The 144,179-nt window shown below is 36.7% G+C and overlaps 1 long non-coding RNA gene across 1 annotated transcript; it reads right to left on the bottom strand.

Annotated features, from left to right (window-relative positions):
* Positions 1-44,841: 44,841 nt before the first annotated feature.
* LOC120534940 lies at positions 44,842-135,793 on the bottom strand. The gene is made up of 7 exons (XR_005634813.1): positions 135,365-135,793; positions 133,836-133,929; positions 104,215-104,328; positions 97,461-97,591; positions 72,337-72,437; positions 46,123-46,189; positions 44,842-44,925 (listed from the first exon to the last, which is right to left on the bottom strand). It is a non-coding gene; the product is annotated as an uncharacterized LOC120534940 (long non-coding RNA).
* Positions 135,794-144,179: the final 8,386 nt, after the last annotated feature.

Raw genomic sequence — 144,179 nt, 5'->3', positions numbered from 1 at the left:
CTTTTCAGTGACAAGCAGATTATTGGTTACTATAGTTTCACTAAGGCTCAATTGAAGCCCATGGCTAAGCTTAACAGAATAGGTTAAAAGGTGCCGATGTTCAGGCCCATAAAACCACATGTTGAGAGTCAGAGACCAAACAAAAAAAGCAGAGAGCAGCCCCAAGGTCTTTGATGTCTTCTCTTGAGCTTGTCGACTGAGAGGACGAGATTCATCAGACAGCACAAAATGGTGCAGCTTAGGCTGGCTACCTTGGAGACTACATCAGTGCAGAACAGCAGCAGCAGCAGCTTAACGCCTGCTCAGGGTTCAAGCCACTATGTATTTAGATGAAAAATAAGCAAAAGAAAAAAAAAACATTAACAGAAGCCCGCATTTTAGTTCTAATTATGTTTTCTTAAATTTGTGATTACCTATACCATGGCACAAAAGTGAAACTTCATCCATCCATTTTCCAACCCGCTGAATCCGAACACAGGGGTTTGCTGGAGCCAATCCCAGCCAACAATCCTGGGCAGGGTGCCAACCCACTGCAGGACACACACAAACGGGCCAATTTAGAATTGCCAATCCACCTAACCGGCATGTCTTTGGACTGTGGGAGGAAACCCACACAGACACAGGGAGAACATGCAAACTCCACGCAGGGAGGACCTGGGAAGCGAACCTGGGTCGCCGAACTGCAAGGCAGCAGCACTACCACTGCGCCACCATGCCGCCCAGTGAAACTTCATGCACATGAGAAATGAAACAGTACAGCATACTGGTCCATTTGCAATTTTCAACATATACTGCAACTTCAATGCAAGTGGCTGAGTTATTTGTTATTACTATGGCGGTCTCATTCCCAGACATATACATATACAGTTTTGTGAAAAGTAAGGGCACCCCATGGAACCTGTTGACTTTTTCAACATTTTAAAACAGGTAGACATTAGATCTACAGATAACAGTGCTATACTTGAATAAATAACACATAACATTAACATGGTGTAGTCATTCTCATAATCCAAATTAATAAAAACACAAATCTGTCAAAAAGTAAGTCCACCCCCATTTTTATCACCACTTCAAGTCAATAAAATTAGAGCCAGGTGTTCCAGATACCTAAGAACCTAAGAAATTTAACAACCAAGAGGAGACCATTCAGTCCAACAAGCCCGTTTGTTTAGCCAATAGCTAAGCTCTCCCAACATGTCATTCAGATTCTTAAAAAATAAAAGTTGTCAGGTTTCAACTCCATATCTTGGTAGTTTGTTCCAGAGTCCCACAACTCTTTGCGTGAAGAATAGCTTTATGGCTTCTGTCTTAAATACATTTCCCCTTAATGTCCACTGATGTCCTCAAGTACGTGATTCACCATTAAACTGAAAGAATAGTGCTGGATCTCCTTTATCAATGCCTTTGAGAATGCTGAAAAGCTGGATTAGGCCTTCATGCAGTCTCCTCAGCTCAAGATTAAACATGTTTAATTCTCTGAGTCTGTCACTGTAGGACATGTCCTTAAGTCTTGGGAAGCTGGTTCCTCTCCTCTGCACAGCTTCAAGTGCTGCTATGTCTGTCATGTGCCATGGTGAAGAGAACTGCACAAAATAATCCAGATGTGGTCTTACTAGTGCATTATAGAGTCTGACCAGATGCAGCATGCTATGGGCTGGGGATCAACTTGTGCTGGTCTGGTCTTAGTACATATTTACATTAACAAGACTAACTGTTAGGTTTAGAATCATTGCAGTGTGTTTCAGAGATGCAGATTAGCAAAGACAGACTGCCTGAAATCAGGTTCTACCATTTCATAACCAGATTTGACAACAGGCAGCTACCAGAGTTAACTGACCAACATTACAGGTCAGAAATATATCAGTCAAGCTTCACCTGTGATGCCACAATGGGACCGACAAATGTTGTGCCTTGGTGGCCTGAGTTATCCCATGATTCATTTATTTTGAAGCAAAGTAACGTTGATTAAACAATATGCTGCAAGTGCTGTACATAATAGCTGGCTTTTTGGTAAAGTAACTGAACCTTCATATGGCCTTTATTATAACCACAATCATGTTAATGCATGTGCCAGGTGATAGTGGCTACCCATTCAGATGCCAGCACCTTATGCCTTTCCCTGTCACCAGAGCATTGAGGAGATGTATTTTAATTCTGTGCAGAGAGTACCATAGGACATCTCAAAAGCAATTTGAGGGGGATGTATGCATCAGGTGGGAGGCTTCTCTACCCACCAATGAAGATCTGCAGCATGGTGACCGCATATAGAGAATATGAGGTTCATTAATATGCTCCATATACGGTTGCTTAAGGGTGGCAACTGGGCAGGGTTCAAGGCACATTCCCATGCATTTAAAAGATGATTGTGATTGTTGATTGTGTGTCCCTTTGGTTTCAGCTTTCAAATCCGCCTAAAGACTCACTACTTCAGTTTAGCACAACCTGACTAGAGCTGCTGATTTACTGTACAGACTGCATCTCTGCTGTTTGTCATTAACACTAACACATAAGTAACATGATAGTTATAATTTGTTGCTAGTCCTTACCTATTCTTTTTCATCTCTCGGTACTCAAATGTGGCTCTTGGTGCCACTTCCCACCTGTCAAGTTGTTCTGCCTGCCTAAGGTAAAGTCATCTCTGATTGAGAATCAGAGGAATCGTCGGTTAGAGGGGTCCTTTCATCAGATTGGCTGGCCCAGTGCTGATTTAGCTATGGGATGGCCAATAGGGGGAGGCAGCTTGATGGCCAAGGTCTCCAGGACGCTGAACTAATCCAAATCCTCTTATGTGATATCATCTACTGTTAAATTCTGCTCTGTACTTGTAATATTTCTATTGAACTATTATATGGTATTGAGGATTACTTGTGTTCTGTTCCGTGTATTGTGTTGTATTTACCCCCTTTTTTCTGACACCCACTGCACCCCGAACCTACCTGGAAAAGGGTCTCTTTTTGAATTGCCTTTTCCAAGGTTTCTTCCATTTTTTTCCCTACAAGGGTTTTTGGGAGTTTTTTCTTGCTTCTTAGAGAGTCAAGGCTGGGAGGCTGTCAAAATGCATGGCCTGTTAAAGCTCATTCCGACACTTCTTGTGTGATTTTGGAGTATACAAAAATAAATTGTATTGTATTGTATTATATTTATAAATATAAAATGCATAGAAATGTGCACACAAAAAGTTTTATAATCCGTTTTTTTAATGTATACTTTTACCTGTTTTTTGGCACATGCATATTTTTCCACTGAAATCCATGCAATGTTTTATAAATGAGACCCCTGGTGAAGGCAATTATAAAAGTTGAAGAGCTGAAGTCTCTGTGGGTCTACATAACAAACAACCTGGATGTGGGAATAGAATGATCTGTTTCAGAATGGGGACACTTCAAAATCCTTTCATGATAAAATATGAGAGGATGTGAAATGATCTTAGACCACTTGGCCCAAGAGTTTAGAGTTGAAAAGTGAGTATAGGTAAAGCCTGGAAGGAAAAAAAAGGCCATGCTACTTATTATGTGCAGAAAGCCCAGGTGCCATTGCAGAATAACAAAAAAGAGAGCGTAGTAGAAAATCACAACAAGTGTAACAATTCTTAAAATTCAAAATATGAACATGCTCGCAGCATACATTGTACTCCCTTTTGAGTTCAGTCCTGAGGCCAGTGGAACATTTTTTATCAAACTGGCAAGTAGCTCATGCAGAGTTTGGAGGCTCTGTAACTAAAGGCTCTATATCCTGCAGTAATATTATTTCCCATGGGAACTTTAAAAAGGTCTGCATCTTAGAATCAGTAAATCACACTGGAACAACATGATCTCTAGGCAAAGCCCTGCATTAACTTCCAGGAAGCTGCTTAAATGATGCTGCAAAGTCACACTTTCATCAGCAATACACACTCACACTGAGTCTGAGCAGCTTTCCAATATGACTCCAGATGCCCTTTTTAATCTGTTAAAACCAGTGAGGGTCAATATTCTGAAGGATGGTGTAAGCTAGCATTGCTCCATGCCTTCTGCTCTATACATTATCTTACTCACCTGTCCAACTCTCATCTTAGTCCGCTGATCTGCAGTGTAGTTTATATTTTGTGAAGCACACATCTCTAAAGTGAATTGAGATTTCCTAATGTCCAGATTAAGGCTCTGTCACACTATACAATTTTCCCAGAAGACTCCATTTTAGTAATCTCAGGAGGTTGAATGCACTTCTATGGCCAGCAGTGATGTAGTCTGACATACCCAGTGATTGAGTCCGACCAGGCTACCACTTGCCCCAACTAGATCAAACAGGTTTGTCATAGGGAGGTGCTCTGTGTGTGCGAGACCTGACAGTCAATGAGTATAATGCATGTGATGTATCTGCAAGGAAATACTTTGGACCTCATGAACAGAAGAGAGTCTTGTCTGTCTGATGACTCATGTTTTAAAAACCACAACAGAATGGAAAAAAGAACAAAAAAAGGGCAGAGATGGAGGCTGAACTTGCTGTACCTGTTAACCCTTTGTACAGAGCTGGCTCCGTTAGGCAGTACACTATTTGCTGTCATAAAAAGGTGCAAGAAAGACTGTGCTGAAAAGCTGTCCAGAGATTTTCATTTGTATAAACTGACGTAGTCCGACGATGAGATCAGCAACTATAATTGGCAAATCTGACATACCCAAGAGTAGAAGTCAAGAAATATGATGCTTTTTTAATGATCTTGCCTTGATGTTTTTGTACAGCAGTCATGCAGCACAGTACTGGCTGAAAGAAAAAGGGCCAATTGAGTCATGTAGTTTGTTATGTTCCAAAATTTCTGGTCATGTCATGGAGTAACCTCAGATGACAAGATAAGCAACCCTAGTCATCAAACTTGACATCCATCTTGACTGGGATTCATGTAATGTAATGCTGGCGTTAGAAGTCAGAACGATAAGCTAGGTAGCAGCAGCAGCTTGTTGACAGCTGATTCTCTACTCTCATATGATCAGCTTGGATCCCAATAATGTGCGCCAACAGAAACATTGGCTTGCTATGGTACAGTTCAGGCCAGAAGATGTAAATGGAGGGGTAAAACCAGCCAAAAAGTAATTGTCAAATTGTTTCCTTAGGATTTATTTCTTTCATTGTCTGCAACTGGAGAAACATTTCTTAAAACACTGCTCAAACACCTTCGCCATCTTTATTCTCAGTACCTGATAGCTTGTAAAACTGAATTGTGAGCTCCAAATTGATGTGAGTGCTGCATTTGCGTGTGACATTTACAGACATCCTTGAACCATCTGCATGACTCTTGGGTTTTCATCATCTTTGTGCATTTGTAACCTTTCTGCCATGGTCCTCTGGATTCTGCACTCATGGGCTTGTTTCCCAGCAAGGTCCTTAACTGACCCTTTTCCACACATTTTCTTCCACTACTAGTTTTTCATATCAAGTCATGACCGTCACGCTCTTTTCATTCAGTAATTACTGATGCTGAAAGTCACCTCAGTGTCAAACCAGTTAAACGTCACACTTGGTAAGGTTGAACTACTGACCATCCAATTTATTTTAGCATGCTTAGAGATGTTTCATTTTTGTTTAACCATCCTAGGGTTTTATGTCATCATAACTTTTCTGTAACAAAATGCGTATGTAATTTCAAAAGTGAATTGTCCCAAAATAATGTTATCGTGCAAACATTTAAAAGTTTTCACCCTTTTTCTTTCTGCTTTTTTCAGTATGTGCAAAAATCCTCCACTTTATGCAACAAATTTGGTTTGCAATGAATAACAAAATAAAACAGAGGAAGTTGTAACGTTTGAAACAAACATATTTTTTCATCTTTTGATTCCCAGTTGCTTTATTAGACATAGTTTTAGGGTGCTTATCCCACAGTACCAAAACCACAGGTGGCACATATCCATTTCATTTTAAGCAATCCAGCAACAGAAATTCTGGTAATTCAGCAACCTTCCATATGAAAACAATTCTTGACTAATGACACCACATAAACAAAACAAAATGCTGCCAATTACTAAATAAAGTTCTATAATGCTAAGAAATTAAAGAATTAAGGATGTACCATTCAGAATCCATCCATTACATTTTAGTGAGACATCTTAAAAGACATCAAACAAGGAACTGAAGTAACACTGAAAGGCAAGTAAATGGTGCATTGGGGGACAAGAATGGAATTCATAAGATGAAAATGATCGTAACATTCAAAGATAACAAGCTAATGATTTTGAACTGATAGGTTTTATTTGTACAAGTGTGGCTGTGTGTGTTAGTGGGCAGAGCTGATTAGCTTTGGGAGGCGACATTCTGTAATCATTATTGATCTTGACTTACACCCAATTGCCTTAAAACACCAAGGGGAACCCCCTCAATTGAATATTTCAGCCCATGAAACCCCCATATATAAATCACCATACCTGAAACAGAAAGGGAGCCCTTCCCAACACTCACGCCACCCGCTCTTCAATTTTATATGCACAGTTTAATTTATAGGTATAGTTGTGACTTTTACACCTTCACCTAGGGTAGCAAAATGTGTGGGCTGGTCCTATTAGTGGGACTTGTGATAGACTGCCATTCTGCTCATGTTTCATCCTGCCTTTTACCCAGTGCTGCCAGGAAAGACTATACCCATCAGACACTGAAATGGATTAAGCAGGATTGAGAATGTCATGTTACATTTGTGTCTACATGTACAATATGCAAGTCTGTAATATGTTAGGATGGCACAGTACATGTTTCTTTAAACGTCTTACTTTTAATTGACATTTTGGTCATCCGAGGAAATGACAGGCTTGAAAAAATAAATTGTAGGTCGTCAACCCAGCTGTTCCCATTTACTTTAAAGGAAAATCAAAACAACCGCTCGATGATGTCATAGCAGAACAAAACAATAGTCAGTAACGTGAGGCTGACTAACTCTAAACGCTTCTTCGAGGTTATAGAGGAACTCTTTCCCTCTGGTTGCTTGGTCATGGACCAATGACTGGAATGGCAGAGTCAGTTGCCTTCACTCTGTGGTTTCTCAGTAGTGGAGGCAAAAGAAGACAATACAGTTGGCGGATGCACCCCTATTGATCCAAGATGAAACTACATATCTGGGAGAAACCCGATATGTACACACTTGCAAGACAACAGCCAAAAAGTTTTAAAACAACATCATTTACATTACCTGTCAAAGGTTTTAGAACACCTCAGTTTTTTCAGTGTTTCATGAAATCAGTCATAGAACAATTACACAATGGCAAATAAAAAAATAAGTCAAGGAATCATTAAGTGTACAAAATTTTATTCACATTTTTGATTAATCAAAGTAGCCTAGCCACCTTTTGATAATATAACAGGCAAACTGTGGAAATGTTTTTGATTAAGAATGTCAGTCACTCTGCAAGTCACCAACTCTACCTCCAGTAAAACACCATCACACTTCCTACTTCACATTTGGCAGTTGGTGTCACACAATGAGAAGCCATCCTTTCACCAACTAGATGGCATACAAACACCCTGCACGATGAACTGAAGATTTTAAATTTTGATTTATTATTCCATAAGACTTTCTTCCAGTCTGCAGTCATCCACAGCTGGCACTTCAAGGCTCCATTTTGTCCTGTAAGGATTGGCTTTCTTACTGCCCCTTGCCCTGTCAAACCTGCAGCACAAAGTCTCCTCTTCTTCACAGTACAAACTGACACTTTCTTTTGTCAACCTACACTGTTAAGCTGTGCTTGTTTGCGTAGGACACCATTGTACTCACTGACCCTTTGATTTTTTTTTTTTTTTTTGCAATTTCACTAAATGAAAGGCCTACACTTCTAAGGGTAATAATGCTCTGTCTCATTTAATTTGTTAATTGCCATTTTCTTCCCATTATCACTGAAATTTACAACTTGCTACGGTGTAATATTGTCCAAGTAGTACTTCAGAGGGTATAGTAACACAGTTTGTTCCAACTCTGCTTTAAGACAAACAAGTTTTTAAGTAATCAACAGAAGTTGGGACACCTGTGCAAATTGTGTGCTTCAACTTTCAAGGCTTCATTTATTTTAATTGCTGAAGAACATCTTTAGGTTGTAACCTATTAGTTGTTCCCTGAAGATGGCTCATTTGTAATATTCAGAATTTTCCCTTTCCAGTTTTGCTAAACTAAACTTTAGATTTAAACCTCTGGCAGTTTTCTGCTCACCTTTTCAACATTTGTGGTCAATCACTGCATTTCAACTGATTAAATTTGAAGAAAAACTGGAAAAACTGAGGTATTCTTAAACCTTTGACTGGTAGTTTAGGTATAATAAATGATTGAAATCTAACTCCTCATCTGACTCTCCATCCATCATGAAACTCTTCATAAAATACTGTTAAGCAGGTTCAACTAACATACAGACTAGGAGCCAGTCACCTATTCTGAAATAAGGCCATAGCACTAGAGCCAAGAATACTGGAAGTTGCAGCAGAGGTGTGCCACCAGGAGGAGGCAACATGGTGAGCCAAGGTGGTTAAACAGGGTTAGTGAAATCAGTGGAAAAGTGTGGAGCAGAGGATGGATTTGAGGGGGATGGAAACAAGAAGGCCAGGCTTTTGTCATCAGAGCAATGTACAATGTTCTTAAAACACCGGTATATCTTCATCAATGGCTGGGTCAAGATCCAAGACATACCCTATGTTCAGTACTGTCATTCTTCAAACATATTCTAACAGAGTGTAAGATCAGTCTTCCTCAAGGGTGTTACATGTAGCAGTCACTTGCTTCAGCCCTGGAGACCAAGCGAGTTACCAACAACTCTCTACTCCCAAGAACAACTAAATCCCAGATAACAAGCCTTCATCCATGAGGGGAAAAACCAGCCAGGAATGTCTCCTCACTGACAGAGCAAGACCAAGTACGCTTAGCCCGCCACTGGAAGATAAGCTCACCTTTCCATCAGAGATCTCCATTACCTCTCTAAGGTTTGACCTAGTGCTCTGGTCTTCTGCATGACATATAGTTTACATCATTCAATCAATGGATGAGGCATCTGAGTATAAGAGGTAAAGCTATGTGGAGCTTGCTACTGAAGCACAACATCAGGATTCAAGTCTGCCCAGTGGATGCGTAATGCAGAGGTTTTGTGTCAACCTCTACGACCAGGCTACTCAAAGATCTGAAAACCCAGGGTTGGGCTTTAAAATAAAAAAACTGTCAAATTTGCTTCAGATTGCGGCAGAAAAGATCATCCTGTGGCTTTGGTTGAAGATGCATAACCTCTTCATAGACAGTGCCATCTTACTCTGCCTTCAATGAACCAGTGTACTGATTATGGAATTACAGAATCACCCTGATAGTTTAAATATAGAAAAGTAAAAAATTGGTATTTCTATTGGTTATTTCTATGCGGACAAACTCAAATGAAGTTTAAAGACAATTTTCATCCATATAATCTTCATAAAATGATCCATTTGGACCTTGGGCTATGAATTAGGCCTTTTACTTTTCTGCAGCCCTTTCCCTCCAACCCTTTTCTTCACAACCCCCAGTCCTCACTTAGAGAACTCAGCTTTGATTAAAACATTCAATTCCAATATTATGTTGTCAGACCCATTGATCTACAGTATATGTTTTAAAGACTTTATGGTTTAGTAGAAATAGCAAATACACAACATTGCTGGAATAAGAAAATCAACTGAAGGTCCAGCATTTTTGCAGTATGGCTAGGCACATGAAAGACAAGATTTTGTTCTTTTTTTACTCATGGGGCTGCTGCTGCTGTTGTTGTTTCTCCATCATCAGCTGCACAGTTCTCTCAATCTAATCATGTGTTAATGGTGTGACAGGAGTAGGTGAAGAGGGGTCAACAACTGCAGGAGAAATAGCCACTGCTGGCACATGTGCCATATCATAGCCTTCTGTCAAACTGTGCTGCAGTTCTTCCATTTCTAACAGTTTCTCTAAGCAAGTTTTTGAAGACAAACTACAGTTCTTTAGTTGGAGGGATGAATCACATACAGTACCTTGCATTGTGGAGCCTTGTTGTTGGACCAAGTATGCTGTTCTGGTCTGCACATGACTTGTGAGCCATGGCAATGTGATCCTGGACCACACATTTAATCATATTCTTCTGGCCAAGATATATTGAGAAGATTATCAACGGCCTCCTTCATGGAAAAATGTTCAGTATTTGTGGTCAAGGTTGCACAGTTAACATCTCTATATATAATGTATATAAAATCCAACGTCTGTCTGTAAGTCTGTCCGCTTTTCACGTGAGAACTACTTAACGGATTAAGATCAGATTTTTTTCTATAATTTGCTTGAACATTCTGGTTGATTTTGCAGCTTCTCTCATAGCGCTAAGTATCATAGTTCGCTTTACCGATTTATTTGTGCAAATGTCGAGAGAGATGCAGCGGGCCAAGGGAAGAGGGGCAGGTCCTCGGGGTGTTCCTTACCTCCACTTAGCTAGTAAACGAGAGAGCTACTTAACGGATAGTTTTTTTTTTCTAGAATTTGCTTGAACATTCCGGTTGATTTTGCAACTTCTCTCATTGCTCTAAGAATCATAGTTTGCTTGCAGGAGCGATATATTTCCTCAGTGTTTTGGAGTGTAACTTGCCTCCGTTTAGCTAGCGATACCTTTTGGTTTATTGATTTTTAAAGTCTGTCCCGTTTCACTACTATGGGGGCGGTGCTGAGGAGAACAGCTAGTAAAATAATAAATAGACATCGTGAAGTGAAAGGTTACATGAGCTATACAAAGCTATACAAGCAGTAACCTGTCATTTATTTATTAAGTCAAGTCAAGACCCTGCAGTGGGCTGGCGCCCTGCCCGGGGTTTGTTTCCTGCCTTGCGCCCTGTGTTGGCTGGTATTGGCTCCAGCAGACCCCTGTGACCCTGTGTTAGGATATAGCGGGTTGGAGAACGACTGACTGAGTGACATTTATTAACCATATACAGTATAATGGTACAAGATAAATGCTTGGGGATATCTGCGGTACCCCAATAATGTCCAACTCAACAAATATGCCACAAAACAAAAACAAACAAAAGTATTCAGGCCGGCTGGTTCACATGGTCAGGATCACTTATGTAGAGAGTAGTTCTGAAGTCAGGCATATATTCGAGAATGAAGAGGTCAGACTACTGAGTCTGGAAAGAAAGTGATGTCCTACGTTTTCTGGGAGTTCAAACTTTCTTTCTATAGGCAAAAAAGCAGAAAGAATCAATAATGGGGTTTCCCCACTTTCCTAAACCTGCATGTATGTCAATGGTCATCTACTGCAATTGTCGTATTTATAAATAAAGCATACACATAAGCATGTTACAACTAACAATGTCTGTAATAAAAGAAAAACACAGGCAGTAGTATGAAACTTATAGTTCATAAATGAAAGATAACACTGTAATGAATTTAAAGTATATGTGCAGAATATTGCTTGTGTAATGAATTTGTTATTTAATTATATGATACTGTTCAGATTACATGTATATTTATAATTTGGTTTAATGTATTTTATACTGTTTGGGAATATAATTAAGGTGAACAAATGTGCTGATAATTTATGACTCATTAATTATATGATTCATGATTTTAGGTTAAGTATGAAAAATATACATATAAATTGCATTATTATTTTCTATTACACATTTTTTAATTGTAATTTTGTCATCGCCACTTTCGGTTTTCTTTAATAGAAACACTAAAAGTTCCACCCTGCTCTTTTACATGTTTTGATGATGTACCTTCAGATTTTTGAAAAAGATGTTGTTTGCTATAATTACTGATACTGTCATCCGTGTCTAAGGAATGACTATTTTAACATTGTTTCCTGTGAAATGAGTGATAGCTGTGATCCTTATAGTAGCATGGAAACCACAGAATAATGACCACAGATGGGACAGAGCCAAAAATATATAATATCTATAGTGGTTTAGCACTACAATAGGGAATGAGTGGGCAACAGTTTAGGGAAGTTTTAGCTAAAGATCCATGGCTGCTGCAAAGGCAGGGGCGACAACATTAGAGACCATGGGGGCACTGCCCTGAGCAAGTTCTTGCTGATGACAATGATAGGCATGTTGGACTGCATAGGTCTCACATCACAAAATATTATCATCATCATCATCTTTTTCATTTGCCGCCATTATCTAGCTCTGCTTGGGCAAAGGCCTCTCCCAGCTTTCCCCACAAAGGAACGATTTGGCCTTCAGGATCCAGGCTGGTAAAGCAAAATTCCTAATCTCATCAGGCCACCTTGTTGGTCTATTCTAATCTCTAGGAATACAATTTAAAAGTTCTGTAGTTCACCTATCATCTGTTCTTCTGGCTACACTGCCCTGCCAAATGCTACTTTCTTTTTTTAATGGTGCCAATGACATCCTCTACCTTGGGTTTTCACCTAACCCATTTATTTCTGTTTCTTTGTTTGCAAGTAACATCAAGCATGTATCTATCTATCTATATATCTTTTCATGGATTGCTGGGCATCTGTTAGTTTTGGTGTGTACTTTGAATTCACCTTCCATGTTTCGCTTCCATTGAAAATGTAACATGAGTAATGTAACATGTGACATATTCATTGACAAAATACTCATTGTAATAGAGTTGTTTTTAATAAGATACTGTTTGTTAGTAGCCAACCTGCTATACTTGAAGCACATTTGAAAAGTATATGAGATACTCCACCAATGAATACTGGGTCACAGAGGAGTGTAACTGCTGCCATTTCTGGAGGTTCTGTGAATGCTGGCATTCCTCATGTATATGCCACTCTTGGACTGAAGAGTATACATTCCCCTGTGTACTTTGTCAATGCCTTATAAGGAAATGATAACTCATAGCCACATACCATAGAATGTACAACAGTACAGAGTGAGTCAGTAGTGGGAGAGATCACTACTAAGACAGGTTATGAGAGAAATTACTGTTACAACGTCTATGTATGTGTTTGTGTGTATGATTGGCAGTGTTTGTGGCTTGACATTTAGTTATATTTGGCTGCAATATCTGAAGTAGTCAATGACAATAAAGGTCTGCTGGTGAATCTTAATACCCTATCTATAGTGGATCCTTGGTGTAAGAAGAATGGAACTCAATATAATGAACAGAATACCCAAGAGGCAGAATTCTGCCATGTGTGGAGCAATAGAAAATGTGGATACTCTTTAAAGCTTGGATACTTTTGCTACTGAGAGGTTACATAGAGCAATAATTTCCTCCTGAGTCTTGAGTAAGTTCACTTTACAATTCATTAGTGAATCTAGATTTATTTGTAGCCAAATCCATAACCCTGAAATGAAAAAACAGACTCAAAAAATGACTCTGTTTATATATTTAGACTGTGATATATGAATCTGCTTATTTGTTACAAGTTCATAAGTGATAAGCAAACTCTGCTACTTTTGAGTTACTAATAAAGAAAATGTGAAACAAAACTGGAGTGCCCAGAGAATACCTGTATGGATACTGAGAAAGTGTGCTGTCATGCATCCGTGTCACTATATTTAAACCAAATCAGTGAAACAAAAACAAAAACATACCTTGTTCATGTTAAAATAATAAATGTGTCCATCCTTCAAGCATGAGGCAGGTGCTTTCCATGCAACAACATTGCTGTTTCTTAAAGCTCATGTTATGTGATATCAGTTCAACTTCTGAGCCAAGATATATCATGCATTTTCAAAATAAGGTATTTTACAACCTCAGTGAAATGCTGCAGAATTTATCATGGAAGTGTGGGTGGTTGCAAAAGCAAGCAAGAATCATTTTACAGAACAGCTGCAAGAAGTATGACACCCACAGGCTGGCTTTAAGGGCCCCATATGTGAGTTTTGAACGGAAGATGAAAATTTACGTTTTAGGCAATTGAACTGACAGTTGGCAGTAGAACAAAACAAAGAATAAGAAGAGAAAGCATGGGTACAAGTTAAGAATGTGCAAAGCAAAGGAGTGGCCATGTTTATCAGCTCCCTATTAATAAAAAAAGAAGCTTAGCTTAGAACTCTTTAGAATATACATTTGACAGAAAATACCCAACCACCCCAAGTAATACTGAATACTAAATGCTTTAGCTACCACTGCCTGTTTTCAATGTTCTGTTATCACATACGCAGCTCTGCATTTCAGTTTGCCATCCTTTGTTAGATTACTACAGCAATGGTAATTATGGCATTGTGGTTTGTGTGCCCTATTCTGCAAACGTACAGAAGGGGTTTCTCTCAGTTGGACACAATGAAAGATTTTATCACCAGTCTTATGACAGTATGGAGTCACTAGCTGATTCTAAAGCACGGGTGTCGAACTCCAGGCCTGGAGGGCTGCAATGGCTGCAGGTTTTCATTCTAATCCTTCACTTAATCAGTGACCTTTTTTACTACTAATCAACTTGTTTTCCTTTCATTTTAATAGCCTTGTTTTTAAGGATTCAGTCCTCTTTTTTTCATTAAATGGCAGTCAAACAGAAATGTGCTGTGAAACGAGGCAAAAGGTTACCAGCTAAATTGGGATTTCAAACTCAACCAATTTCACTTCAACCAATTTCTTAATGAGAAGCCAATTCTTGCTGTTAATTAAACCCATTATTTAATTCCATGGCTTGTTGCTGCTCTCATTCTGCCACAACAGACATTTCTAAAACTGTTGATTTTCTGTTTTTTTCTAAGAACACTATCAAAATGTTTTGGTAACCTGAGAGATCAACCTCACCGAGACCTTCACCTTTCTTTATTTTCAGATACTGTGTGATGGGCACAGGTGAGATGGTCATGTGGCGGCTCGTTTTGTGTCTCATTATTGTTTGGCTGCAAGTTAAGGAAAGAGAAACAGATAAAGAGCCTTAGTCAAGTTAATTAAAACTAAGGAGAAAGAAATTAATTAGCAGCAAAAACTGGTCACTAATGAAGAAGATCGTTAGAATGAAAACCTGCAGCCACTGTGGCCCTCCAGGACTGGAGTTCGACACCCCTATTCTAAAGCATCAAAAACCTGATCTAATTATTTCTGGTTTTGATCATGCAATTGTATACAAGTTCAAGTTTAGTTCTCCACTCTGCCAATCTCTAATCTTTAGTGTTTTGCTTCGTTGTGACTACTCTATTCGGTTTGTCCTTAAATCTGTACTCCACAGATTTCATGTCCATGTTGATCAAAGTACTTTATATTAATATCCTTATGACTAGTGATGAGCAAAACGATTTGTGCAAAAAGTAAATTCTCAGAGTTTTCGCTTCACAAAAATTAACAATCTACGTTTTGCTTACAACAAAACTGATGTCATTGGCACCAAGAAGGAAGGTGTTTATGTCTGGAACTGTTTCCATGAATTAGTCTCTGTATCACAGAGTATTTAAATAAAGATTTCTTGTCACGTGTAGACATCTTGAGTGGAAAACTAGCCACATGAAGGTTCTCAAAAACTCTTTGTTTACTTAGATCCATAGTAGGAACCATAAATAGCCATGAAGACAGATTTGTGAAATATCAGAATATTAAAAGGACTCTTGCTGCATATACTCACACAGGCTAAGTTCAGGTTTTCTTGATCCGTTTGTCTCCTCCCAGGTAGCCTGCTATACCCTACAGATTTCTGTTTTGTTCACATGAACACCATTCAAAGCCCAAATAAATAATGTCATATGCAAAGATCCCATCCAAGAATATAATGGTTCTTTGTCAAGCAATGGCTCTATGAGGACCTTCTGTATGTACCCTGTAAAATGCCACTTTAAAAAAAACATCCTTTTTAAAAGTGCAGGCCTCCTGAAATAATCATAGGGAGATGAAACTTTAAGGGTTAGTCAGGGCTTGAGGGTGTAACGGAATTCAAACGACCTGATCTTGTTTCTGAATAGGGGTCTGCAACAAAACCCCTGCCAGAAAGTAACTGAGTCTAGATTTGAGCGATAAGTTAAGAATAAAAAAGCAAATGCCAGGGAGGAAGAGGGCCTGGCAGGAAAGCAAAAACAGAAGAGGGAGAGAAGAGGAGAAGAGAGGTGACAGAGTGACTGTTTTATGTGATATTGGAAAGTGGGAAAATGGGCAGCAGCAGATGTGTTTGCCTTTTACTTCTAAAGTTTATTTTCTTCCTTTTTTATCCCTCCCTTCTGTTTTTGGTTTCAATATACTACATTACCACTTACATTCTGAACTCCTGTTGGCCAGTTCTCCAGATCTGAATGACTGCTACGTTGGCACTGTTATTGATTCTATAATTATTTTGTTCATTTTGTGAAAGGCATTTTTCCCACTTTCACATAAACATTTTCCTAAATGCTAGATTTTATTAGCGGTAACTTTTCCCCAAATGAGGAAAAAGAAAAGAAAAAATACATCTAAAGAAAACCACTTTAAGGCATTGTGCACATTGCTCTTTGGAACAATTAATTTCTGGCAAGGATCATTGTTGTTCTAATAAAATTTAATTAAAGAAAGAAGTATAAAACAGGGATGAAAATTTCTTTCCAGCCAACTAAATTTCAGATTAAAACTTACTTGCTACCACTGTGCCATTTCTGCCTATTGTTGGATTTATTGAAGATTTGAAATCAATTAAGTATGTAATTTGTAACAACTCCTCAGACTGCTTCAGTCTTAAACAATGCCAATGGGATAACTGTCCTTGAATTTGAGTCTTTAGTGATGCATCAATAGGCTTACAATGTGTTGAATTAGTAGGCATATTAATGACCAGATGCAATGGAGTCCATTCTCCTCAGCCAAATCTTCTTATGCAAATACCCTATGAATCCAGTTCAAAGGGCTGCCTTTAAAATGAGTCTGATACACACTCAGACAGGCCCTTTCATTGCAGCCAATGAAGCCGGGACTGAAAGTGACATGAGAAAAGTTTGGACACTTGTTTTTATAGCTGAACATGATCTTGTTATCATAATCTCATACTGGTAACTTGCATGCTTTTCTTGTTGAAGGGGGAGATAATCCTCTCTTTTGTAACAGTATGTTCCAGATTTATCATTCACTCTAGGGTATCAATGCCTATCACAGTTCACGCCCTTCTTTTAAAAACATTAAACTTTGGAATTATAAGCATTATATAATCCCTTCACATTGACTAAAATGTTTAGGGGTATTCTTGGATTCCAACCAAAGAAATACAGAGGCAAGAAAGTGAAACCAGGGAGAAACAAGCACACGTGAAGAGCATTGTCTTGTGAATTACTCTGCAGCTTTCAGATCTCATCTGAAAAGAGAGTTGCAGTTCTACAGTCAAGTATGTTGGCCATTGTGCAGGTTTTCAAAAACATTACAAGCTGCAGAGAAACACTGCAGACTGACTGAAGGATATCAAAATGACAGCTTTTTTGGGTGCAGCAACCATGTATATGGCTATTAACCCTGTCAGTTAATGCCATAGGCAACATCCTAGTACTTTTGAACATTTTATGTCTTTCTGTTTCTGCAACACATCGTTTCTGTGTTGCCACAGCGGCTTCAAATGTTTTGCATTTTTAAAAATGCATTTAGTTTTAAAGTGACACAGTGGTTAGCCTAAAAGCTGCCTCAGTGATCCAGCATGTTAGGTTCAAATCCCACACCTCTTCATTGTCTACTGTAAGTGAAGTCTATATACACTTTCCATTCTTTGTGGAGATTTTGCCTTGGGACTCTGGTCTACCTCTCACATCCCCATAAGATGTGCAGGATGGGCCCACCTATAATGGATTGCAGCCTTGTCTTGGGCTAGTGGCGGCCTTCTGTCCAATGTTGCCAGGGACAGGTCCTGGTATTCCATAATCCTGTATTGGAATAAGCAGTTCTTTGATTGTTATACAATTTATTTTTCCTTATAAACAGATACTTATTATATTATAAGAATATGGAAAATCCTGCAGCACCAGGTTCAAGGCATGAAGATATAAGGTAATGTCATGGCTTTGAGTCAAAACATAAATGAAAAGGGACTGATGCCTCCAAAATAACTCACAAAAGCAGGCCAGGATCTGTACTGGCCTTTAGACAAAAGGTATACCCCAAAGCAGCTTGATACAGTATCTCAACTCCATTGTCAGGCTTCAGCCTAACTAAGCCCAAAATGGAGAACCTGGCTTTAAAGGTTCAAAACATACTTTAAATGAAAACATTTATTTAAAAAAAAAAAAAGAAACAATAACAAAAATGCTTGAAAGGGGCAGTCCAAAGTAAACAAGTCACAAATACAATTTAAGAGAAGAATGAAAAGGCAGAAGCAAAAATAATCACAAAACCATAAATTTCAATGGAAAAAGAAATACTTGCAGAACTCAAACTCAAATAAACTCAATGACCCGCTACTGAGGTCTCCTCTTCGGAACAGTAAATAGCAGGGTGGCCTCACCTCTTTGGGTACCACCCAGAAAGCGGAAGGGACAAAAGAGAACAATATGTTACACATAGATAATAAATTAATTATTAACATAACAATATTAACAAAATTAGATAAACAATACACAGAAAAAAAAGAACGTACACCTAAGCAAGAGAAAAAAACCCTGGTAAAAACATACAAGTACACAGGAAGCAATCACTTTTTGTGGCATACAGCAGGATTAAAAAGGCCTAAAAAATAAATAAAAAAATAAATAATGAATAAGCTAATTCAAAAAGTGGTATGCTGCTGCTATGTTCACACAATATTCACAAGTCTATGGCAAGCCATACATGTCCTTTCAAATGCAGTTGTACACCTATAAAGCGATCCAATATACAGTATGTCAAGAAATTCTTTAGATCACTGGATGATTATCCATCCCGCAAATGTTTGTGTTTCTTAAACACTAAATCAAGACATTCTTGTTTTTTGGCTAATAGGTCCAGAACTTGGTTGGGTTGCTTCCTGTTAAACTCCACCATGGTATGGGACGATGTGATGTACAGCATGTGAGGGGAAGCTTAGCTGGGGGCAGCAGAGAACCCTAAATTGTTCCCGGAATCCTGTTGTCTGTTGGAGACAGTTATCTTTTGACTTGTGGTGACAGCATTTTCCACAAGGGGAAGCTCCTTACCTAGTGACAGGCCAGTTCCTGGTCCAGAAATGATTCCAATGGGACCAGAATTGACTCAAGAAGTACTTATGTGTTAGGGTGTTAGACAGGAGAGATACAATTAAAATAAAGTGTTGGAGGTGGGAAAGGGGTGTGTTTTTCACTGTTTTTGTTATGTTACCCCCTTACGGGTGTATGCCCTAATTTTTATTTTTTTTCTTTTGTTCTTTTTGTTTATTCTGATATATTACTTTTCATGTGCTTTATTGATTATGTGAATTTCATTACTATATTTCTGAATTTCTTTTTTTATTATTAAGTATTGATGTATAATGAGTGTTTTTATGGTAGCAGTGAACAAAATATCATTCTGACTATCAGGTCAGGTATCCAAATCAAATTCCCTCTCTCCCTCCTCCAATTCTCTTCTCACACAAACTACTGCTGCAGACCTCCTGCTGCATTTTTCATCAGATCCTAAGCTTAAAAACATATTGCAAGGAGGCAGCGTGGTTAGTAGTGTCAACCCACAACTCCAGATTCCTGGGCATGGATCTCAACTAAGGGACTATCTTTTCTGAAGTTTGCACATTTTTACAGTGTCTACATGGCTTTGCTTTCCACATATTAAAGACACGTGTTTCAGGTTAACTGGCAACTCAACACTGGCACAGTATGAATGAATGTGGGCATGTTTGTTTCTGTGCACTTTGGAATGACATGTCATACAGTACAGGTTTCCACATCGCATCCACTGTTACCACCATGCTGGTTGAGTAAAAAAAAGATTTCTAAATGGACTATAAGTGTCAGAAAATGCCTTATAAAACCCTGTAAACATTTCACCTGCACCCTTGAACCCTGAGTTGTTGTTTTTTTAAGTGTAAGACATGTACATTTTCTCCAAGTCTTCCATAAACTTCCTTGAGCTCTGGTTATATTAAGAGGACACTTTAATTCCTACATTTATTGTTCTTCCCTGGGATCATATCCTGGATGGCACACAGACCTGAAATTGTGCATGATGGGCACCAGTAATGAAGCAAAAACGCTCACACTTAAAAAATGATGCCCCAGTAGTAACTACGTTAATTTGCATGCAGTTATGTGAAAACATTTGTTTTGCAGGCAATTTCACAATTGTGAAACTCACTAAAGAATTTGTTTAATGTTATAATTTTTTTTTGGGTCATGAAAAATAAGGTACTTTCCTAAAGTCTAGTTCACACTCATACATATCACACTGCTAAAATCAGTTCTACTTTTGACTGTAATTCACTTCACTGTGTTTTTGTAAAAAACTGTGATTTTATTTAAATTGTATTAAAAATGTCTGTATATTTTACTCATAAAGATACATCAAAACATACTATAGTGCACGTTACCTAGCAACCACCTTATCCTAGTCGAGGATACACTCACTTCTGAGGATTTCTTTTTCACTGAAGAGCTTTATTTAAATACTCAATAACAGAGAGGCAAATGCAGGATTAATACTTGAAAATATTACACATTTACTTTTTGTGTGAATGGTATGAACTTTATTGGAATTTATTGTGCACATTGTTTTTGAAGCAAAACATTAAGTTTTCACTTTGGATTCAATTTTGTACATATTGTTTTGCTCATCACTAACCCCCAACCTGCTTAGTCCTCCTCTTACTTTCTGCTCTAAGAAAGTACTAACCACATGTAAGTTGTACTGGTGTAAAAATAAAAATAAATAAAATGGAAAAAGAGAAGATTCAAGAAAAGTCATGTATATAATTACTGTTTAGTTTATTGTTCTAATAACAAAGAAGCAATTCCCTAGTGTGATAATAAGTATACATGAATAAATTTATAAGAAAATACATATAAAATAAAAAAGGGTATGTTGACTCATTTTAAGGATTTACTAACATAGATATGGCATGAAAGTAATAGGACACGACAAAGGACTTTTGAGAGGCCACTTTGTTCGGAGAAAGCAGTTTCCATGTTTATTATTAGGAGAGTGGATATAAAAATGAAATTTTTAAAGAAGATCTATCTCTCCTTTTTCCTTGTGAATATCAAATGGCATTTCAAAAGTCATACTCACAGCTAATTCCAATTTTATGTGCTTATATATATTGCATGAATGTACTTTTTCTCTAAAATACACAATAATCATCAAGAACTATTTTCTAATGCACAGATGCCCATATTTACCCTCCTTCTCTTAATAAGTCTTTCTGCTCCACTGTATAACATACTTTGTGAAGAAAAAGAAAAAAACTACTTGTAAAACCTTTCTGATTGAGGGTAGTATGTTACACTTCACAGTCATTCACCACATCACGTCTGGCATGAATAGTCTATCTTTCTGCATGTCGAGTGCTTCGTACTAACAAGGCTGCACTATCCTTGACCCACTGCTTGAATTAAGAACTTCGTGAAAATCCTGTGAATATATCACACACAGATTTGCTTAATTGATTCTAATGTTATGGAGTTTGGAAATGATTGCTGGCTTCACACTGATTGTTTACTGACTTTTATGTCAAGATGAAAACTGGCCTATGGGGAGAGAAAGGAGAAGTCTGCAAATGACCCAAATATACCAAGAAACAAGACATCAAATAAAATGCAAATGGGCTGCCCATGGCTTCTTGTGTCACTTGTCAATAATCTCCGAAACATTTACGTATTTTTCCATAGTCAACATTGATTTTAATTTTTTTTTTTACTATTTAAGTGTCCTGAGATTATTTCTTCAGTGTGATAATTGAAATGGACTCTGAGTGAAAGATTTCAGATTGTTTCTTCTCATTCTGAGCTGCCCAGTTGATAATGTGATAACCACCACACCATGCTACGAGTCAAAATAAGCTACAGCTTACCAACAAATGTCTTTTATTTTAAATTGTGTTTTAACTGGATAACATATCAGTATCAGTAGGCCATACTATTATGTTTATATGAACAGCCGTAGACTGTGTCATGCAATGGAGACATACTCAGTTAATTTAGCAAAAACCAAACATCTTTCCATATACATGTAACATGAATGATGCTTTTTGTACTAAATTTAATACTGGCCTTTCAGTCCAACCCCTCAACAACCAGTGAACACTAAGACATTTTAAGAGTGTAGTAATTCTTATGTTAATGTGACTGTTCCCATTAGTGTAAAATAAATACATAAACAGTGTATGTGTGCGTATAACAGTGTGATATATTCATATCAACATCAGATAATCTAGATTATGTGCAGTCCAGTTGTAGACAATATGGACTACATCCAGTTAATCCCACTCATTCACAGAATCCCTGCTTCAAAACTGCCGTGTATAACAAATAACAATTAGCAGCACATAAAAAACATCATGAGTGACTTAAAGCCAGAAGAAAAAATGTGTTTTCAGCAAAGATGTAAAAATTGACAGGGTTGGAGCTGCTCTTATCTGAAGTGGTAGGCTGTTCCAGAGCCAAGGAGCACTCACTGCAAAACCACCATCACCCCATTCTTTCACCTTGGTCGTGGTAAGGCCAGTAGCAACTGGTCAGATGATCTCAGAGATGGAGAAGAGTCCATAAGCCAGGGCCAGACCATTTAAACATTTAAAATTATGCAATAACATTTTAAAATCAATTCTAAGACTAACAGGAAGCCAATGAAGTGAAACCAAAATAGGAGTGACCCCGTTAAGATCTTTGCAGCAGAGTTTTGAACCAACTGCAGGTGAAAGAGTTTTATTGTCACCAATGTACAATGAGTTTCAATAGTCAAAGCAGGATATTGATCTCTGACAAACCAGGTTAACACACATAGATTTCTCCAGGAGTAGCCTGATAATATGGCCATGCAAACCCTTAACCAGGTTGCTGTTAAGGATTTCGTACTCTGTGCATATCTATTATGCTCTACTAGCCTGTACATGTCTTGGCTTCACATAAGCATCCAGCAGTCATGGGTAGAAAACAATGGAAGTGTCCACAATGATACATTTCCTGAGACAAATGTTCATGTGATAGGGGATATTTCTTCTCTTGGCTGAAATAATTTGTCTTAATATTTCTATTGATGAGCTGAATGTACAATGATAATCTCAGCAGCAGAATCTTGGGAGAAACAGGCTTCATGCTTGTATTTTGAATTCATGGCGGCTGTTGATGATATTTTTGGATGGCCTATCACTGTGAAAGTTCCCAGCATGTATACATTTCTTGTCCACCAATTACAAAAAGAAAATTACTGAAAGGATGTCTTTCATTGCAAAGTAACATGTACATGTAGGGTTAAAAATAATTCACGACCCTACAGTAACTCTTTGGTTTTTATTGTGGAAACATGTTCAGATATCTTCAGCCTTCAAGACTGAATTTGGCTGGGCCAAGCGGTATGGATTTAGAAATGGAAAACAATTTAGTTCAGTGTTTATAAACTAATATACCTTTAGTTGTGTGATGTATCAGTATCTGGAAGCCACTCAGCAGTTCTGTACAAAGAGTTGTTTAATGAAATTGTAAAAATGATTAACGTTTTCTGTTAAAATTAATTAGGCACAGTAGCTTTTGAAAACAATGCCAGGTTCAATGCACTGCCCCATTTCACCCATTTGCTGATGGGAAGGGTTGTTTGTTCCAACACAGAGTCATTTGTCATCAGTTTCTGAATTAAAGTGGTATGGAGTTTTTAAGTCTGTCACTCTGGAATCGAAAATCCATAAAGAACTGGCTGGGTGTGTGTTTATTCATTCAGCTGGTTCGCATAAAGTACATAAGGTTTAATAATAAATAATGTTTATTTAACAGCATTTAGCTACTTGTAGAGTATTGAAGTTAACTGTTTAAGCACAATGATTTTTGAAAATAGGAGAAAACAGGGTCTATCAGTGGTGTTTACTATAGGTAAGCACTTTCTAAGAAGTTATTTTATCTCATGCCTGTTGGTGGGTCAAGACTAAATGGCCATTTTTCAATCTAGACATAACTTGTACCTCCCATACATTTTTGAACAACTCAATTAGATTCAATTTTCTTCAGATTATTTTAACAATTTTACTAAAGTTAGTTTAGTTACTTTAGTTATTTATTTTTTTTAACTGTTCTATTTATTTCAAAATAATGTAGAAAATGATTGAAGCTCCTGTAGTTATTGGCACTTTTGTAAAAAGTAAGAAGACACTTAATTCAAGGAGTCTGAATGGATACACCTGTAACACTTTGAAACAAATTTAACATAAAGAGTTCTTATTTTCTTACTTTGTAAAATGTGTTTTATCTAGCTAAGGAATAGTATAAACTGAAGGTGCATTCTTAAAATGTAGAACCTTGAAAATATCTTGAGAAGAACTGACTGTAGTAAGGCTATTAAAATTCAATTACTATTTCATAGTTAATGCAAAACATGGCAGCAAGGATCACAACAAGAAGTAAGAAGTGCAATTATCCAGCATATCTTTTACACAACCTAATTCTTAAATCATTAAATGGCTTCCATTTAAAACTATACCTAGTTTTAAAATCCTCCTTTTGACATTTGACGTAATAATGTGGTCTCTTTTACCTTTCTGAACTTTTAGTGCCTAGGATTAAGTTTAGAATATGCAGGCTTCTTAAAATTCCTAAGTAAATGACACGTCAGCATTATGTGGACTGTTTCAAAAATGTGGATTGATCTAGCATCCATCATTAAACTCAAGCTGAAGGCTGCTGATTTTAGCACACTTGTTAGAGCACCTATTGAGGTTGTTCAAACTGATCATTATTGTAAAAATGCTTTCATTGATTGTTTCTCAGCCTTCCATATACTTTTTCTCTTGTGTTTTCCCTTCTGCACTACTTCACATACAAATTATGGTCAAACCTTTATGTTATTCTGCTGCACTCACTATCAGCCTCCTGTATGGAAACACATTGCACATTGCCAGCAGCAGTCCTGGGCAGTCAGCTCAAAGAATTTAAATCCAGGTAAAGAAATTTTGAAGCTGGCAGATTCTTACTAGTTATTCAAAAATAAATATGTATATGGATTTATATACTGTAGGTATGAGTGGGGATTAAATTAAAGAAGATACACAGGTGTGGTTCTGACACCGGCAGAGTTCATTCTGTTACTCCCACACAAGTATTTTTCCTATCAGAGATCATAAATTTCACTATATTTCTGTTGCCTCATTTTACTACTACTTATATACAGTAGATAGACGGCTATTTCCGTGTTCAATTTTTATGTTCAAATTTATGTTTGTTTTGGTACATGTTATTTTTTTTTTTTGTATTTCAATTCAGCTATGCAGGATTTGAAATACTTTAGAGCAATCAATGGAAGTGCACTTAATAGGAATAATTCAACTGAATTTAAAATATGAATCTGTCTTGGCCCTCTGTAGGATTTCATTCCAGCCAAGCAATTTAACAACAAGCTCTCTTGCCTCTTAAATTAACCCTTTTGATTGCTTATTTACAGTCGTTTGGTGGAAACAGAAATAGGCGACAACTTTCAATTCCTGCTTAATTTCATAAAGTGGTATCCTAATATCATGAGTGCATCCACTTAATGGCTATATTTTTGGGTAAGGCATAAATTGTTTCAGTTCAATTCAGATTATCCTTATATTTTGCACTTCTCACAAAAAAAGGCCTTGATATCTCATAGATAATGAAAATTTAAAACCATGCAATACAAACATACTATTTATTTAATTACACATGGACACACAAATAAAAAAGATCTATATGACTTGTAATAATTGCTCTTAAAAGTAATTGTTGAATGCCCTATGCACACCAATAACTGTACAGTATATTAGAAATCGTCCAAACTGTAAAGAATAACTGTAGGGAAGCAGAAATAATAAATTAACCAGAACACAAAAGAATCCAAAACTATAAAATACACTCACAAAGATAATAGTGTCTGTTTTTGAAATCCACACCTAGAGCTTGCAAAGACACAAATAAAAAAAAGATTCACTAAATAAAAAAAGATTGTAAGCAGCCCTTCTCATCCAGTAAAGGGTTTGAGTCTTGTAATTGGGTGCATAAAGTATATTTAGGGCTTGCTCAAGCACTAGTTTCATTAGAAAAACTGATGACACTATCCTTTTCATAAGACCTACTGTGGTTGCAGTGGTGGTGGTGACGGTGTGGATATCTGGCATGCTGGCACCTCCCAACCCACATTTTTTGCACCTATACCTGCAATTTTTTTTTCTTTGGCTTGAATCACTTTTCTTCTACAGCTGGAATACCTCCTAGCACCCTTCACTTTGAAATGACTTGTCATTAAACAAGCAGACAGATGCAGTAGGCAGATCTCCACGCCCCAGGACGGCGACCGAAGCCGTGTGGCTGGCGTCTCCCTGCTGGTCTACTCATTAATGAAGAAACAATAGTATGAAGGCAGCAAACATCAAATATTTTAACACGAGCCGTCTTTTTTTTTTTTTCTTTATGTAGGATTGCAGGGACGGAGACAATCAGTGAAAAAAAGTTTTGAATATGCATGATTCAACAGATTTTTAATTCTTCCGTTCATTAAACATTCCCACCGTCTAAATCTCAGCAGGTTAGAGTGGTTTTGCTTTTTTCTATTTCTGACACTTTTGGCAGGGAAATGTGAATATTCTGTCTTATTGTCCCATTAGCAAACAGAAGAGGTATGTTCTTGTCAAGTTCTGACTGCCATACAGTTAATTTAATAAAGTGTGAATTCTCCATTAGTGGGATGGCACTGGTGTCTGTCTGCCTTCATTTTTCCATGCAGCAAGCTGCAGTGTCGTGCACCTGAAGCCTTATTAAAATGGAAACAGATCTCCAAGCCTTCAGCATGTTTTATGCAAGCACCTAAACACTTCATGACATGATTATGATCTGAAATGCATTAAAGTTATCCACCTACCATGCAGAAGCAATTTCTTGAGGAAATGTTTAATCTACAGCAATTAAAAACATTTAAAGCTGTATCTAAGTTTCAGAATGGAAATTGTATTGAATTATGCATTTAAAGCGCTGACCTTTGGCATCATTGCCAGCTTCTTTATTTCTGTCCACAGTGCTGGAATGTAACGCACCCTAATATGTTGTTCACAACCACCTAGGTAGAGAGCAGCATACAAAAGCAGGGAACAAAATGAAAGGGAATCACCAAAATGAAGGGTGCTGTTTACTTTCCTTCCCATTGTTGGGGGAGACAAACTCACTCATTTCATACCAAGTCTCTCTTTCTTCTTCTAAAACAACTTGCATAGGTTATGGGCTATGCCCCACTGCAGGGCAATTAGCATTTCACATCTGCCACATCTGGTAGATATGCTTTTTTGGTTACCATCACTACAAAGCATGTCATAAGATTATAATACAGGATGATTCGAGACACACATTGCATGCACATATGAGTACATTTAGTTAGAAAAGTAAAGTCAAGATGAACATACCACACATTAAAAACATCAGAGGTTAAGCACAGAGGAAAATGAGCGATTAAATGGAAAGGATTTCTTTCAATTACAGCAGACAAAAACAACTTTCAGACAGTATTTGATCATTTGAATTGAAATACAGCAGTTTCTGGAAAGCACACAACATTGGTGCTCAGATTTGGACAAAGCATTGCTGTAGTAAGCATTGTTTCAAATGAAATTAAAATGGTTCTAGAGATTTCCTGATTATTTTGTATATTGGTAAGCTCTTTAACTGCACAAGTCAAGTCAAGTTTATTGTTATACAATGAAATTCTTAGTACAATGAAATTCTTACATGCATCTCTCCTCAGTAGAGTTGATAAAAATATGAATACTGATAGATAGATAGATAGATAGATAGATAGATAGATAGATAGATAGATAGACAAAACAGAAATGTTCTTGATCCACTAGCAGCATAAAACTGCAGAACTAGAAATAAAATATAATAATGTTGATGCCAAAATATTACAAAAAATGTTTCCCTTATTCCAAAGGTCTGTTTAAACTGGCCAAAATTGCATAGAGTCACTAGAATACCCTTTGTCTGATTTAAGTCCTATCTATCTGACAGTATCTGTTTAATACTTACATGCTCCCTCTTGGTCAGATCATTTACAGTCATGGCTTAAATTTACAAAGTTATACTAAATTTATACTAAATCTTTCCACATGATTCTGTAATCACATTCCAATTGGACTACTGTATAGTTGTTCTGTATGATGTCCCTTCCCAGGGACTTAAGAGACTACAGTATGTACAAAATTCAGCTGCCATATTAGACCCAGGAAACACATTACTTCTGTACTTCAACAATTTTATTGGCTCTGTTCTATAAAATTCAGATTCAGCATAAGATTTTTCGGCTTATTTTCAAGTATTTCATTGCTTATACTTACTTACATATATGTGTATACACATTTTCTTTTTTGTTACTTTTGTCCTTACTCTGTTGTCTTTATTTTGGTGTTTTTTTACATATTCCATTATACAGTGTCTTTGGGCATCTTGAAAGGTGCTTTAAATAAACTGTATAATTAACGTAAGGGAAGGATTGATGCTCTTTGTGACATTGTAGTAGCCTTTACCTTTGTTTTATATGGTAGTCATATAGATCTTATAGTCATATTAGCAGCATTCATCTTACAAATGCATTTCTCTAGGTGCAAGGAACTGAATAAGAAGTATGGAAAACACAGGGAAGCCAGTTCACTATAACATGTCTTCTCTTTCTGATGTACAGTCTCAGGCAAACATTTTGACTTTACAGTACTATAGCAGTATTATACCCGTGTCTATGTTGCTCTAAACAAGTTAAAGTGAACTGGCTTCCCTGTGTTTTCCATACTTCTTATTCAGTCCCTTGCACCTAACCCAGCCACAGGGGATGCACAAACCAGTGTGTTTGTTTGTGCCGGTCCCAAGCCCAGATAAATGGGGAGGGTTACGTCAGGAAGGGCATCCGGTGTATAATTTTACCAAGTCAATATGCAGACAACGTAGATGATCCCCTGTGGCAACGCCTAACAGGAGCAGCCGAAAGAAGAAGAAGATTTTACTCTAAATACCTAGATGTTTATCATTAAATAAACACCCATGAGTTCCTATTGGTAGAAAATGCAAATTTCAAACTCCCTGGAAATAACGAGGAAACGGTTACACTTTTAAGTGATGTACAAGGCTATCTACATGGATGCTGAGGTAAAAATGCAGAGGCAGAGGTGTGCTAATTTTGCCAACTATATTTAGACTAGATATATAGCACTGAACTGCTGTTTTGCAGCATGCCCACTATAAGGCAAGACTCTGTCAGTGAGGTGAAGGAAAAGGAAAAAGACTGTGTGCTTACAAAATATGAAGCCTGAGTGCTTGCAAAAGAAGAAATTTTCTACATAAAGGTTTCAAGAGTGTCATGAGCTATTCCTTCTTTCCTGAATGTATTATAAATTAAGGACTATTTTTTGTATATATTATTATATATTTTTTGTTACAGTTTTTATTAGTTGGGCTTTCACTGTCAAGTTGAAAACCTATTATTTTATAACAATATCAAAAATGTTTTTTCTATTTTTTGTACATATATATATTTATATATATATAATTGTAAAATGTATTATTTGAATTTTGTTGTAAACCTGTATGATAGCATCACCCAATTGTAGGCTAATGGGACAATTTATTTTAGTAAATGCACAATGTTTTTCCAGTAATTACAGGTAAGCCTTGGTTTAACTGCATGCAGGTGACTGTTGGATGACCCCAGTCTAATTCTTATTGGTGAAGGTGCCATGATAAATCCAGTGGCTACACTGATTTTGCTGGTCTTGCAAGGTGTTTCTTTTCTTTATTTCTTCATGCAATATTACTCAGGTAAAAAATGCGGTAGTGGTAATGATCCATCAGTTGCAAACGACACCATGGCAGGTGGTCCTAATGAACTTGATTCTAACTTGCAAAGGTTTAAAAATGACACATCAGAAATAGACTTTTGCAGGCCACAACAGGGAGGCATCAGAAGGAATAGAAGCATATTTGTTGTTTTTCTCTCACAATATTGTAATATTCTTATTTTCCTACATGGTATAATCCAAAGTCTGGTGATTAGGAGTGGCATTAGATGGCCATAATGGCACTGATGGAATGAAACTGAAGTTTTTAGTCCTCTTGCAGACTGTCGAACCAGTTAATTACATTTCCCTGCCTCCCTGAGCGGTTGCTATGAAGCCCGAATGGTAGCCGCGCTTTGGTGCACATCCAAATGTCTCCAGCCTTGAAAGCATCACATATATGCAGAGCAGCACATCCAGAGATATAGGTCTTCGGAGGATTATGGCCAGTCAATTCCTCAAGCAAATTTTATTCACAAGGTGTACATGACAGAAGAGTACTAGAAATCTGCAAGACTTCTTTCCCTCATGAAACATTTTAAAAAGCTCTCAGAAAAAAATCTAATGAAGATTTGGGGGAAAATAACAGAGTGAGGTTTGAAATGCCCTGATACTTCCTTAGAATATTTTCCATTAACCCCAGGCACAAACGTTTGTTCTGAATGATCCTCCACTCTGTCCTACTACATTATTTTTCATGTATAAATTTAATCATGGGTGGCTAGGACCTAAGCTACATTCACTTAGCAAAGCAAGGTAATATTAAATACTATTTACTAAATAATTAATGTCTCCCTAAAAATAGTTGCCCGAGCATCTTTTGGGAAAGACAAGAGAATTTTGCATGCTGAATTTAGGGTCCTATCCTCCAGCCACCCAATATAACATCCATGTGTGATAGAAGCCATATTTATATGTGAAGCATCTAATTAACATTTATCTCTTTCTCAATTTGAAGCATGAAAATATTCACCACTTTGTTTAGCTGAAACAATTTTAACTAAGGTACAGTGAAGTTGTTCCTATAGTATTTTGCAAATTAAGTGAATTTCTGAAGGTTATAAAGTCAGTATGTTCTGGTTATTGCTTGTGGTTTACAGTCCAAAGTCTTAACCAATTAAGCATACAGTACTGTCTATCCAAATGTGAAATGGCAGTACTTCTAGACATTATATCATTGCAACTCTCAAGGACGCTCCAAGCAATTGCAAACCTTAAAGTCACATAGCATAGTGTTTAAACACATAGGAAAATACTTCTGTGGACAGAGGTGTAAGCCAGGTTGTTACATACAGTAGTTAACATGAACCATCAGTTCTACCAAGTGCAGTACGCTGGATGTGAAGCGCAGCAGCTGAGAATGTCTAATAACTAAAGGCACTATTACAATAAATGAAAACACAATTTGACATTTAAGGGATGAACAACCTATTAACAGACTGGAAAAAAGATCAACATACCAAGAACAGAAAAGAATCTTTGGACTATTTGCATGCTCAGAATATCCTATCATCACAAAACAGAAGTATGTTTAAAGTTGTTTATTTAGGAAATTAGTATTTTATTTGGATGATCACATTAACATCATGTTTATGAAAAAACACTATATAAAGATTCAAAATTAGAAGTTTTCCATGTTTGCTTTTAATATAAGCTTATAGACTATTAAACACCCAGTTCTAAGTAAATAACAACAGAGTCCTTGCACTCATGCTTTCCAAATAGTTTCGTAAGGATGATAATCTTTGATAAATTAAAAAAACTCAATGCAAATCCACCAAATCCAATGCAAATCCAAAAGGAAAAATGGGCATCATAAACATTTTAAGTAATAAAATGCATTGCATTTGTTATTTCAATAGATAACTCAATACAAACATTAACATTGCTGTTATGAATCCCATACCAGCTGGCATATAACAGAGACAAATGCATTGCATGGTGCACCTCAAACTGAGGTCTACATCGATTACTTAGATTTCAATGGGTAGCACAAGTAGTTTTGATTATAATTGATTAAGAAAGGGACACTTAATTTCTTTTTTTAGCACTGAAATAATTGTGGAAAATAATAAAGCAATCACAGACCTAACAACAATGCTGAATAACTGGCATACAATGTGTTTCTGCTACGACAATTTTATTTTGAAAGATTCTAGGAAGCATGTGGCTTTTATCCACCCATTAGTATCTGTGTTGCATAATTAACAATCATATTTGTCAAAATCGAGAAACCAAACCTGAACAAGGCACCAGTCTTTCACAGGGCACACTTACACACCACATAATAGGATCATTTACAGTTGTTAATTAACCTTATACTAACGCCTTTGGAGTGAAAGGGGAAATCTTTAATACAACACCTGAAAGAAAAACAAATACAGTGCTGCCTGGTACAGGCATTTCCCATGTTCATTGTAGGTTCATAGTCAATATGGTCATGTGTGCAGAGTACAGTGAAATTCTGTAAGCTAATCGGCTTGCAGCACATCACCACTCACTCACCCAAAATGTTCTGCAGAAAATAACATATAAGAACATTTTTAACATGTTTATTGTTGTAATCTTAATTGACAACATCATACACTGTAGCAACAAGGCTTTATTATATGATTTATTTATATGTTTATGAAAATACTATTATAGCAAAAATACTATGCAGAATAAAGCATTCAAAACAGATTGATTTGCATGTTTATTAAGAAAACATAGCTGTGCTTATCATTCTGAGACTGTATAAAATATACACAGATTGGGAGCTTTCCTGCTTGTCTCCACTTTTAAAAAAATTTGGATCTTCTTTTATAGTCAGGGAAAACAGAAAAAATAGAATAACAAGCTGGAGAAAGATTGAAACTGCTGTTATGGCATGGGGGTCAGCATAGCAGCAGTCTATCGTGTGGCACCTGTGTATTTTGGAGCTCACCATTCAACAACAACAAAATTTATTTATATAGCACATTTTTATACAAATGATTTAGCTCAAAGTGCTTTACACGATGAAGAAAGACAAGTTTCTAAAAAATAAATACATAAGAAAAAAATAAGATTAGGAAATACTAAATAAGAAAGAATAAAGTATGGTTCAATGGCCAGGAGGACAGAAAAAAAAAACTCCAGGGGGCTGGAGAAAAAAAATCTGCAGGAGTTCCATGGCCAGGAGACCACCAGCCCCCACTGGGCAAAAAGTGCTGTGTGGATGACTTAGTGTCATCCATAAGGCTTGCTATAATTTCTCAGGAAATAAAAATAATTCCTGACAGGAGGCAGAAATAAAATTGCAGGTAATCAGATAAAAAACTGCAGATAATGTAAGGCTACACCCTGATGATAGATAGATAGATAGATAGATAGATAGATAGATAGATAGATAGATAGATAGATAGATAGATAGATAGATAGATAGATAGATAGATAGATAGATAGACAGGTTAAAGCTAGGCTATATTAGTTGCAATGCATAGAAAATGGTCTTCAGTCTAAGATAAGCTTCCATACAGAGGTTTGAAAATTTATTTACTCATCTGTGCCTGTTTGTGTATAGAACCTTGAGCAATAAACTATGATGTATTGGAAATGAGACAGTTACAGAACATTTGTAATAAAGATTGCAAAGAAATTAAACTAAAGATTAGATTGGTGTACTCTTACCCTATGTGACTTTGTTGGTCAAGGTGAAGTTCTCAGTGTGTGAGAGAGTGAGCTTGCCACAACTACATGCACTTCAGATCTTCTCTAAGCAGATTGCTGTGAATTAAAAGTGGAGAGAACTGAACCCGGTTGGCACACCTGAACCATAGGGCCAGCATGCTATTGATAATTCATTACCAGTGTCTGGCCTGTCACTTTGGCAGCTGGGATCTGCTTTTACTGTAATGACCCTCTGCCTTTATCAATGAGCACCTCGTTGAGCGGCAAACATTCTCCGGTAATCTGCCTTGGGAGAAACGCTTAAAAGCTTTTTCTCATTTGCTCAGTTTGCTCTCCTTCTTTGATATGATTTTTTTTACATTAAATGCCCCACTTAATATCCCAGTGCACACGGTCAATTTTCAGGGGAGCAGTCGGCTACAGAGCACTGGGAAGTAGGAAATCCATCCAAAGTGAATTATCCTTCCTTGGCTATGGTAAGAGGAGGCTGTTTGATGCCTCAGCATTTAATCTGAAGAAGGCCCCTTTAAGAGGACGCCAAAACAATTGGAGCTCTGATTGACTAAATTAAGGGCACAAGTGAGGAGATTATTTATATTCTTGAAAGACATTATCAGATACTGAAGGCTGCAGTTACAGAGAAGACTGGATGCATCCCCTCACATGTAAAGACGGTTGTAGTTCGATTTCTTCCAGTATTTAGCAGTAGTATCCTTTGTGATTGTGGTGTACTGTTGCACATTGCTCTTTGCACCATTTTCTTTAATTTATTGATTTTAATAATAAATACAGAGTGTTGGTTACATTCATTATCGTAGTCTCAGTTCCTCAGTAACATTGATAGGCTGTGTATTCCAAAAAGTGAAACATAAAACAACTGCAAAAACTGTTTGTGCTTATGAACCAGCAATCTGAAATACTTTATCCTTAGAGAAGTGCCAGGCCAGCACAGTTGAACACTTTAAGAAACTAGGAAAAACCCACATCTTAAAATTTGATCTCTTTTGAAGTTACTAGCATCATTAGCATGTCATCATACTTGCGGAAGCAGGAAATTTGTTCTTTTCATAAGATGCAATTTTATTTGCTCTTTTAAAGACTTTAGTTTTCTGTGTTTTTCTTTTTTTCCACTACTTGTTGGTGGTGCTATGTGCCCCTGCTCCTGGCTTAAGTGTGCTCCAACCACCTGTGATACTGGTCACATAAAGAAAGCTGCAGAAGAGCATTGTGTTAATGGTGACATATTTATGTACTATATAATCCTCAGAGGGAGCTGAGTGGTGTTTTGGCCTTGGAAACACTGGGCATTTATTTTCTCCAGTATCCTGATGCTAATTTTCCTCTCCTATCTAACCATCTGACCAGAGGTTTTGTTGTTAAGATGTGATTTTCATTTCTACTGTTTTATATAACTTATTATAAATAACATCCTTAGTTTTACTCTTTTATAACTCTGTTTAGATTGTGGTGTATGGCTGGCCGTTTATCCCAGCCAATACCCCCAAGCCGCCAGGTGGAGCCCTGCCTGCAGTATGGAGGTCCCCCAAAGACCAGCAGGGCATCATGGACATTGCAGATTTTATACGCAGCCCTGCTGGATGCCATGGGGGCCACTAGGGGACGCTGCAGGGGGGCACAACGGTTATTTACCCTACGCCCCAGAAGTACATCCAAGTCACATGGACAAGGGGAATGACGTGCTTCCGGGGTGAAGAAAAGGACTTTTTACCTGACCTGGAAGTGATACAAGATTACATGGACTGGGGATTGGGAACACTTCCAGGTGAGGGGATATAAAAGGATTGTGGGAGCTCCCAGACGGCGAGCTGAGCTGGGTGGAAGGGTGGCAACGCGTCTGGGAGTTGGAGGATTGTATTATTGTAGTTATTATTGTGTTTGTATGAGTATAGTGGAGGAGACGGTGCTTTGTGCACTGTGGCGATTTAATAAAGTCAACGTTTGGACTTTTACCTGGTGTCTAGAGTCGTGGACAGGGGTTCAAGGGAGCGATAGTGCCCCCTATCTGTCCATTATAAAGGTATTTGTGCGGCTTTTGTGTGTGAAAATGGAACATAAAAATGTTATTGCTGGTGGTTCAGATTGTTTGGAATGTATTCTGTTTTTGTCACAATACTATCATCTTGTTAGGTGATACTAAATTTCCCTAGTTTGTTTTTAAAAACAACTTGACAGATTAACAACCAGTCCTACATCAAACAGAGTTGAATTTCAGTAAATTAACTTTTACGGTTGCTTTCAGACATGAAATTAAGTGAACCTGCCTGTCACAATGCTACACTCCCTGCTCTTTTTGAACTGTGGTCTTCACCCATTACTTGGGCTTAAAATGTACATACATACAATCAGTAGACTCAGGCGCCACCGCGAGTGGCAGCCTTTCCAGCAGCTTCGTGTACGACTTTATCTTTCTACCTTTTTCTCTATTTCACTGATCACTCCTACCACTTTCTTTTATGTGGACTCGTTCCCTGGACACTTTTAACTACTTTTTATTTGTGAATTTCCCCTTGGGATTATCTATCTATCTATCTATCTATCTATCTATCTATCTATCTATCTATCTATCTATCTATCTATCTATCTATCTATCTATCTATCTATCTATCTATCTATCTATCTATCTATCATAAGATACTGGAGGAATTTCTTTAACCAGGTTAACACGTGTCCAAGCCTATCCCAAACAGATATACATAAATTCAAGCTTACTTATGTTACATAGCTAGATGATTGTTCACCATTTTGCCTCAACAACTGTTAGGTTGTATTTTTAAAATAAGCAAAAAAGAAATGCATACATTTATTCCCTGAGTTTTAACTGCAGTTTACAATGCAGATAATGGTGATCTAATTAGAAGACAGATCTTTTTGTTGTCTCAGTGTCTCTGGGGCTCTGCAATTGTCTCCAAAACCAATTTTGAAAATTAACATTAAATGCTTCTCTTTTAAAGTAGTGAAAACACAGTCACGTTTACTGTAATAATTGTTTCCAGTGCATTAAAAGTCACTTGCAGTCACTTACAGTGACAATAATGCTATAAAACAAGAATGCGGCTTTTGTTAAAAGAAATTAGAAACACTATCATAATGATATCTCAATACAGCATTTGTGTTTTACTGCAATTTAGTGTAAATTTTACAAATGTGAAGTCAGTTTGAACGTACACTGGATCAATTGTGCCAAGGCATTATCTCACCTCTGGCCATCATAGCTACTGATTTTACCATTCTGGAAAGTTTGACCAAAGGGAAACAACTTGTGAGACTCTCACTGGGGAATTGTGAATATTTGTTGAGTGATTGTTAGTCACACTTTCCATATCTATTTGAATAGGTGGGGAGCAAGCTAGTACTTCCACCTATCTGGTATCTTACTTGAGGCGGCCTGCAGTACTCAGTTGTGATCAGTCACACAGTCTGTATGGATCATGCATGTTCCTTTATCATTTTGCATGGGTTTTTGTCCAGGTGACCCAATTTTCCTTCTGCAACCCAAGAATGAGTGTGCTGGGTTAATTAGCAACTGTAACCTGGCCCTATACACGTGAGTGTGGTTATATGTATGAAAGTTTCCTGAAATGGCCTTCCTTGTCCTTGACAATGCTGAGACAGAACTGGACTTCTGTGACACTACATTGGATTAAATGTGATGGATGGATGGAAAGTATCATGAAACTGTTTTTAACACTTTTTAAGATGATTATTACATCTTGCCTGAAGAAGGGGCCTGAATTGCATCAAAAGCTTGCATATTGTAATCTTTTTAGTTAGCCAATAAAAGGTGTCATATTGCTTGCCTTCTTATTACATTCATAATGGCTAACACAGTACAACAGATCTAGTACTACAAACATTTTTTACTGAGAGTGATGACAGTCTGAGTACTTTTTATGGTTCCATTGTGAGTTGTTGGTGTGGAATGAACCTGGAAACCTTTAAACTTTTAGTGTTTTACTATAGCCATCAGTCTACAGTGCATAGCCATACTTATAATTATTAAAAGTATTGCTTAACAGCAACTTTTCAAAGTGAGCATCAGTCCGAGGTACTTGTATACATAGCAGGGGTCTGCAAAGTCAGTTGTGAAGGGCCATAGTGGCTGCAGGAGTTGGTTCCAACCTGACTGCTTAATTCGTCCTTGCCAAGTTCTAGCTAAAATTTTGTGAATATGATGTTCAGATTTAGGCTGAACACAAGGATAATTTCAGAATGATTGTACCACATAGGAATTTGGAGAAACAAGAAATTAACGTATATTGATATTAGCATGTTTAATCATTTAATTATGCTGACAGTGTATTCGTTCAATTGAGATAAATATGTCTTGCTGCTGATTTTCATTTATACTCTGCATCTGATATTTCTTGTTTCGGTGGTCAAAAACAGTCAGCCAGCATTGATGGATTCCATTTAATCTGATAACCACTTTTCCATTGCTGCAATGTCCTGGTGAAACATGTCCTCATATTCTTTCATTTTTGCACTAAGTTTAGAAGGGAATGAGTGCAAGGGTGAATGCAGTAAACAAATATAGCGACATGTTGCACTTCATTGTTTAATATACTTGAAGCATTTGATCCACCAGCTGGACAAACCTTGGTTGTCTGTAGTTGCTGTGGAATCAGTTGTTTATGGAAACATTTGTTTCAAATATTGAAATTCTTCACCTTTCCTGTTCATTGTTTTTACAATTTTTTTAATCAACCCTAGATTTATATGAAAAGGAGGAAAAAATATCTTTATTAGGTTGACAAGTGGTTTATATGCCACATTTTTCTGCCCTGGAACCAAACGGAGTGGCCCAATCTTTTTAATGTAAAAAAGACACGTCTTGGATGTCTGAGTTGCATTCCTAATGGCGCTACCACTGCATTTATATCACTACTGATATTCCAGTTGATGTTGCTTTAATGCATATGTATACTTATACTATGAGAGGAAATCAAAGAAAAGGCAATTGTAATAAAACAGTACATGATAAGAAAATTTAAAGGTGATCTTTCAGATCAGCAGGCCAGAATTCATAAAATATACTCAAAAGTGTTCAAGGAAGCAAAATCTCTATTGTCCAGTGTAATAAATCTTATTTCATTTTATAGCTTGTTAGTGTTTTATTTCTGCCATGTCATCTCATTCTTATATTGTAGACTTTTTCCATTACAAGGACATCATCCAAATGATTTTTTATTCTGAAGCAGATTAGCAATTCTCACTCCTTCACTTTTTTCTTTTCATTTTCCTTCCAAATACTTTATTAAACCATAGTTTATGATGAACACACACAAGCTTAGATGAAAACAAGCTCATTTGTCATTTGCATCTTATTGCTAAATACAGCTATTTAATACTAAAATAGCAATTAAGAGTAGAGAAAAATTAACAAGCAAGACAACAAAAATGATGGTTAATAAGTAGTTTGACAGCAATAAGTGACTTCTATTTAAGAAACTGGACTGGAACAAAAATCTGCACTCATTACAGCCATCCAGGACTAACTCCACAGACAGCTGATATGTAGCAAAATTGTTTCAGCATTTATACCATAAAAACATTAGCAGGTTAAGTGATTTTATTTTGAATTAACAGGAAATCAGTGGTAAGGACAAAACCAGCAGCCTTTCAATTTATAGTCCAAAGCTGTAGCCACTAAACAGCTGAAATATACAACATTCAGTTAGCAAGGTAAGGTATGGCAAAAACGAGACGGCAGCCAGAAATACAGACAGATAGAAACCTTAAGAACACTTCCAGTCTGATTTAATGGCTCACATTTTACTCTTGAACCCCACTGTTTACTCAATGTAGACTAGGCAATCAATAGAATCAATTAATCTCTCCCTGAACCGCTCACACACAGTCACAAATGCTTATTATATCAACACTGATTACAGCTGGTTTTCAGCAAAATAAAAAATAAAAGAACACAGGTTAATTACTCTATCCACATAAAATTTCACATTTTGAAATGGACACTAAACAGGATGAGACTGCATTCTTTCCTTGACCAAATAGCTTATTATCCTTCCAATGTTGTATATTTTAATTTGGTTTTGCAGTGCTCACTTTCTGAAAGTGTATTTCCCTCTATTCACATTAATTTCAAAAGACAGTTTAAGTTGTTGCTGCTATTGACTTTTTCACCTCTTCTGACAGTCTGGAAGGTTATTCTATAATTCCTGAGACACAAAGCCTCAATATATAGCAGAAGCAGCCACATGATCATTTTTCTCTTTCACTCATTCTTTTTATAATTTCCACATAATACAGGCAATGTTTAAAAAGGTGACAAATTCTTCTCCACTTCTTGAAATAATTTGTCTTTTGAGCAAGACCTGTGGCTGTGTTCTGTCCTCACAGTCTCATACCCTGGGGCTCCCCAGCGGTCCTACAGCAGGAGCTGTCTCTCTGCTCTTAGCACCACCAAATAATTGAGGTTGTCACATCTCTTGTTCATTGTTTTTCCAAGCCTAGAAAAATGCAAATAGTTCATTGTAGTCATTAATTTTCCCACCCTATTCTGTAGCTTCTTCTCAGTTTGATCTGATGAAAAGGGCTGAAGGCATTATTGCAAACACAAGACATGGCAGCTCGATTTTTGCCTGCAGTGTGTAGGGAGGGGGTGTTATCTCATCAGATAAAGTCTCAAGGAGGTCATCAATCACGGCCGTTGACAACCATTTTGCCTTCGTTTGTTACAGATGTGAACATGCTTAATTATTTGTAGTGTAATTAGTTCATGAAATGTCAGGAAATGTCAAACTGTGTTCAGAGCAGAGATTTCAGCTGCAGAGAGCACTGAGAGTGAAGTGTCAACGGGGGTACTGGGAGGAGTGATGAGGATTGGTGTCAAGAGGGCCTGGTTGGGGGGCGGGAGAGTGGTGGAGGAAACCCTGCTAGGGGTCACTAAACATTAAGAACAGATGAAGAAGGCAAAGCAGGAGATGCTCCTAAAGAGTCAATGTTGGGAAACAGTGCCTGGAGGCCAGAGGCCGTTTCTTCCTGGGGGTCACTATGCATCCAAACAAGCTAGAGAAGATCTGGATAGGAGATGCTGGAAACTAAAAATCCACTAGAGGGCAAGAGTCCATCTTAAACTGCAAACTACGAAGGGTTGAAATGTACATGGGTGGTAGTGTCAAACTCTGCTAAAAGACACTGGAGGCGCGTAGAACAGCTTATGAGTCAAGAGCATATACTTGTAAGAGTTGCAGGGAAAATGGAGATCCTGCAAAGAGAAACTGATTACTAATGAGCACCTCTAAAGCAAAGTAATACTCAAGAGCAGAACACAGTGGAGTAAAGAACTATTAGGGGGGGAAAGGGTGACACTGCTTAGACATTCTAGAAGAAAGCACTGGCATTGATAAATGACACAGTGAATTTCACAGTTAGGTAATTGGGAGATGTCCTATAAAAAGTGAGAAATAAAGAGCCACCATTGTAAATATAACTAAGGAGATAATGCTAAAAGAGCCTCTGAAAGAAGGTGGCACTGTAAGAAGAGGGTACCTGGTCAGTGAATGTTGAAGCTCACGGGATGCAAAGTGAGTAGATGTGGACCTTAGACTAGGATCTGAGTTGCAAACAAAGAGAGGCGATTGTTGAACAATACAAAGTGAAAAAAGAATAACAGGACAGTAACGGTATTTTTATTTTTATTATTATTTTGGCATATCTCTGAGAGTTAGCCAACTTATATTGGATGTTGGTGCTGTTGTTTTTGTTAAGACTTTTAATGTCACTCCATGGCACCGTTTAGTTTTTCATGAGCATCACCGCCTTGGGCTTAGTTTGTGTTGTGTTGCTAGCCTCATTGCCTTGCAAGACAACCAGAGGTCATGACCCATCATATCACAGGTTATAGGATATAAAGGTCAGCGCAAAGACTTCCTGATTATTCAGGCCCTGCATATTAAAATCTTTAGTTGGCAGCTGCATTATGTTTATTAATCTTCCAATTTCAACTTAGGGCTTTGTTTTCTTCGACTTTGAAATCTATTTTTTTAAAATAGGGTTGACAACACATCAACTTAGACTTTCCGATTTTGTAAAACTTTAGATTATGTTTCATTTCCAGTTTCTTCATTAAAAAACCGCCTCAAGTCTTTCTGTGGCAGAACAGATTCAGTTTAGTCATTGAAGACAGAAAGTGCTAATAACAGATTGAAATTGTTATACATTTCCATCAACTTTATTTTCTCATAGAAATGTTCTTGTACCTGAGCATTTAGGCAGTCAAAATACTCCAACTTTGACACTAAACAGCATAAACAGCATAAAGGCCATTTCGCATTTCCCAGCAATTTTCAGTTGTAGCCTTTATTTATATAATCTTAGCAAGTAGAAGGTAATTGATCACGTGCTACCATGAAGTCAGTCACCTAATGTAATAACCCTACAGCTACTCTGTGACTCGCACTTTAGTGGTAGGGGTGAGCTCTATTTACCATTAAGATAAACGCTGCACATCTGCTGTCTGGCACACTAACACTGAGTACTTTCAGCCAATGAATTGTTTAGCAGAAGTGTGTCAAGAAATGCTCTTTTATGCCAACAGCAATATGTCCTCATAATGCTTCACTGTGACTGTGCTAGCCAAGTCAGAACATTTTCCTTCTTTTGATTTTTTCTTGGTTTATGTCAATTCCAGTGTATGTTCAGAGCAGTGTGTGTGTATATATTTATTTATTTACTAATTTTTCCACCTATTTATGTATGTATTTATTTAAAGAGCTTCTGTAAAAAGCCAAATTTCCCCCAAGGGAAAAATAAAGTTCTATCTGACTATCTATCTAGCTGTCTATGACAGCAACCAACCAGTGAATGCTCCTCTGGAAGTACAATGCATATAATGTGATGATGTGGAATAAGGAACACAGGTTTTTTGACATCAAAAATAAAACAGAAGCTCTGTTATCTGCTAACCCCTCGTACAGAACTGACTCTATCAGAAAGCATGTTATTGCCCACCTCATAAAGGAGTGAGAATGACTGTGCTGGAAGTTAGGCACATACTCCATAAATGTGACATGCCCAGTGATTTTCACTTATGTAAACTCACATGATCTGGCAATGAGATTAGCAAAGATCAGTCAGCAAGTCTGACATAACCAGTGACTGGAGGTTGTGTAATGTGACATCAGCTTAAGTGACTATACCAAAACAATTTTCTGCTTTGTAGAAAATCAAAACTAAATTTAGACCTATCTGTATTTGTGCATCTGCAAAGGAGAAGAATAATTTTTTAACTAATTCAACACAAATATCTTACCAGTTTCTTGTAAAACACATGGAACTAAACTATCAATGTGTTTAGTAGTGCAGTACAGAGTATAAACAGCAAACCAATGGAAATATTCATCCATCCATCCATCCATTTTCAAAACCTGCTTTATCCTGGACAGGGAAACTGGAACCTATCCTGCACTATATGTCAATGTCAACTTTATTTATATAGAACATTTAAAACAACATAGGAATGCTGTTGCAAAAGTGCTTTACAATAATAAAATTAAAGAAAAACATAAAATTAACATGAATAACATAAATAGAAATAAAATAAATGACCATAAATAAAATAAACTAGCCAACCCGCGGCGTACCATACGCCGCATAATCAGGCTGGTTTTTTAATGATTTTTAAGCACAGGGAGAAAAGTAACATTTGAAAAATCGGTAATGTAATAAATCAGCAAGAAAAGCAACATTATAACAATGCACGGAATGAATCAACACAGTAAAACAGTTTGCTATGGTGCATGCGGTTGTGCGTCGTAACCGAAAACTCAGTTTTTAAAGACTGCTTACTTCATTGTGTTTTAACCTCAGTTGTAAAGGATTGTTTTGAGGATCCTATGGGATACCCCTCGCAAACCGTTTAACACGCTGCATATGGCGATTCACCTCTTAAATTACTTTGTGTGCTGTCACACACATGCACATGGGAGGCAGCTAAAGGACTTGAATGAGAATAATTCCATGCCAGACCAGGAGTGCACTAATTCTTTCTCTCTCTTCTCTGCAGACCAGTTACGGGAAATTCCTCCTGGCCCCGATGATATCACTTCCAGTTCTGCCCCCAATGATGACGTCCCGGGCCCAATGACACAACTTTCGGTTCCGGGCCCAATGATGATATCACTTTCAGTACTGGCACCCATGACTCTATTTCCGGTTCCAGCCCAAATGATGACATCACTTCTTCCACGCTCCTTTAAAGCTGCCATCTTTGTGCCAGCAAGTCAGTTCTGTTGTGGACTCTAACCTGTATTACTACCTTTCAAACAATTTTGCAGCCAGGAAAAACAATATATGGATGGCTGCCCCAAACCTTTTGTGTCATCTTGTGAAGTCTGTGACAATGCTTATAAAACCAATGTGGAAGATGGTGAAAAGAAAATTGAGCATGTTTTTTGACAGGGAAGGCTGATAACACATATGTACTGGTTATTTGTCTACTGAAATGGAGAATGCACTAATGTGTGAACTAGTGCAGGGTCAATTAGTGTTTAGCACATCTTCTTTCCACAAGTATGCCTCATTTACTATTCAGCCCTATTGGCAGCTGTTTTCTGCAATCATTTGAAACTGAAAGCTGGAATGGACTTGTGTGTGTGTGTATTTAATAACAACATAAGTGGTTGGTGTGCCAAAAAATCTTCTGAGAGAAGTGGACATGCTATTTATTGTTGCACACAAAGTCTTAGGCAAACATGCATTACAGACAGTCAGATGGTTCTCTAATTCTAAGATGATGTAAGGCATTTGATAGTGAAAATCCATCCATCCATCCATTATCCAACCCGCTATATCCTAACTACAGGGTCATGGAGGTCTGCTGGAGCCAATCCCAGCCAACAAAGGGTGCAAGGCAGGAAACAAACCCCAGGCAGGGCACCAGCCCACCGCAGCATAGTAAAAATGATTATGTTAAAAGAATTGATTTTTGTTCATGAAGGATATGCTAATGAAATGATGCAATGAAATGATACTCAGTAAATACTGAAAAGGGATATTTATTTTGAACTAACCCTCATACCTCCATGTAGGGTCTGGAGCTAAAAAGAATGCTTTTGAGAAAAAGTCATTGTTAACTGTCAGACAGTATAAAGAAGCAACTAAAAGGGCTAACAACATAAGTTGAGTAATATAGTGTTCTATAAGGAGCAGATCTGAAGACGGGCTATGCTTAAACTGTTGTGATACTTCAGCAAAAACCTTACAAAAAGGTAAACTGGTCTCTAAATATAAGAAGCACCGACCAGGACTCCACAGGAATAGGCCTCACCTCAGAAAGCCTGGCAGCAAACTCAAAAAGCAAGCTTCAAGGTCTGCACAAGCCTAAAATGGTGTCATGATCTGGGGTTTCCTGCAGAGCAAACTATGGTCAGGCCTCCGGGCCAGAAACCTACCTAGTCTGTAGAAGTAATCTTAACGTCAGCCAGGCCTCCGTGCAACATGCTTGCTTCAACTGTAGCAGGCCCAAAATGAGGAGTTGGCAAAACAACTATAATAATTTAAAAATATCAAAAAAAAAACCATATAAGTTGATGGGTAAACCTTTGGCTTGTTACTAAAGAGCAAACAAAGAATCTTTATAAATAAAAAGATTTACTTTTCAAAAATACTATTAAGAAACAAGACCTCAAAAAAGCACCAAAAGCACAGATAATCTTGACTAAAAATAGACAAATCAGAAGGAAACAGTGCTCCAATACATAACATGATAGAAAGGTAAAAAATCAGAACAAAAAAGGTCAAATTCCAGTAATTCAAAACAATCAATAACAAGAGCACAGAGAGCACTTGCCAACACCTAACTTTAACAGTTTATCCATTGAACTGCCTGTCTCCACAGTCTTTAGAGGTCTTGGGGCTGTGCCTACATTGAGATGGAATCACCCACAAACCACAAGGAGAACAATAGGGAACATACCACATACCAACATAATTACACAAAACTGAAATATCATGACTATAAAATAAATAACTAGTATAAACATAAAGCATTTTAAAATAAACAGAAAAGGCATAAAAAGAAGCATAAACAGAAAATACAGGACATGAACTGGTAGACACATAGTGGGATTTGGGTTTTAAAAGGTTCAAAATATTTTAAATGCCCAAAAAAATCCCACCTAAGACAGATAATAACTAAAAACATTTGCCAGAACCGGACAAAAAAAAGTATCTTTATAAATAAGGAATTTATTAGAATGATGTGAAAGGGTTTTCATAAAAGAACAACCCAAGGCTAACAAGTCCAAATTATAATTTAGATTCAGAGTTCAAAAACAAAGCAAGAATACACAACAATCAGACAATTTCAATAACAACACAACCCAGCTGAAATGAACTCTACAACAATAACAGAGAACCTCTGGGACATCTGTTACCAGCCTAAAGTATTAGAACTGAAGCAGTAATATACTGTAATGGAGGGCCTGCCTTCTAGGGTTTCAATCACAGAAAGCAAGGAACATAGGCAAACATAAATATGCAATACATAAATGCTAAAGAATGTATAAACAAAGTGTTACTAACAAAGAGGCATAATAACAAAGAATAATAATAATTTAAAAACAATAGAAATAGAGTATAAAAGTATAATTAAGTCAGGGAACAAATTCTAGCTGAAATATAACATAAATTATATAACATATTAGTGTGTGAACATCAGAAATAATATGTGTCCTTTTAGTACCTTTCATTTCATTGAAGAATTTCCATAGATGAGCTCCTAAACTGATTTCAGGGCAACAGGGTCAGAGCTATAAAGGAAGAGATGAATCTTTAAATTTTAAAAATGTAATTATGAAATTATGAAAGTAATGAGGAAAGCAGATGCCAGCTGACAAATTAGGATCAGTTCTTCAACAAGAACACAGAGGCACAGGTACTGTAGAAGTCAGCTGTTAGTAAATTCATCACAAATGTTAGGAATTATTTCTTTACGTTGTAGATACATGAAACAACTTATCAAGTAGTAGAGTTAAAAGTAGCACTTTTTGGACGTCCAGATCTCAACTCTATGATATTTTGTATATTTATTATGCAAATAAGAAATGGCAAGTTATGTTGGGATGAATGAATGTTTGCCATTAAAAATTCCGTTCTTTGTTTAAATCTTTTTATGTATGTGTATTTGTGGAGAGATAGATTATTTTTTATATACCTGATTTTGAGCATATGGAGTATCCTAATGATTGCAATTATTTGTTTTAAAATGTATTTGTCAATGGACAGTAGTGTACTTACGACCATTTAGCAGTATGTCTGCTTGTATGTTCCAATTTCATCAAATTTTGTTTGCTGATTTGATATACAGTTGTGAATAAAGTATACAGTGTATATTTGCCTATAGTATGCATTTACATTGAGTGGCAGAATGGCAAATTGGATTATGTTTGATTCTGAGTTTGCCATGACCCCTGGACTGGATTGCTTCTTTTTAGACTTTGTAGACATTTTGCAGATTTTTGTAGTGGTTTCTTCAAAGCCAAGCTGTATGACTGGCAGCATTTGGATCAATGTGAAAAAAAGCAAGTGTATGCCCAATGATGAACTAGTGTCCCATCCAGGGCTGGTTTCTGCTTTTCTGTTAGGATGTAGAAAAGAAAAAACGCATCGCTTATGGTAGATTATATTCTGATAATGTTGTATGTGGAGTCTATCTGAGGGCATTTTAGTCTGTGTATATATATTTTATAAATATGTATGTGTGTATGTTTTGGTTTGTAAGTATTTTAGTACATTTATGGGTCAACAGCAGTGCTGTGTCCCTGTCACCATGACTGTCCATGTGGATGAGGCATCGATTGCCCTTGCCAGCCTTATTCCCAGTGGGCTGAAACAATAATTGCCCATTTTTCCTGAGCCCTGTTTTCGAGCACAACTCCTTCAAGGTGAACGCCCCTACGTGCCTGCTCTTATCTAAGTGACCGCATCACAGTGCCTGTTTATTTATTTATTATTTATTTATTTTTCCCTGAAAACTTTTCATTTCCAAATAGATTGAGGCGTGCTATTAAACAGTTTATTCTGGAGTGCCTGGGGCAAGGACCAGCATTTCACTCAATAAAAATGGAAAGCTTCGCCGGGCCCTTTTTCCTCCCACCTTTTGTGTGCAAAGTGGCAGCCGTGAATTTAATAGAGGGAGAATGTTGTGATTACTTAATGGTTTCCCAGACAGCGATGGCCTGGAGAATTAAATTTCGCATCTGCTTTCAAGGCGTTAATCTTTCTCCTCACATTCCGCCGCTTATGATGTGCGCACAAGAGATAATGTTTAAACTGGCTAAAGCAAAGTAAACCAGACAAGTCTGTTATTGGCTTTATAATTACATAATTAACTTTTTGTCTCTAATCGTTATGGAGGTAATGGTGCCTTTAAAATGGGCTTCTGCTGAGCAGAAACTAAATCAAAAATCAATAATCCATAGAATGCCATTAACGGCTGTTGCAGCTCTTGTTGAATTCATTGGAGGCTTTCTTTTTTTGTGAGGCAAATGAAATTCATTAAGACACAGAATGTTATCTCACAAGCTGACTTTCAACTGATAGAAGGGAGACCAAGCATCATAATCAGCTGTTCACTGGAAAAAAAAAAATGAACAAATGTTGCCATAAATTACACCTTGCTTGTAATGCAGTTATTGTAGGGCGATTGACCTCTTCAAAATTAATTCTATTTTCCATGAACCCTCCTTTCTTTCTAATTTACATTACGATCATATATGTCTGAAAAATGATATCATAAAAAAGATTAATGTACTAATTACTTCTCTTCTTATCTCCCCTCCCTGGTGCTTATACCTTTGGACCAAATCCACACAGCATGTAAGTATGTCACTTATTTCATTGTGACAGGGGTAATGTATTTGCAAAGTGTGCTATAAATATTGGAATTCGGGCGAGTTATCTCATATTCAGACGGCAGCCTTTTTTTGAGCTATGCTTTTTCAAATGAATTGAGAATTGACAAACATTTTCAAAGCTAAATTACCCGAATGTCAGTGTGAAATTAGGTTCTCGACCTCTTCTCTGATGTATGCTTATTTTTCTACATATTTTTCTCCTCAATTTTCATGCATCGCTGTTCACCACTGGAATTGGTGACATGGCTTTTTCTAAAGGGGGTAAGTAATATTTTAATACACCTGTGAAATGACTCTATATTTGTCATGAATATGCTAAAGGAATGCCGTCATGGCGCTTCAACAGATAAAAACCTGCCTGCCCATTTAATGGATTGCAGGAGAGGTGGAACTCCACATAAGAGAACCACCCACTTTAAAATTCCAGTATTAGTACTAATTCAGGAGAAAACAGAAGCACTGTCTTTCTCCATAATGTATTGCTAACGCAGAATAATAGGTGTTACTTAGCATCTACATGATTTTTCTTTAAAGTTAATAAATGAAAAACGTAATGTTTAAACCTCAGACAGAAATAGAGGGATTTTTGGTCCTTGTCTGATATACAGAACTGAAGTGTATACACTTATTTCTTAGTCAATAAAAATCTGTGATAAACAGGACCTTCTTGACTAAGAAATAAGTGTATACACTTCAGTTCTGTATATCAGACAAGGACCAAAAATCCCTCTATTTCTGTCTGAGGTTTAAACATTACGTTTTTCATTTATTAAGTTTTTCAAGTGTACTGGACTGTAATCAAATTTTTATATTTGATAAAAGATCAATATTAAAGGCACTATTTAAATCATTGATTGAATTATACCAATGAAGGACAGATTGTAATTTCAGAACAGTGCTTCTTATTGCTCTGTGCGTATCTGTTTTAAACGGTATTTTTCTCTAAGAGCCTATTGTACCTTTTATGCTAGATAAGAAACCTTAACCTTCATACTTATTGTACACAGTAATTTATGTGTGTACATACACTGGGTTTAGGATTTTGTTACCCTTTTTGTGTGTTAATTTTAATAATTACATGATTTAACTATATACAAAAAATAGTGCCTATCCTAACTAAATACAGGCAAGAAAAATCTAAGCCAATTTAAAATATCGGCTACAATCTATATCTAACCAAATATGAATGCCAATTACAAAACTTGTTAATGATTAATTTGAATCTTCTAAATATATGCATTGAAAAGAACCAGCATTTGTCTTTTTTAACAGTAAGTTATCTATACTAATAGAAGGTAAAGCCCTCACTGACTCACTCACTCACTCACTCACTCATCAGTAATTCTCCAACTTCCCGTGTAGGTAGAAGGCTGAAATTTGGCAGGTTCATTCCTTACAGCTTACTTACAAAAGTTAAGCAGGTTTCATTTCGAAATTCTACACGTAACGGTCATAACGGTCGATAACGGTCGACAACATCCGCTATGTTGAACTTTCTTATTTATGGCCCCATCTTCATGAAATTTGGTAGGCGGCTTCTCTGCACTAACCGAAACTGATGTACGTACTTTTTTCGATGTTTTGACGCCACTGTCGGCCGCCATATTGAACTTTCCAACGTCACTAATTCTCCAACTTCCCGTGTAGGTAGTAGGCTGAAATTTGGCAGGCTCATTCCTTACAGTTTACTTACAAAAGTTAAGCAGGTTTAATTTCGAAATTCTACGTGTAAAGGTCATAACGGTCAACAATGTCCGCCATGTTGAACTTTCTTGTTTATGGACCCATCTTCACGAAATTTGGTAGGCGGCTTCCCTGCACTAACCGAAACCAATGTACGTACTTATTTTGGTAATATGACACCACTGTCAGCCATCATATTGAACTTTCCAACGTCACTAATTCTCCAACTTCCCGTGTAGGTAGAAGGCTGAAATTTGGCAGGCTCATCCCTTACAGCTTACTTACAAAAGTTAAGCAGGTTTCATTTCGAAATTCTACGTGTAACCGTCATAACGGTTGACAACGTTTGCCATGTTGAACTTTCTTATTAATAGCCCCATCTTCACGAAATTTGGTAGGTGGCTTCCCTGCGCTAACCGAAACCAATGTACGTACTTATTTTGGTGGTATGATGCCACTGTCGGCCGCCATATTGAACCTTTCAACGGTCTTTGTTACTTATGGGCCCATCTTCAAGAAATTTGGTACGCGGGTTCCCAACGCTAACTGAATCCTAGTTATGTACATATATATGTCCATAGCCTGCAGCTCGGTCACCGTGTGAGGCGGCATTGGGTCCCCCATCCCAACGCCTCCCACGTTGTTGGCTGCCTGCCTATATAAGGCCGTCCGTCGCTCCAGTTTCTACATTCCCTTCCTTGCTTCGCCACGGGATTCACGTCTCCCTGCTGATAACTACAGCCTTTTTATTTAATCCACGGCTTACGAGTATAGTTATTGTGTAGGTATTTTAGACTTACTTTACATTGTTCAGGTACCCATTTCCTTTATCATTACAACCGTACCCCCATTAACATGTCTATCGAGGTGATCACCATCGATCAAAGAACTACCACTTACCGAGTGGTTTCCATGCCCGGAAATGGCACCTACCTTTTCCATTCTCTTTGTTACATATTGCACGGCCATATCAGGCTCACTCTTGATATCCAGAGGAACATTGTGTCTTATGTATTGAATGACTGGGACAGGTTCAAGGTGTGGACTGATGACGGTACAGGAGATAATTATACTACACAGGAGCACTAGAAGAGTGAAATGCTTAAGCCCTTCACCTATGGTTCTGCATGTGAGTTGATGGCTGCCGCTGAATTGTTCGGTTGTCGCTTTCAAGTGTACCAAAATGGCCAAATATTTTACACCTTTCGACAACCGCCTATGCCTCTTAGACATCTTAGATTCACAGGTGACAATTTCAGTAGTGGACACTTTGATGTTTATGAATGTTTAAACTCTCAAAAGCTGGATGTGAAGTTATCAATGAAACCGGTTGTATACTTACAACGCTTGACAGATGCCGAATGTCACTTCAACACAAGTCCTGCAAATACTGTCGTAATTGAAACAGACCATGAAACTCAAACCGATTATGACAGCAGCAATCCAAGCTGTGAGATTTGAAACAAGATTACTGTTCACATGGCCAACTGTACGTTGCATGCTCAAGAGTAAGCTCAGCGCACAGCTGAGGGCCGAACTGACAATGTGTTATACAAAGAGATCCTTAACAAATAATTATTGGTATATTTTCCCTCAGTTTAAAAAGGTTTAATTTTCTTCTTAATAAAAATTTTAAGGCAGTACTTCGCCGCCACGAAGCGCGGGTATTTTGCTAGTCTTTTATTATTCATGTGTATGGTTAATATTAGTGACTTTAGCATTATGAATATCTCAATTAAATAAAGAAATAATATTTTTAACAGTGTGTGTACTGTATTCGTTCAATTAATATTTTAGCTGAACTGTAGTGTAGTGGCTAGTGTTGCTGCCCAATAGCCCCAAATTTGATTTTAAAGGGGCCTAATCATTTTCTGTGTAGAGTTTAAATGTTCTCCCAATGTCTGTGGACGGCTATACCCAGATATTTTCATTTTACTCTCATGACAACATCATGGGTGTTAGGTTAAATGGGATATAAACTTGGCTTTTTACCAGAAGATTTGGATTTGTGTGCTTAAACGAGCCTTGCTATGGACTGGCATCCTGTCTAGGTTCGTTCCTGCCTTGTGCTTAAGGCTGTATGAAAGGGTACAAGGCCACACAACCCCAAATTGGAAAGGAGAAGATATTGTATAAAAGCAATGTCTAATGTATGAGCTGTTTATATTTTAAAAAGTACTTTTTACGTGAAATATAGGATAACATTACATTCTGACATCATTTAATCAAAAAAAATACATGTTGATTTTAAGCATTTGAAAGTGAGACAGTGTCTTAAACCTGATCCTAAAATAAACTAGAAGCCAGCTGAGACATTATGTGCTTATGACATTATGCCTGTAAAGACTACTAACAGTATTCTGGACAAGTACAAGTGTGTTCGTCTTTTTGTTTGCTGTCAGATCATTGTAGAGAAACTACTATAATCTAACTAGAAGGCAATGAATGCAACTCAGAAAACTTCTCAATCTGAGATGGGTGACAATGTCAGATACAAAAAAAATTCCAGATAGGATACAATGAATATTTATTTCTACCCAAGGCGTAAAGTATACCTAATGCTAAATGGAATGGTTTACACAGTATTGCACACTTTGCTGACCATCTATTAGGAACTATTAATGCTTTGCTGTCTTTGCACATAAAGAGGTCTGGTCAGATGTGGTCTTCTAAGTTTTGAGCAGCATTCTGGACATTTGCACCATGATGAGGGTGATAAATTGGTCAGCAGAGTTTACTAGGCTCCACAAAGTGAGAAAATATACAATATCATGAAAATCTCCAAGAATTAATGTGAATGAAAACTGTGTTGGTTTGGCCATAAAACAAGACAGACAAGAGGCAGAATATGTGACCAGAAGAGCATTTACAATAGACATTCCAAGAGAGAGAAGAAAGCTGCTGTAAACCCCAAGAGAAGGTTGTGGTACACAGCAAAGGACAGATTAGATAATATAAGGTTGAAAGAAATGAATGCAGTGGATAGAAGATGCAACGTGGAAGAAAATAAAAGAACAAGTCAAAAAACAAAAATTTTTAAACAACAGTTTCTTAAGCTTATTAATTTAAAGAACCATTTTCTTGGATTAAATTTGATCATTTATGTCTTTGACTAGTTACATTTCAAAAATAGCTGCTGTGTCAGTTCAGCCTGATTTTTCTGCCTGGTTAAGTTTTGAATCTGATATTTGTATCTGGTTAGATTTAGACTGTTGCTAATGTTATAAATTGGCTTACGCTTTCTTAGTTTAAGTGTTTAATTAGGATAAGCTCTGTTTTTTGTAAATAGTTAAATCAGACAATTATGAAAATGTATTTTTTGTTTAGGTTCAGCAGAGTTTACATTACTTTTCTACATCTAAGAAAAGTTAATGCAAAGTATTTTCTTACTCATGTTAAGGAAAACATTTCTGAGTCTGTTGGTTAAGCATTTGTTTCAAAGCCTAGAATAAGGGCTTTCTCCCGCCAGGAAGAGAAAGTTTGCAAATGAAAAATGGCACCTGGATTACACAGGTCAGGGATTAGGACCTATCAGACCTAAGAAACAGAGACAGAGAGAACAAGATAGAGTGAAAGGGCACTCCTGCATATCATTGAAAGTGGGCACAGTTACTTGTGGATATAATGCCATGCCATTGTGACTAGAACCAAAACTATAATACCCCAGGACACCACAGGCAGGGAGACTTCAAAGAATACTACTAATAAAGTGCTGGAGGTGCACCATACCCCCTGGTATAACAACCGAGACCCTGCTGTCTATTAAAAAAGGTAGTCAACTAAACAAATTTTAAATTTCCATTCAAGAAAGAGAATAAGGGCATGGAGTTCTGTTGGGAGGCCAGTGAAACTACATATGAGAGTCTTGAAGAAATTTCACCAGAGGCCATTTATATCCTGCTCTGGCACATTATGCTCAACCAGAGGGTGCTGAATGTCCCAGCATTGATTACCAGAATTGAGTCTATAGGTTGCCTGTGGCTAGACGAGTTAAAGGTGAAAGCCAAAATACAGTTAGGTGGAGAGGTTAGAAATGCCAGTGGCTATAAAAGAAGGAAAGGGTACCCCACCAGAGATATAAGTATCAGCGCCTGAAAACCAGACTGAATGCACCTGATGGTGCTTTGTTTGTCTTCTCTGCTTTCCTTTCTGTCATTCCTGTTTAATTTCTGTTTTAAAAAAAGACATTCATTTTGATATTTTGGACTTTGTTGCTGGTCCTAGTTAGGGTAAACACTGAATTCAGTGTCTGCTTTGATTTTGGCCTGCTTTATGTCTATAATTAAGTTTATTATTTATAACCTATTATTTAATATTATTATTATTATTATTATTATTATTATTATTATTATTATTATTATTATTATTATATATCCTCTAGTCTTTGTGCATGATTAGATATAAGCACAGATTACTATGGTTTAGGTGTACAGTGTTTTTAACACAGTTATGTTTCAATAAAAGCTAAGCAAGGACAACTGACTATAACGCAATAGCAAAATAGACAATACAATGTCAGTGGTGAAAATGGGTAGTAAGCCAATAAAAGATTTGTTGGCTAACAGTAAGAATGTACTTACAAGAACAGCTATACCAAGTACTGATTAGGTGCTAAAGTTTGCTTTGTCAATGACGTGTCCTTTGAGATCACAGGGAACCTGCCCAGTGACTCTCATGCCAGGATAAATCAAGCAACATTGCTTCTTTTTAAATTAGTGGGTGCTTTATTTTTTATTTTGAATAAGGCCTATATTTGGTTTGTGAGGTAAATGTTCTATACCAGTACTGAAGTAATACATCCATTCTCAATCCATTTCAGGGTTGTGTGTGACAGACGTTATCCCACTGGGACTGTGCAAAAAGGCCTGGATAGGATTGTAGTCCATCACAGGGATCATTCTCACTCACATACACAAATTAACACACACACACATCATATTAACATTTATTATTTGCAAGGGCCAATTAACATAACCTAAAAAATAAATAAACATTACATCTTGCCTGAAGAAGGGGCCTGAGTAGCCTCGAAAGCTTGCTTATTTTAATCTTCTTAGTCAGCCAATAAAAGGTGTAGTTTTGCTTGACTTCGCACTACAAATAAATAAATACATTTGTGTTGAAATTCCCTTTGTGACGGGAAGGTTTCATGAAGCAGAAGCAACTTGGTGATACAGTATATAGATTTCCCCGTGCTATCTCGATTTGCCGATGGAGAAATGCCATCTGAGGTGCATGCAAGCTTCAAGTGGCAGTAACTTCCTACCCATGTACACAGTCTGTGACTATCAGAGGTGAAAAAGAGTAAAGTATACAAAATATGCAAGTTAATGTAACCGCTGTCAAGGTAAAATTGAAAAACTAAACTAATTTGTAATTGAAGTCACTGGGAACATTTCACTGCTTTAGGACAGACAAGTTTGCAAATTAGCCAATGCTTTTTAATGGGAGATTTCAAAATTTTTAAACTTTACAGGGTGACCTGTTCAAGGTATCTCAATGAAAATTGGACAGTCTTGACATATTTCTTTGAAGAATAAATGTGTCACATTTCAACATTAGTGGTCCATTGGTGGGGGGGGGTGCTGGGTTGTTTCATATAGACAGACAGGTGGACAGAGTGCGAGGCAGGCTGACAGACATGTTCTATTGCAACAGGTGCTTTGTACATTATATGTGAACACACATAATAATGAAGTGTGAACTTTTTTAATCTGAAGATAACCCTAAAATTGCAGGATCTGCAAAAGCTGAAGAGGCAATATTCAGACAGACCTGTACAATCCTTAAAATAGGAAAACCCAGTTTAATGTAGATAAATGCAATGCCCTACACACAGGAAAATTGTAAATAAAAAAGAGGCAACAATATCCTGCAAAAAGCCATTTCTAAATGTTATTTGATATTGAAGCCTTATTAATGTACTAGTGAGACTGCATCTGTAATTCTGTGTTTATTTGTGGACATACCGCTATAAAAAACATAAAGCTGACCCAGAATATGTAAAGAGAAGAGCAGTCAAATAGATCCCTGGATTGAATAGCAAGTTAAGCTAAAGAAATGAAGCTGTTTCATGTATGAGAAGAGAAGACAGAGTGGGGGACACACATCTTCAAAATTTTTAATGGTAAGCATCAGAATTCCTTCCATTAAATAGTGATACACATATCTGAGGACACTAGTGGAAATTAAGAAAAGCTTTATGTAAGGAAGAAGCCAGGCAGCAGCTACCATTCATTCACTTGAAGTGGAAACCTTGACAATTCTAAAAATGTATCTGAATGATATATTGAGACAACTTGGCTACTAGCTAACTAAACAAGCTCCATAAACTGAATGATCTCTATTTATCAAACCCCTTATTTTCTTTGTGTATGCTATAATGAGTGCCAATTTAGAAACTAGAGTATTTCACATATACTCGTTATAACATACTAAGTGATGACACAGCAACAAGTACTTCAATCGTCAGGTTCACTTCTCAATGGATCATCTTCTGGGTTTTCATATTCTCTCCCTTTTTGAATGGGTTTCATCTGTAGACTTCAGCTTTCACTCCCCAGTCCAAATGGATTGCAAATGTAATGGATTAAAAGTGTATGTGAGTGTACTATGTACTTAGGTCCAGTCCCTATTATGCATCTACTGGCACTGGATCAAGCTCCCATGATTGTGCACTAGGAAAGACAAATTTATTAAACAGAAAGATGTATGACAACCATTTGGAACAGAGCAACTTAACTAGCTTATCACACCCATTCATACAAGGATTAGTCCTCTGCAGTTCTTGTTTTGGAATGCATTATTGTGCTTAGACTGGTCATCTTCCAAATCCTAGAGCTGATGCTTCCTGAACTACTGTAGTTTATTAAGAAAATTAATCGTCAAAAGTCAATTTTGTATCAGGAACTAATTCCTGTCTCTAAGTTTAGACATTGGTTTTTGTAGGTATTTATCACAGGTTAGGTTGCTGGGCTAGACAAAATACACCCCAAGTGTGGTGAAAATTTTTTGCCTCGTATGTGGTCACATAATATATTCATTCAATATTTTAATAATAGTGTACAGCAGGAAAGATATGATGGTACAGTGGTTAGTACTATGTTCTTACTACTTCAGAGTCCCGGATTTGAACCCCATTTTGGACACTCACTGAATGGAGTTTATACTTTTGCCTACTGTTGTTTTCTCCATTGTTTTTTTCACATCTCAATGATGTGCACATACAGGTAACTTCTAACTCTAAACTGGCTCTATGAGAGTGAGTAAGTAAATGTAGGCTTGAAGGTACCATGTGAGGGACTTGTGCTCCTTCAATGATTGGTTTATGGCAAGAAAGCTATAATTTGCATTATCATTTCAGACTAATGTACACATACAGTAAATTCTGCAATTATAATGGGAATTGTCTTAACAATCATTCACTTGATGGTCTCAGTGGAGGTGACAGAGCTGACCCCTTAGCATTCTGTTGCTTTGTTCATATTTGTTATCTCCACTGACCTTGTTACTTGGGCGGCCACATAGTTGACCATTAGATTAGGCCCTGGACGCTGGTTTGAGCATTTATTTAGGCTTATGCACTTATATTGCCCCATGGTTTGATTTGACAAGTGTTATTTCTACCCAACTAGATTTAGATATTTTGCTATGCACTGTGTTACTCTTATTTACTGGTTAAGCATTGCTGTGTCTGGTTACTTAACAGCTGGTTTGTATATGTGATCACAGTATGCTAAGTCACATATTGGTACACACTGTTCTAGAAAGTTACACTGCCTGCCAGTTTTCATTATAGTCTGTTTACAAAACAGATAATTGCAGCAAATTAATCCCTTGCTTAACTAGACACATTATTTAATGTGATTGCTGTATTTTATGGTCTTCTAACAAATATTTAGAATTTTATCATGATTTTGTAATCATTGGACTATTTTTAGTCTTCCTTTTCTAAAAGAAAACTTAAATGAGTTGATAATGGTGGAAATAATCACATATGAATCAGTATCTGTCAATCACTGCACAGCCTAAACATTACCTGTTTTCTAAAAAGACCAGTAATTGAGCTGTCACTCCAAAACTGCATCCAGTGATGTTAAAAAACAAAGCAAATTTATGCTGATATTTTGGAGAAATATCAGAATTACTTTTTGAAATGCCAGTGAGGAGCTGCCCCAAGTGGAAGGATTCAAGTACCTTGGAGTCTTGTTCATGATTAATGATTATAATACTAACCAATGCATCAGGCTGTCGGTAGCAGTTTGGGAGATCTACTACAGGGACATTGTGAAAAAGTTAAAGTTCTCAACTGAACTTATCAATTTACCATCCATTCACACTATCAGCTATGGTTAGGAATAGCAGGTAAGAAAATAACTTTTCTGGCACAAGCTACAAAATCTGGTTCCTGCAATAATTTGAAAAGCTCATGTTATATGTGAGGATGTTAAAATAGAACTGCTGCTTTGTCAAATTGAGAAGAGCCAGGTATGGTGGTTGCCCGGTAGTCTGGATGTTACTTGGGTGCCCCACATGGGGGTATTATAAGCACAAACCCACTGAAAGAAAACCCTGAAGTAGATCCTGGACATGCTGGGGGAAATATAATTGTGAGCAAATGGGAATTCAATAGGAGTTAGGCAAAGGTTCTGAGAAAAAAGCATTCCACAATTTCCATCCATGATGGTTGCCATTAAAATTAAGCAAACTTTTTCTAGATCACAGATAACAGGATCTGGAAAACCAGACCTAATTTGGGGGCAAGTTGTTTGTTGGCAAACACTTGGTGACTGTGTTTTTTGGGATTATCCTGGAAAAATGATTTTTGAGCCACCTTTAAAGCTTGTAACTGTCAAAGTGAAGGATGGAGGATAAGTCCAATGCTATCAAGATAATAAGCATGTGGGAGGCAGATGCAGATGGACTACACATTGGCAATGAAAACCAGACCCAGAAAGTTAGGATTCAGCTTCACTGGTATGAAAGGAATTGGAAGTTTAAAAGTACTAACTAGATATCATTAGGCGCCATATTGGAAACTTTTGATCTGGTTGTTATCTTACTGCTCAGATGAAAATTATTGTTTTAAAAATTGTTATATTTACCGGATAATGGTCACATTTAGTTGCTGTGATAATTTAATTTTTATGGGCAATTTGCTAAATGCAAACCTTTGAAACAGAAGGAGAACATTAATCTGAATAAAACATTCTTATTTAGGTTTAAACCGTAGCTCACATACTTTGCTTTATTGATTTTCACACCAATTATTGTTTTAAGGATGCTAACCAGGTCATTAACTATGCTGCTTGTCTCTAGTCTTTATGAACAACTGCTCAAAAGCATTGGCACCACTTGTGTATTTGAATAAAGGAGACTAAGCTGGGATGTAGTCCTTCGTGATAAAACAAGCTTTATTTTATTCCATGTCCTTCCTGTGCCTTTAGCAGGTGGGCAAGCAGCTTTCTTGGTTCTGACCCCTTGGCCTGGAAAGCCAAACTGACCCTTGGGTAATAGCATGCAAAGGTGAAACAACTCATTGTGATGAGATCCTCTACTATGAGAGCCACAAGCAAAATGCCTCCTATTAAAAGTCTCTTTTTAAATTGCCCACTTTGTTGTAATAAGACAAAGCAGAGTAAAACTAAAACTAAAATTGAGTGTAACTATGTGTTGGTATGTATTAATGTACAGGGTGGTCCAGATCTAATTATGCAATTTTCATTACGCTCACGTATCCAACTGAATGGAGGACAAGTGGGACATTACATGGAAAATCAGTGAATTAATTCAATATAAGTTCATTTTCGTTTATTACAAGATATTTCTAACAATTCTTTTGTCTTGTATTGTTTTCCTGGATTGCATTAAAAGTTGCTTAATTAGATCTGGACCACCCTATACTGCATTTGAACATTTATGCATCCGATCCCTTTCTTTGTTCATGTTTCATTTTATATATGTTCATACATTCTATATGTATACTACTGTATATCTTTGTCTCTTTATAAATGTCAATTCTATGTGTGCAAGTTTTGATATTTGGTCAAAGTAAAACTCTTTTGTGGTAGCATCCCCAGACAAACTGTTAATATAGAGACAATGTATGACAGAACATGTCACCGTAAGTATGTTTGATTTTGTGGATGCCTTCAAATTTTGTTTTTACAAGTATAAACTTTATGCTTGCCATAGTCTAATTCTCTGTTTCAATAATAAAAGTGGTGAAATAGCAGGTATTAGTGTTTTGGCATTTGTAGTAGGGCCAGATAGCACAAGGATTAAAGACTTACGGATACGGTATCTGGTCGACTGTCCGCAGGGAGCTTGCATGTTTATTCTGTGTGGGTTTTTTTCCAGGAATTGCAGTTTTCATCCTGCATCACCAAAGATATACAAGTTAAACTAAAAGGATATTCCAAATTGGCTCAAGTATGAGTGGGCTCTGGAGCCTTGTCCAGCGTTGTTTTTTGCTTTGAACCCAGTGCTGAAGATATACTCAGTTTCCTCTGCACCCTGCATTGGGTTAAGTTGAAACATGTCTGAGGATTGTATAATACATTATGGCTTGTAATTAGTGATGAGCTAAATTAAAATTAGTTTTACAGGTGATTTCACAACTGCAAACTGTAAAATGCGCTAAACTCACAAATAATACTGCTCAAAAATGCCTTGTTCATACTTCCATATTTATTTGTGTTCTTTTCTGCAGCTGTATAATGTATATACCCTGTAATTCATCAGTAAAACCAATTCTATTATTCATTTCATTCACATCTTCGCAGACAAAAAGTACATTAAAAGAAATCTACAGGAAGACACACTACACAGACAGTTGCTGTTGGAAACCACTACCCTAGTTAGTAGCAACAGCCTTATCCTAGCTGAGAATATACAAACTTCTAGTGATTCTTTTTCCACTAGAGATCTTTATTCATCCATCCATCCATCCACTTTCATGCTTTTCCAGAGCATGGATGTTGAGAAGCTGGGGTCTATGCCATCAAAAATTTGGTGCAAGCCAGGAAGATATCTTTTTTAAATAATAAATGATAGGCAGACGCATGCAGAATTAATACATGAAAACATTTCCAACAGGAACTAGATGCCTTTCCTGTAAATAGTATGAATTTCACTGGAAGTAAAGTGCAATTCGTTAAAACAAAACACTGAAATTCACTGCAAATTCAATTTTACACTAATTATTTCATTCATCACTTTATGGCATTAAATGAATGCTTACATTTGCATGTCCATTTGTGTATGTGTCCTGGCATCAATGATTGTATACTTATGCTTTACTTGTGAGTGATTGTCAATGAGTTATTTTGTAAATGAGTCTGTTTTCATATATGTCTGTTGCTGCGAGTGCAAATTTTTTTCATATTATCTTAGGTGATGGCCTTTGAGGAATTTACATATGGACATGTGTTGCTATCAAAGTTTTGGAAAATGTCTCAATTAAAATAAATGACAATGTAGGGACCAGTATTTTTTTCCATAGCTTGAAAAATAAAACTGTTGCTGTCAATGCGCTAGATTTTTGTAGAGTATGCTACGAATTAAATGAAATAACGTAGATGAAAAATAAAGTAATGGTCAATGGTATCCCAGTATAAAACAGCACAAAAAACCCTCTATGCTCTTTTGGAAACTGAAGTGTCATAGACGTTTATGCTAAATTTCTCCATGGCTATGCTACTAGGGGTAATGTTGTAAACAGCAGCTTTTTTGGGAAGATCTGGATTACTGCAAAATGGCTCGCATTGCCTATATTCCCTTTGTCTCCCTGTTGTGTCAGTGAAGACAAATGAACAAAAATGATCTCTTATAAGAAAGAAAGAAAGAAAGAAAGAAAGAAAGAAAGAAAGAAAGAAAGAAAGAAAGAAAGAAAACATACATTTATAAATGCTTCCTTTGGGGTATTATTATGGGCAAATATCTTCACAGCCCTTTTTTGTTTCAGTTGGTGTGTGATGCTTGTGGCTCAGCTAACTCTAATTTGCAGTGGCCCTTAAATGAAGTTTAAACTGTTTACAGTTCCTTGTTTGAGTGTTTGGTGCAAAATTTAAGCTTCATGTCTTAATTAGTGTGTTTCTTGAAGCAAAATTGACTATCACTCCACCTCTTATGTATGGCTGAGTTTGATTTCAAGCTGACATGTTTATTTTAAATGCCCCTCCTATACAGCTACAGTGCTCTGTGTTTTCTGCAGGCTGAGGATAAGATGGCCTCTGTTTCTGGAGGCTAGACACCTGGTGAGGCAGGGCTAGCAGTGATTAATTTAACATGTTTAGGGTGCGATCATCACTCTCCAAGTTGGGATGATGGATGACAGGGAAAGCAAGGGCTGATAAGACATGGCCCATGAATCTGTTCTACATCATCAGTTTCTTTGATCACTGACAGAAGTTCAGAGATGAATCTGCGCATCTGTCCAAATAAACAAAGGCTTCTGCTCCTCTCTGGAGTGAGATTTCCACTCGGGTTCACAGCCACTTACGCCCGTACTCTTTGCCCGCAGCGTGATAAGAGGATGCTACAGTTTTGTTTTTATTATTTTTTTTCTTGATGTGAACCACATCTGTTTGCACAAGTTGTATGTTTTTTTTTTGCCCCTTGAAGAAAGGTCCCCAGTAATGACAGATTCAGTAGATAATAGATGATCCATGAAAGCTGATAGCTGCGCTGACAGCGGGGGCCGAGCTCTGGCGTCTCAGCCGGGAAACGTTACTACAGCTGTCATGACAAGAAACCCTAAAGTTACAGCCATGCAATTCCCCTTACATCATTTGTCTTTTGAAGTTTCTTCCTGGTCATCTTAGAATCACTTTACTTGGGTGTCTGGCCTGTGCCTGGGGTGAGCAGCTCGGATCGGCTTGCAAAGGATAAATCAAAGTGTGTTTACCTTTCTGGCAGCCCCGGCAGCCCTGGCTTTTTAATTGCGCTCATTTCACAGCTTGCGTTATGTGCTACTTAGTAAGTCTGAAAGCCATCAAGCTCCTGATTTATTTCACCCCTTCAATGGTGGACCTATGCTCTTGTCCAAGCGTTAAGCTCCTTTCCAAAAACTTTAAACCAGCTGCTTTATTTTGCATTTTTCCACTGTTTTAAAAGTCTTCTTCATAACTGTTCCAAAGCTGTCACCACTCTTAATTAGCTTTGATTTGTATCACTGCCACTAAATAGAACACAGTATTATATATTGATTGAGGTCTTAATATCATTTATTAATATTTAATATAATTGTAGAATATACATCAAGCTTTCATGTTTCATCTATGTGAAATGTGATGATGTACAGTGGTGTGAAAAACTATTTGCCCCCTTCCTGATTTCTTATTCTTTTGCATGTTTGTCACACAAAATGTTTCTGATCATCAAACACATTTAACCATTAGTCAAATATAACACAAGTAAACACAAAATGCAGTTTTTAAATGATGGTTATTATTATTTAGGGAGAAAAAAAATCCAAACCTACATGGCCCTGTGTGAAAAAGTAATTGCCCCCTGAACCTAATAACTGGTTGGGCCACCCTTAGCAGCAATAACTGCAATCAAGCGTTTGCGATAACTTGCAATGAGTCTTTTATAGCGCTATGGAGGAATTTTGGCCCTCTCATCTTTGCAGAATTGTTGTAATTCAGCTTTATTTGAGGGTTTTCTAGCATGAACCGCCTTTTTAAGGTCATGCCATAGCATCTCAATTGGATTCAGGTCAGGACTTTGACTAGGCCACTCCAAAGTCTTCATTTTGTTTTTCTTCAGCCATTCAGAGGTGGATTTGCTGGTGTGTTTTGGGTCATTGTCCTGTTGCAGCACCCAAGATCGCTTCAGCTTGAGTTGACGAACAGATGGCCGGACATTCTCCTTCAGGATTTTTTGGTAGACAGTAGAATTCATGGTTCCATCTATCACAGCAAGCCTTCCAGGCCCTGAAGCAGCAAAACAACCCCAGACCATCACACTAACACCACCATATTTTACTGTTGGTATGATGTTCTTTTTCTGAAATGCTGTGTTCCTTTTACGCCAGATGTAACGGGACATTTGCCTTCCAAAAAGTTCAACTTTTGTCTCATCAGTCCACAAGGTATTTTCCCAAAAGTCTTGGCAATCATTGAGATGTTTCTTAGCAAAATTGAGACGAGCCCTAATGTTCTTTTTCTGAAATGCTGTGTTCCTTTTACGCCAGATGTAACGGGACATTTGCCTTCCAAAAAGTTCAACTTTTGTCTCATCAGTCCACAAGGTATTTTCCCAAAAGTCTTGGCAATCATTGAGATGTTTCTTAGCAAAATTGAGACGAGCCCTAATGTTCTTTTGCTTAACAGTGGTTTGCGTCTTGGAAATCTGCCATGCAGGCCGTTTTTGCCCAGTCTCTTTCTTATGGTGGAGTCGTGAACACTGAGCTTAATTGAGGCAAGTGAGGCCTGCAGTTCTTTAGACGTTGTCCCGGGGTCTTTTGTGACCTCTCGGATGAGTCGTCTCTGCACTCTTGGGGTAATTTTGGTCGGCCGGCCGGCCACTCCTGGAAAGGTTCACCACTGTTCCATGTTTTTGCCATTTGTGGATAATGGCTCTCACTGTGGTTCGCTGGAGTCCCAAAGCTTTAGAAATGGCTTTATAAACTTTACCAGACTGATAGATCTCAATTACTTCGGTTCTCATTTGTTCCTGAATTTCTTTGGATCTTGGCATGATGTCTAGCTTTTGAGGTGCTTTTGGTCTACTTCTCTGTGTCAGGCAGCTCCTATTTAAGTGATTTCTTGATTGAAACAGGTGTGGCAGTAATCAGGCCTGGGGGTGGCTACGGAAATTGAACTCAGGTGTGATACACCACAGTTAGGTTATTTTTTAACAAGGGGGCAATTACTTTTTCACACAGGGCCATGTAGGTTTGGATTTTTTTTTCTCCCTAAATAATAAAAACCATCATATAAAAACTGCATTTTGTGTTTACTTGTGTTATATTTGACTAATGGTTAAATGTGTTTGATGATCAGAAACATTTTGTGTGACAAACATGCAAAAGAATAAAAAATCAGGAAGGGGGCAAATAGTTTTTCACACCACCTGTATTTATGACTATTGTAATATTTTCAATGAATAGTAGACAATAATAACCAATCCTAAAATTATTAAATCTGCATATAATCAAGCATTTCTTTGATGTTATGGAGAGATCTAGTTAGCAGAGAGGTACATCATGAACTAAAACACTTAAAGGACACACTGGCTGCAGGTTTAGCACACACTTCTGAACCATAGTATGACCCCAAGCAAGTCAATTATCCTTCTTGTGCTCTTAATGTAAAAAATACAGGTGTGCTATGTATCTGTACATGTAACAGGTCATGCTATCAGAGTTCAACACAGAAAGGCATATTATAAAATAAAGATTGTAACCTAAGTCTACATCAGGCTTAACTAACTTGATGTAGTGTGTCATCTTTTGGATTTAAAATGTCCTGATGGCAATCTAGAACTGCTACGTCTGGCACCCATCTTGAATATTGAAAAAATGAAAAATATTATTAACAATTGCATGTATTAAAATCAATATATGTATATATTTGTATGTATATACCGCAAGGTATTTTACATCTTACTGCGCATTTTTACATTTTTTAGCAATATGCCCATCTGCTAGAAAAGTCTCTACATGAGAACAAACTGATTTCATGTAACAGCTCAGATAGAAGTATAGTGGTGCAGAGTTTATTCTGGTAATTGACTAAGTGGATCTATAAAGTGAATGAATAAATATTGGACTGAAATCAACAATTAACAGAAACATCTATAGATCAAATTCATTTTCAAAGCAACTTAATTCAAGTATAGGATAACACACTTGCTTACATCTGACCAAGGTAGAATTATCATTTAACCTAACACACATACCTTTGCTATGTGAGAGGGCTCAGAGGAAAGCACATTCAGAAAAGAGGAAACATGCAAAATTCACAAATAGTGACTAGGCCAGGATTTGAATCTGTGTTTTCTGCAACCATTAAGTCACAGTGTTAAACCAATGCACCAACATCCAGCTCTATTTAATAAAATGTGCCACAAAATGCAGTAGTAAATACTCATAATCATTTAAAACTCTTAAGGGGGGGTTCTCTTTTTTTTCATACGTCATATTTGTTTCTGGCTTCAGTCACTGGATACATATTGAACTGGCTGCACTTTTATGGCTCCCTACTTTCTCTGTTTGAAGCCTATGACCTTTCCTTGAGTTGTTGAAACTTAAAAGCCAAAGTCGAACAGCTAATAAAAGATACTTGACCTTTAACACTGTATCCTCATTGGTTGTATTCTACTTAGATGGTCCACCAGCAAACAATACAGAAAAAGAAGTGTCTCAATTCAAGGCTGTAAGAGTGAGTGGTGCAAGTCATGATACTAAATACTTTGGTGCAGTGCATGCCAGTGGTTTGAAAACACAGTGTGGTGTTTAACTTTTTCACTTCAAAGTTTCCAAAGAATTCTATTATTTTGGGACCAGATTTGCAATTGCTGCTGGTTATTTTTAAATAATATGCTGGCAGGTAGCTTGTACCAAACCTTCATCTCCACAAGAGCAATACTGTAGTTTCTTCCTTCTCAGCTTACCTTGTTAAGAAGGCCATGTCCAATAACATCTGTTAGCTACCATATTCTGTCTTGTAATCTATACAGATAAAAGGCAAAGCCCTCACTGACTGACTGACTGACTCACTGACTGACTCACTGACACATCACTAATTCTCCAACTTCTCGTGTAGGTAGAAGGCTGTAATTTGGCAGGCTCATTCCTTACAGCTTACTTAGGTTAGCTAGGTTTCACTTGGAAATTCTACGCGTAACGGTCAAAACTGGAACCTACTTACTAATATATATACGGCCATATCCTGCAGCTCGGTCGCCGTGTGAGGTGGAGTTGTGTCCCTCATCGTCACGCCTCCCACGTAATTGAGTGCCTGCCCATATAAGGCTGTCTGTCAGCAGCAATCCAATAGACACGCTGCCGCTAAATATTCGCAGGTGAAGGACTGTGCTTACGCAAACGAAGATGAGATGGTCAGGGATAGACTAGTGTTTGGCACAAACTCAGCGAAAGTGCGAGAGAAAATTTTAAGTGCCGGGTCTTAGTTAACATTAAATAAAGCCGTGGACATCGCAAGATTGAACAAGATAGCACAAGCACAGCTGAGAACCTTCGATGCATGTACTCCGAGCGGCTCACGTGAACTGACAGTGAACGCAGTACGCAGAGAACAAGCAAGAGCTCCAAAGAGCATTGAACAAAAAACGCATTACACAATTGAGAAGGTAGCAAAAGAATATGAAGTGAGTGACTCATACAAGCTATTCATAACTGCAGCTACTGCGGAAACAAAGCACGGTGTAAACCTTAAGTTTAAATTACGTTCATAGACACGCTGCCGCTGGCGTTTGTCATGCCTACGACAAATACGATATTCGCGAGATACAAGTTTAATAAGAAGACGCAGGGTATAAACGAGACTTTTGATCACTTTGTAACGGAGTTAAAATTGCTGTAAAGGAGTTAAAATTTCTGGTGAAGGACTGTGCTTATGCAAACGAAGATGAGATGGTCAGGAATAGAATAGTGTTTGGCACAAACTCAGCAAAAGTGCGAGAGAAACTTTTAAGTGCTGGGTCTGAGCTAACATTAAATAAAGCCGTGGACATCGCAAGATCACACGAGACAGCACAAGTACAGCTGAGAACCTTCGATGCATGTACTCCGAGCGGCTCACGTGAACTGACTTTGCAGGACTGGGAAAGGTAAACCTGTGCATGCAGTGTGTGATGTCTCAGATAAAGATGAAGACAAGCTGCTTATTGATGCAGTAGGAAAGGAACAACCCTCTGACGTTGAACAAGCCTTTGTAGACATATCAATAGGAAAGCAAGGTGTAAAGCTTAAGTTTAAATTACGTTGATACACACACTGCCGCTAAATATTCGCAGGAAAATCCACAACTTAACACTGGGAATGCCTGTTAAACATCTTAGATTCACGAGTACCGATTTGGGTAGTTATTGGGTAGTTATTCAATAAATGAAACCTGTTATCTTTACAACGGTTGACAACGAAGATGAGATGGTCAGAGGTAGACTACACAAACATGGAATGTAACTTGAACACAACACATCCTCCAAATACGAACCTGACTGAAAGAAATAATGATAATCAAATCCTTGATGACAGCAACACTCATAACAGTCACAAAACAATTACATTGACAATCATGTTACATTATTTTTAAAATGTTTCCTTTTCTTTTTCATAACTTCTTTAACACACTACTTCTCCGCTGCGAAGCACGGGTATTTTGCTAGTGGTACAATAAATTGCTGATTTCTGAATCACACTGGAAAATATGAATGTTAGGTTTATTGCACTTTATGTAACTAAGACAGGAGATATGAGCACTCTCATTGGTTATCTCTTAACTGACAATTTATCCATTTTCTCTTATCCAGGTCAGGGTCACAGAAAGGCAAAGCCTATCAAAGCATTACTGAGTCCAAAGTGGAAATAAACCCTGAACAGGGTACCAGTCCATCACAGGGCACATTCACATACTGTACATACACAAATTTATTTACAGTTACTAATTACCCTGGCATACACATTCTTGGGATATATACTAACATGCTGCACATTGTCAAACCTGCTTAATCCAATTCACGGTCACACGGAGGCAGAGGCTATCTCTGAGCACAATGCTTTAGTCCATTACAGGGCACACGACAGCACTACCCACACTCCTGTCAGCCCAGCTAAATGTCACCAGAAAACCTGATATGTACAAAGTATAGTACCACAACAGCTTAACAGGTGTATTTATCGAGAGCGCCTGATGGCCCTAATGCTCTTGGCTCTCTGATCCATGTGTCTTACTTGTATTTCTGAATGGATGAGAAGTAACTTTCTCAAAATAAATAAGTAGAAAAAGAAATTTTAGCTATTGGCAAAAATGGATATAATGAGGGTATTAGAAATAAGCTTGATCCCATAGGCTTAAAAGTCAAGACGGAGGTAAAGAATTAACTATTGACTCTGACATAAATTTTAAATCATATGTTAATCAGATTATTAGCACTGCATTCATTTAACTATTAAGGAATATAGCTAAAGTTAGACCTCTCATAACTTTACAAGATGCTGAAAAATTAGTTCACACTTTTGTTTTCAGTCGACTAGATTACTGTATTGCTCTCCTAAAAGGACTACCTAAAAAAGACATCAGTTGGATATAGTTAGTTAACTAGAAAAAAAAATCTGACCACATTTCACCAGTTTTAGTGTTGTTACATTGGTTACCCGTGCCATTTAGAATCGACATTAAAATACTACTAATAGTTTACAAAGCCTTAAATAATCTCGCTCCATCCTATATTTTGGAAAGTCTGTCCACTCACTTTCCAAGTTGTAACCTCAGATCTTCAAATGAAGGTCTGCTTATAATTCTAGGAGTCAACCTAAAAAGAAGTGGTGAGGCGGATTTGTGCTGTTATGTACATAAAATCTGGAATACTTTACCAATAGAAATTTGTCAGGCTAATGCTGTAGAACAATTTTAAAAACTACTAAAAACTCATTATTTGTTTATTATGTAGCTTTTTCGCAGCAACATTTTAGTTGTTTCTCTATTAGTCTATATCGGCACTATATCATTTTTGTCTAGGCTCTGCAATTCCATACTAATATGTACTACTAGCCAACCCGCAGCGTACCATACGCCGCATAATCAGGCCGGTTCTTTAATAATTTTTAAACACAGGGAGAAAATTAACATTTGAAAAATCGGTAAAGTAATAAATCAGCAAGAAAAGCAACATTGTAACAATGCACGGAACAAACCAACACACAATGCGGTGCTCAGGCGCAGAGGGTGGAATGGGAGGAGAGGAGAAGGACGTCCACTCGCGCCCTCCGTCATGCAAGTCTGCCGATTTCTCGTCCAGTATGCACTGCCTGCTCATGTGCCCACCTCCAACTCGTCACTCGAATCGTTGTCGTCTTTGTTAAGTCCAGATGCACCTATGACTCACGTTGATTTTTCATTGCTCTGTGCATTTTTGGCTGCCTTTCTCAATACAATCCACCAAGATACCCGACCACGGTAGCAGCGAGGTGGGAGGGGGGTGTGTACAAAGTGCAGGAGCATCTAAGAAGACACATGTTTGTTGCGGATGCGAATTGCTGTATGTAGCGTGTAAAACAGTTTGCTATGGTGCACGCGGTCATGTGTTGTAACCGAAAACTCGTTTTTTAAAGACTGCTCACTTCATTGTGTATACGACTGTAGGTGAATGAAAAGATGGAACTCTGGAGAGGGCAACATACAATACAGTGTTTTACACGCTGCATACAGCGATTCACATTCGCGACAAATTGTTTTACACGCTGCATACAGCGATTTACATCCGTGACAAACATGCCTCTTCTTAGATAGTCCTGTCACGTCCACCCTCGTTCTCGAAGCATACACACCGCCTGGTCATGTGGTGCCACTGTGTGAACCAGTCAGGCACAGAGAAGGTCAGCTGCCGAGAGAGCGTCTCGACTGTTGCAGGGCCTGCATTGGTGAAGCAGGTGAGACGGTAATGAAACAGGCACAGGGCTTATTGGTTTTTAAAGACTGCCTCCTTCATTGGGTTTTAACGAACCAACACACAATCGTCCGTGCGGCGCTCAGGCGCAGAGGGTGGAACGGGAGGAGAGGAGAAAGACGTCTACTCCGCTCCCTCCGTCATGCTAGTCTGCTGATTTCTCGTTCAGTATACACTGCCTGCTCATGTGCCCACCTCCAACTCGTCACTCGTGTCGTTGTCGTCTTTGCACAGTCCAGATGCACCTGTGACTCACGTAGACTTTTCATTGCTCTGTGCGGTTTTGGCTGCCTTTGTATATATAATCCACCAAGACACCCGACCACGGTGGTAACGAGGTGGGATGGGGGTGTGTACAAAGTGCAGGAGCATCTAAGAAGACGCATGTTTGTCGCGGATGCAAATTGCTATATGTAGCGTGTAAAACAGCTTACTATGGTGCACGCGGTCGTGCGTCGTAACCGAAAACTCATTTTTTACTGCTCACTTCATTGTGTTTTAACCTCAGTTGTAAAGGAATGTTTAAGGATCCCATGGGATACCCCTCGCAAACAGTTTTACATGCTGCATATGGCGATTCACCTCCGCGAGAACCATGCCTCTATGAACAGTCAACGTGGGTCGGAGCTGCATGTGACCTCTACGACAGATGAATATAAATGACGCTGGTTTTTCTGTGTCGTCGCGTCCGAATTGGTGGGCGTGGCTCTGTGAGTTTGTTGTCGTATCCAATGGTCTTGGAGTTGGTGGCCGTGGCTCTTTCCTGCGTGCGCCATAGGTGTCTCACTTGTCGGCAGCTTAGTGACTCCACGCCCCTTCCGGCGTGCTTTCCATGGTTGTCTTGCCTTAGTGAATTATATATATATAGATTCTCTGCTGTCTTTTCCGGTTCACCTGATCAACGTACCCTGCTACCCCCTGTATTTATGGATTGAATGGCGGATATCCCAGATGTCCACGTGACCATCATCATCAAATTCTTTGATGTGAAGCCTGAAAGCCATGAGGACTGATTTAGTACATCCATGTTAGGTAGAATGCCCAATGTGGGCTGGGCATCATTTGGCCTTGAAATCCCTGCAGATTTTGATATTTTTGTCTCCAGCCTAACTGGATTTTTTTTTTTTTCTGTCTTTCTGGCCATCTGACCTTACCTTTTTATTTGTTACATACTGTATAATATTGCCTAATCTTGTTTGTTATATATTTTATATTAACATTTTATTTCATCTTGTAAAGCACTTTGAACCTAATTGTTTGTATGAAAATGTGCTCTATAAATAAATGTTGTTATTGTTGTCATTAATATGTGCATCAGGGCTTAGTCTACCTGTTTTAAAAATGTCAACAGAGATAAAACACATGTTAAAAATAGCACCATGTGTAGATTATTCCATCCATTGACTACTGAAAACTTATTTTAATAATTCAATTAAATCACAAATTAGCAAAGAAGCATTTTGGCAACTTCTGTTAATGGAATGTGTGTAGAGCGGGTCATTTGTTCAAAAAACAATGCAAATATATTTCAACCAGTTTCCAGAACAAAGCAATACTGAATATTAATGATCATTAATAAATAGATTTATCCATATAGTGTAGCCAATCCTCTCACACAACAGATACAAAAAATCAGATTAATTAGATATTATTTGGGTTTAATAAGAATGGCTGATTTCCATGCAAACTATATCTCTTTGTATAGTATTAAACAGACTTACAGGCCGAGATCAATTTTCCTCATGTTATTCATAAACTCTTTTATCCCTCTCTTTTTCTTGGTCACATTTTCTTCATACACCAGAGTACTTTTTCACCATCTCTAAAAGAAATTAAAAAAAAATTAACTTCCCTTAAATTACAACTTTGTAAATCTTGCTTGATATTTGATGAAATCCTTAAATTGCATATTTATTCTAAAATGTGGCACTCTATAGGCTTATCTGATAACATGATAACAGGCCTCTGATCCATTTTAGCATAGTCATAAAATTATTGGTAGTAGATATGGCATTGCACTGCTTTTTTCTGCTATTGATATTGAAATGCTGAGTATCAGCTCATTTAATATTTTTTTCTGTTTGATAATTATTAGGTTTTAAATTGCTTATTTGTATCAAAGGACATCATAATCTAAAAGTACTATGCTGAAACTGCTGAAATAAACACTCTACTACCCAAAAGGAAGAAAAACAAAAATATGACTTATGCAACCCCACTGTTTTGTTTAATTCAGTCAAACACTCACAAAAATATTTATATATTAGTTAAAGTTAGTGATGAGCAAAACAGCAGTTTTGAGAAATTTTCTTTAAAATTTGTTCTGCATGTGGTTCTGTAAACTGCGAAATGGAAGCATACAAAATATATTTATTAATTTATTTTAATCGTTTGGAGTGGAACACAGGGAACATTGTACTGTCCTCTGCCCTCTCTAAATACTATTGCTGCCATTCCAATTTCCTGGGCTCTTCCTTGTAGCTCAATGCCTTGTACACTGTACTGCATGCCAGCACACTCACACCACCGGTTTTGCCTCGCGCCACTCGGTCTGGGTCAAAGGTAGCACTACAACTGCTCACTTTTCCCAGATCTGCAGGCTGATATATCCAGGCCAGTGGATTTTAGCAGAGAAGAAGTGTCTCCAGAGTGCTGGCAGGTACATGCCTTCTATCTGTGCTCCACTTTTCACGCTCTGCACCAGAACAAAATTTTCCATGCTTTTCCACATGGATAAAAAGGTTCCAGATGAGATGAAAATATCTTTTTTCATTGTGAGAATTCAACTGGTTACAAAACATTTTTTTAATTAGTTTTATTTGATAATCAAAACATTTTGTTGCAAATTACAAATAATTTCAGAATTGCAATTTTAGTTTAACATTTGAACGTCACAAAATCAATCATAACAAAAATGAAATTAATTTTCATATACAGAAATATAAACAAAAAGGTACTCACAACTGACTTTTTATAACTTTGAAATGAATTCTTTTTTTAACAAATCAACCATTAAAAAGAATACAATTCTGCCTACTCAATGTTTCTTAAGGGGAAAATTTTTCTTTAGAAAATTTTCATTTCAGCTTTTTCAGCTGTCAGTCTAATCCTTCTTTCATGAGTGCTGAAGAACCTCTTACTCTCCAAACTACAGCTGTCACATTAGCCAAAAATTTATTTTAAAATATTTGCATTGAAAATAATTATTAATTATTTAGTCTAAAACTGTAAGTGCTACATTTACAATTATACTATTATTAATACAGTATATTTACTTTTTTCTCACAGTGCATTTGTAAAGCATGAATTATATGTGAGTTGTGTACTGTGGCTTAAAAGAAGCACTGGAAGACTCAAGAATGTACTTGAGTGCACACAATGTGGATCATCAAATGGAAATAGGAGCAAGTAACACTTCAGTCTGTTTGTAATGCACATATGAAATGGAGACAGACACAACTATTAATATTATTTCCCCAGTTATGCTTTTTTTTTTGCTTTTACAGGTTACATAGTGTGACTTTTCATGTTTCTTTTATTTGACCTGTTTTATATGATTTGAGACACTGTGAGTCTGTATGTGATTTACAAATGAAACAACTAAATTTGTTGGAGAATTGGTTCTTACTTTTTTCCAATACCCAGTCTGATTCTAATACCATGTATTGAATTGATGCCATCTCTGATTGGTAGTATTTAAAGCAAAAGCAATAATGTTAAAATGGGAAAAAGAGCATATTCATGTCTAGAAAACTAATGAAGCTGGTTGGGGGTGACTGAGCAGAGAAAAACATTATGTCTACGTATTCGGTATCCATGTGTAATATTTCAAATTAACTCTGAGAACTAAAAGTGAAAAAATTAAAGACTTGGTTTATTCACACACAGTTCCACACTCACATGGAGCTAATTAGTAACTAGTTACAGTGTACATCTTTGGGATTTTTAGGAAAAAGTTAATGTAGAACAAAGGGACAACATGCAAACTCCACAAGCACAGTAAATAAATAAAAGACATACATGTGCACATACATTGTGAGACTTTCTTAATCCAATTTTGGGTCATGAGGGGTCAGAAACAATCCTACAAAGCAGTATATTAACATAAATAATATAGCAGTATATTAATATATATAAACCAGTAAATTCATTAGTAAATCATCTATTGATTTACTAAATTTACATTAATATAGTGTGCAGCACATATAATCAGTCATTAGTACAGTATAGTGATTTATACTTGCTGTTTTCATGCTGTAGTTACATATTATATAAAAACAGTAGAATTAGCTTGTATTTCTACACATTGCAAGACACATTGTCAGACATGTGCACTTAGGGAGTTAATACTCCTCTGTAAAGAGTGAAGACACTGTCACTTACCTCCTGTTCACTTTCACCTGTAGACTAGATGGTACAAGGCAGAAAGAATTTTGATGTCATTTTCTCTTCCAGCACAGAAGACCCACCTCTTCTGTGCAGGGCAGACATAAGCATCTGAGAATCTGGAAGTCAGCATTCATTAAAGAACTTCAGTCTAGTGCAGGGCTGTCTTAACGCATGGGCATGTTGGGCAGTTGCCCGGGGGCCCCATGTTAATCTATGTATGTTGTGACTTGCTCAGTGGTTGTGTAGGTAGGGGCCCCAGTGCTCTGCTTTGCCCAGGGACCTATAATGTTGTTAAGACGGCCCTGATCTGGTGTGAACACTTCATGCTTCTAGGAGTGACTATAATTTCAGTTTGAGTCTTCAGCTCAGTAATGAGATGGGTGCTTCACAAGTGTTATTTTGCTTTTTTTTTTTACAATATTTAGGAGGCTTATCTATTAAAAGGGGTTCTTTGAAGTGGTTCTTTCTTACTTCTTACAATATATATAGAGGTATTTAATTTATACTCCACTATGTGACCTGCTGAATAAGATCTTTTTAAACATGTAAACATACAGAAGGAAACTAGAAAAGATTAGGAAGTTAGTCATTTATATAGTAAAAAACACGCTGGAATATTTGGTTAGAAATAATGAGAGAAGTAGGTGCATACACAAAATATTATTATTTATTGAGCAAGTTTGTAAATAATATATGAATAAAATTATAAAATGGGGCAGCCATCAGTCCCCATTGCTGCTGCTGTCTACTTGTCACTATTGTTCAACATATGAGAAGTATGGGAAATCATTAAGCCATCCAGCCTTTGGAAGTCTTTTCCCTAAAACAAGCCTCCTCGTCACAGCTGAAGAGCCAAAAAACTCATCAACATACAAGTAATTTGCCCAAGTTCTTGTTGTACCATAGAACCTTGTACTGACAATAATTGTAATGCCATAATTCTGGTCTCTATAGCTGTATGAACAAATTTAAACAAGCATTTAAAGATCGGCTAAAAATTCTTATTCTCTAATATTTGATTTTTATAGTCCTCTGATGAATGTTTGAGGTGTGTGAGGACATTTGTTTGGAACAGCATTAGGTCACAAGGTAAAATAATGTATTTTTCATGAAGTATGGTATTTTCATTTACTTTTATAAATCGAATTTTCAGGAAGTTTCCTTTCATCCAAATTAATTTAGTCCAATTCAGAGTCTTCAAACCTGAAGCCAGCGTAACGTATCTTGCAAGCATGAGCCATTCCTGGACAAGGTGTTAGTTAATCACAGGGCACATTTACACATTCATACCTATACATACTGGACCAAACTGGAACTACCAAAAAAAAAGGGAAGAACAACAGAATACCTGAAGAAAAACTCACTCAGACCTGGGAGGAAGTACAAACTCAATACAGACAATGCCAGGCTGGTACTCAAACCCAGCATTCATGGAGGTGAGAGGCAGCCCTGCTAATGTGTGTATCATTGTGCTGCCCCTGTAGTTTTTAAATATTGAATGAAAAATACAGTGCAATAAAAATATTTTCCTCCTTCCTAGTTTTCAGTGTTATTGGAATTCTTTCACACTGTATGTTTTCAGGGCTTCAAATAAAATCTAATATTAAATAAAAGATGCCTGAGTGACTCATTCATGAATTTATTGAATGAATAAAAATATCTAGTTCCAGCTGACAATGTTTGAAAAAATAATTGCTCAATTTAAATAAAATTGAATACAGGTATAAGTAGAGGCAGCAAAACAGACAGGATCTAATCCATCCAAGAAAAATGTAAGAGAGGAGAAAAACTGGTAGTACCACATTCAAAATCCGAATCTCCATTGATTGTCATAGAATCAAACTACTGTAAGCCACACTCTTGCATGAGGCAGTAAAGTTAACATAAACAATTATTTATTTTACATAGGCCACCTAACCTCACAATACTGACCCCTGCTGGTATTCTCTGTCCCATTTGTTTTTAGTTTTGCCTGAGTACAATACTTCTCCCCTTTCCTTTTAAAAGCGGTGTGCACTAGGTTCCAACAGTGAATTGCATGATGAACTAAAAATATCAGATCTGTTGAACAGAAGATAGACTTAAAAACTTCTTTTTAAACAAATAATCAAATTTTATTTTACAGATTGTACAGACTCCCATTCTACATTGTGTAACTTTCCTGGATGCTTTACATGAATACTATATTATAATTATTATTTTTATTATTGGAGCACAGGAAGGTTCACTGACTTCCTCAGGGTCACATAGAGTCTAAGTAGTGAGAATTCAATCAGCGGCCTTGTGGTTTACTTAACCACTAGACCACAATGCCTCCCCACTGCCACTTCCCTTGTGATTACTTTATAGGCAGCACTGTTTATTTGTGACAAGATAATGAGTGCTACAACACTACGTATGTGGCCTGATCCACAGGGCAACATGAAGAAGGATGTAGCTTCGAGAGTTTATATGAATATATAAAGGCAAACACATCCAGCTTTATAAATGAAATTCCCATTGAAAACTGTTTCTAATCATGTACTTGTATTTTACTGAAATGAAATTTTTTATTTGCATTTATTTGCAGTCTACATCAGGTTTCTGCCTTGTGCTCAGAATACAATTCAGCTCTTTGTAACTGTAAAAGTATTATAAACAGGTTTAGTAAATGGATGGATGGATACACAAAGCGATGTCTATGTAGTGTGATAATTAATTCATATATTATATGATGAATAGATAACTATAGCATAATTAATATGTTAATAATAATCTTCATACACAGCATGTTGGAGCCTTAGAAGGTGATGCTATCCAAATATTGATTTGGGGATGTAGTATTTTATAAGTAAACTCTCCATGTTCTCTCAGTACTTATGTGGATTTCCTTAAGGAACTACTTTTTTCATACTCATTCCAATAATAATGCTGTCTGTTCATGTGTCTATTCTAAATTGCTTCTCTGTGAGTATGTAGTTGTATTTTTACTCTCTTAGTAAACAGATGTAGAGTCATAAGGAAACTAGCTACTACTTTGGGTCTGTTCTTCTGGCTTCTACTGTCTAGGACTCCTAGTTCCTGAGGATAACTTTTAAATTTTAATAATTTAAAATTAAACAGCAAGCTCACCTTGCTCCCTTGCATTTTAAAACTTTGATTACTTAGTTAACTTTTCCGGATTGCTTTAATATGATATACCAAATCATGTCTCAATTAATTTATTTGATTACACTAAAGGGGCATGATTTTCTTTTCTTGGTTTCAGATCTTTTCTAAGTGCCTCCTAGAGTCTGTCAATTTTTTTTTTTTGATAACTTACAGTATGTTGGGCTGCATGGACTGTTCTCATAACAGTTATTCTAATTGTCTAATGTGCTAAAAACGAATTGACAGAGTAATTGGATGCTGTTGGTTTATGCTCTGGCTCCTTATAAAACCTGACTGGTAGATAAAGATCAGAAAATAGACAAATTTGCTATAATCAAGGACTTTTTATGTGTTAATATCTAAAAAGGATATAAAATATGGTAAAAATATGATTTTCCATATAGCATTATGTACAAAATATGTTTTTTCAGTTATCCGTTGTAGACCTGGGCTGTTATAACAAAGTATAAAGCACAAGATAGCTATTTCAGTCCCTGTCACTGTTTCACTTTATGATTGTGACCAAGGTACTGAACCTTCCAGACATTCAAAAGGGAAAATATAAAAATATTCACAGTAGGCAATCATGATTGCCATGAAAAGCCATTTTGAATACAATACAATAAAACTTATTTTTCTAATATTTTCTTCACTGAGTGCAGGCGCAGTGTGCTATGAACAGTTTCTCAGGTGAAATGCCTGTATGTATTAAACTAATTGCTAAATACAAAATTAATACAAATAAAGATAGGGATTTGCTAAAACACACAGACAATAAAGCGGAATTAAAATATTAGCTAAATTATCTTATGCAGACCTACTAAGCGGTAAAAAAAATAGACAAGAATATGAATAACTTCATATTTCTCAGTAGTCTTGCTTGCCTCCAATAGCTCCAAGTTGCAGTACTGAATTAAATCTTTTAAGCTATATACTGAGCTCCTCACTTTCACTTTATTTACCACCTGGTTATATAAAAAAAAAATCACGTGGCACATTTTTAACAAAAACAAAAAACAATAATCATTTCAGAAAGAGAGTAAAGGAGAATGAGAAAGCATGATTTTGTTAATAAACTAGATGAGCAGAAAATCAATGACACCTTCCGGGTGAGATCTGCTGTGTCAGCTGCAATACAGCTGTTAAAGACTTCATTGGCTTAAAGAAGAGGAAAGGAGAAGGGACAGCTCTTGTCTGTGCCATTTCAGGGTAGAACTTCTGTGGTGGTACAAATAATTCCTGGCCTCTCCCTGACTACTTGCTATTTCCTTACTAGAATGATAATTGTCCAGCCTTTTTAAGCGCAGCTAATGTGTCTTAAAGGTTACAACCTTTCATGATAGCAAGGATATTTTTAAGCTTCCTCCTCTTTACTGTTATTTACTGCATGTCAGAAATCACAGTGGAAACTCACCCACCAGGACTTTGGGGATATTTGACCCTAAAAGGTCCCATACTGCGAGGTCGCTAAGCATACCAAATAAAATGAAATCAAAAGAATCAAGTTGAAAGGTCACTTAGAAGTCAGATCAACTCACAGATGGTGATATTAGAAAAAAAGGAGTAGAGAAGGGAGTAAACAGAACAGCTGAGGCTCAGTCTAATAATAAAAAAACAAGTATAGAAATAAAAAAATATGCAGTGCTTGATGTGAACACCCTGCAGTTTCCACCAATTTAGCAGTCTGTTTTCCATTTCTGGGTGGGTACAGCAAGGTCTTCCCATTGACGCATCCTCCCATTGAGACCACTGCAGCCCCTAGAGAGGAGAACACCCACTCCGAAGTCTGTCGCTTCAGAATCTCATTTGCGTCATTTCACATCAAATACAGGCCTGTATGTCAGGGGAAGCGGGCCCGTTTCCTCAGAAAAGAAAATAACATGTGACCTTTGACCTGGATATGCATGTAACTACTCAGCATGCAGCACACTTTTACAGAAGTCATGTTTGCAGCCTTTAGCTGACAAATGTAGCCTTAAAGCAAAATGTTGGTGACCTGGCATGGACCTTTTAATCTAAGGTAATTGACTGAGATTACAGATTCATTAAGAAGTTGGAATATAGTTCCAGTAAAAGAGAAAAAAGTATTTATTAATAGCATTTACTCTATATCAACCTTTTCAAAACATGGTTACTATTACTATTATTGTCACATAGTGATTTATATTGCACATATGCATGAATTGTGCTGCCAGATAGTACGCACCACCACAAAGTTTTATGAAGCATTAGTGTGACTCTTAGCAGTATATGAAACTACAATATTTTCCATAGTGTCTTAAAATAATGGTCCAAGATCACATTGTACCATACATAAAGTACATTTTAATTACAGTATAATCTGTTTTCTAGATCTGCTTTATCTGCAACTTGTGACTAGAAACTGAACTTCATCACAGAACAGAATTGGCCCCAAAACAGTCACTAGCCCTGTGCAAGATGCCAGCTCATCACCGGGCACTTCCATGCATACAAGGGCTGTCATTACAAGGAAAACAGTAATAAAGATTCTGGGGGAAACATGCAAACTTCAGTGTCTGAGTCTGCAAGTGAGCTGAGGTCTCAGCGAGAGAACACTGAGAAAGGTGCATCTTTGCACTACTACTTGATAATAATAGTCATACAATTTGTGTTAAAGACATTAGTATTTTCCGCAGAAAACTTAGACAATATTAAAAATAAAATATATGTATGTATTATTCAATTCAGCAGTAAATAACTGTAAGCAATGTATTACAGAAAATACATTTACATAGTCCTTAAAACTACATTGAACATTTGTAACAAAATTATATATTTATATGTTTTAGGTGCTTGCACAGAAATCACAGTTATCACTGTTGAAGACACCTGCACTTTGAATATTGTATGATAGTTATTTTAGTTGTAATATTATTAATATTATTGCAATAATTGTATAAAAGCAATCTGCATGTTTAGTACAATCAACAAACAATACTCTATATTGAGTAAATTGACATTTTATTGTACGGTTTTCTAGAAGAAACATGAATGCTCATCAAATCTGAATCCTGATTTTCACTAGGTCAATATTATGCTAAGTAGTAGCGGGTTGGAAAATGACTGATTGACTGACATTCAGAACCTTTATTTTTTAAGTTACAATTCCTTGTTGCAATCCCTTCAACTTTTATGTTCTAATGTTCAACAGTCAAGTAAGTATGTGTTTAACTGTTGTTTTTAATCTTACACTAATAAATACATATACAGGTAAAATTCGGTTACAACGAATATCTTTACAACAAAATTTTCATTACAACAACAAAGTGTTTTTATGGTCCTGACAGTTTCCCCATATGACATGAGTCTATAGAAATCTCGTAACTACGAAGTACATTCAGCAGATACTTTCATTACAATGAAGTGCCCAAAAGACATTGAAACGCCTGAATGAATCATCCACAGAGTAGTTAGTTCTGTGGTCGCAGCTCAGTTATGCATAACGATCCCCAAGCAGAAACACTGTAAAAAAATGTCTTTCTTTGAACTTTGCTCATATTTTAAATGTTTTCGGTGGTTTTCAGTGATACCTTTTGCTTATTGCTCATCAACATTTGAAAAACTCCTATAGAAATGGCAGACACAAATAAATGATAACGTTCATATTAGAAAAAAAAAACTTTAAATGTTTGCAGCTCTCAGTTGCGGCAAAAAGAAAAAAGACATTCCCAGTGAATTTGGAATTTCGCCATTGACACTGTCAACTTTCTTGAAAGACCAAGCAAAAAAAGAAGAAAAATCTTGGGTTGCAAACGTATGCAAACTGCTGCATTTGAAGATGTCGAAAAAGCCATTTTTATGTGGTTCAGTGATGCTCATTCAAGAAACATTTCTATTAATGCGTCACTCATTCAAGAAAATGTGAATTTTCCAAACTCTCTTGGGACCTCCCCTAACTGGACGACACGCCGAAGAGCATCCCAAAGTGTGATCACCGTGTCTCTGGAAGACTGTTTATCTGTTGTCGGGGCAACAACAGGCTCAAAGCTCTGCTGTGTCTCTCCGCCAAAGCAAACAGAAAAGATCTCGATGGGTGATGCAAGGAACATTATAAATGCAGGTAACAGGATTACCTGGCCACTAACCTGGCCACGTCCCTGCCTGACTGCTGTGTCTGTTTATATTAGAGTGGCAGACCCCGATACAATAAATAACCATGCTGTTCCTGTTTCAAGCTGAATAAATCTGGTTTTGCTAAAGTACTGAGACTCAGCCTCATGTTTTGGGGTGTAAGACAGGGACTTATAGCGTGACCCAATCTTTTAGGATTCGCTTCTGTGGTGCCTTAATGCACCGATGTGAGCCTGCTGTTGCCCTGCCCCGGCAACGGACAAACAATCTTCCACAGATGCGGTAATCATGGTTCAGTAAGCACTTCAGTGTGACATTCTCGTTGGGTGAGGGGTGGGGGGATCCCAAAAGAGTTCAGAAACCTCACAATATGAAGAAGAAGAAAGGGATGATTCAGCTTCTGATTGATAACTGTGCTGCCTACAACATGCTTCAGTATTTAGATAATGTTCGCGTTGAATTCCTCCCACCCAATTGCACAGCAGTGCTTCAGCCATTGGATTTGGGCTTCATTCACACCCTAAAAATGTATTATCGCAAGGAAATGCTAAGAAAAATTCTCGTCAGCATAACTAGTAGACAGGAGAAGATTAAAATTAACGCGAAAGAAGCTATTGAAATGATTGCAAACGCCTGGATGCAAGTTAAAGAAAGCACTATAGCAACAAATACAAAATCTCATTACAAAGAAATTTTCATTAAAACAAAATATTTTTTAGGTCCCTTGCAGTTCGTAGTAACGGAATTTAACCACGTGTATATGTTACAGATAGAATGATTAGCAAAAAGACATATAAACATATATTCCTCTGGCTGTCTTGAACAACAGATAAACAAACAGGTATCAAAAACATCTATTTTATATAGTACCTTATCTATAGAGAATACCCTCCAAAGGCTTTCTACAATTTGAACAGATATAGTATAAACCGTCATATATTTTTTTACAGTTGGAGCAGTGGAAGGTGAAATGACTTTTGGGATCACTCAACATGTCAGAGGTGGGGAACCAGCAAACTTGGGGGGGTTACATTAAATGGTTTATTATTAAGACTACACTGGCAGATAGATAGATAGATAGATAGATAGATAGATAGATAGATAGATAGATAGATAGATAGATAGATAGATAGATAGATAGATTATAAAAGTGTGAACTTAAAATGAAATATACCATATTGAGAAGTTCTGCCTGTGTTCAGTGTGCACAATAAATGAAACAACCGTACTTCTGGTGTGCCTTGTAAATCTGTATGTTTTGACTAATTCTTCAAACTAAACTACCGGCAGTATTTTTTTCATGTGCAAATATTTCCACACTAAAGGCACTATATAAAGTAACATCAGGTGGTACTGATGCTATTATATGATCTGCTTTTTTTTAAATCTTAAAAACTGTAAAATAAAAACAGGCCATATTTGTATTTGGCCTTTAGCAACAGACTAGATTCCACTCCAAGCCTGTAACAGCCTGTCAAGATGGGTGCAAACTAAAGTGTGATGTGGCGTGAAAGCTTGTAAGGCTCTGTGTGTCAGCTGGAGTGCTAAGGTGAATGGTGCAAGGCTTTGAAGAGCCTTTCTTGACAGGTGCTGCTATGGAGATTGCTCACATCCGGCATTTTGCAGCTTGCCTACACTGGGGTGTACAATGTTCAGCTATTTGTAAACTAGGCAGGGTCTTTAAAAAGGGAGAGATGGGGAAAGAGAGAGACAGAGAGAGGGGGGAATTGATTTAGAGTGAGAGAGAGGGGCTTTTCAAAAGTCTCCCAGAGCACTGAAGGGCCTTCTTAACCTGACAATACAAATTAGCCCAAAAACCAGATGACAGCCTTGCAGATTTAACACCACCGCACAAAAGGAGGTTCTGGTCTCCTTCAAGAAAAAAAAGTGTTCATCTACTCTAATGAAGCAAGCCAAGATATGAGTCAATAGACCGATTCATTAACAAATCTAACAAAATCCCCTGGGTGCCCCAGCAAGATGGCAGGGAGAGTGGATGTGTTTGTGAAAGCCCTCCTCCAGAATGGATGCCCATATGCTAAGGGTCAGGGAGCCAGGCGGCTTTGCTCAGTACACTATTCACCAAACACGTATGGCAGTTAAGGTCACTGTTATCAGACACTTTCTCTGTACACAAAACAAAATTTCCATATGGTCCATGAAAATGGATAATGCTGTGTTCTCTCACAGCTTCCCACGGCTCCTCCTTTGTGCGTTGTCAGCTACAAGAGAGAGGGTGGGATGCAGGGGTTAGCTCGCCCAGTCAAGTGCACTCATTGCTTGGCACGTCAGTCCAATTTAAAACAGAGTTGTGCTGCTTTCATTGTTTTTTGTTGCTCTCTGTCTCCCTCTCCCTCTCCTTCTATCCCTAAAGCACAAACACTCTTGTCAGTCCATTAGAACGTGAAAAAAGTTTTGATCAATGCTTCTACGTTTAAAGCCTTTTGAAACTTGGATGACCCGCTGAAGAGGATTTTGAGTAGAGGGTCCTTCACATGACTCTTTCAAATTCACATAAATAAAGCTCTTTGGGGGCTGAAAATGGCCTCTCAGATTTAACGCAACAGAATACCCCCACCCCACCATTCCCCGCCCTGCAAAAAAAAAAAAAAGCACATTGGGATTGTCATGGATATTACACGACATGAACAACAACAGGCCAAGGAGACAAGTGTCGGTCTTGAACAAAACTGGAGCAGACTTTTTCACGAGTTGGGCTGAGGAATGTTGACAGCTCAGTAAATAGGCTGTTTAACCCTTTGAAAGTGAGACAAATGTGCTGTGATAGACTGCAACTACTGGATGAAAACTAGCCTTGAACATTCAAGGAAGCAGGAGTGTGGAGAATTGGGCCTCAAGATACTGAGCTAAGTCTTCACATGACAAAGCCAAAATGAAAAGTCAGTGAGCAGCTTGGAATGGAGTGGAAAGAAGAGTTCAAACTGATGCAAAAGCTCATTACAAAATTGTAGTTCTCTGACAACAACAACAAAAGCACAGGCAGAACCAGATGCAAAGCATCCCATTGATAACTTGTTCAAAACTAAAAAGGAAAATACATTTAAGAGACAAATTTTTAATTACTTTCCTTTATGTATTTTTTGCTTTTAAATAGTTCTGAAAACGTGCTGTACATGTAGCCTACTGAAAAACACTAAAACTAAAAATGCTTAGTTATAACTGATGAATTTTTTAAAGTACAGTGTATCATGTTATTCAGGGAATAAAACATGTATTAATAACATACATGTAATATTCCAAAACCTTTAACATCACCTTTAACAAGAGTAAACAATGCACTGCTCAGTACGTGAAATATAAAGCAGGGATAAAAGTATGTAAAGTTGGAGATGCAAGCAGAAATTAAGCCTAAAGGATCTGCACTGATTAAATAACATTTTATATAGTATGTTCTCACGACATGTCCCTCCTCGGCTATCTCGTCTAACCTTGGTCTATCCTTGGGTAATAAAGAAAAAAAAGTTTTTAAGCTTTCTTGTGGTCATGGTTTCAAATCACGCCACTAGACTAGTAACATTTAGTCACTCAAAATGTAACTGTCTGGGAATCAAGGTGGCACAATATGCGGAATTGTCCTTTCAGAGTGCTTAGACCTCTGCATAGGTCCTGGCTGAAAAAAACTTTGTGTATTGAATTTAGCCACTCTCCTCAAGTTCACCTTGTTTCTCTAACAGAACTCTAGCTTAAGTCAGTTGAAAGACATGCTGTCATCATAATTGGTGACTTTATCTTTGCCTGATTGGAATGTGAATGGGTGTTTCTGCGACTATGCTCTACTATGGACAGGCAGTGCCATCTGTGGTTAGTTCCTGCTTTGCATTTGTTGTTACCAAGACAAATTTCAGCTCTATGTGGGACCTTTTGGAAAATCCGGGGAAAGGAAATGGCTATGTTTTATTCACTCTCTATAAACATAGTTTTGGGTATTACTTATCTGCCTTAGCCTTGATGGTTCATAAGTCCTTCTCACAGTACTTCTATAATCAGTTACGCTGAGCCCACTTAGAATTTCCAAACAACCTAATGTGCTCTTCTTCAGGACAGGTTAAGAAACCCAACTGCTGAGTGTAAACCCAACATAGACATAGGGAGAAAGGGCAAATTAGATTCCACATTGACAGTAATCTGGACTGTGAGCTTTTAGGTTGCAGCAGAACTAACCACCATTATGGTACTGCCAGTATGCAATTGGTGTGTTTAGAAATATTTGTGCACAAATTCTGTTGTGGTACCTGCTGGCAAGAAATTGTTGGGGCTATGCCATCAACAGTAAGGCAGAGGTTAGGATAAAGTCCCATGAAAACCTCCAAAATAAAGATATATATATACTGGTAGTGACAGAGCACCTCTGTTTGCCAGTGTTGCAAAATGGACCAGGGTATCATACAGTACATGGATTTCTGGTAGAGAGATCTCCAGTTGTGCCAATGCAAGACAGTGTTGCATCCTAGATTAGCAAGATACACCATGAAACTAGTGGGCATGCAACCCAGTAAAGATGGGGTATGCCTGGCCCTCTACTTAGAGAGGGAGAGGCCATAATGAGCTGGCATGAGGCCACAAGGGCTCTTTGACAACATATGGTCTTACAGGGTGCTGGGTTGTAATTTAAGATTGAGGCCAGTCAAGAAGTGCAGGGAAATTAATGAACAGGAAATCTATGTGCAGTCAAAGATGTTTTTGAAGAGTTTCAAGTCTTGCTTGTACTGTACTCTATTCTACTCTCTCTACTCCATTCAATTCTTTTACTTTGATAATGGTAGAATTCTTATTTAATAAGACTGTGATTATGACAATTTACTAGAGAACCTTGCAGATGAATACAGTGCAGGTGGGGTGTGGTACTTTCTTGGAAAAAAATCACTTTCTCTCCATACATTGAGAAGCTACACCAGATGAAGCAGTTCAAGTACCTCAGAGTATTTTTCACATATAAAGACAGAATTAAATTTGAGATTGATCAATAAATCAGTGAAGCGGCATTAGCATTGCAAATGTTGCACCAAATTATGGGAAGTAAAATCTAAGGAAATAAAAAAGTAAGCCTTTATTAGAAAATTAGACAACAGAGAGGAATAAACACATAGAAACTCAAAGTACAAAGTAGAAAATGACAAATCAAAAACATGAATCGTCTCACCGGTGTTGTAATCCATACTTTTGAAACCATATGCATTCTATTATTTACCTTTTGTGCATTTGGTTTTCATTTTTCACTGTCTAAATATTATTTTCAGTATGATAGTGACATATTCTCACTGTGTTCATGTCTACTGTTTTGTTACCCAGGCCCCACGGTTTTGTGGGGTTTTTTTTTGTGCCTTTTATAACCACATACTGTAATAACACCATCTCTGAAAAAGATGGTGGTACAGTTATTTACATATCCATGTATACTGTTATTCTGTTAATGTTAGTGGATGCTATAAGGCCCTCTGGAGAATACTTTTGGGTTAGGACCTTTGCTTGCTTTGTCTTGACTGTGATTCCGTTTTACGTATTTGGTTTGTTTGTTTGTTTCGGCTTTCAAATGTCTTTTCCCATTTCTAATCCCTGCCAGTTTTTGTCTGCTTTTCAGCCAAATCCAATTTGCCTGTTTCCTGGTTGCTTTCCTGCAAACTACCTCCAGGCAATAATACCCATTCTTAGCAAATGAGCCTTTTTAAAAAAAAACTTCTTGAGCAGTAGCCTGTCTGATGGAGTGAACTACCCATTTGCTTCCTTCTCCTACCAGTGCAGCCTTTACATCAAACTCTCCTTTTGACTCAAAACATACTATGTTGGTGTTTGTGGGCCAACTTTAGATCCTCTTGCAGGGTCATGGGCAGCTGTGCTTTTTTTAACATGGACTATCTACTGTAGCTGCTCATTCTTTTAGCATAACAATATGCCTCTGCCCTCTATAAGATGGGTTAGCATAATACTGGCTTCTTGACATTTCTCTTTGTTTTCACTGTCTCCACCAGCTAGTAACCCTGTGCTGTATTTTCTTGGTCAAGATGTCTGTTTGACTCTTACCAGCTCACCTTGGCCTCACTCTCCTTTTAGAGGATTAGGCATTCCTAGCAATTTCAAGCAATTTAATTCTAGTTTCAAAAAGGAACACAACATACTTCCAACAAAGCTTCAATACTCTCTTCTCTGGACGGGTACTGTTAATTATTGTCCTACAGGGCATTCAGCACACCTTTGGGGCTTGTTAAAAGACTGTATTATTGCTATTATTTGCTGTCTCTCTTATTCCTGGAGGTTACCTATGAAATTTACAGCTTTTCTGTGCCAGCCTGGTAGTGCCACTGCTCCAGTAACCCTACTTCTAGAAACAAACCTACTCCCAATTTGTAACAGTTTAAAGAACTCATTTGAAATATTATAGTACTAGCTGTGCTAACTGTGTAAGATAGGTTGAATTCTCAGTAATCAACAAAGACCACAGTGTATTCAGCATTAATGTTTGCAGGGCACCATCTTTTGGAACGTATAATGTAATGAATTGAATTTTTATTCCAACAGATATATGCATCACAAACATTAGCACTGCTTTTATGAATCACACACTAAATGGTATATAACAGAGACATAGCACTGGGCGGACACATAACACTCACACAAATACTTGTCTTTTTTATTAAGAAGAATAGTTCATAACCCTGCTAAATAATGTTTTGATAATGTCATCATCAAATCAGTTTATCCACATCTTATAAATAATGGAATTCAAGATTCATGTTGGGTTTTTTATATCCAACCCAACTTCTTTTGTAGTAATGTTTTTATAGCTTACTAGATGTGCTATCCATTTAAGATTAGTTGAAAGTTCAGTGTTAACGTTTGCAGTGCACCGTGCAATTCATATGTCTCTGTCATATGCTATTAGGTATGGGATTCGTAAACGCAGTGTTAATGTTTGTGAAGTACTATCTATTGGAATGACAAGTACAATGCATCTTAAACTGAAAATGTTTGTGATGTGCCAAATTTTGGAATGACAGAGACATAGCAACTGAACGGACACACAGACACTTATCCTTTTGTTAAGGTGGATGAATAAACAAATCACATGTAAACATAGGCTATAGGCCAATGTATAATCTACACCAAAGGTTACATTGTAAAATAAGTTTAAAATGACATAGCTGTCAAAACAAACAGTTAAAGAGAATCAGGCTTGAGCCCAAATGGAGCTTTGATGCAAGTTTGCTCTTTATTCCTTTCCTTTATGACATCACATTTATAACGTCACAATTGTACTGGCTTTAGTCGTGAAAGATAGATGAAAAGCGCAATGACGAACTTTTGTACAGAAACTTATTTAAGTAAATGTTCTGGGCTTGTAGGTAAAATGTAATATCTCTTCTTCACTTTCCTGACTACAAGGAATCAGTTTTATGCAGTTTACCAGAAGTATGGCAGGAAATCCTGGTCTGAGATATCTTCTCTAGTTCCCCTATGCATTTTTCTAAGCAGTTCAGTGAGTTCTGAATCATGATGTTGATCCGTCTTTTCCTGACTTCTACAGTTCTGTTATCTGACCAGCTGTCAAACTACAGAACTTTGAGGGTTTTGATCATTGTTGCATATTTGCACTTAGCATGTGGAGAGGAGATAGTTATTGTGAGATGGTTCTGTTCCTTGGATTATTACTCAGACTAGAAAGGAACTTATTGCCATTGAGATCTATAAACTCTTAGACTGACCATTAAAGGCAACTTTCCAGTGCTCTTACAGCATCTTCCGTATTTTGGTTACCAATTTCTTCTTTAGTTCCATCAGTATACCATATGATGTAATTAATATGTTAATCAAAAAGAAATTACATTCTCCATTTTATTAAGCTATCTGGAAATAAGGATATTTCTTTTATACATTATTGTAGAGCAGGATATAGAACTCCTGCTGTTTCTTCATAGCTCAAGGGACAATGATTCAGCTATCTATGTGGAGCTTATTTAATCGTCCAATAATCTTGTAGGTTTTATATTGACAATCCAGTTTTGTCCTACATCTGAAACACACTTCCAAATCCCCTGCAGTCCCCCCCCCCCCACCCACCCCCCTTTTGTTCCTTACAATATATATTTGTACTGGGCAGATCTTCCCTGGTTAACCTATACAGACTTGAAATAAAGTATATGCACATCGACAATACTCTGTATTTCTCTACTAACAAGTTTTACACCACAACCCTTATGTAGCTAAATGACAAAAAAAAAACACAATGGAAATGGGTCTAAAGGGCTACATGTCATTTTAAAATTATCCATTACCTTAACTAACTTAATCCAAGTTGATAGCATAGGACAGAAGGATGTCCAGACAAGTTTCTATTCATACACTAACAGTTTTAAAAAATTCTAAACGTTTCCAAGTGATTTAGCTCTTTGATCATGAGTTTCTTTCCACTTCTGCTCAGTGGAAAGATGCTCCTAAATATTACATCTCTGTTCCAGAAAGACATATGGTGAAAAGCTAGTAAATCATTTTATAAGATAATGTGATAATTTTGGAGTGGATTTGACAGTTGTCATTTGGCTTGACCCCTTTCCTTAAGTTAATAACTTAATGAAATAAACAAGTTTAAGCAGCTGAATTTCATAATGAAAAAATAGAGTAGATTCCCTAGTAGAACTTTGATGCAAAGAGACATCATATATATGAGTAGCATTCGAGGCAATAACCAGTCAACATTCTCAATGTATTTAAATTCCTAAACACCAATGAAATTGACAGATTTGCCAAATCCCTGGAGGTGAGTAATCGGATTCATAAGATAAACACATTGCCACAAATACTGTATACTGTATATGGTAGACAAAAATTATAAGGGTAGTCATACTAAGCACAAGGCAAATGCTTAAAGAACTGTTCCCCAAATAAATCTAGATCAACTATTGAGGTTTATTCCTACAACAACCAGTACCACATACGTAGATATCTAAAGTCTGTCTGTCAGGGACTGTCAAATTAGACAAAACTTCCTCAAAGCAAAAGGAGCATTCCAGTAACAAAAGATATGGTGAGTTGCAGAATGTTGCAATGGGGGTTTCTCCAAAAAAGTCAGTATGAGCTAACTTTTGGAACTAGACCTAATGCTTTGTAGTCAGTATCGACAAAGCAGATTTACCATGCCCGGTTCAGTTAAAGAGGAGTACTAATGGCCTGGCATTGAGCTATTCTTTCAAACACTACTCTTCCTGGCACAAGAGAAATATTGAATACAGATGTAGTGGACTTATGGCAACCAAATTGTAGGTTAGAATATGCAGTAGAAGGAGGTAATTGTAGTACTTGTTAAGTGACTTTTGACATTACTCATGTGCTTCCTTGTTATAATCCTCTATTCTCAAAGTAAGAAAGAAAACAGTGCTACAACTTAGGTATAAGCCAAGTGAGCCTAAAATTAAGAACTAAACTGGGCTAAAGACGCACTAGCCCAGTAGGAGTTTGCCAAGAAACCACTAAGTAGCATCACCTGAGTTGAGATAAGAAAAGGGAGTGTGTTGGGATATTTTCAAGATGAGAATCCTTTTAAAGAAAGTCCAATAAGGCAAAGAGAAAAGCTTTTCTTTTATTTGAGGTTTATTCTTGTTTTGCTAAACAATACGAAACCCTTTCTGTGTTTATTCAGCTAGAGAAGGGAAGTAAAAGATTTTTGAAACTTCTAACTTTTCTAAGGTTCTGGTAGTTAGGAATGACAAATTTACACTCCATAATCCCAGACAACTATTAGACAGTCCTCTGGACCTGTTCTCTGACAATAATCTGAAATAATAAGTCTTACATTCCCAAACACATTTACATTATGCCAATATAAAGGGAAATTGCTGATATATGTATTAAATATAAGGGTTTAAAGAAGAAAATGAATAGTTGCCAATGGTGCCTGAAGGATACGACTAGAGTATAAAGGTGGGCAGTTGGACATCTACAATTACAGGTACTCAAGGTTAAGATCAGTATTCTATGACCTATATGCAGTATCTTAATTCCATTCTTTTACCTATGACATAGAATTATTGAAACATACAGGTGAATTGCTCTGTTAAATCTGGAAAAAGGCAGTCAAAATAAAATTCAGGAAACATTGTTATCTAGAGACGTTTTAGGAAAGTAGAAGGTAAGCTGAAATTAGCCCAGTCATTTTGAAAATGGCATTTTATGAAACATTAATATTCTGCTATCCTTTCAAAATAAGCAAGGTAATTATGCAGTAGCTTTATACAACGTCAATTAAAAGTCCTCCAGTAAAAAAGTAATCAAGACTTACTGTAGGTGGTTCCGTGGTTTTCCCCCGCCAGCCAGCTGCTATTGTTTTCAACAAGACACCAGTATTTACAGTTAACATATGCATATGCCCCTAAGATCATTGTCATGAGGGTGATGTTCAAGAAACAAAAATATATTCTAGCAAAGACAGATGTCCTGTGAAGTTAGGAAAGATTCAAACACTTTCTTTTCTTTTTTTCTTCTTTCCAATAACTCTAACATCAGAATCTACTGACCACTGTCTACTTTACAATTTTCTCTATTTATCCATTTACTTGAAAAGTTTAGATAAAATAAAGCATTCAGTTCTCTGAGCTACAGTCAATGGAGAAATAAAAAAGTAAGCACACCTAAATAATCTGTAAGACAATAAAAGGATGTGTTGTGATATATGCTTTGTAGCAGTATCTATAGTATCATCCCTAATCAAAACACCAGCATATTCAAAATGAAAAAGTAGGCAAGGGTGCACATCTAGGCTGGCTTGTGTATCTGTGAATTTAAAAACCACATACAGCAAAAGAACAGCACATGACCTGTGGTGGACAATTACAGGATAAGTAAAAAAACAGATGGCTTTACTTATGGTATATGAACAGCCAGCTCTACAAGCACAGTTATCAACAGTCTGCTAATCAGAACTGTAATTGCTAAAAGAACATCTTTTTATTTTTTGTTAGAGTGGGTTTACTGTATGTCCATAGCCAGTAGAAGGTATCTGCCAACTCAGAATCCTTTGTTTCTACTTCAAGATGACAAAAAGAAATAAATCAATTGAAAAGTAGAGCACAATATAGTTTTTCAAATAGTGAAAGTAAAATATGTCATTTAGGAACAAAAAGCATTGTTCAATTAAAAATGACTAGTTGAATTACACAAATACATAAACATTTTGACACAGTTATTAGAGCTGCTGATGTGTGGGCTCAAACTAAATGCCAGGTCAATGTCCATGTGAAACTTAAACGTTCTCCCAGTTACTGTGTGGGCTTAAATCCCATAATTACAATTAATGCAAGTTAGGTTTATTGACCATTTTAAACTGGCACTATGTGACTGTGACTATGCCCTGATACAGACTGATAACCCTTCCAGGGTTTGTTTCTGCCTTGCACCTGATAGAGCCATGATAGGCTTGAAATGAATGAAGTAAACTTGAAAATGGCATGTTTTATGTGCTAGTGAATAAAAACAGGCAATGGAAAAAAAATAAAATGAAGTTCAAATTTAATAAATACAACAATAACTGGTGTTATTAAGTTATAAAATATTACTTCATAAAAATTTGTCTTATTTATTTTTCTAATACACCAATAATACTCTGGATGATGATTTGTACAATGGCAGTAATGTAGACATTTTATGAAAAATGATAAAAGTACAGTAAGGCACTTTTATATACTTTGTTGAATTCAAATGTATATGGTTTATACTGTACATTGTTACTCCTTGCAGTATTCATTCTGTTAGGTAACTGAATGAAACCTGTAATGAAACTATAGTAGTAACAATTTATGCAAATTCAGGAAAGCTATCCCTCCTGAATTTTTGCTGCTCATTATTTCTCCTTTGTACAAAGAAAACCTACAGCATTCAACATAAGTCTATAAATAGAGACATGAGGTAAATGTAAATAAGTAACTGAGATCAGAGAAGAGGAGTAACCTGTGGTAAGAGTGATCTGTTTTACAGAAATGACAGAAAAACTATTGCCCCAAGGTAAATATTAATATTAAGATATAGGATGGATGGTTATACACAAGATATCCATGACTCGCTTCACAATATAAGATATAATACAAAATTAACAAAAAAACAACTTTCTCTGCCCCAAAGGAAATTATGTTGAAGAATAACAAGCACATGTATCATTGTGTTATTATATGTGTTATGGGGTTAGTGTAACATAAAATTCTGTGGAATTAATTTGTGCAATATAAAATTCATGTTTCTAAAGCATACAATTATAAAGAGGCATTTGTTTTTTATAAATTCAAGGTTATCTACAGACAGAGTGAACAGATGTGGACTATGACAAAAAAACATTGCTCTTGAGATAAGTATGTAAAACTCTAAATGTTTGAACCAAAAATCACAAATTGTGAAAAAGAATCTGATCAGGGCAAACTAAGAAGGCCACAGACAAGATTATAAAATAAAAAAGAGAAAATAAAAGTGATGTAATTTTGGGAAATCTTAGGACGGAGTTTTAGACAGAATATTGTTTCTTAAAACATGAATTAGTAAAAAAAATAAATTTTCTTAAATCAAAAAAAGTAAAAAAAATACTCTTAAATAATAATTTATAAAATAAAAAAATATATAATAACACTTGTGAGCAATTTTTAAAAGATCTTACTGAAGGTGGTTTCCTTATAAAAAAGATACTTTTGTAAGCTGAAACCAGAATATGGCACCACCTTGCATTTTTTCCCTAATCTCTGCCATGCAGACAGTCAATCAGATACTTACAAAAAATGCATTTGAAATGTAACAGACAGCCAGGGTATGGAAACAAGTACAGGGATTATGGTTTCCCTTTAGCATTGCACTGTAAGAAAACATTTTTTATTTGTAGGCTCTTTACTTTGCCATACATGTAATTACTATGTGAGGAGAGCATATCTAGTAACATAATTAATCAGAGTCAAGAATAACTAAGGTTTCTTAATTCTGTTTCATTCTATTTTAGTCTCTAACCTTCAGACTGCCTTCATACTTTTTCAGTTTAGGAAACTCTTTTCAGTTTTATCAATCATGAACAACTTTTATTTTAAATAGCACCATTATAAAATAAACACCATCCCAAGACAATTATAAAAAGAAATATAGCATGATTGTTAACTGCACATGTTTTATATAACTGGGGAACTGGTAGATTAAGTAATTTGACTAGGATCCTACAATTAATCAAAGATAGGATCTGAACTGGTAACCTTCAAAGCATTTGTAATGTAATGCCATTGCCACAGAAAGCACCCTCCACAATAAATACATGATACAGAGTGCTTTGATAATTTCATATCTGAATGGAAAATAGATTCACAAAACTAAACATTGTGCAAGTTAAAACCAAATAAAACATTTTTGAAATTGCACATTTACTAATTATTTTTACTGGGCACCACCACTATCAAAGAGTTTTGCAAATGCTTCTCATCAAAACAGAATGTAAGTGCACCCATCCAACCCCTCAGGTAGATCATTAAATGGATACCTTAGAGGCTAAAATCGGGGGTCGTTTTAGGAAAGCAGCACAGCCCCCACAAAACCTATACTTTTTCTGACATCTAGTCATGTCAGAGTGTCTGATCACCCAGGGGTCTGAGCCCCTGCACAGGGAAATTTGCTGACAGATAGTGAATGAGGCTGATCTTAAATGAGAATCAAAAACAGTCTGTGTTCTGGTGGCTGACAGTCTGCATCTGGCTTTGCCTAACGAAGATGCGTCTGCTCTGCTGAAAAGCAATATTAGCATCTGCATGCTTCTGTCTCATTATCACACATCTGCCGATCCTTATTCCAATGACACCCCGTCTGATCTGACAGCTCACCTAGTGGTTGTAAGCTGATATTGTTGAATCAAGAGACAACAATGGATTATGCTTCTAGAGTGTATTGTCCAAAGGCAAAATGACCTAGCAACAAGTTTCATTCAGAGTGTTTAATGCCCTAAAAATGCTAACAGGTTTTCTTGTAATAGAGAGATGATGATAAATCATAAAGAGTAAAAGATATATGTAGTGTAAAGTGAGAAAGGAAATTTTCAAACACACCTTCCAAATGAAATATAAAAAAAACAAATTAGTCTATACCACAGTTTATGGTGGTGCACACACAAATAATGTTAGTGGTGTGTAGGTATACTTCTATAGTTCAGTATCAAAAAGCACAGGATACTTTTACTGTTAGTACTCACCTTCATTTCTTACTTTTGATCAGTTACTCTTCAAAGGATATGTCTATATTTAAAAGAAGGTGGATCAGCAACATGACATACAATGTAGTATTTCCACTCATATCAAGAACCACCACTAATCAGAACCAGGATGACAGTGTAGTTCCAGTTGTTTTTCCTTAAAAAGGAGGAATGCTAAACAACAGTGGTTCTCAAGTTAACTCTTGGATTCCCGCTGGGTTGCAGGTTTTTGTTGCAACTCGTTTCACATTAAGTGAATCACTTTACCTCTAATTGCATTTTTAAAAAGTGCAATGGCAAGAGATTTGCATTTAGAAGACAAACCAAAATATTGGCAATTGTGCAATAACTTTAAAAGATTTCATCTATTTTACCATTTTACCTTTTATTGCTCAGTTTTCTCAATTAATTATAAAAATAAAATAACAATGTGCAGAGTAGACATTAGGGAAAACCACACTGAATGCTGATAGGCTGCAGCTACTTCATTGTCAACCCCACTAGCATAATGAGCAGTAAATAACATCTTAAATAACCCCAACAATTAGACTAACCCCAACACTAAATCTTAGATGAGCTAAATGAAAGTCATAATAATAATGAAAACCTGAAAGCCAAGACAGAAAAACAAAAACTCCTCCCATGCAACATTAAAACCTTGTTGCATTCTTGAAAGGTTTGGCAAACTCAGTTTTGTAGTTTCTGGGTTTGCATGTGAATGTAGATACTGCAAAATAACAATTTTCTTAATTGATGACAGAGTCTAATTAAAAGCAGAAGTTGCTTGGGAAGAAAACCTGCAGCCTCAGTAAGCACCCAGGTCTTAATCTGAGAACCACTGATATAGGAGGTAGTACTTATACAGTGACAACATCAAAAATAAATTGATTTTGTGCTACTTACTTTCTGTTATCCTGTGCTGTTGTGCATTACATACAGTACAATGCTGATTACTTTCAGTTTCTTGCTTTTGTAATTCTGCCTTTCCAAAACTAGCTCAGGCTTACAAAAAGTCACAAAAGTATATACCTGTAAATAAGGCAGAATAGGCTTCACCCTCGGCAGCCTAATCAAAATTCAAACAGTTCTAGACGTCAAAAAATGGGGCTTCGGAATTTTAAGTTTCAATTTCACAAAACATTGCAGGGAGAGGTTGAAAACTGTAAGAAAAAAAACATATTTGAATATTTATTAAAGAATATGCAAAAAAGAGCACAGAAAGGCAAAGCAGAAAAAATAGGCTTTGTCAGATCACAAAAGTAAACAAAGCCAATCACACACACCCAAAACAGTACCTTAATCAAAGTTAGTAAAACCATACAAAAAAATAAGAATAACCATACAAAATCAAAAATCAGGAATCCAATGTTGTGACAACAGCAGCAAATGCAAATATTCTCTACATAGTGCATCTTCTCAGATATTATTTTCTGTTGATTTTATTATATACTTATAATGTGTTTTATACAGGGTTCCTTTGCTGCTTGCATTATTAATAATTTAAATAAATATGGTAAATTGTGTTTGCCTATTTTAATTTGCTTTTGTGCCATCTTTTTCAGCAATGTCATGTTGCAAAACTATTTTATTTTAACTTTGATTTATCTGGTTTGATTCTCCTACTTGTTTAAAGACTCAAAACCTGTATTGTAACTTTTAGTTTATTTAATTCATTTTCTTTGTGCAACTCACCCTGCCTGCCTGACTACTTTTTTGGCTCTATTTCAAAAAGAATTTTAACTAAAAAGTTTGACTTCCCATTTATAACTCTATAGGCTCTTTATAAGACCAGTATCTCCCTTTTTCATTTAATGCTATTTTTGTCAATGATTCATTCACTTTTTTAGATTGTATATCAATAAATGTTAAATTTAATAACTTGCTATTAAATGAAAGCAAATTAAATGAAAACAATTAATACATAAAATACAAAATATATTTATATTCATTCATTTCTGTTGTACATAAAAAATACATCTCCAAAAAATGAATTTAAATATTAGATTTAACAAATAACAAAATATTCCCCTTTATTCCCAGCATAAAGAGTGCTAATAACCGATTTGATTCATTAATAGGAATATAAATAGATTTTCACTCTCATTAATCCCAAACTTTAAAAAAGTAAAAACACAACATCTTTCTAACAATGTAATGTTTAATATGTCTTGTATATGCTTTTAAAATTAATTTTACAAGTTTTCCCCTTGTCTGTGTTACTTTAAAAATTTTAAGTCTATATTTCCATGCATCCTGACACTACTGCACGTGTGTGTGTGAATCTGCCAGGCTGAGCCCTACAATAGACAGCTGGATACCTTAAAACCTACTACACATTAGCTTAATGGGTGTTTTTTTCATAATGGCTTCCATATCATTGCCAAGAGTCAGAGCATTTGGGATTATGTCTTGCTTTTATTAGCATGTTTTACATTAATTTTGCATTTTCTTCTCTTTTTGTGTTGTGGAGTTTATGACACTAGCAATAATGACATCATTAGAAGCAGCATCAATATTATGTTAACATGAGCATCACTGTCATGGAAAGCACTTTGTACTAACTGAAGTAAAAATCAAAGGTTCCTTGTGAGATTCTTATGCAAGCATACAGAGATTTGTGTTTTGTTTTGTTTTTTGGATACAATGCTGGTGGGATTAAAGTGTGGGCCCGTATCAGCCAGAATGTAACTAGAGATGTTTGATGTTCATAGAGAAAACTTTGTTTTGGGCTTTTGGCTTTGGGATAGTAAGTTTGGTCTTTGATATCTGAATGTTATTGTCTTCTAATATGCATCTTCTTTTGCTTTAGTTTTGTGTTAGAATTTTTTCTTTAGACAAAGATTTAGGAGTACATTTATTATATTTTTTTTTTGCTGAATAGATCAATATAGCCTTATATACTACTAGCAAAATACCAGCGCTTCGCAGCGGCGAATTACTATCTTAAAATTTTTATTAAGAAGAAAATTAAACCTTTTTAAACTAAGGGAAAATATACCAGTAATTATTTGTTAAGGATCTCTTTGTATATCACATTGTCAGTTCGGCCCTCCGGTTGTAACATGACCAAGCTGTACGCTGAGCTTACTTTTGAGCATGCAACGTACAGTTGGCCATGTGAACAGTAATCTTGTTTCAAATCTCACAGCTTGGATTGCTGCTGTCATAATCGGTTTGAGTTTCATGGTTTGTTTCAATTACGACAGTATTTGCAAGACTTGTGCTGAAGTGACATTCGGCATCTGTCAAGCGTTGTAAGCATACAACCGGTTTCTCGATAACTTCACATCCAGCTTTTGAGAGTTTAAACATTCATAACATCAAAGTGTCCACTACTGAAATTGTCACGTGTGAATCTAAGATGTTTAAGAGGCATTGGCGGTTGTCGAAAGGTGTAAAATATTTGGCCATTTCAGTACACTTGAAAGCGACAACCGAACAATTCAGCGGCAGCCATCAACTCACATGCAGAACCATAGGTGGAGGGCTTAAGAATTTCACTCTTATAGTGCTCCTGTGTAGTATAATTATCTCCTGTACCGTCATCAGTCCACACCTTGAACCTGTCCAAGTCATTCAATAAATAAGACACAATGTTCCTCCGGATATCAAGAGTGAGCCTGATATGGCCGTGCAATATGTAACACAGAGAATGGAAAAGGCAGGTGCCATCTCCGGGCATGAAAACCACTCGGTAAGTGACACCTCTTTGATCGATGGTGATCACCTCGATAGACATGTTAAAGGGGGTACGGTTGGAATGATACAGGAAATGGGTACCTAAGAAATTTCAGCCTTCTACCTACCCGGGAAGTTGGAGAATTAATGACATTGGAAAGTTCAATATGAAGGCCGACAGTGGCGTCATATCACTGAAATAAGTACGTACATCGGTTTCAGTTAGTGCAGGGATAGCTGCCTACCAAATTTTGTGAAGATGGGGCCATAAATAAGAAAGTTCAACATGGCGAACGTTGTTGACCATTATGATCGTTATGCGTAGAATTTCTAAATGAAACCTGCTTAATTTTTGTAAGTAAGCTGTAAGGAATGAGCCTGCCAAATTTCAGCCTTCTACCTACACAGGAAGTTGGAGAATTAGTGACGTTGGAAAGTTCAATATGGCGGCTGACAGTGGCGTCATACCACCGAAATAAGTACGTACATTGGTTTCGGTTTACGCAGGGAAGCCGCCTACCAAATTTCGTGAAGATGGGGCCATAAATAAGAAAGTTCAACATGGTGGACGTTGTCGACCGTTATGACCGTTACGTGTAGAATTCGAAATTAAACCTGCTTAACTTTTGTAAGTAAGCTGTAAGGAATAAGCTTGCCAAATTTCAGCCTTCTACCTACACGGGAAGTTGGAGAATTAGTGATGAGTCAGTGAGTGAGTGAGTGAGTCAGTCAGTCAGTCAGTGAGGGCTTAGACTTTTATTAGTATAGATATGAGTTTAAATTGATTAAAAGTTACAAGTTTAAAGACTAAAAGTTTAAAAAAAAAGGACTCTAAAGAAATTAGTTCTATGACCTTTGGATTCAGAACCCTATTCTCAGTTAAAGATGGTGGTCTGCTGATGCCAATCCCAGCCAACACAGGGTGCAAGGCAGGAAACAAACCCCGGGCAGGGTGCCTTTCCACCGCAGGGAGAGTAGTCAAACAATATTTGTACTGCAACAGACATACCGTATTTTTTGGCCTTTGAACTACAGGAGAATTGATCTTTTTGACTTCTTAGTAGAAAAATAGATGAATTATATGGTCACCAAAGGACAACAAAGCATCTTTTTTCACTCTTAAATGTCAGAGGAAGAGAGGCTTACAACTTAACACCACTAAAAGGACAACTTGTATGCAGATTGCAAAGAATGTATGTCAGTACAGTTAACCTTAAATATGAATATGGTTTGCCTGTCTATTGATTATTATAAATAACCCTAATCATAACAACTAGGCACAATTCAATTATATCATGTCAGAAATAATTTAAGTTTTCTAAGTATAATAAACACACAAAAGGGAAGAAGTCTTGCTGATTGAGTTTTAACATTTCATTTCAACTTACACCAAATTAAAAAAAGTGGATTAAATACTACAGAATTTAGACAGCTTCTCTTCACAGCGTGCATATTTCATGAACTCCATGTGCACTAACAGTGGCTATCCTGGTTTGTATATAATAAGGAGGATGGCATTACAAAAATCCAGAGGATAGTCTTGCAACTCAGCCTATGTTTGAAAAGTTTTAGGGCTTGTCAGGGAAAAGAATAGATACTGAAATTTAAATTTTAGGTTTGGTACGATCTATAATAAGCTTTTTTATGAAAATAAAGAAAGTGACTTTGCCTGTTTGGCAAACATCATACAGAATGATTTTTAGCAAGACTGTCCTTTTGGATCCTGCTTGACTTTCCTCAATGCTGTATACAAAACATTTAGAAAAGAGCATGCAGAGGTAGTGAAATGTGTTGAAACCAAGTTCACTTTAAAAATAACCAAAATCTGTAATGAATACAAAGTATGCTCTGCAAACTAACAAATAACCTTTACATCTGAAATGACTATTACATAATATGTAAGCTCTAGTCACTGAAATGGCTTTATGTGACATACTGTTATCAGAATGTCTTTCTTTCCATAGCTTATTTTTTTACACCACTGACATTCCTACATTAGGTTTGTTTTATTCATGTATATCTACTGAATTCTCCCTTAAAATTACTGGTCTTTAATAAATGTAAAAACATAGTAATTATTTTGGTTTATTCCCAAACAAGTTAGAATCTTCTCAGACTAGTCTAAAATTCCTTTTACCCCCACCCAAATACATCAAGACAGTGGGTACCAGATACAAAACATTATCAACAATATGAACATGAGGACAAATTTATAACTGCTTTAAATGAACAGCTTTTTACTAGTCCCCATAGCAGCGGGAAATTTTCTGCTGGCCTGGTGGAAAGATTATCATATCTCCATTTACATTTTCTAAAAAGAAATATGTAAATAATGAGCTGTTCTACTAGAGGCCTGGAAAGGGAAATCCTGCCTCACAAACAAGCTAAGGGTTTCTTTTCCAAATCACCAACAATTACAGATCCTCAAGCAGCCCACTAATTGTTCCAAACAATTATAAAGAAAAGAAGAACCAAAATTTAAGAAATCTAAGCCAAGAGCATCCTGCCTTTTTACTCAACTTGTCTTCCCAAAGCTCCTCTTTTTCATTGAATAGAACATTTCAAACAGAGACAAAAAAAGAAAAGAAAAAAATGGCAAGATGAGAGCCCTAAAATTAACATCATGGCCTCAAGAAGAATAGAGTATAATTAAGGTCCATTTCTCCATTATCTGAAGATTAGATCTTTTAATTGAAATTAGGTGATCAGAGACAAACTATCTTGAACAACTCTTGCTGATCCACTTTAGAAAAAGTGCAAAGAAGACCTAATCTACACCTCATCAATATTCCAGATAATGATAATATAGGTGCTTTTTCATATTATAAGAAGATATAAACAGCAAACTGGACTGGTCTGACAGCACAATGGCACTGTATAAGAAAGGCCAGGACAGATTGAATTTTCTGAGGAGACTCCGGTCTTTTGATGAGTGCAACAAGTTACTGGATATTACTTACTAGCCCGTAGAACCCAATGTGTTGTTCTAAGCTGTGGTCTCCTGGAGAAGTAATCTGAGTTTTGTCAATGCAAACTACCTGAACAAACTCATCAGAAAAGCTAGCTGACCCTGAATAGTTTAGAGGTTGATGTGAAAAAGAGGATGGTGGCAAAATTAGATGCCAACATGAACAATTCTGCCCATACTATCCAGTGGATGATTTCTTGTAGTAACTTTAGCCACGAGCTCATTGCCCCACCATATAATTTGAGGGACCTCTGGGGATCTTTTCAGCCTACTGCCTTTAGGCAGGTCAGTGCTTCCTCCTGACGTCCAGTCTTTCACTCCAACCAGAAGCAATAGGAAAGTATTACAGACTCAGTATACTACAGTTATTTTAATATAATCTTTATTGTATTATGTTTAAATTGTATTGCCTTATGTTGTACTTTGAGTCAGTATATGTATAGTCTGTTTATTCTGTGGTATGTAATTGAATTTCCCCTTGGGGATTAATAAGGTATATGTATTCTAAGTATAGTATATGTAATCTAATCTAATGAAAGATTTTGTTTGAGGATTTTCACCTTTGGGTTAATTTGACTTTTTTCCCAAAATTTTTAATGGCAACAGTCAACAAATCCTGAATGAACATGTATCTGGCTTCTAAGCATCTAGTTGCACTGCTGTGTTGAGGGGTGCTAGTGCATATACCAGCAGCAACAATAACATTCATTTACAATCAGTTTCTACCCTTTTTTAATTTCATTGTATAGTATAAAGACACACACATTCATTCAAATAAACCACAAGAAAAATATTAAACTTTTCCTGGTACAAGTAATAAACCAGTGGTACCCTGAGAACAAGTAGTAAAAGTATAATTTTAAGTGAAACCTCTTATCCATTATAACACACTGCTTGCCATGCATATGCATATAAAACAAGCATAGAAAGTATACCACAGTCCAGAATACTACAAATCTAAATACAGTAGATAGATAGATAGATAGATAGATAGATAGATAGATAGATAGATAGATAGATAGATAGATAGATAGATAGATAGATAGATAGATAGATAGATAGATAGATAGATAGAATGTTCACTTATGGCAATTCCAAAAAAGAAATTACAAGCAGAAGTAAGAGCAAGACACTTACAGTAACTGATACTGTGACTCCCACTCATCTGTCTGGAATGTTTCTTGGCCCAGGAGGACTAGTGGAAAGTTTATTTTCTTTATTAGAAATATAATCTTTCAGTATATTGTGATCCTAAAAGAAAGAAAAAAAACACGAGATTGGTTCAATTGTTTGACTCATTTTAAAGTATTACTACTGTTAATTTCCTTTTCTTTTTAACCATGTGTTACATGCTCATCCACCTTGAAACCAGCTTATATCAATACTGGGTCATGGAGGAAGGCATAGGCTATAGAGATAAATCATTGAATTTGTTATGGTATTTACTGAATGTGAATTTTTTTTGCCCACCTCAGAACTATAATAAGTATCAATATGATGAAATGATGAGCCAGATCAGTGAACTAAGGTAACATACAATATTAATTAACCACTTCAAGCTCTGTTTTCATTGGTGACATGATTAGTACAGCTCTTTCAGGTTATTGTCCCAAAAAAACAAAAAATGAGGTTAAGAATTAGCCTCAGAGTGATGCTCGAACATTAGACATTCAGTGACCACTCTTACATCCAGTCCATTGTGGTAGCACTCCTGAAAAGGACTTTGGATAATCTCAGTCATTTAAGGTGTCAACTATTCAAACAGGTATTTTTTTTTATCAAAACTCCAATTAAACATGGATATCTCTTATCTCAAACATCATGACCATGAATTGGATTAAGAAAATTTCATAATGTTGTTATGTTACCATTTAGCCTGTTGGCAAATGGTTCTAGTTAAATAAAAGCAGCTAACCTAGCACATGTGCTTATTGGTGTCATTTAATATCCCCAATATTTGTGTCTTTAATATGGTATTTCAATTATTTATAAATATGTAAATATGTATAACAGAATAATAATAACAATCTGCGAGGCCTTGACTGGGATAAAGCAGGTATTGGGATATGGGGGGATAATAATAATGACATTATTACTGAAATTTCACATAGAGAACTGAATGCACCTGGAAGCTCGAAGGGAGACTTGATGCCTCCAGGCCATTTCTTCTGAAGCTTGCTGCTATACCAGTGGGGAAAAGCGACCCGTATGGGGCAGGAAGCTGTTCAAAAGGTCTGTGTTCTGTTTTATTATTATTGCATTTGCAGCTGAGAATCACTGTCATTGCATTCAGCTTTTTTGGGATGGAGGAAGGGGATATTACAAGCTATGGAAACTGTTTTGTTTATTAGTACTTTTTTCAGAATTTTACAGTGCTTATAAATTACAATAAGAAAAAAAAGGGCAGTCAAAAATACAATTAATGCCACAATTCAAGCATTTATGTTAAATTAAGCACCAATATTTATGTTGTTCAGAGACTTATCTTATCAGTATCTGAGCAGAGTGCTCAATTTGAGGTCTGGTGTGCATATATATTTAAAAAGAATTAGTGAATTATTTCCAAAACCTTTATATTGTTAATAATTTAGTTAACATAAGACATTACTTTCCCAAAGAATTATATAGGGTGAGCTAAACTTTTTTCAACAGAGTATGATGAGTCACAGTAGAGCAATGTCATGTAAGATATAATGTTACTCCACCTGGTGGTACTCCAAACAATGTTATTAAAGCATTGGGAGTAATTGTAAATCTAAACTAACTATCAGGTATTTAAATATTTTTCTCCAAAATGGTGCGACTGTGAGGTACTCCCAAACCATATGACTTAGTCAAACATATGCTTAATGATATCAGCCACTGTTTAGATCTTGTTTAGGATAGATTTTAGTTAATTTGAGTTAAGACAGGTGTGTGGGAAATACACTTTTTAGATGAGGTACTATAAATTAGGCACAAATTGAAGAATAATTTACCTTGTTGGTTGTTCAACTGCATTCCTATCATAGGTTCTAACTGAATGGTCACATTCCCATCATTGTCTAAGATTATCTAGGTATTCACTCCTTGAAAAAAGATCAAAGATTCTAGAAATACTGTCTATATCTGAATCATTAATAGCTAGCATGGTTTGAAGCACATGTATTAATGAAAGATTAGGGAAGTTAAGCAGATTTCTTTTGACAATGCTTCTAATGTGTACATAGGAAAAGTGCTGTATTACTGGAAAACTACATCGGAAGCATAGCTATTCAAAGAATGTGTACACATTGTTTATATATGTCTCTAAAGGCCCTGGTTCTCAATGACATCCATGAATTAAATAATTTGTAGGTTGAAAAAGGCTGTAATATAAGATTATCATGCACATGAGCAGCTGAAAATAGCATCTTGGACTCCTTCATTAATACCATATTTTGAGAGAGTAATTGGTGAAAGTGTACAGAGATATGTTCAAACAAGATTTCCTTTCTATGGCTAAACAAGCAGGTTTGGTTTTGTTACCTTCTGCCTTATTTTATCACTTTGAAGTAGGCATATTTTTGACCAGGTTATAAAACTTCTCCAGTTTAAAATTTTTGCAGAGTCATCTATGTAATGTGTGGCCTTTTTATGTTATAAATAAATTACTACTGTAATGAAATAAAACAAAAAGTTTTAATATGGATAGGGAGGCTCTATAAAGATATACATGTTTAGGAGGTATGATAATTTAATAATATTAATTTTCCTAGCTAAAGTGATTTGAAGAGATCAGTCTATTCTCATCCTGTTTAATGCTTTACATAACAGTGCAAAAATTAAATTTGAATAGCTCTTTTAACTTTTTCCTGTAAATTTTGCTACTAAATGTTTGAAGTGTTCTGAGAAAGTCGGTGAAAAATCATTTACAGTATAGTTTAGTAATGTATACTTCCTAAAGATTCCTTTTTTCAAGCAGAGTAAAACTGAACTATTGCTGTATAACTGCTGCTAGAACTGTCTGTAATATAGCTAAACCTCTGAATGCTCCAACTGAAAAACACCTTTAAATTACTTGTATAACTGTGCAACAGCATACAGCCTGTAAATTATATTAAATCAGGTTCTGCAACTTTAATTACAGGTCACAGTTTGTGAATGGAAAACATAGCTTTCAGTTTAGGCATTATTATTTTTCAGCACTGTGGCCTGGACTTGTACGGGTTAATGGAGAAATTACAGCTGTTTTGCAAAAAAGAAAATGGCAATCAAAGACAGAACAGTGCATACTGACAACTAAGAATAGGTTATTCAGATTGGATTGGCAGGCTTGAGCTCACAATTGCTAAGTTTGAATACAGAATGAGATATTTATAAAAACAGAATTCGTTGTCATTCATTTTAAAAAGGCATTACAGACTGTCGACACTGTACAGGAAAATAGGAGACGTTGACCTTTTCACTATAGCGTTTTTTTCCAGCTTTACCCTCCTTTCAAGCACCACCCCCCCACACTTGAGCTGTATGTTATCTCAAATAATTACCCTGTGCTTCTGGCTGTCCCTGGTGGCTTCTCTTGCTAAAAAAGCTAGTCATTGTCGAGGAGTGAAGAGGGATTTCAGACCTGCTTCGAGTGGCCCGGCAACAGCTCTTAATTAACCACACAGGTATTAGCCAAGCTCCCAGACCAGCTACTATCCATATGGCAGGAACACGTCCGCAGTAATAATCACTCAAGGAAATGTTGTATCAAAAAGAGCGGGACGAATAGAAAGCTTGCGCAAATTATTTTTAATGATTCCCCTCTGGTGAGTCCAGTTTTTGTTATTTTGAACACTAGGCAGAGGGATTTATTTGTCCTTGACCTCTCTGTTCTAATGTGCTCAGCTCTGTCTTGTGCTGAGACTGTCCTGTCTCTCTTCCTTCCTAAACAATGAAGCAAAGCCATTAGCCCCAACAGCAGACTGGCTAGCTGTCCCTGAGAGGACAAGTAACAGGACAAGGCCAGGGTTTTGCAGTCGTGCTGTGCCTGTGAAGCAAGTTGGAAGTGGCAGATGGGACATAGCATATAACGAAGATATCGATGACCTCAACTAAATGCAGTCACATACTTGGCTGAGGCTGTGTGCATACGACATCAGCCAAAGACCCAGGTGACTGATGGGGATTTTCAAATAGGATGACACCCCTTTCTTGAAAAATACAAAGCTGATTCCCTCATTACATATCACACTCTATGAAATGCTGGCACGAATCTTAAAGTACAAAAAATGTTGTATTTAAAAACACAGATCTCAGTTTTATCACATTCTGTCATCCATTATTTGAATATCTAGTGATCATTTTCATTTAAAAACTTATCCGAGCAACCACAGCAGTACAGTATGGATTTTTATAGGACGACACGTTGTGTTACTGGGGGAATCAGAATGGTAGGCTTATGGTTGTCAGTCCAATGCTTTAGATGGTAGGTCAACTATCCATGATTTGTTCATATAATACACTTCAAAAAACAACCATAGTGTGCTTAACAAAGTATACAACACACAGATGTACAGTAGCTACAATGATAAAAGCAAATATTTGGTATCAAATACAATAAAATTGTAAGCAGGAAAATGAGACCTAATTGGCCAAATACTAAAGTGAATATAAGGTGCCCAGTGTCAGATTTAAAGATCTTTTGACCATCAAAACATTGGAAATCTGAAGACTTCTTGGATTTTAGGCAGTGAAAACGTGATTCAGTGTTGTACAGTAATTTTGTCTTTAGTTCTTAGATGTAATGACATGCTTTTTTGAAAGTGTAATCCAACCTCAATAGGAAAGTAGTGAACAGTATTACATTGTTAAGCCTGCTATATTTAAAAAAAAATTACAGGTACCTGTTCTACACAATGAAAACAGCAGCACAAACTTTATGCTACATATCCTTATGCATATAACAATGCACATATGCACAGGTGCAACAATAGGTTTCCGGGCCTTCTTATTCTAAAACAAAATCTTTGGGTACATGAGCTTATCCCAGCAGGTAACGCAGAAAATAGCCCTGGAATGGAACCAGTCCTTTGTTGTTTGCTGACACACACTCACTTGAGGCCAATTTACAGTCGCTTGTCAATCTTATCTGCAAAACTTTGGAATGTGAGAAGAAGCCAAGCTAAAAAAATGTATATATTTTTATATATAAGCTAAAAAAAGTTATATACTGTATATCTCTTACATATATTTCTCTTCTGGTTTGTCCTGCTTCCACTTTAAAACCGGTCCCGCTCCCACACAGCCAACATGGCATTTCTTGATTGCTATTTGTTCTCTTCCAAACCCTTCCCCACGCTGACTGTGGCCTCCCTTACACCTTGCTATTTTCATTATACTGCGATGGTTGTTTCCTAAGCCTTCGTTATAAAATCAACGACAGTATCTTCTCTGTGAACGGGTTTTTGTACAAAGGCATCTGTATTCCAGGATCCGGAAACTGCCCATTCCTATCAGTGGGTTATTTCTTGACACAAACGGTTCACGAAAGCAATGCACTCTCACAACGACATAGGACAGTAGATTTCTTTGCATCACATTGGGACAGATTTGGAGACATTCTTCCTGTTATTCTTTCCAACGCAAGTCGAGTTATCATAACAAGTCACGAGTACTATCAATACATGTTAACATCTATATTTTATGGTGGTGAAGCTGAAATTCAAGCTCTTTCCGAGATTAGATTTTTTAACTCATTATCTGTCATCTCCAGCAAAACACCTATTCACAACTATGTCTTTCAAGAAGTATTTCTTTCTTCTTGATTTCTGAATTCCTTTCTCACCGTTTTCCGTTCCTATTCTTACACTGCTGTATGCTACAGCGGGCGTCCACTAGTATATATATAAACGTCTATGCATGGAAGTGTGTGTGTCTGTCTGTCTGGCCCAAAAGTGAGAGGTGGGGTCAGGGTAAGGGCTACACCTCTGAGGATACACAAGTGAGGCCAGCACATCAGCAAAACGAAACCCCCAAAGAAAGAGTCACTCACTTAGCCGCTAATACAGATGTGAGGCGAGCACATTGGAAAAACAGTATCCCTTTTACTTTTCCTCCCACTGCTAATACACAAGCAAGGCAAACACGTCAGAAAACGAAACTTCAGAAGAAAGACAAAGTCGCTTAGCCGCTATTGCACAAGTGATGCAAGCGCGTCGGCAAAACGAAACCTCCTAGAATAAAGATGCCCAGAGTAGTCCCTTTCAATTATCTGACATCACTACATTTCATTTTTTTTTTTGAGTCGATTTCAATAGTTTCTAGGACCCCGGGCTTTTTATAGCACAGGCTTACACACACACACACACATGTGTGAACATAAAACATACTTTCCATGGAGATGCATAAAACCAATGTCATTTATCCTGCAGCATATGTAAAAATACAGCTAAAAATGATATAGCATACAGTATCATAATGTCCTAAGCCCATTTAAGCAAATCAAGAATGAAAAGGGCCTTAGTTTATCTCAACAGCATTGACAGCAAGGCAGGAATTGGCCCTGGATGGGCTGCTAGGCAATAGAAGCTCCCACACAAGCACTGTGGGACAATTCAGAATCAGAAATTAAACTAACTAGTACAGTATATGCTTTGGGCTGTGAGAAGAAAAATCAAAAATACCTGTAGAGAACCCACACAATCACATGGAGAATATAGAAAATCTGCACAAATGACACCTGGGCACAGAATTTAGACCTAGTGTGGTCCAGAAATTATACATGCATGTTATTTTTTTTTCTCTCAAATGAAAACAATTTAAACTCATAGGAGACATGATCCCGCCCACACCACATTGTATTTATTAACACATCGTTTTATTACATTTGTCAATACTGTTTTGGTTCCATGATTTTCTGATTACTTTCCTTGGTTGTCTTCTTTTTTTTCGTAGCTATTCCCATTTTTATATAGGGCCGTTATTTTTGTGACAAGACTTCCCCAATGCACTACTTATTTTTACACAGTGCTATCACCAATTCACCATTTCTTTTTTATAACTTATCTCCACTACAACTTTTTGTTTGCATTTACTTAAACCTTTTATGAACATTCATTTACTCATTTCATAATCAGCTTAATCCAGTTTGGGGCAGGACCATGAGCCTAACCCAACAGTTTTGAGTGGGAATGAATGCTGAATAGCACACCAGTTGTCTGCAGGGCATCCTCAAGCTCACAGAGCTAATTCAGTCACCAATCGACACCCCTTTGGAATGTGGGAGAAAAACCATAGTATCCTAAGACAAATTAAACATATTTCAGACTGCTACTTTCCCTATATATTTTTTCTTTCTAGACAGCTGACAAATGATGTTTTAATCTTAAAACATTCTTTCAGTCACATTGCATTTCCATTTATAAAATGAGAATGTGATTTATAGCTTCTTTGCCACCTCAGAGTATGCCATATGTTATTACAGTTAAAGCAGAAATGATGAAAAATAATTTGTGCTTATCAAGGATTATAGGGAAATGTATTTTATAGTGATTCATGGTGTTCTCATAGTGTTCCATATTGGCATAATTAAACTGAGTTAGAAGGAAATGCACAAAAGATGGCAGATGTGGTGCAGTGTTCAGACTTGCTTGTGCACTATTTAATGCTCTTCTTGTAACTTTGTTTAAAGTATCTTTAAAAGTGCTTCCTTTAGCTCTGTTAATATTATAGTTATAAGATGTGGGATAGTAAAAATGTTTCAAAGCATAAACAGTTACAGGCTCTGGCTTGCTGCAGCACAAAAATAGAATTAAACAGAATCGAATAATAGGATGGATGGACAGATAAACAAATATAGTGAAAGTGTATGTAATTATTAAAATGGGGTAAGGTTGTTAATCTCCTTGTTGCTTCTGTTTTTGTTTATAAAAAGGATCACCAGAAAACGTAAAAACAAAGTCAAAACGCATTACTGCATGACAGTATGATTTTGTTTGTATCTAATTTTTCTGTATGTTAAATGAAAAGGAATGTCTTAACACTCTGATTCAAGGTTAAAACTGGGAATCAGCAGTGATGGGAGAAATTATTGTGAAAGGCACTTAATTTGCTAAAAAGAGCACGTCTGCCAGTTGTAATTATTTCTGATAAGATTTATAAGTTTTCAGTTTAGGAGCTGCCTCAATAAGGATGGCATTTTCTTTAAAAAACATATGCTGCTAATACAGATGTATGCCCTAAAATATAATCTTGTTGTTAAGTCACTTATTAAAGATGAAGTCTGTTTGTACTTTTCTCTTTAATTACCTAATTTGTCGCTTTAGCTGCTACCTTTTTCTTTCTCAACTTCATTACAGGCTCATTTAAAAAGTCTGAAATTGGTTCCACATTGGTCACCTATCAATTTGGAGTCTTATTTCTTCAGGCTGTTGGAGGCACCGCCTCAGTTTATATTTATGCCTATGTTGTTTTCCACTATGTGCTTGTAGGAGGATGTTGTTGTGTGCATTAGGCCAGTAATGTTTAACACCATTTGGGGCTGCCCCAGCCTTGTCCCTTATCTTTGAGCCAATCACAATATGTCAGGAACACAAGACATTTCCTTACCCAACACCCCTCATAATTCTTCCAGTTGGCTGGCGGTAGCTGTTTTCTTTAGGAAGTCCATCATGAACGTTCTTGCATGACCCTCTTTCTGCCTCGTTAATGAGAACACAGATCTCCGCCTGTCCACCTTCAGAGCCCTGCCATGCAGAGGTCGTTTCCTGCCTGACCAAATGCTGTTGTGCCTCACCTTTCAATGTTCTCACAGCAAATATCCCAATCGAGGTCAGAGGCCCTGAAAACATTTACAGCATGTCCAGTAAATAAGAAGTGCGTGTTTGTTGGGGGTTGGTAGAAGGAGGGCAGACCTGTGAAAGTGCCTTACTCTCCCTTTACCATTGGAAAAACATCACATTACCACCTTATTTCTGTGACATATTGCACTCCTTTGGGAAAGAAGGGGATATTGGCCTGACTTTGCAAATGGAAGATGTGAAATATAATCTAGCAAGCAGTTAAAGGGCTCAGGTCTATTCTCTCGTGTTTGCCTATAGATAAGTATTTACTCAGACACAACATCAGAAGGTGGGCCACTGACAGATGTAGGAAACTAGAGCATAAAAAGCTCATTTATACCTTTAATGACCCACATAATGGAAGAGCAAAAGCAATATTCATAGGAACATATCACAGAATAATGTGAATACCCCAATGCATAGTGTTGGTAAATTAGAAAACATCTGTTCCACTGCACAAGGAAAACAGTCACATGAGCAACGTTTATCTCCAAAACCCTTTAAGCACCCTAATTACTAAGAGATGAACACAGTTAAGTAACCAATGTTTCTCAGTACCAGCCTTGTCATTTCTCAATGCAAAAGGTAAGCAAAAGATTAGTAGAAAGTGAATTTTGAAAATATCTGAATGACATTAGTAATCTGAAGTCAAAATTTTATAACGGTTTTGAACACAAAGACTTTAAATATATTGTATATTTTTTGTAATCCAATGGTTTCTTATTTTTGCCTAGTAGTATGGAACAATATTATAATATACTTATGATATGAAAGCATCAAACAGCACACTACTTTCAGTTTTCTAGTGGGTTAGTTAGAGAGTCAAGCCAGACGTACAATATGTACGGAATACACAACACAATTTGACAAATACATAGAAGGAATTCTGTTCCTTTATACTATTACAAGACCATCACTTTTAGAAAATAAGTCAGGTTTCCATTCCTACAGCAGATTAATGGGAACAATTTCTTAATATACTGTATTTGAATCTGTTTATTCCATATAATAAATTATTCCATGATTCATTATATCAAAAAGGTAAATTGCTCAAATTGTGCATCTCAATTCAGTACTCGAACTTTATAAACTCCTCATCTAAACCACCTGTCACCAAACACAACTTTTCCAGCAATATAATCTTATTAAGTCAGGGGCAGTTGCAGTCTGCTCCTGTGATCAACAGTCATGTAGTTTGCTCCCTCAGCAACTTAGACAAGTCTTCAATTCAGTCTGACAAAATTAAATAGGTTTGATTTTGTCTCAAGTCATCCTGGCAGGCTCCTGTGTATGTGAGTGTTAACAACCAATGAGTGCTCAACCGGATATACCAAAAGGCCTTATACAATGTCGTCCGCGAGGAAAGAAGAAAAATAAATGTGTCTGATTGCACAAACAGAACAGAAGTTCTACTGCCTGATGTCACATTTTGGTAAAACAACAGAATAGAAAAAGAAGAAAAACAAGGGAAAAGATTGGGGCTGAAGTTACCATACCTACAAAACATTTATACAGGCACTGGCACTGTCAGGAAGCATATTAATTGGCTATTAATATGGTGAGATCATGGCACTTTGAATATTGGAAACCATGCTGAAGCGTCATCTCAGTGTTGTGTAATTTGTTGTTCCCTGAAATTCCTTGTGCAATTTGATGAGATCCAGCAACTGCATAGTTAGGTCTGGCATGCTCTCTAGCTAAAATTCATGTAATGTACCACTGGATCAAGATTTGCTTCTTACTAGTTCATTTCACTACAGAACGTTTCATGCTATGTCTTCAATGTTTTCTCCATTGTAGTATTTGTTTTTTTAATCCTGCATCTTTTCATAAAACTGTTAGAGATAAGCATACACTGAAGTGCAATTAATAGCTACACATGAACTGGCGGCCTTTTAAAAATATAAACTGAATTTTGGTACTGATAATGTAATTATATCTAATGAAACAGTAAATATTAAGTCATGTTTATAAAATAAAACTCTGATCTATACAATCTTGTACAGAACATCCCTGCAGAGGATAAGGTCTTTATCCTTGGTGACTTCAACATCAGAGTTGGCTAAGATTCAGCACTAGGCAAACATGGTGATGGTAATTGCAATGAGAATGGGAGCCTCCTGTTAAGAGTTTTGTATGCTGCAAATTAAGGATTTAACCATCACAAGCTCCATTTTCCATCAGGAAGACAGTCTGAAAACAACCTGGATGCATCCTCAGTCAAAACACTGACACCTCATTGATTACATCTTGGTGCACCATAGAGACCTTCTTGATGTCTAACACACTCGAGTGAAGCCAAGTGCAGAGTGTCATACTGACCACCCTCAAACCTAAGGCAAAGATGGGAGGTGCCCTAAGGAAGAAGTTCCAGGCCCAGTCAATTGAAGTGAAAGCTGGCTTCCAGGCAAACATCCAGATGAGGCTTCAGGACCCTATTTGCCAAATGGATCCTTCTCCTGAAACCCATGATAAAACTCAAAAATGCCATCCTGCAAACCTCAGCTGAAGTCCTTGGGTGTTCTATAAACAAAACCAAAGACCAGTTTGATAAAAAAACAAGCAAGAGATTCAAGAAATGCTTGTGAAGAAGAAATCCTCTTACCAGGCTCACCTTGCCAAACCATCGTGTCCCGAAAAGATAGCAGCCTTCCGCCTTGTATGCAGCAACCTTCAAAATAAGCTTTGAGAGAGTAAAAACGTGTGGTGGCCCAACCCTGCAGAGGGACTCATCTCTGTACAGACACTGGTAACTACAGAGGGTTTTATGAAGGGTTTTATGAAGACCTAAAAGTGTTTTTTAATTGAGCACGGAGTGAAGCAAGGCTGTGTCCTTACCCCTACTCTTTTCACCATTTTCTTTAGCATCATGCTCCAACAGGCCACTGAAAACCTTAACGACGACGTTGTTGTCTAAATTTATTACTGCACTGATGGATGCCTATTCAACTTGAGGCATCTGTAGGCCCACACTAAGACCTTGGAGCATCTCTTTGCTGATGATGAATCCCATTTTCCCCTCATAGAAACAGCCCTGCAGCATATATCTATTTGCTTCACAGAGGCTTTGCACCTTTTTGGACTTAAGGTGAGACAGAAGAAGACTATGGTCCTTCATCAGCCCACACCTCATTAGGAATAGCACCTTTGTGGGGTGCACAATCTTCTCAGATGTCAAAACTGCTATGGAGACCAATAGTCAACTGGCGACGGGTGCTGAGCAGGCTCCTGTCAATCATGGAGAATCCAATGCATCCACTGAACAGTGTCATCTCCAGGCAGAGGAGCAGCTTCAGTGACAGACTGCTGTCACTGTCCTGCTCCACTGACAGACTGAGGAGATCGCTCCTCCCCCACACTATGCGACTCTTCAATTCCACCCGGGGGGGTAAACATTAAAATTATTCAAAGTTATTGCCCGTTTTTACCTGCATTTTTATTAGTCCTTAATTTAATATTGTTTTTTGTATCAGTATGCTGCTGCTGGACAATGTGAATTTCCCCTTGAGATTAAAAAAGTATCTATCTATCTATCTATCTATCTATCTATCTATCTATCTATCTATCTATCTAAACAAGGAAAGACATTTCCCTGTAGCTGCTATGGCTGGGCCTAGATCGTTGTTCACGAAACCTTGTCATGATGAATCAAGTGTTATGTACATGACTAACCCATATTTGCATAAATTATATTTTGCATGAAGAACCATCCCTCGGTCAACAACACAGTCTGAGGGATCTCCACACTTGTGTATAACTGGAAAGAAAGATACTGTTAGTAAACAGTTTTTTTCCTAAATGCTACAGGTTTTATGAGGTTGCAGAAGCCAATTTATGATATTTTTTGATACACATTGCCCACCCTATACCAGAAAAGCATCTACTTCTTTGTTTACAATACAACATTATATTTAATGTTAGGATTATGTGAAAAGTGCAATGAACCAAAATAGAATGTTTCCCTTCTCCGGTTAGAGACTTGGATTGACTTAAGAAAAATATGCGTCCTAAACTAAAAAAATCTTTAATAAACATATGAAATTTACTTTTAATGGAATGGATTCAGTTCCTTTAATTATACATTATTACAATTATATTATTACATCTTCCCTGAAGAAGGGGCCTGAGTTGCCTTGAAAGCTTGCATATTGTAATATTTTAGTTAGCCAATAAAAGGTGTCATTTTGCTTGACTTTTCACTTTAATTATACATAAAGACATTCAACTATGTCATGTTTTCTGAACACAAAGTGGAGGCACCATTTTTAAACTACTCAAACTAATTGTGTGGAACCACTGCCCACTGCACATCACATATTTTGAATAATGGTTAAAGTTCCTGTTGTGCAATGGGAACGCAACACACAAACGTGGCTAAGAACCACAAGCAGCCCAGAGCTACATTGTACAGGAACTTATTGGTTCCTGAAAACAAAGTTCCTGCTGTGAGGAAGAGCCTTATGCAAGATAGTTCTACAAACATCTCTCATTTCTTATTATGTTCAGTTTACTAAAATTTATTTCTAAGGCAAATTACTCTTTTGTAGGTAGCATTTTATTGGTTCTTCAATAACACATATTTTAAATATTTTTGATATTTGATTATTTGAGAAACTAGGGGGCTTGCTCACTTCACTCACCAACCCTACGACCTGCGCTATGCACCAGCCACTTTGCATCTCTGCCGCTCGCGTATATGTATTTCACTTTCACCAAACAACAAATCTTTCAATTCTCGTAGATATGCCACTTCATTGGGAAGAAACACTACTTTTCCCTGATGGCAACACGAATTAGACGATCTATAAGTCTCCAACTTAAAGTTTAAATCCAAACAATATATTCAATCTCTTTTTGCTGTTCCGTTATTTCACTGAGTAATAATTTCCATTTGTTTGTGCTAATGCAATCTTTACTATTATTTTTTTGAGACTTTCGAATTTTAGTACTTTCATTATCTCTAACCTGCTCTGCATGTGTATCGCGCATATGTTCTACTTTGTCATCTACTCTTTGCCTTTTATTTCCAGCCCCGAGTGTGGTTAAATCTCTTGGCACAAAGTCTCGTCTCACGGGACTTGAAAGTATCTCTCTGAAAAAGTCATATCTCGTCTCAGGCTGAAACATCTCATCTCATCCCAGGATTTTATTATATAATTGAGAGATACAGAAATATAGGAGACTTTGTTGGTTTTACCCATTATTAGATCATTACTTAAGATTTCTGACAATCCCGCAGAACTACAGAAAGATATATATTAAGATCGCACTGTAGAATAAGGGGAATAAGGGAAGATAAAATGTTTTCATTCTGCATTGAGAATACTGGCTATTTGCTATATAGACAGTTGAGCACCATTAAGTCTTTCAATATTTCTATTGACATCGCCCACTTTCAGTACTGCTATCAATTACACAGTCTCTGACATCACTCTGTTTCTATGAGAGATTTCTAGTCCATTGTAACTAAGTGAAAAGAACAGCTTAGTATATTGTGTTCCTTATAAAAATGACTCCAACACATGAAGAATGATGAAAAGACATATGTAATGGTGCTCTGAATATGGATGTGTGAAGTGTAAGATAGTGCTACAGTTCAAACCACTATAGCTAACACTACTGACAGTTCTATCTACATTACTGCCAAGGTAAGAAACGTACTAAGGCCTAAAATATATTCATGATTTTCAAGTCTGTACAAATAATGCAAAGACATCAGATTAATTTATTTTGTTTATAAATACTGTAGTGTACTATATGAGACAAAGCCAATCAAGGAGCAAGTCATGTCTTTGAAACTGGGGTGCTCCTGTTCTCATAATTAAGTATGTGTAAGTACGTGTTTCTGAGTATAGCCAATGAAAGTTTATGTCAATCAGCACCAAAGAAAGCATCTTTTTCAGAGGACCTAGCCTAATTAAGAAATATGGAAAAAGTTTGAATGTTTAAAAGAACAGACAATTGACCTTCTTCCTGCAATGTGGTGAATGTAAGTCTCTCCTGGCTGTCACTAAAGAACAGTCATTTATAATGAGAACAAGCGGGTGACACTTGGATAGACAAGGGAAGATATTTCTAATAATTGGTTCCATTAAACCTTTAAAGGATCATTTTCACTTAGGCAAAACAGAGGCCATTATTTCAAAAACCGTCATGCTAATTTACCCCCACCAAATGACGCCTGAAGCGCTGTTCTTTGTACATGAACGAGACAAAGAAATATCATATTATGCAAACGTAGTTTATGTAATTTGAAATTAGCCAGCATTAAAATTGTATATTATGTAATTTATCAAGATTACTTAATGAGTTTCCTGAGCTGACAGAAATAATGCACCCTACCTTCTCATTTGCACACCTTTCTTTAGCCAAACCTCTCGAAGATATCCTCTCTCTTCTGTAACACTTTCCATCTTTTTTCCTTTAACCCTGTTTCATTACGGACACATCAGAGGGTTTCTGTTTGGGGCTGAGGTACAGTGACTTAATTCTTATTTAAAAAACTATGTACAGTTTTACAATGTTACAGAAGCAGTATGTTCCTGCCCTGTAAAGGCAACTGCTTTTTTAGAATCAAAACATCCACACTGCAAGGCAGTAAACATCCCCTTTCTAAATAGTAAAATTATTGCATTATGAACTAATGACCTTATGTGAACAGGAAAAATCATTCAGTTAAAAGCTCTTCTCCTTGCTGAGTTTACAAACAAATTAAGACGAGGAATGAATAATTCTGGATGGGTGAATTGGATTCTTTTTTTACATAGTATGCATGAGCTTCGATTTTCAGTTTTGAAATGAAAGAAGTACTGTACAGTAATAAAATGTTCATGTGCACCTTCCAATGTAAGTGCATGAGATCTAAAAATGGCGAAGCTGTCCAGATGCACTACAAATTGCTATATTGTGTGATCTGAAAATAGGCAGTAAAAGGCATTGCTTGCTTCCAGAAGTTAAGAAAGATATTATAGACTTGGTTTTTATTTTGGTTTTGTCTTGTTTTCTTTTTATTGGATCAGCATTTTACAAATGTTCACAAATGTGAAACACCTTTTAGAACATTTAGCCACTTTAACATTTTGGAAGACAAAAACAGAGAATATTACTTAAAAATCCAAGTGACAAATTTACAAAACTGTTTTGTGGCATGAACATAAACCGTGGTAAGGGTTATAATCAGTGCTTACCAATGTTTTTGTACCAAGTGATAACATCTCCTGAGCACACAATCACAGGAGTGGAATACATTGGACCTCAATGTTCCCCCAAACAATGAAGGCAGCTGAGAGGTATATAGAAGATCTATTAATTTAGGCTAACAGAAGCCTCAGGGTACGTGGAAACCAGAAAACCTTAGACAGGTGAATGTGTTGTAATTACAGAGTCACTTGCAGATTTAGAAGTGACACCAAGAAGGAGTATAAAGCCATGCCCTAGTCACTGACTCACCAAGCATGAGGCCAAGTCTTATAAGGATAGTGACAAAGGAAGAGACAACAAGAGCGATGGGAGGTAAAGGGTAGTGTTGTGGTGTAGGTTCATTGGGAAGCACAAGTAAATGACCAATGTTACCTGTTAGACAGAAGGTGTAAGCTCAGATAGGCAGCAAGGTTTTAGATACCTTTTTGTTTATTTAGTACTTTCTGTTCACTCCTTGTTTAGCTCCCTCCCCCTGCCCACCTATTTAATAAAAAAATATATAATCCTTGCAGTCATACAAAAATGTCCACTGCTTTCACTAGGATGGCTTTACATATTAGAACATAACTGACAACCATCTAGTTCTCAAGTTCAAAAATGGTTATGTTTGGTTGTAAGCATAAGCACAAAATAAATATTTATTTTATTTGTATTTATTCATCAAAACATAGGTCAACATACAGAGGACATGTGTGAAAAAGTAAGGTCTAAAACACAGCATTTTCAAACTGGTGTCCTCGGCAGTGCCACTTGACACACAGTATATAACACATGTCCTTATTTTGCTTAAGTGTTAATAATCTGCTCTGAGTACTGAAAAAAAGAATACATTTTCTTTGCTTGTTTTGGCAAAAGGCATCATAAAGCATTTCTGGTTTAAATGCCAAAAGCTAGAAAAATGACTTGCTATTAAGCCTTCATCCTTTAATATTCATCAGTTCCCTATTAGACTATATGCACAATCTAATCACAGAGACTCGTGATTTATCTGAGTATTAAATTGCGGTGCCACAAAACACACAGAGAGGAATTCATTACAGCTACGGGCAATTTCCTTCAAAATAAAAAACTGAACTATTGCATTGTATTTGGCAAAATTTTCTACAGCTGTCTTCCCTGCTGAAAATGTAGTGCATTTAGCTGATTGATAAACTGCATTAAGAAGGCAAAGATGCAAAAAGCCATAGGCGAACATGCTGTTGCTAAAGGTATATCCTTCCCTATAACATAGCAATATTTTCAATTTCTATATAGTCTACACAAACCCTTCCGTATTCAGAATTCTATATATTAGTAATACATTTGACACTAAGCATTTTGTGAGTATGCAACACTTTGGGTTAAAATTCAAAAACATTAAAACAAGAAAGGCAAAATCATTTTCATATATAAACATTCACCCTACATTTACAATACTGATAAAAGACAAACTTCACAGGATGTGCAACTACTTGGTACTGCTACAGATCAAGAGCACGAGGATGTTTATGAGAACAATACACAGAGTGGGAAGGAAAACAAAACAGTCAAAGACAAAGTTCTGGAAATCAGTTATACAGAGCATGTTTCTTTTCCAAACTGAGAGGGTGCTCCCCGGTGGTTCAGAATAGAAGTGAGTTTTTCCCCCTGAAGATTCATTCACTATATGTACTAAACTTAATGGGCTAGGAAGCACTGGGAACACGGTGTTTTAGAATGTTTAAACTCATCTGGCCCAGTGCAGACAAAGATAAAGAAGCATTTACTGATAATGTGAATTGGCAAAAGTTAAATAAAGAACAGAGACATGTAGTTCACCTAAGAAAAGAACAAAGTCACAGCTTAGGTTTGAATGAAAGGCTGGCTGTAAAGTCTACGAGGCTGGCCTGTGATAGTCTAAGACCCATTTTGTACTAGAATTCCAACCCACCTTTTCTCAATGCAGAGAATGACCTGGGATATTGCTTCACCTCATGTTGACAAAGTGACAAGAACATGCTCTGTAGATTGGAAGATCAAGACAGAAGGTGAGACAAGAAACAATGACATAGTTCTGGAAGAGACATGGTAAAAATGCACTCACTCAATTTTGCAAAATACTTCAGAAGAGGAGAGAGGCATGATAACATTATGTGGAGAGTATCAAATGTGAACACAAACAAACTCCAGGGATATTTTATTAGACATAGGCTATTCAATAAAATGTTTGTGCATTTTTTTCCAGAAAGGTAGCAGAGTCTGCCCATTGTGGACATACAAACATTAGTGGTGGCCATTTTGTTTCCTTACAATACAAAATAGCAGCACTGCACAACAGAAAGTGAGATTTTCAGTAGCAACTTTTGAAGGTAAAGCTTTCTCCAGGACCCTTAGGCCAGATGCTTAGAAGTCTTGGAGAATTGCCAGCATAATTATTGACTCTATCAAAAATGTTAATGTGCCGCTGAAAATGTGAATAAAAGGTCAGTCTGCTATTAATGGGATTTTCTGTTTAGACAGGTCTGCTCCATAAAACATTTATATATAATTTAAAGAAGAAAATGAACAGGGATGTAACAAAAATGAAACCAAGTATATATTGAGCCTCACCTTATTTAGATCAGAGCCAGGAGCTGCTTAGACATTGAGAAATGGACGGTGTTTATTTGAGACAATCTGAAGAGAAGATCTGCAACTCTGGGCTTCATCTTTAAAAACAATTCCCCACCAAGCTTTTAGGAAGAATGCTCTAACGAATATGATGAGGTGCTGAGGGAAAGCTTAACAAAGTACATTTCCAAAGCCATTTCAGATGCTGGATTGGCACGAGGTCATTTACAAACGGGAAAAGCCTGCGCTATCAGCTGACAGTTGATTTGTTCTTGCTTTGAATAGCTGATGAACCTGTCAAGCCTAAAGTCTTGTTAAAAATTTAATAAACAGCTCAAGAGTCTATTGACTTGAAATAAAATACACAGAATGTGCTCAGCTTAGCTGTGGAATGACACAATCATGTTTAACAATGTGCAGTGTGAACCTTTTATCAGAAAAATGTCTTCTTTTCCTGCATATTAAATACAAAGCCTATTCTGCATGTGTCAGGGAAATTTATATACTTGCAGCTATTATTGGAAGAGCCAATGACGTGTTCTAGTTGTGGTGCCGGGTGCACGAGTATTCACGGGAACTCCTTTGACCTGCTATAAGCTGACAGTGGCATTGTTTTAACCTTTCAGTCTTTACGCATTTTTGAGAAATTTCCATCTGGTAAAAAGTGGAAGATTTTTTAATTTATTGCCTATATAAAAGCATGTAAAAGGCAAAGCAAATGTGATTTTGATATGCGAAGACCCATATGCTGTACATACTACAAAACTGATTTTAAAATTTAATAGAGTACTAGGAAGTATCACCTCAGAGATGATGTATACTCATCGTCTAATTACGACCTGTTCATAAACACTTCTCTTAACTGATAATGTATTATTTTTCCTTATCTCTAAAATATGGGCTATTTTTAAAAAAAAAATGTATGACGCTCTAAACATACTCACTGAGTCGAATTAATTTTTATGAACTTACCAGTCAAGAGTTTGCTCTCTTTACTTTCAAAATATGTAATGTTAAAACAGGCACTTAAACAAAGACAAGAACAGAAATGGGAAAAAAAAACTGAAGTGGTGGCTTGTGTTTTCTATTTTAAATGGTGTATGCTATGTGTTAACTCTCACTTTACAAGCAGTGCATTTTGATTCTTTCACTGATTATCATACATAAGCAACTACTGTATGTGGGAGGTGTGATGACAGTGCTTGGAGAGAATTATTACATAACTAAGGTATCAGTCTCTTTTCTGGCAATTGTGAGTTCTTCAGGCCAACGGACTCAACTGATGGCATTTGCACTTTATAAGACCATTGAGTAAGTAGGCTTCTGCGTTTTCTTGTTTCAAACTAAGTAAATTGCTTTAAAACATCCAACTGTCTTCTAATACTGCATAGTCGACTGCAGGAGGTGAAAGCCTATTTTGCCACTGTACAATTCTTTATTTTTCATTCATACCTTGTTTTAGTTACTCATTGAGCTGACCATAGGACAAAAATGCTCCCTTACTTAGCAAAGTCTAATGGTATTATCTTTTTGTCATCATATGGTGATTCAGGGAAAAATTTTAAATGTTTTTAATGATAGTAAAGTGCAATGTTATCTTTTCTGCTTGGTTCAACCTTGTGTCTGAAAACTAGACTACCTAAAAAAAGAAAAAACATAGACAGAAAGAGAACCTGCAAACTCCACACATACAGTGACCAAGCCAGGATTTAAACATACTGTAGCACTCAATATTAATCAGTGATCAATGATATAACTCCTAAAAAATATAATTTAATATAATAAATGTGTCAATTACTGTACACATTAGCCTTATAAGGATGCTTGAGAGGGTATAGTATTAGCACTATCAGAGAAAAATGTAAATACAGTTTTTTGAAAAATAGGCTTGACTAAGTATCTTGTAAACCTGTTTCATTGTCACAGCTCTTCTGCCTCATATTCAAAAATATTCCAAAAATGTCTTAAACTATACTAAACAGTTGTCATTTTTCATTAGTAGGTATAAGTATGTATTCTTCCCCTTCTGCTATGTCTATGTTGTTAGAAAAGACAAGGTGTGTGTTAAGTGACCACCTATTTAATTTAGTTTAGTTTAAATATCTTAAACAGCACTGTTTACTGAGTACACTCCGAGTACAGATTTACAAAAAAATAAAAGCAATAGTAAGTACATAGCTTCACAAAAATTGCATAAGTATACACACATATCTAGTTATATAAGTAATAACACAGAGTTTAATTCCTTGGTTAAAATATAATAAAATGTCATGCTGACAGAGGTTGCAGCTAACAAAAGGTGAGGCCACTGAAGAGTAGAGGATAGAAAAACAACTCTACAGCTAATAACATTCCTGGAAAAAAGTAATTCTTTAAAACATCAATGGTCTTAAGAACAAGCAGAATCCTAATTTTTGCAGGCTGAGCTACATTCTTCCAGACATTACACAGTATTTTACACCACAGGCTGAAGTCTATAGCCACAGAATGATATGTCTTTCTGACATTTGTTTCCATAGCCAACAATAATCGTTTGGTCAAAGCAGTCATGGCACAAAATGCCACTGCAGGATACTGAAAAAACAGATATAAAAAAGGAAGAGAAACAGTAACAATTGCTAACAAATGTTAAGAAATATTTTATAATTACTGAGTAAAAAACATACTTAAGTGGCAATTAATATGCTTTAATCAACAGACTAAAAATATCTTACTGAATTTTTACTTTGTTCCCTACAAATATCTTATTATAATGCAGATGGCCCATTTAGCCTCAAAACAAACTGAACATGTCAAGGGATTGAGCCAACGGTGTACAGAAAAGGTAGGACAGAAAAAATGAGCTATGTCAACTCCATGGTGTCACAGTTTCTGAAAATTAGGTTTTTCATTTCAAATATCTCAGATGGTCAGACGACATGAGATGTAGTAACAAGGAAGAAAATATGCTCTTCACACTATTCTGAGACTTTCCTAGATTGTACCAAGCAGAATGAAACTGGTAAAAAAAAACGCATTTCATTAAGGGTATAACTGTTGCCCTGAAAGAATGCAACTGATCAGTAATGATATTCAGGTATACCAGGCAATCAAACAAAGTGTTCTTTGAATCAAACACCAAAAATATGAGACGTCATTACATGACTACCACCACTCTCTGTTGTAGACACCTGACAGGTAGGAGCCGTGAATGTGTGAATCAGCAGGAACTACAATTTGTCACATAATACAATGCTTTTCAAAACCTCTAGTGTTAAGTTTCTGATTCTTAGCCCACTAAAAACATACCTTATTTTTTCATTGACAGGTATGGAACTCACTTGAATCATTAGTTGTCATGCTCAATATGATAATTTGTACACTCTGGTATGCATCTTCTGACAGCACTGTTGTACTTATTGTAGCTCTTAGCTTACTCATTGTAGGCCATCTGTTACTCTGCACATGTAGTGTCAACCTTCATTGATTCATTTCATTAAAGGTCTGTTTCTGAGAAACACCCTATCCCCCTTAATTAACTGGATATATTCTGGTGAACCACTGTTCACAAACTTGAGGCACTGTCATGCATAAAATCAAGCAGGGCTGCTATTTCTAATGAACTTATAATGTTCAATCTTTAGTCTTGTGGATTCTCCCTTAGAATCATACACATAGACATAAATGCCTATAGAACTATCTTCTATAAGTAGCATCATCTGTACAACTGTTAACTAAGCAATCAATCTTGTGGGAAATTGACAGCAAGGTATGTTAAAATGTATAATGTGTGCACAAATTATTACAAAAGCTAAAGTGTGTTATATATTTCAGTTGGTTTATGTTATATTTTAAATCTATTTCCTTTATTGCATATTGTGTATTTTACTTATCTTGTTTTGAACTTTGATAACATTTTTCTTTTCAAATGTATCCTTCTATGATCTTGTAAGATGCAGTATATCAAAACGAAATTAGTTTAACTATTTCTATGAATTACAAGTTGGTTTTACTGCGTATAGCAGCTAATAATAAAATAGAAAGTCAACTCAATATACTTAATAAAAATATGTATGTTACAATGTCATTTCACCCTGCGATAGACTGGCAGCCTGTCCAGGGTTTCTTCCTACCTTGCACCCAATGCAGGCTGGGTTAGGCTCCGGCCTCGTGACTCCAGTCTGGATTAAGCAGGTTGGAAAATGACATGCCATAAATGACAGTGTTATTTATAAAAACAATTTACAGTCTGTATTTCAATCCACCAACTTTATTGTGTTAAGAAACAAACAAATCACAGTTGTAATTTAAAAAAGTATTGTAATTTGAAGGAAGAACTGGCTCTTGATTCATGCTCTCAACCTCAAAGTGCACTGGCAACAAAACCTGCTGAAGGAGAGGAATTTGCCCACCACCTTATAAAGCCACAAGATCTCCAGATAGCAAATTTTGAAGTGGACACAAAGATACTTTTGATTTTAACAATTCTTAAAACAATTTTAAAGAAGTATTTTAATTAAATGTGTTTTGTAGAAGAAAACATGGAAGGGTTGTATCAGAATTGATCTAGAAGAGAAAAAATAAGCGAAAGCTAACCCCATGTTACAAAATAAAAAGGATAAAAAATGTGACATTTTCACTATTGTGCCTTTACTTGGTGTTCCTACATAAACAGAAGAAAAAACACTTCTTTCAAATCGGATATTATCTATACTAATAAAAGGCAAAGCCCTCACTCACTCACTCACTCACTCACTCACTCACTCACTCACTGACTCACTGACTCATCACTAATTCTCCAACTTCCCGTGTAGGTAGAAGGCTGAAATTTGGCAGGCTCATTCCGTACAGCTTACTTACAAAAGTTGGGCAGGTTTCATTTCGAAATTCTACGCCTAATGGTCATAACTGGAAGGTATTTTTCTCCATTAACTGTAATGGAGTTGAGCTGGAATGACGTGGGGGGGCGGAGTTTCGTGTGACAACATCACGCCGCCCACGTAATCACGTGAACTGATTGTCAATGCAGTGCGTAGAAAACCAGGAAGACCTCCAAAAAGCGCTTAAGAAAACATGCATTATATAATTGAGAAGGCAGCGAAAAACAATAAGAAGCGAGCGAGTGACATATACTACCATATTCATGAGTGTTGCTGCCTCGGAAAGAAAGAAAGGTGTAAACCTAAACTTTAAATTAAGTTCATAGACAGGCTACCGCTGGCGTTTCACATGCCCACAGGTAATGCGGGATACAAGTTTAATGAGAGGACGAGGATATAAACGAGTTTTGATCACTTTGTAACTAAGTTAAAATTGTAGGTGAAGGGGTGTGCTTATGCAAATTCCGAGAGACTGTGTTTGTGGGGGATTGACAGTTAAGGCGGGTGGGGGAGTCACGTCATCATCTCCCCTCCCATTCATCTAATTTCGGTCTGAGCTGAGCTCCGCGGCTAATGCCGTCTTCGAAGCAACTTTGTCAGACTGCCACCAAATACTCACAGAAAAATCCACAAGTTAATACACACGCTATCTCTCAAGTTTCTCCACACTGAATCCTCCAGGCACTACTTACAAAAGGTCACATTGACAATCGTGTTACGTTATTTTTAAAATCTTTCCTTTTCTTAGCACAAGCACAGCTGAGAAGCTTGATGCATGTGCTCCATAACAGTTAAAAATAATGCATTTAATCACACTTTGCATTACAAGCAAAGGGAGCTTTTGTCAATGCATGATTTCCTGGTACACGATTACTTTGATCAGCGCATCCCGATTCATTTTACCCTCGCACTACCTTAGTTTGAGAAGAAGTCTGAAAAAATATGAGGTTAACACAGAAAAACATCACCAATTCAAGCTTTATGAATAATCGATTCGCCATCAATAATTGTTTTGGTAAAGCCATCCTCCTTCCATTTTATAATTTTTCCGCCAATAGCCATGATTAAATGAACGGTAAATAAAGTAAGAGACTTATTTAGGCAGGCATATATATGACAGCAACACTCATGACAATGTCAATCATGTTACGTTATTATTAAAATGTTTCCTTTTCTTTTTCATTACTTCTTTAACACACTACTTCTCCGCTGCAGGCGGGATTTTGCTATATATATAATATATGAATGACCTCCAAAGAGCGCTGAGACTTTTGATATCATGAACGTGTCTGCAAAAACTGTGGTCTGCTGCCCAGCAAAAGTCGAGCAGCCAGCGCCAGATAGCTGTGCTGGCCTTTGAGACGCTGACTGCGCTTCTGCCTTAAGTCAAAGTGAGCACTTTTAATTTTTTTCATCCTCCCCCTGCGCTATAGCCCAGACAAGTGCAAACACGGGACCCCTTTTCTACACCACGGAAAAATAATATTAAGGCGATTCATCTCTATACTATATAAAAGAAAAAGGCAACTTTCCTTTCTTTACACCTTTTATCCCAAACCAAAGCCTTTCTCTCTTAATAGTGCAGAGGACACAAAACTAATTTTCTTTAAATGCCGGTAAGGCACATTACCAGAGGCACAAATTTGAACGTTCACATAGAAAATGTAATTTCTATACCACAGCCGTCGTGTAGCGCCTTTCAAAAGGGATCTACTACCGAGAGATGATCCATATATATTTTAGCTGCTGTTAGTTACTTACCTGTTGTGTTACACAGTCTTTAAAATGTAGTTTACCCAACCACTCCAGTAGGGCTCAATGTACCTGTACTTCTTAAAACGTTAATGTTTTACTGTTTAATAACTTATAGACTATATTTTATTATTTTTCCCTTGCACTCAGTGACCAAAGCTATACACACACATATAGACACATACAAACATACACACAAGTATATATATGTATATATATGTATGTATGTGTATATATATATACACACACACACACACACACACATATATATAATTTGTGTGTGTGTATGTATGTATGTGTGTGTATATATGATGTAGATAGGTATGTATATATATATATGTGTATATGTAGATATGTATATAGATATGTAGATATGAAGATATGTATGTGTATATATGTATATATATATATGTATGTATGTATGTATGTGTGTGTGTGTGTGGTGTGTGTGTATATATGACAGCAGCAATCCAAGCTGTGAGAAAACAGTAAAAAGGAGGCGTGTCAGACGTCGTGGTACATTTTCTGATGCAGCTAGACGAAAAAAACTTTGTGACGCTGCCACCAAATACACAACACAATTACTTTGACAATCATGTTACATTATTTTTAAAATGTTTCCTTTTCTTTTCATAACTTCTTTAACACATGACATCGCTGCGAATCGCGGGTATTTTACTATATATATATATATATATATATCACAGTGACACTCATAACAGTGACAAAACAATTACATTGACAATCATGTTACGTTATTTTCAAAATGTTTCCTTTTCTTTCTCTTTCCTTCTTTAACACACTATATGAGAACAACATATATATATATATATATAGATAGATAGATATATATATATAGATAGATAGATAGATATAGATATATATATATAGATAGATATAGATATAGATATAGATATATAGCTATATATATATCTATATATCTATATATATATATATATATATAGATAGATAGATATGAGAACAACATATATATATATATATATAGATAGATATGAGAACAACACTCATATCAATGACAAAACAATTACATTAACAATCATGTTACGTTATTTTTAAAATTTTTCCTTTTCTTTTTCGTACCTTCTTTAACACACTACTTCTCCGCTGCGAAGCGCGGGTATTCTGCTAGTATACTAATAAAAGGCAAAGCCCTCACTGACTGACTGACTCACTCATCACTAATTCTCCAACTTCCCGTGTAGGTAGAAGGCTGAAATTTGGCAGGCTCATTCCTTACAGCTTACTTACAAAAGTTGGGCAGGTTTCATTTCGAAATTCTATGCGTAATGGTCATAACTGGAACCTATTTTTTCATCCATATACTGTAATAGACTGCAGCTCGATGGCCGTGGGAGGTGGAGTTGCGTGTCGAGTCATCACGCCTCCCACGTAATTGAGTGCATGCCCATATAAGGTAAATATTCGTGGGAGAAGGACTGTGCTTAGCATATTCATATGTAAAAATATCTGAATCACAAACTGATTAATTATAATTAATTATATTTTCTCCATGAATACTTATTAAATAATTCCAAATAGTCTGTCCGCTTCCCTTCATAGCTTTTCAGATGGTTGTGCTGCTTCCAGGCATGTATTTTCACATTAAAGCATTTAACCAATCACATTTCAGCCATCATTTGTTGCCAGGCAGAGAGGACTTTACAATCCGTTGTGCAGGCACAGAATAAATGTCGATTAACCTGTTGCTTCAATCAATCAGATTTTGAGTTGGTGTCAGACCCATTGATTGGGTAGAAGCCGCAGGTTCGATTTTCAGCATTAGCTTCAATGGGGATAGAAAGGGACTTTTTGATGGAACTGAGGTGCACGGATAATCCGTATGACAGAGTGATTGAACTGTTTTTAAGGAAAGAGAGGAGGATGGATTTTGTTTAGAAATAATCCGAATTTTTGGTGAGTGAAATGTTGCGATTCTATCTGCAATGCAGCAGCTCTTTATACTGTATTTCTGCATATTTTATGGTTTAGTTGGTATAAATTAGTTTTTGAGGGGCAGGTTGATTCAGACGGGGCAGTACTGAAGGCCTACATGTGAGATGCACGGTCCACCAATGGACCAGATAATACGTAAATTTAATAAACATTACAACCTGAAAATAAACAAAACTGTAGAGAGGCCCATGATTAAATGAACGGTAAAAAAGTAAGAGCGAAGTGATGGTGACTTATTGAAGCAGGCAGGCCAGAGCACAATAGCACGATAGCACGGGGCTCGATGTGGTGTGTGTTAAGTCAATCTAAAATGCACGCTCAGATTCGAAAAAATATATCTTTTCAAGTTCTATTTGGATATAAGTAGGTTCTATTTAGTCGACAGAAATATCTTTGGTAGGAATTTAGTCTTTACATTTCTATGGTGAAGAAAAATTTATGCAATGATGACTAAATTTAACTTACATTCCTAGCGATGATATTTCTGTCGACTAAATAAAAATTACTTCCTCGATGGATTCTAAGAGCAGAAGTCATCCGCAAGCAGCGTATTGCACTGATACAAAATAGCTTGCCCAACAAATAATGCTGCTCTGGCACGCCCAGCAACAGCTGCTCGCATGTGTGTGTGTGTGTATATGTATGTGTGAATATATGTAGATATGTGTATATATATATATACAGTATTATGTATGTGTGATGTGAACGCTGGCCCGGACACACACAGGCGGACATCGTAAGTTCACCCAACACACGTTTATTAACAATAAATTTACAATTAGTGCACTTCCCAGTACATATATGTATATATATGTATATATATATATGTTTACGTGTATATATATATGTGTATATGTATATGTATATATATGTGTGACAGCAACACTCATAACAGTGACAAAACAATTACATTGACAACCATGTTACGTTATTTTCAAAATGTTTCGTTTTCTTTTTCATTACTTCTTTAACACACTACTTCTCCGCTGCGAAGCGCGGGTATTTTGCTAGTATATATATATATATATAGTCATATGAAAAAGTTTGGGAGCCCCTCTTAATTCTTTGGATTTTTGTTTATCATTGGCTGAGCTTTGAAAGTAGCAACTTCCTTTTAATATACGACATGCCTTATGGAAACAGTAGTATTTCAGCAGTGACATTACGTTTATTGGATTAACAGAAAACATGCAATATGCATCATAACAAAATTAGACAGGTGCATAAATGTGGGCACACCAACAGAGATATGACATCAATACTTAGTTGAGCCTCCTTTTGCAAATATAACAGCCTCTAGATGCCTCCTATAGCCTTTGATGAGTGTCTGGATTCTGGATGGTGATATTTTTGACCATTCTTCCATACAAAATCTCTCCAGTTCGGTTCAATTTGATGGCTGCCGAGCATGGACCGCCTGCTTCAAATCATCCCATAGATTTTCGATAATATTAAAGTCAGGGGACTGTGATGGCTATTCCAAAACATTGTGCTTTTCCCTCTGCATGAATGTCTTTGTAGATTTCGAACTGTGTTTTGGGTCATTGTCTTGTTGGAATATCCAACCCCTACGTAACTTCAACTTTGTGACTGATTCTTGAACATTATCCTGAAGAATTTGTTGATATTGGGTTGAATTCATCCGGCCCTCGACTTTAACAAGGACCCCAGTCCCTAAACTAGCCACACAGCCCCACAGCATGACGGAACTTCCACCACACTTGACAGTAGGTAGCAGGTGTTTTTTTTGGAATGCGGTGTTCTTCTTCCGCCATGCAAAGCGCTTTTTGTTATGACCAAAAAACTCCATTTTTGTCTCATCAGTCCAAAGAACTTTGTTCCAAAATGAATCTGGCTTGTCTAAATGAGCATTTGTGTACAACAAGCGATTCTGTTTGTGGCGTGAGTGTAAAAAGGGCTTCTTTCTCATCACCCTGCCATACAGATGTTCTTTGTGCAAATTGCACTGAATTGTAGAACGATGTACAGATACACCATCTGCAGCAAGATGTTCTTGCAGGTCTTTGGAGGTGATCTGTGGGTTGTCTGTAACCATTCTCACAATCCTGCGCATATGCCACTCCTGTATTTTTCTTGGCCTGCCAGACCTGGGTTTAACAGCAACTGTGCCTGTGGCCTTCCGTTTCCTGATTACATTCTTTACAGTTGAAACTGACAGTTTAAACCTCTGAGATTTTTGTAGCCTTCCCCTAAACCATGATACTGAAAAAACTTTGTTTTCAGTACAAATACAATTGCAAGGTTTCTCTAATAACCAATTAGCATTTAAAAATTACTAAGGATAAGCCAAAGGAGTTGTCCATTAGTGCTCTGAAGGAATGACTGATTGGTTGAATGGATGAAAATGGGGCTTTGCAGGCATATGTGAATAATAAATTTAAATCATTAACTTTAAGCAGTTATAGCCATTAGCACTAGTAATGTCTTGGCTGTATTCTTAAATCTATTTAGTAGTAACCTGAAAAAAAAATTATACCAGTTTCTATAAAAAAAAATAACATTTCTGGACAATTCCAAACTTTTGAATGATACTGTAGATCTCAAGATGGATGTACTGTACTATTTCAACTTTTAAACTATGGCAGGATTACCTACTTACCTATATTTATTTACAGTATATTCTTCTCAGATGGTTACTTCCAAATCTGTGCTGGGCAACACTGCCTTCTGATGGCCAGCAATATGTTTCTGTCCTGTTAAAAAAGACACAAATATGAAAGTAATCTTAACCGCAATATATTTTAAAAACTGAAGTTACCAAAAATTTAGTATGCATAAAATGTATGCCTCTGATCTAAAGCTCATGTAAAATCAGTTTTTTTCACAATAAAATCTGAAAACAGCAACCCTGTCATATAGTTGCAACAAATGTTAAACTCCACATAAATGTAATTCTAAACATTCATTCATTTTTAGTTAATCCACTTTCTGTGCCCACTTGTTCCACTTGTTACAGGAGACTTGGCAGCACTGGTTGCATGGCAGGAACTGTTCATTGCGGGGCACACACATTCACATAAACAATACCAGGCCTGTGAGTCTAACCTGTGAAAGGCCAGAATACAAACCTATGACGCTAAAGCTATGATACTCAGTAGAGAACAAAGGTAATGCATTCAGAGAATATTATATGCAAAAACAGAAGTTAAACTGTGCTTCTCCAGTTTTGTCAACAGTTTTACATAATAAGGCTTTTACAACTATTGGCACCATACCCAGCCCAAGAATCACCTTTTCCTATACTAATGCGTTTTATTTAATAACAATTTGTGCTCTAATATTTATAGCCTGGATGGAACATCTCTTGACAATGTTTAATTACTGTACTATATTTACTGTTTCTCATATATCTTACCAATAGTGAACGTCTGTTGCTTTCTATTTAATATAGTATTATTAGAATAATAGGGAGCAGAGAAAAAAGGTCACCTTAACAAAGGCAAACGTTACTTGAACTTTCATGCTGTCACTCCATACTACAATATTATCAGTACATGTATACCCACACAGACTCTTGTAAAACGTTTTTCACTTGTAATTCATCAAGGATTGAATGATCCTGAATTGTATTTGGTTACCTTTATTGTTAAGTATTCCTACTTGCTTTGTACAGGTATATCGTTCTGACTAGGATTGCTCTGTAATTGGTGCTTTTTTTCTTAATGTGTACTACCTGATCGATCGATCGATCGATTGATTAACATACCCATCGGTTGCCACCAACCCCTACCCTATCACAACTCCTCCTTTCTGCTCCGGATTGAATTTAGCTGCATGCTATGCTGGAAACTTTCAGGCAAAGGCACACAGTATTCACAGCGTTTCTCAGAATGGGTCAACCCGAGTTGCACATCTAAGTAATTTATAATGTGATTTACTCTGAGGTATTGCACAATCTCATTATCATCAGCTTTTTTGCATATTTAACTATGGTTTTTAATTAGATGGTATTTTATTATTCATGCACATAATTTGAGTCGCACTCATGCGGCATCTCCTCTCAATACCGCAGAAGGGAGCGGGGGATGGAAGGTTCCAGTTTGTAATCTACGACTGGCTAGTCATTCCAGCTCCCCGCGCTGGTAATGGCTCTCTTTTAATTTAGCTAATAGCTATCATGTTAGATACCTTTATAAATTTGCTAAATTCATAGCGGTGGGAGTTGTCTCTCCGTGTGGTAGAACTGGAAGTAGTTTGTTGCGTTCGGCTACTACGTCAAATCTGTTTGCTCCGAGAACTCTCCTTGATGTATTATTAAAATTGCAAACGGACTCCTGGGATGCCATCTAGCTATAGGCTTTCATTTGCAGAATAAACCATGCGTTGTTTTCATCTTTGCTCCTGATTGTTAATGGCAGCGTTGATGAGCGGGGTGGTTTTGCTCAGCCTTTATCGGCGCCGCTTCATTATGCAGGAGAAATAGCCAAGCTGCTGGTTTTGTTTAAGGTTTTCAATTAGTCATCTGACTGAACACATCTGTGCCTGGCAGACTCCCAAGTCTGGACGAGCGCTGTTGGTCGTTTACACCTGCTGACAGGCCGCGCGGTGCTTAGCCAGATCGTGCCGCCCAGACTGAGGAGGCGCGAGCGTACGGCGGCAGACGCGCGCTACGTGCCGCTCAGGTAACCGCCGAATGCGTCGAGGGTCGCAGTAGCGCTGCCAAGATGCAGGTTTGCGCTTGCTCTTTATTTTATCTTTATGCCGTTTTGGCCAAAACCTTTAATACTAGTTAAGTTTTCAATCTGCCTCTTGAAATCACCTTGAATACCCTTTCTCTTTCAGCTTTTTGGCCTGACGTTTTCCGCAAGACTGACCTATTAAAACTTCACGAAGAAGTTGTGATCAGCACTGCTAATGTCTAAATGTCTTCAGGTTGGAGAAACTGGGTGCAAGTTGTGTTTCCAAAAATTGAAGTTACTTCGATGCCACGTACTGTTCTTTATTAGATCAGTTTAACGATTAGTTCGTTCTTGGTGAGCGCTTGGCTCTTTAAATTATAATGTTTGACAGCAGCCAGCTGATGCTGTCCCTCATCCATGCACCATAATATTGTTCTGATAAGAATTAACTTATCAACTCTTTGAAATCACTTCAGTTTTTGTTTTTGTTTTTTTTTTGGTCCGACCCCTTGACTCACCGGCGATATGAGAGCCATCGCCCCCCACATATCCGACCCCATTCACTCGCAGGTGGTACGAGAGCCATCTCCCCCACATATAGTTACGTAAGACGGCGATCTTTTTGGCCTTTTAGATCCTGAAACCCACATTTTTTAACAGGAAATTACACCCTTATGACAAAGAGCAAACCAATTGGCGTCTTCAGTAAAAATTATCAGAAAGTCTTGAAATTGTTCAAGCTATATTAACCAAACCCAGGGGTTTACCCCCTAGGTGGGATGCGAGGGGTCAAAGTTGCTCTTTTTCACAAAACTTAGTAAAAATAAATATAGGAGTCAATAATACTGATATGTGAAATATTTTATGCAATTTCGAGGTTGCTGATCACAAATATGGTAATATTTTGATATTTGATTCTTTACTTTATTCTTTATTATTTATTTACTTTTTCATTATTTTTATTTCTTTAGGTCTAGCCCTCTAAGAGCCACTCTTACGAGGTTAAAAATGACAAACTTCATACATAAGCACGTGGAGTATCGTTTTGGACTATTTTAAGTTTAATGATTATGAATATAATGATGTTTTTGATATATTTTACTGGGGATCTAGCCCGGTAGACACTTTTTTATAATCTTCTTCTTCTGGCAGCTCCCATCAGGGCTTGCCACATTAATAACTGAATAATAATAATGAGAAGAAGAAGAATATGAAGAAGAATTCTTTACATTTATATAGCACTTTTCTCACTTCTCAAAGCACGCTCTACTCAGGGAGAACCCACGATGTGAACTCACGATTTCCTTACTGCAAGGCAGCAGGGCTACTATGAATATTTAGACTTTAAACATTTAAATTGAAGCACACATTTTAATATTTAACATGTCTGACACACCTATTCTTGTTTATTATGTACTTCTACCTCATGAAGTGTAAATCATTACATTTCTTATGAACACCCCAAATTAGGAAGACTTACAATAATTCTAAATTTTCTTCAGTTAGTGGGTAACTTGGTCCCAATGCTCACTCCAACAGCATTGTACACAAGGCAGGAACCTTGATGGATTCATTTAGCAACACAATTGCAATTAAAGAATACTGTGTTTCTTAATTGGGGTGAGGCATGTGTTGTATTGTGGAAAAATATCCAGTTCAACACATTTAAATAAAATATCTTTTACCTTTAATATGTTGTTAAAGAGATACTTGGGGTTACCTAGAAGGCAAGAACGTGGATTTTAAACTAAACCTTAAACTTACACCACTATTCACAGACAGGCAAAATTAAACTCATTAAAAATGTAATGGTGAATAGTTGTTTTTATTTGCATTCATGAACACAATAAAAAAATAACTAGAATGTTTCGATCACAGCATATTTAAGTACAAAATTGACAAGAAACCACCAAGTTGTACATTTTTCTAGCTGACTATTCCTTCTGAACCTAATGTCAGTTCTTAGCTCTGCTGTCCCACTCACAAAGAAAACGTGAAAATGTTTTACACCTTGACTGCTGACATGCTTTAAACATAGACTTTAATATTAGAATATATTAAACTCAAATAAATTATCATTAAAATAATATATTAATATATAATTAATTATGCCCTGTAATGGGCTGGCGCCCTGCCCAGGGTTTGTTTCCTGCCTTGCGCCCTGTGTTGGCTGGGATTGGCTCCAGCAGACCACCGTGACCCTGTAGTTAGGATATAGCGGGTTGGATAATGGATGGATGAATAATAATTATAGTATGAAAACAAAAAAAAACTATAATTGACAGCTACAAAAATGTGTTTTGTGAAAAAATGTTATGGAGAAAAAGGGGAATATATCATCAAAAGAGTTTTTTCAATATTATACCTGTGATGTGACCATCAAGTCCCAATATAAAGTGAGCAGTGACAAGCTAATACTGTGGATCTCATTGGGCATGCAAAATACCATTGGCCTGAGTAGGTGTAATTGACCAATGCGAGAAATCATGTCTCGATTGATTAGGGAAATGAAGCCCAATATAAAAATGGAGCTTGAAGTAATGTTGTATTATCCTTTAATGGTTTAAATAATGTATTAAGACTACAATACCAATTAATTTTACAGTACACATCCCCTTTGGTTTAGTCTAGAGTCTCTTTATTCTAACCCACTGTAGTACTATTTCAGTTTAAAGTAGATTTTTATGTTTCTGCAATTAGGAGTACTGACAGGTCAGGTGGTGTTCTAATAGATTACACTATGATGCAGCAGTGTGAATTGAAGTTATCTTGTGTCTTACAGTCAGGTTATGACCCTAAGGCTATACACTCTCTGATCCAATGAGTTAGTAGCACTTTTGGACATGTACTAATTTCCCAAAACTACACAAGGAAAAAAAACTGAAATTTTACTTGCTAGCAGAAATAAAAAAAAACAATTATCTATGAAATGAATCTGATAACCTGGCTTTACAAATCAAGCCAGAAGTAAAGAATTTCGGTGTTATGTACTCAGATCTAAACTTCAAGTCACATATTGGTCATGTTCCTGCCAATGTATTCTTTAAGAATAGACCTCTCATAACTTCTCATAACTCTGAAAAATGAATTCATGCTTATGTTTTTAGTCAACTAGATTACTATAATGCACTTCCAATCAGAGCACTTAAGAAACATATAAAGAGGTTGTAATTAGTTTAGAATGCAGTTGTATCTTAACCAGTAAAAGCATAATCTTGCCTCTAGATTATGTATATAAGATAGTTCACAAAATATTTGTTTTTGACAGATAATTTATCTCTTCTGGATTATTGCATCCATAGAAAATAACATATTTTAGAGTTCCAAATATATATTTTTTTTAAATTCAAGTAATACAAATTTTTTTAATGCCCCTACAGAAAACTAACCTAGCAATAGACCACTTTTCAGTTTAAAAATATGAGATTTTTATAGGCATTAAGTAAATAAATGAGTGGAAATGAAAGGTGACATTATGTGTAAGATGAACCTGTGATTAAGTGAAACAGAAACAGCTGTGTATTGGGAATAAAGATGGACAAGGCATAATCACTGGTTGAAGTAGCAGTTTAACCTACAATTCTTACACTATGGCAAAAGTGAGCATAGCGACACAAGGTGTCAGAAATTTTGTGACATGCAGTTGTTTTCAGATGTGCAGTTTAAGATCCTCTTCAGAAGCACAAACAAACAGGCAAGGATGAGAACTGGAAACACAGTGGTCAGCCACGAAAACTGAATTCAGCATACAAGAAATGCATCAAGCTTACTTTGTTTAAAAATAGGAAGATGTCTACAGATGGCAGAAACCAGTTGATTCTTACACACATCTCAGTCTAGAGAAGTCTTATGAGAAGTAGTCTTCATGGAAGAGGTTCGATCAAAAGCCATTATTCCAAGAGAAAATAAATCCAAATGACTCATCTAGGCACTAAAACACAAGGACTGGGACACATAAAAATAGCAGCAGGTGCTCAGGACTGATGAGTCAAAATTGCAAATTTTTGGCTGTAACAGAAAGCAGTTTGTCTGCCAAAGGGCTGTAGAACATTACATGGATGAATGTCTGCAGATAACAGGTGGAGGTTCCCTGCAGGTTTGGGGCTACACTTCTGCAAACGGAGTTGGTGATTTGATCATAATTATTGGTCCCCTTATTGTTAAAAAGTACTGGCAGATTCTTGTCTATAATGCAATACCATCAGGGAGGTGATGGATCAGTCTCAACTCTATTTTGCAACATGACAATGACTCCAAATACATGACCAAAATCATAAAAAAATATCTTCAACAAGAAGAGGAACAGGGAATCATATAACAGGTGGCATGGGCCCCAAAGAGTCCTGATGTCAACATCATCAAACCAGTCAGGGATTGCTTGCACGGACAAAAGCAAGTAAGACAGCCAAAGTCTGCAGTGGAACTATAGTTGGAACAAGCAACCTTGTGAGTATTGTACCATCAGAAACTGAGTGTAAGTGTGCCTTAAAGAACTGATAAATGGAAACAATATTTGAGTCGTCCAAGCACATTTTGATTTCATTTTTGTTTTTATTTTTAGTTTTGCTGCACTTTCAGGGAAGTTTATTGATTAAATAAAACTCATTATGGCATTATTATTTAAAGCATGTTTTCATCAGTGCCTAAAACCTCAGATCTCAGGCAAAATACATGTGTTTGATTTACTATATATAGTGTAATACCATGCTTAAGTTGCTTCTTATGATTTTTCACTTTTTGTGCTACATTTCATTGATATTCTTATTTTCCCTTTATAATTTAATTCCTTGTAGATTTGTACATTTTCTTTGTTAAATTTTCTATACTTTATATATGTGAGTCATTATTTAATCTTCTACTTATATTCTTTTTTTACATTAAGTAAGTAAAAGATTTCATTGCTTGATCCTTTCCACTTGTTTTTGAAGATACCCTATTAATACCTTATATGGTAATTTGAAATGTTTTCTTTGTGTTAGTAAAATACTTACCATGTTTTCTTTGCCTTTTGATCTTCTTGGTATGCAGCTGTTATCCTTTTTGGTGTGTTTTATTTAATTTTGTAGCACAGTGGCCCTGAGGGTATTTGCATATAGAGCAAGGCATTGTGGGAACAGCATCCTTTGTAACCCTTTAGAGATATCACTGCGTTTTGCATCATGCACCGTAAGAGGTTGACTGTGTGTTGGGTGTTAAGGTTATTGTGAGGAAAGTAGCTTTCTTGTCAACTCCACTCTACTTAACAGTTCTGTATACTAATATGATTATTTTTCATGTATGCTGAATATGAGAATGCTAGATTGGAGATGTTATTCTGTTATTTGTGGTAGAAGCAAACTGCTCTGTAATAGTGAAACTGAACTCTGATTTAAGTTAATTCAGTTTTTGTGTGTTTTTGATAAACTAAAGATTTTATGTTTTCTAAGGCCCTTGAAAAAGTGCCGTCCTAGAAAACTGTCAGATTAAGAAGTTTAAGGAATCGCTACAAACAGATTAGACAGCTAATAACATAACCAAATGTGTTACTCTGTTGGGTAATTAGAAAGCCATGTTTGAAACTTAAGAGGTCATGCAAGTAAGAAAGAGGAACAGAGTAGGGATTGCAATATGATTTAACTTATCCAAAATGTGACTCATAAGTGACCAACTGAAGAAATGTAGTCTAGTGAAAGTTTCTCTCTAGCAAAGTACTATTGCCTTGCTTGAAACTTTAAGGAAAGATGAGGTCATGTCTTGCATTATGTTTATGCATAAATGGATGGGTGCTGCTTGGCACGTTTTGACTGTAGTACAAAAACTCAAGCAATTGCAATTGGATAAAGCACAGGGTGCTATAAATAAAAGAAAATGCATAAATGTAGGGGCAACATTATAGGAAAAATAGTGACACTTGGCTTTAGACCCCTCCATTTATCTCAGAAAGTTTCAAAGTTTTATTTTGCAGTTTACATAGCTAGTTATGTAACAGATAAATCCATAAAAGCTGTGTCCATTATGTCTTATAACTAAAGTTTGCTTGCTTTCACACCACACCACTGTACTGCTTGTCTCTTCAGACCTGTTCTTTCTGCCAGCATGATGTTACAAGCTGAGAGTAATGATGTGGATATTAGGAACCTTCAAGTGCTTCCCTGCAGCTAAATGCTTCAAATATACCTGGAAAGTTCCAAATATATTTCACAGATCTGCTATTTACCAGAATCTGACTCTTGTCTGTAGATTACCTTTGTATTACTCCAGTGTGTCTCTTTACGCTTAGTAGATTATACTGTAAACACATTCGAACCATAAAGGGCCAGTGTATTTTGTCAATTTTGTTAGACACTATTGCTTTAAGTACAGTTAAATATTCCATGATATCTTCTTAGTGAACTTGTCAGTACTGTCTTAATCTTGCTACTGTCATGCACACTGTACACCTACAAGATAAAAAAAATCCTCTGATTTGAGTTACAGCGCAATTAATTCTGAAAAGCCTTCATTAAAAGCCTTTCTTGCTATGCATAAGCAACAACTTTGAAAATTGTGTCCTGTATTTAAACATTTACTTTTATATAGTGCACTTTCCATTGTATATTCTAACCTCATGGAACTAGAAACATTTACAAATATAAAATGGTTATTATAAAACACAAACTATTCAATAAAATCAAAAAATACAGTGCAGATCCCATAATGATATGTAGTATAAATGTGTAGTATACAAATCTAGTTTTGTGTATTTAATTATAAGGTATGTTCTTGTAGTTTCTAATAAAAATACATAAGTTAATAATAAGGTATAAATGCAGTAATTTAAGGCCAGGTGGCAGTGAGGAAGAGGAAAGCAAAATTGTAGACTTTGGAGGCTTCAGAATGAAGATGGGGACAGCACTTGAACCCATGGTCACTTAGTAAATCAAGTCAGATGTATCTTTGATATAGCCCTTTATGGCTCCTTTCTTGGCATTCTCACTGTACTATATAGTAAAGACATAAAAGAATTCTGAAGAAATTACCTATTATCATGGAACAGTGTGAAGACCAGGCTTAAGAGGGAAAATATGACAGCACTAGGAGTTGGAAAAAATTAGGAGATATGATCCATTTCAGAATTGATTAGAAGGAGACAATCATCAGGTAGGGCACCAAGAGGTAACTTTAAACCAACTTTAAAAAATTATAGCAGGAACTGACTACACCGTGATACAACCATTTCTGTTTATTATCCACAAATCCGAGCTATAATAATAGAGTGGCAAGATGTGAGCCATGATTCCCAAAATAGAGGATCTAAACCTGTGTAAACCTGATTTGTTTTATGCAGTGTTACTATTTATATTTTCATATTGTTGATGGTATTCATAACAGTTTGGTGTAGCCTATGGGAGTTTCAGAGATTCCCCATGTACCAGCACAATGTGTTGAAGTACAAAACAAGAGCCATAAAACTGACCAGTGACTTCATTCATACTCATTAATGAATATGGCATTGAACAGTCCCTAATAACAGTAAATGTTGCATATTACTTTTAAATGAATGTTTTGCAAACCATTGCTCCTTGTAACCAGTAAAAATACTATTTAAAACCTTTCATGAAGAATTGCAAGATTTTGCGATTAGCAGCCACAGACAACAGCTTAAAAAACAAAGTCCAGGTATTTACTAACAACTCTTGCAGGATTGCCTACCACTGCAAACTAAAACAAAGCGTGTATCACTGTGCATCCTTTTTCAACATTTTTTGCAACATAATACATTAGACTCCAATGACCAATTTTTTATTTAAGCATTTTAATTCTTTTCTTGACATACACCAACTTTGTGCCCAAAGCCACTGGGGAATAGTAACTATGTTCTTGCCTCACAGAACTGGATAAGCAAATTAGGTGAATTAAAACTGTTATTATAATTGCATAAATATGAAGGCATAAAATCACTGAAATGGATAATTAAACTTGAACTTCAAGCGTCACGTTCAGTTCCACTAGAAGCTTGTCTTTAAGCAAAAGTTTTCTGGGCCTTTCCATGAAAAACCTAACAGTCAAGTTTTCCTAACCAAATTCCAACGTTAGATCATTCTAATCTCAGGTGAAAAGCAACACATAGCAGATTTTACTCGTTTTTTGTTTGTTAACAACAAAACATAAGCCAATACAAAGAAGCCATGCGTAAACAAGAAAGTGCACTCTTACTGATTCTGCATGAATTTAGAATGGACCATTTCTGCTTATAAAGTTCACTTAATTAGTTCAAAAAGATATATCAACTTTATATAACAGCAGAATCTTTGGTGGTTTGATGTGAAGCAATCATGTTTGTGCTAACACAATACTAAGGATGA

The sequence above is a fragment of the Polypterus senegalus genome, chromosome 9, assembly GCF_016835505.1.
Source record: "Polypterus senegalus isolate Bchr_013 chromosome 9, ASM1683550v1, whole genome shotgun sequence".
NCBI lineage: Eukaryota > Metazoa > Chordata > Cladistia > Polypteriformes > Polypteridae > Polypterus > Polypterus senegalus.
This window is presented reverse-complemented; position numbering and strand designations above follow the sequence as displayed.